The 117,257-nt window shown below is 39.7% G+C and overlaps 2 protein-coding genes and 3 pseudogenes across 5 annotated transcripts; 3 read left to right on the top strand and 2 right to left on the bottom strand.

Annotated features, from left to right (window-relative positions):
• Nucleotides 1–36,950: 36,950 nt before the first annotated feature.
• On the top strand, nt 36,951–38,497 carry LOC309969528 (uncharacterized protein C2orf78-like; annotated as a pseudogene). The gene has a single exon. The product of its transcript is annotated as an uncharacterized protein C2orf78-like (transcript).
• Nucleotides 38,498–38,515: 18 nt separating this feature from the next.
• LOC309970127 (uncharacterized protein) lies at nt 38,516–51,752 on the top strand (the record flags this gene model as incomplete). The annotated part of the gene is given in 20 exon segments (XM_082852393.1): nt 38,516–38,597; nt 39,098–39,844; nt 41,125–41,405; nt 41,411–41,491; nt 41,493–41,673; nt 41,676–42,260; nt 42,263–42,384; nt 42,388–42,564; nt 42,746–42,773; nt 43,274–44,020; nt 45,301–45,531; nt 45,858–46,463; nt 47,450–48,196; nt 49,477–49,757; nt 49,763–50,057; nt 50,060–50,617; nt 50,620–50,735; nt 50,739–50,860; nt 50,862–50,971; nt 50,974–51,752. Coding segments are annotated over 20 exon segments (6,591 nt in total). The 3' UTR covers nt 51,468–51,752.
• A 3,350-nt stretch (nt 51,753–55,102) lies between these two features.
• LOC309970126 (uncharacterized protein) lies at nt 55,103–65,803 on the bottom strand (the record flags this gene model as incomplete). Its single annotated transcript, XM_082852392.1, has 6 exons — nt 55,103–55,320; nt 56,004–56,050; nt 59,519–59,643; nt 62,935–63,065; nt 64,052–64,127; nt 65,535–65,803. The coding sequence occupies 3 exons, from the start codon at nt 65,801–65,803 to the stop codon at nt 63,060–63,062; spliced, it is 351 nt and encodes a 116-aa protein (XP_082708518.1). The 3' UTR covers nt 55,103–55,320; nt 56,004–56,050; nt 59,519–59,643; nt 62,935–63,059.
• A 2,139-nt stretch (nt 65,804–67,942) lies between these two features.
• LOC309970125 (uncharacterized protein C2orf78-like) lies at nt 67,943–81,058 on the top strand (annotated as a pseudogene). Its single transcript has 6 exons — nt 67,943–68,000; nt 70,159–70,245; nt 73,099–73,845; nt 75,127–77,082; nt 80,398–80,545; nt 80,920–81,058. The product of its transcript is annotated as an uncharacterized protein C2orf78-like (transcript).
• Nucleotides 81,059–81,208: 150 nt separating this feature from the next.
• LOC309969792 lies at nt 81,209–115,240 on the bottom strand (annotated as a pseudogene). Its single transcript has 8 exons — nt 115,143–115,240; nt 110,453–110,618; nt 104,597–104,809; nt 102,038–102,127; nt 100,921–101,053; nt 97,498–97,621; nt 94,075–94,135; nt 81,209–81,708 (listed from the first exon to the last, which is right to left on the bottom strand). The product of its transcript is annotated as an uncharacterized misc_RNA (transcript).
• Nucleotides 115,241–117,257: the final 2,017 nt, after the last annotated feature.

Raw genomic sequence — 117,257 nt, 5'->3', positions numbered from 1 at the left:
TGGATTTCTGTTTTTTGGAAATTTTTTAAATAACAGTTTCAATTTCAGTACTTGTGAGTTTTCTGCTCATATCTTCTGTTTCTTCCTGGTTCAGTGTTGGAAGATTGTACTTTTCTAAGAATTTGTCCATTTCTTCAAGCTTGTCCATTTTATTGGCATATAATTGCTTGTAATAGTATTTTATGATCCTTTGTATTTCTGTGGTGTCAGTTGTAACTTTTCCTTTTTCATTTCTAATTTTATTGATTTGAGTCCTTTCCCTATTTTTCTTCACGAGTGTGGCTAACGGTTTATCAATTTTCTTTATCTTCTTAAAGAACAGCTTTTACTTTCATTGATCTCTGCTATTGTTTTCTTCATCTCTATTTCATTTATATCTGCTCTGATCTTTATGACTTCTTTCCTTCAACTAACTTTGGGTTTTGTTTGTTCTTCTTTCTCTGTTTAGGTGTAAGGCTAGGTTGTTTATTTGAGATTTTTCTTGTTTCTTAGGTAAGATTGTATTGCCATAAACTTCTCTCTCATAACTGCTTTTGCTGCATCCCATAGGTTTTGGCTCATCATTTTTTTCTTTGTCATTTTTCTCTAGGTATTTTTTTTCCTCGTTGATTTCTTCAGTGATCCATTGGTTATTTAGTATCATATTGTTTAACCTCCATGTGTTTGTGTTTTTTACAGGTTTTTTTCCCCTGTAATTGATTTCTAATCTCATAGCATTGTGGTCAGAAAAGATGCTTGATATGATTTCAATTTTCTTTAATTTACTGAGACTTGATTTGTGACCCATGATGTGATCTATCCTGGAGACTGTGCACTTGAGAAGAAAGTGTATTCTGTTGCTTTCAGATGGAATGTCCTATAAATATCAATTAAGACTACCTGGTCTATGTGTCATTTAAGGGTTGTGTTTTCCTTATTCATTTTCTGTCTGGATGATCTGTCCTTTGGTGTATGTGGGGTGTTAAAGTCCCCCACTATTATTGTGTTACTGTCAATTTCCCCTTTCATGGCTGTTAGCATTTGCCTTATATATTGAGGTGCTCCTATGTTGCGTGCATATATATTTACAATTGCTGTATCTTCTTCTTGCATTGAACACTTTATCATTATGTTGTGTTTTTCCTTGTCTTTTGTAACAGTCTTTATTTTAAAGCCTATTTTGTCTGATATGAGTACATCTCCTCCAGATTCCTTTTGATTTCCATTTGTGTGGAATATCTTTTTCCATCCTCTCACTTTCAGTCTGTATGTGTCCCTAGGTCTGAAGTGGGTCTCTTGCAGACAGCATATATATGGGTCATTTTTTTTTTTATCCATTTAGCCAGTTTGTGTCTTTTGGTTGGAGCATTTAATCCATTTACATTTAAGGTAATTATTGATATGTATGTTCCTATTTCCATTTTCTTAATTGTTTTGGGTTTCTTTTTGTATGTCTTTCTTCTTCCCTTCCTCTTTTGTTCTCTTCTCTTGTGTTTCCTGCCTAGAGAAGTTTCTGTAGCAGTTGTTGTAAATCTGGTTTGGTGGTGCTGAATTCTCATAGCTTTTGCTTCTCTGTAAAGCTTTTGATTTCTCCATCAAATATGAATCAGAACCTTGCTTGTTAGAGTATTCTTTGGTGTAGTTTTTTCCCTTTCATCACTTTAAATATATTATGCCACTCCCTCTTGGCCTGTAGAGTTTCTGCTGAAAAAATCAGCTGATAACCTTATGGGGATTCACTTATATGTTATTTGTTGCTTTTCCCTTGTTGCTTTTATTTTTTTTCTTTGCATTTAATGTTTGTTAGTTTGATTAACATGTGTCTCCATGTGTTCCTCCTTGGGTTTATCCTGTATGGGGCTCTCTGCATTTCCTAGACATGGGTGACTACTTCCTTTCCCATGTTAGGGAAGTTTTCGACTGTTATCTCTTTGCATCTCTTTTCTCAGACCCTTTCTCTTCTGGGACTCATATAATTCGAATGTTGGTGCCTATAATGGTGTCCCAGTGACTCTGAGACTGTCCTCATTTCTCTTCATTCTTTTTTTTAAAATTATTTTTCTGTCTTGCACAGAGATTTCCACAATTCTGTCTTCCAGGTCACTTATCTACTTCTGCCTCAGTTATTCTGCTATTTATTCCTTTTAGTTTATTTTCCATTTCAGTTATTGTCTTGTTCATCTCGGTTTGTTTGTTCTTTAATTCTTCTAAGTCTTTGTTGGACTTGTATCTTCTCGATCCTTACCTCCATTCTATTTCCAAGATCTTGGATCATCTTTATTATCATTACTCTGAATTCTTTTTCAGGTAGATTGCCTATCTCCTCTTCCTTTAGTTGTTCTTGTAGGTTATTATCTTGCTCCTTTGTCTTCAACATATTTCTTTGTCATCTCATTTTGTGAAACTTATTGTGTTTGTGGTCTCCTTTCCACAGGCTGCAGGATCGTAATTCCTTTTGTTTCAGATGTCTGCTCCTTGGTGGATGAGGTTGGTCCAGAGGCTTCTGCCATTATTTCCTTGATAGGGGGTTTGATTGGTTTTGTGGTGACCAGAGCCAACCCTAGATATTGAGTGGGGCCTCCCTTTGCTCTGTTGTTGTCACTGCCCTGTTAGGGGCAGGGTCTGATCCCTAGTTGTTGGAGCAGAGGCCCCCAGATCTGTTTCACAGCTGTGATTCTCATCTGTAGGTGGGATTGGAGCACTCCTTCTGGGAGATAAGCCACTGAGTATTCCTCCTCTGGAGCTATTCAACTGTGAATGAGCTCTGTTGTGTCTCCTTTCGTCCATTTTGCAGGTTCACAAGGTACACTGTTTTTGCCACTGCCCTTAGTCCTGCCTTAACTATGGGTATACCAGCAATTGGCCCTGGTGACTCTCAGGGGCTCACTGGGAGAATTTCTAGTGGCTGGAGCTGTCTTCACCTTTCTGGGTCAGCAGAGGCAGGTCCTGTGGCCCACTGGTGGAATTCCTAATCACAGGAGCTGTCCATGACCTTCCACAGAGCCAGTGGGGGATGGGGCTGGTGTCTGCCCATCGGTCTGGAAGATGCGGCCAGTGCCTCCCTCTGGAGCCCAAGATGGCAGCAGTGACACGTGCCCACCCTGGAGGTCCTGTAATTTGTGTCCTGTTGCCTGGGAGCCCTCACAGGGAAAGAAGCTCTTATGGTGGTCCTACTCCTCTCCTTGTGTTGTGCCTTGCCTCTCTGGTGGGCCCAGGTTTCTTCCTAGTACACCCTCAATTGCCACAGCCTGACCTCTTCAGGCTCTTTCCACACCTAACCCTGGTCCTCTCCCTGGGACCAAGCTCCGGAGTTTGAGCTTCAGCACCTGACCCCCATCTCCACCAACAGAGGAATGTCTCAGGTTGGGGAGCACATGATTGTCCTCTTGATTCCTTTTTCTTTTTCCTTTGGTCCTGTGTTTTCTTGTCTTTTCAGATGTCTGAGGTCTTTTGTTGGCACTCAGTAGCTGTTCTGTGTGAATCGTTCCACTTGTAGATGTATTTTCAATGTTTCTATGGAAGGAGATGAACTCTGCTTCCTACTCCTCTGCCATCTTGATCTCTCTTTGGCACTTCTTGATTTACATCACTCAAATATAAGGACACAAAATGAAAGAAACACCTTGCTTCAATATTTCCTCATCTTCTCACCTATATTGAGATTGCACAAATTGACACAAAATGGACTCGTCTTGAAAATTGTGGTCAGAAAAAGGATATCAATATTCTAATTGTTTGACAGCCAAATTGGTCTTTATAGATTAGGATACATTATTTCTTTGCCTTAAATATTGGATTTAACAGAAAAATACAGTACAGAAGTATCAGCCTGCAATGTCATCTTGAAAATCTGCATCATTACCTCATTTTATCACTAAACAATTGTAGATTTGAAAATTCATGAATTTTTTTTAAGTTTTAAAGATATAAATTGCTCTTTCACCCTAGGATAAGAATATATGCCTCCACTTTTCAAATGAGAGTCAAATATCCCTTGGTGTCCCCACTGTTCCCTATGCACTCACACTGTATGTGATTTTTCTGCACTTGTTATTGTCTGTGCCTAATCTTTGAGCCACTGACACGTGTATCATACCTTAACCACCTTGGTATACTCAGTGTTGCATGCAAGATCTGTCTAATAGTAGCTTCTTCCTTAATAGTTTTGTATTAATAAAGCAACACAAAGTCTCAGAGAATGGGAAATAGGGCTTATTGCAGTGTGCTGATCTATAGAGCCTCAAAACCTTGTTTGTGACAAAGATGATTTTCTTAAGTTTATGAAGGTCTGCTTTATCTGCCTTCATTTATTTTTTCCTTTACAGTTAACCATTTCCTTTTCTCTTTTAACTTGAATCTCTCCCATCTTCTATATTATCTCAGAAGTGGTCAGGCTTTCAGCGCACTTTCTAAGTTCAATTCAGCACTGAGAATCTTACGAAATTCTTACAAATTAATAAAGAATGAGTGTTCCTTCTTGAAATTACAATGATTGTTCTTAAGCTGATTACCAATTTTCTAGCCCCTCAGAATTGAAAAAGTAAAGGGAAACTTTACCTTGGGAGTGTGCCTCTAAAATAGTCACATCAGATATCTTTTATTATTCCTGCTCTCAAGATCATCTTGGTCTCACTTGATCTAAGGCATTTGATCCTTAGATGCATTTTAAAATCTCCATTTTAGAAAACTATAATTCTAAAAAACACAGGCACCCCAGTGTTCATTGTGGCACTATTTACAACAACCAAGACATTGAAATGACCTAAATGTCTAGTGACAGAAGAATGGATAAAAAAGATGTGGTATACATATGCAATGGAATACTACTCAGCCATAAAAAAGAATGAAATCATGCCATTTGCAACAACATGGATGGACTTACAGATTATCACACTAAGTTAAATAAGTCAGAAAGAGAAAGAGAAATACCATATGATATCATTTATATGTGGAATCTAAAATATGACACACCCAGAGATAAACTCATGCACATATGGTCACCTTATCTTTGATAAAGGAGGCAGGAATGTACAGTGGAGAAAGGACAGCCTCTTCAATAAGTGGTGCTGGGAAAACGGGACAGGTACATGTAAAAGTATGAGATTAGATCACTCCCTAACACCAGACACAAAAATAAGCTCAAAATGGATTAAAGACCTAAACGTAAGGCCAGAAACTATCAAACTCTTAGAGGAAAACACAGGCAGGACACTCTATGACATAAATCACAGCAAGATCCTTTTTGACCCACCTCCTAGAGAAATGGAAATAAAAACAAAAATAAACAAATGGGACTTAATGAAACTTCAAAGCTTCTGAACAGCAAAGGAAACCATAAACAAGACCAAAAGACAGCCCTCAGAGTGGGAGAAAATATTTGCAAATTAAGCAACTGACAAAGGATTAATCTCCAAAATTTATAAGCAGCTCATGCAGCTCAATAACAAAAAAACAAACAACCCAATCCAAAAATGGGCAGAAGACCTAAATAGACATTTCTCCAAAGAAGATATACAGACTGCCAACAAACACATGAAAGAATGCTCAACATCATTAATCATTAGAGAAATGCAAATCTAAACTACAATGAGATATCATCTCACACCAGTCAGAATGGCCATCATCAAAAAATCTAGAAACAATAAATGCTGGAGAGGGTGTGGAGAAAAGGGAACACTCTTGCACTGCTGGTGGGAATGTGAATTGGTACAGCCACTATGGAGAACAGTATGGAGTTTCCTTAAAAAACTACAAATAGAACTACCATATGACCCAGCAATCCCACTACTGGGCATATACCCTGAGAAAACCATAATTCAAAGAGTCATGTACCAAAATGTTCATTGCAGCTCTATTTACAATAGCCCAGAGATGGAAACAACCTAAGTGTCCATCATCGGATGAATGGATAAAGAAGTTGTGGCACATGTGTACAATGGAATATTACTCAGGCATAAAAAGAAACGAAATTGAGCTATTTGTAATGAGGTGGATAGACCTAGAGTCTGTCATACAGAGTAAAGTAAGTCAGAAAGAGAAAGACAAATACCATACACTAACACATATATATGGAATTTAAGAAAAAAAAATGTCATGAAGAACCTAGGGATAAGACAGGAATAAAGACACAGACTTACTAGAGAATGGACTTGCAGATATGGGGAGGGGGAAGGGTAAGCTGTGACAAAGCAAGAGAGAGGCATGGACATATATACACTACCAAACGTAAGGTAGATAGCTAGTGAGAAGCAGCCGCATAGCACAGGGAGATCAGCTCTGTGCTTTGTGACCGCCTGGAGGGGTGGTATAGGGAGGGTGGGAGGGAGGGAGACGCAAGAGAGAAGAGATATGGGAACATATGTATATGTATAACTGATTCACTTTGTTATAAAGAAACTAACACACCATTGTAAAGCAATTATACTCCAATAAAGATGTAAAATAAAAAAAAAATAAATAAATAAAATATGACGCAAAAGAGCTTATCTCCAAACAGAAACAAACTCACAGACATAGAGAACAGACCTGTGGTTGCCAAGGGGGCATGAGGTGAGGGAGGGATGGATTGGGAGTCTGGGATTAGCAGATGCAAACTATTATATATAGAATGGACAAACAACAAGTTCCTATTGTATACCACAAGGAACTATATTCAGTATCCTGTGATAAACCATAATGGAAAAGAATATGAAAAAAATGTATATATAAATATATATACAACTGAATCACTTTGCTGTATAGTAGAAATTAACAGCATTGTAAATCCACTGTACTTCAATAAAACAAATTTAAAAAAATAAAATAATATCTCTGTTCTATAGGAATAACCATCATTTAGTCACTGAGAGAGGAAACTGTCATATGAAAGTCTCTTTTCTTTGCCATGTGTTCCTTTTTGTTTTTTTTCTTGGCAGTAGGCAGAGATCTGAGCCTAACAGTGAAGATAATGAAATTAAAAATGATTCACACTTCCAGCTCCCATTTGAAGAGTACAAGAAACCTCTGAGTTTCTAAGAAGAAAGATTTCTCTGGACCACAGTTCAGGCCCCATATTTGGGAGTCCATTCAGACTCAGAAAGGTGCAACTAGCTCACATAGTCAAAAAGAAAAGGCAGTGTTTATATGTGGAATCTAAAATATACAATAAACTAGTGAATGTAGCAAAAAGGAAGCAGACATATTTATAGAGAACAAACTAGTGGTTACCAGTGGGGAGAGGGAAGGAGAGAGGGGTAATAAGGGATAAGGGACTCAGAGGTAGAAAGTATAATGTATAAGATAAGCTACCAGGATATATTGTACAACACAGGTAATTTTGCTAATATTTTATAATAACTATAAATGGAATATAACTTTAAAAAATTGTGAGTCATTATATTATACACCTGTAACATATAATATTGTACATCAACTATACTTCAGTAAAAACATTTTTAAAAGACCAAGTGATGAGCTAAAACTTTTCGTTTGAATTCCTGAAAGTTTGTGTTTTTATCCATAGTCTCTGGTCTTTTCAGGGACAGTGACTTTTATACCATGTTACTACACCAAGTCTTATATATGTCTTTGGAATGGAAAAACTATTGCCACTCAGTGCAATATCAGGTATTTCCAAGTGAGTTCCTTGAATGTGAAGAATGTATTTTTAGAAAATATTTATTTATTTGTTTGTTTGGCTGCACTGGGTCTTAGTTGCAGCATGCGGGATCTAGTTCTCTGACCAGGGATCGAACCCAGGTCCCCTGCATTGGGAGCATGGAGTCTTAACCACTGGACCACAAGGGAAGTCCCAAGAATGCATTTCTGAATCAGGAACTTTTGATAGGGGAGATGCATAAACAGGAATATATTTTCTCTTTATGATGTTGCTGTTCCATTGTGGAATTAGCCTTTTGCATATCCAAGACTCAAGAGACTGTTTCTACCTATTTGGATACTTCTCCAAGTGGGTGGTTCATCAATGTGTATTGAATAGTGACCAGGATATCTGTAAGTAAAAAATCAAGTAAAGTAGAGGCGATTAGCTGAATGGCATTAGCATCTAAGAAAGTATTTTATAAGAGATTGTAGAGCAGGATTTGGCAAACTACAACCCATGGGCCAAATACAGCCCATCACCTGTTTATATACCTACCACTTTCAAGCTAAGAATGGTTGATTTTACAACTTAAAATAGTTACATTTTAAATGTAAGCACCTATGTAATATCCTCAATTTTGCCTCTTGGACCACAAATCCTAAAATATTTACTATCTGGCCCATTATGGAAAAAGTTTGCTTTCACCTGTTATAGAGTAATGGTCTTGAAATATCAGTAGAGAATATGAGTAATGCAGGACTCTTTCTCCTCCCCAACTGTCGTAGGTTAACCCTAACCCTAATCCTAAGATATCAACATCCAAATCCTTGGAATATGTGAATATGTTACTTTACATGGCAAGAAGGATTTTATAGATGTGATTAAATTAAGGATATTGAGATAGGATATTATTCTAAGTTATCTGGGGATGGACAATATAATCACAAGGGTCAATCTAATAGGGAGGCAGAAGGGTCAAAGTCAGACAGGATATGTGATGACAGAAGTAGAGGTTTCAATGAGCCTTCCTCTTGGCAAGGAAACAGATGCTCCCCTGGAGTCTTCAGATACAGCCAGCCCTGCCAACATTTTGATTTTAGCTCCATAAGACTCATTTTGGACTTCTCAACTCCAGAACTATAAGATAATAAATTTGTGTTGTTTTAAGCCACCAAGTTTTTAATATTAATGTGTCACAGCTGTAATAGGAAGTCAATACATCTATCAGCCCTGTGCTCCTTGGGTGGTAGAATTTTAGGCTTCACCATAGAGTCTACCAAAATATATTGAGTGCCTATAGGCAAGCTGGGCAAGAGGTAGAGGTAAAGTTGTGAGAGAAATTTAGTGTAGCTGATTGCACATTTTTGGTTTTAGAGAGTATTTGGAAAAGGCACCCAAGGAAGAACTCAGTTGTAATCAGGGAAGGAAGAACTGTAGAGTGGAATGTGACTGAAAGTCAAGGGAAGGTAAATGATTGAAGGAACTGGGAGTTGAGACATAGTTGCATTAGCTAACCTCAGGTTTTGAATGGCCGCTATCCACGTGTCTCTCTGAAATCTAATGATGCCACCATTGGTAGAAAAACAAAAGGGAAGAAAGTTCTTAAAATTATTAAGGTTGTGTTTTATGTCAGCCATATAAGCCCTGTGACTTCCTTACCAAATGGAATATTTATCTCCACCTGCCTCTTATTTCAAATGAAATTTCCTTCCTCCGACTAACAATCCATCTCCCTATTATGTTTTCCGTAATTTGCACACAGTGGTAACCTTGGTGACCAGTCATTTGTTGCAGATACAGCTCTTAGAGTTCAAAATGATGTCCTCACTCTAGAAACTATTCACTAAATAGACCAATATCTCTTAATACAACATTTCTCAAATTATGTCCAATTTGAGATCACCAATTACTACACCTTGGAACTAGAGGTCCATAAAACACAGTTTGGAAAACATCTCTTTAAGTCATTAAAACAGAATGTAAAACACAGATTAAAACTGAAATTTGGGAATTGGGAGATTGAGATTGACACATATATGCTTTTGATACTATGTATAAAATAGACAACTAATGAGAACATACTGTATAGCACAGGGAACTCTACTTAATGTACTGTGGTGACCTAAATGGGAAGGAAATACAAAAGGGTATATATGTATACGTGTAGCTGATTCATTTTGCTGTACAATAGAAAATAACACAACATTGTAAGGCAACCATACTCCAATAAAAATTAATTTTAAAATCCCTACAATTTGGAGTGAGTTCTTAGTAGTGTTCCAGGGCTTGGAAGAAATACCAGTACATGCAATACCTGAGGCTTTCTCAGAAATTTGGGTCCATACTAGAATAGACCCTACAATTCAAAATTATCTATGAACAGTATGAATATAAAAACATGAAAATCCAAGGCTACTTTTGGAGGTTCTCTCCAGATATGTGAGCAGTTTTTGAACTTCCTGAACCAACTTGCATGTGGGTGCAATGACCCACAATGTCCCTTTTCCCAAGATGCCTGCAGCTCTCAATAATTGGTTCCTTCTAGGTGATGGGGACCATATGCAATACTTCTCTGGAGACCAGGAAGGCAGCAGGTGTTGCTAAAGATCTTGACATGCAGGATGCCCAACTCTTCCCTTTTGCCTAACATTGAATGTGTGAAGAATGCAAGAATGTTGGTGTTTCCTGGTTGGATATGAAACAGAACCCCTAGGATCAACCTTGACATATGGCAAATGGAGAGGCAGGCAATTTGTTAATTGAGTTTAACCTCTCTTATGCATTGAGTACTTAAAGGATATTTGACAGGTAATATCTTATTGTCTGTGTCCTCCACTAGATTCCACGTTCTATGAGGTAAAAAAAAAATTTCTTTTCAATATTCCTAACACAATGCCTTTCCTTAGTATGTGCTCAGTACACATGCATTGTGACTAAATGTTAACGTTTAGCATCCAAAAGCTCTTCTGAAATTCAGAGGCAATTTTGGTGTTGTTGCTATTGCTATACAAGGATGTAATACTAATTGTATTACTGTGAGTTATTTTCTGCCAGGCTGTTTTAGTTGCCAATAGAGGGAAAATGTCTTATTTTGGTGAAAATGAACAAATAAGTAAAATAACATCTGGTTGTATCTGAAGATTCTGTTAACATGAGAAAAATATATGAAAGAGTAGAATGTTTATAAAGCATCCATTTTTTTTTTACCCCTGAGATTCACTGGGATAGATTTTGGAGATTCTACTGGCATCATTTCAACAAATATTTACTGAGTATTTAGTATGTTCAAGACAGCAAGAGAATTGTGTCCTCTACCTGAGTCTGCCAGAGGAGATAAGAAAGTACATAATGGCTGCTTTGCAAAGTATAATATGAAAAGAGTAAAACTGAAAGATACAATGTGCTAGAACTTCCAAGGATGAAGAGATCACTGGCAGCTGGGGAAAAATAGCCATGGAGCTACGTCCATATCCCTCAAGTGTTCAGTCTTAGGGAGAATGAAGACTCTATGGCGCCGGAAAGCCAGATAAATACACATTCAAAATAACACACATTTATTAATAATCTTTTCTTAAAGTAGAACACCTCATTGCTGTTTGTGGAACAGCATGTGCTCATAATATTCTTCATACAAAGGGAGGCCTTACCAAAGTACATTCTAGTTACCAGTAATGCTCACTTTAATGTTTTATTGATGCTCCCTGCACCAACACACTGGATTATTTATTGTTTACCAGAGCCTTTTGTGGGTAACTAAGGTGTTCTCTTATATGAGAGAATCTTATAAGACAGAAATCTATCATCCAAGATTAACAGAAAATGCCCATCTGATCCAGGCTTTCTGTCTCTTTGAAATTATTTTAAATGACTATTTGCAGTATATAATTATTTTTTAATGTGCAGAGTTTATAATTCGAGGGCCAGAGCTTTCTCTCAGGGTTGAGTTTATAAATTTTCAGTTGGCTTGTGAGGCTGGTAGGGGTACTTCTTCTTGCCTAATTTGGTTTCTGGGAAGATTTCATTCAAGTCCTCAATGGTCATCTTATCAAATGGAATTATGTTCTTCATCTTCTCCATGTCTTTCTCATATTCTTCAATCCTGATCTTTGGAAGAGACAAAAACTCAGCACAACTTTTCACCTCTTTTTCTTCAGCATCCAAAGGGAAACCTTAGTTATTTTATTGCTTGGAGTTTGGGACCAAGGTGTAAGATCTTTGAACTAAGTCCTTCTTAGGTCCCCTCAACTAAGTTCTCAATTTCTCTTGGGGAATCCTTTGTGGAAAGAAAGGTGACTCTGATTCCACTCAAGTGGAATGGGTGTCATGGTGGCCAAGATCTGGGACACAGAGTTGAGGCATCAGAGCCAGGGAAGAACAATGAACACTAAACTTAGGGGTCAGGGCAGGCATGGGAACCAGTTTCAAGGCCAGCAAGTGGAAATCAAGGAGAAAATGAAGGGAATGAGAGGTTCCAGGAGTATGTTGGTGCCTGCAGCGAACAGTAACAAAGGATAATTATGGAGACTGTGGAAAGGCCAAAGGAGGAGGCAATGTGACTATAGTAAGGGCAAAGGTTAAGAGATTGCTGTGTGGGAGAAAATGGACACAGGAGTTCTATTTATTCATAATTTATATCGACATAAAACTTCCAGAAAGTTTAAGGCAGCTTTCAAGAATAGAAACAATTGCAGTACAGTTCTTAAAGTAGAAATAAAAATAGTTTGAACTAAGGAGAGGGAACAGGAAACAAATTTACTAAATGCCCAAGAAAATCTGGTTATTTTGACTGAGCATTGACTTTAGCTTGGACTTTTCTAGTAGCCAGGGGAAAAAAAGGGACAATTTTCATAAACTTGCTGTCAAATAGAAGCAAGCAAGAAGCAGGATTAAATGCCAGCTTTCTTTTTTATTCAAAATAAAAAGAACAAAACTTCCCTGTAGGAACAGATGGAGTACTGAATTGAAAAGGAAGTCTGGGGCTTCCCTGGTAGCGCAGTGGTTGAGAGTGTGCCTGCCGGCGCAGGGGATGCGGGTTTGTGCTAAAGGTGTTTTGTGGATGTGATGCCTGTTATAGGATGAGAGTTATAGGATGAGTGGAAGTAATCCAGGAGAAGATGTTTTGGGGGGAGATGGGGTGGAGAGGGCAGGAAGGTGCACCAAGAAGGAAGGATCTATTCAAAGCCCAGGAGACAAGAGGGAACCTCGTATGTTCCTAGAAGGGAAGAAGTTTATTCTAGCTGGTGTTTAGAATGTGAAAGGGGAGTAGTAATATCTGAGGCTGGAGCCACAATTAGAGTATAGATCTTGTGGGGTCTTATAACCACGTTGAGGAGTTTAGACTTTATTATAAGAACAAAGGGAAACCATATAATTTTTATCAAGATATTCATCAAAGGATTAACATGATCACACTTACATTTTTGAAAGGTCACTTTGTGGAAAAGAGAATGATTGAATTGGAACAGGATTGAAGCAGAAGGATCAATTAGGAACTTGTTGCCATAATCCAGGAGAGTTTAAATTGGCCCTGAATAAAAAAGTGGTAGTGTGGTAGATGTAAATTATTTTGGAGTCCTCTCTCTCTCATACACACACAACCTTCAGGAATTGATTAGTGACAGTGGGCTAGGAAGAATTCAGAGATGAAGTCTTCATGTGGACAGTGTTGGGTCTACTGAGATAAGAGACACAGGTTGGGGAGAAGTTTTGAGGTGGAGGGTGGGGGGTGAATATATTTTGGTATATGTTTGGTATATTATGTTTATTATTTTAATACCCTAACTATACAAAGGGAAGTAGCCAATAAGTTATTTGATAAATGGGTCTTAAGTTAGGAGATTGGAGACAGTATTCTGATGATAACTGAAGCTATATGAGCCAATGGGCAAAGTATTTAGCAGGTGCTCTCTCAATAGTTGTCATGGGACCAGCAGGTAGACAAGAATCAAAATGTTGATTAAGGTGAAGAACAAAAGGGCATATTTTATGTAAAATTACCAAACATTTTGTGTTAACTCAAAAAATAAATATATTCACATGACAATCTTTGATATAAAATTATGGCTTTTCAAAAACTTAGGTCTAGTGATTAGAGTTTTACATGGTATTTCTTGCTGAGTTCATACTTGGAATGAAGCACCTGCAATTCCCAGTTTTCAGCTTCTATAAAGTGGAATGAAGGCCAAAAAATGCTTGCGAAGAATCTATATATATATTCTCTCTAGAGATTCACTTTTCCTTTTGGTTATTTATAGTTGTTTCTGTCAACCTAATTCTTCTTCTTCTTCTTTTTTATTAAGCAGCTTTGTCCTGAATCTTTCTAAAGCATTAAACATTTTCTTTATGAAGTCACACTTGTCAAATTATGGAATATTTAATTATAGCGCATATAACATAACAAGTGGAATTAGATGAGGAAGAAATACTCATTGTTGTAAGTTGTAAGTACACAACTCAATGGGAGGGGGCATTTTACAGAGTAACTGAGCAGACTGAGTGTGGGTCAGAGTGTTTTACAAAGAAAGTGAGGTATATTGCTTTATTTGCTAATTAGTTGAGACTGTTTAAGAGAGGTATAACATAAATCCTAAGAATATAAATTAGTGATGCTTGCCTTTAAATCATGAATTCTGTTTTGCAACATCAACATTTAAAATAAAACGTTTATTTCTCCATCTATCAGAATTGCTGCCCCTGTCTTTTGGTTTATAATAGGAGCAATAAGGCATTAACAAAGCCTATCTTTCCCATTTTTTCTAGTAAAAAGTGAAATTTCATATTAAAACAGTGATCTTAATGTTACACGAAATCTTGGTGACCAAGAGCAAATTTCATAGTCAAGAGAACCTTTGCCTTTTCTGCTGTTTCTGAAATGTTTTGAACTTTTCCCAAATCTCATCTTATGCACAGGGGGTGGTTAGATTGCTGAGTTTGAAAATCGCTGCATTGAGCTGGGCATAATCAGCCTCTTTTAGTAGTTTGTGTTCACCTTTGTGTGCTGCTCATAATCAGAGTGGCTTCACCTTTCACTAGCTGTCCAGGAGTGTTTAAGATGATAAAGCTTTAATTTTTAGTCTGTTAAAAATTCCCTGGGTTCCTCATCCTGCCTCTCTTTGTTTCTTCTACATGAATTTCAAGAGATAAAACATGGTGCAGGGCACTGCTCTGTTGACAAAATAAAATTCTGATTCCAATGGCAGACCTCCCTACTGATTTATTTGTCTTGAAAGAGAGAGCTTCCCTCTTGAATTCAATGTTTCTCATACCCACCTAAACTTACCCACCTTGTTCCTCCTTCTGTCTTCCCTCTTGTTCCTTAACACCATCATTCCCTGTCCACCTGTAATGCCAAATCATAAATGTGAGCAGCATCCTAGTCTCTTTCTTTTCCAACTCTACACAGTATTGGTCACCACACATTATCAATTCTGTCTTCTAAATTTATCCTCCCAATTTTGCCCATACTACCACTGGATTCTTTCACCTGGATTATAGTCTAGGACTTCCAATTTATCTTCCTCCCATTAGATTCAGCCCTATTTTCATCAGCCATCCACACTGCCACCAAAATGACATTTCTAAATTGCAAATCTGTGTATGTCATTTGCCTGTCTAAAACTCCACCCAGTTGCTCATCTCCTTCAGGATAAAAAGTCCAAGCTTTTTACCTTGAACCCTCTGGTCTCTTCAGCTCCCCTCTCTCCATGTATCAGACTCCTTTGAGCCTCCAAATCCACTGCCTATTTTCATGCCCCCTTGCATTGCATGTGTTCTCTCAGTATATACAGCTTCCCCACTTGGAAGCATGGCAAACTCCTTCTCATCCTTTAAAACCCATGTGTAACTTTCTCCCAGAAGTTGCCCTGTACCACCCTCAATTCTTCACTTCTTCCTGGGTGTCATTTTGGAATATTGATCTGCTACGAGTATGTAAATATTTATTGGAGAGTCTATTTCCCCGTATGGTTGTGATCTCCTTGATCCTAGTTTTAGTTTCCTAAACTAAAGCAAAGTGCCGGCCACACTGAGAGAAATAAAACATTATTAATGGTTGATGTAATCATATGAATGAATGTCCCTAGCATAGTTCCCTCTTTTATCCCTTTTGCTAGCAAGGAAAACTGCAGTCCTGAATAAAGGAGATGCTCACTGCATTTGCCTAGTGGAATTAGATAGAACAGATCTCCATGAGAAAAAAAAAATAATCTTGTTGGAGATGCCAGGTATTTGTCACTCTAGGGATTAGACAAAAAGAATGTCTGGTCTCTAAGTATTCTGGATTTCACTCACCTCAACCTTCACCTTGGAAGGAAACTCCACCAACAATGTAGTAACATGGAATTTTCTTGGCATGTTTTGTGAAAATTACCACCATATAGTCAACTAAACTGTGTAAAACAATAAATATCACTTAATTTTCTTAGATTTAATGAGCACTTCCGGTGTTGTGTGCCAACCTTAGGGAGAGAGACTTTTTGGAAAGGGTTAGGACTTAGTGGGTCAGCAATTGGGAATGTGGGTTTTATTATCCAAGTAGTAATGTCACCTTTAAATACTGAGGTGACATTATCTGTAAAGTAGCTCTCCATTCACTACTACACTTATAGAGAGTAAAGCTACTCTCCAGCTCCAGAACAGCTAATGCAAAATTTAACCAGACAGTCCCTAAGAAATTAGGATTCTGGATTGCAAATGAAATAGCCTAGATGAACTAGCTTAAACACAAAAGGGGAATATAAGATTGTCTCATGGAACCCAAGAATAAGAACACACCTGCTGGAAAAGCAGGGCCTCAAAGTGCCCTGGTTCATCTCTCATATCTTCTCTCCCCTCACCAGTTGTAGCCTCTACTTTCTATCTTCTGTAGATCAGCCATCTCTGCTTTCTCCTTGCAGGTGAGAGAGTTTCTTTGTAATAATTTAATTTTTAAAAATTTTTTAAAAGTATCATAGCAAAATGAACTTTTTTCTTTTGAAAAATACTTATGAATTTTGTGAATTTTAATGCACATATAAATTTGTGTAACCACTATCACATCAGGATACAGAATGGTTTCATAACCTCCCAAACTATCACATGCTATCCCTTTTCAGTCACACTTTGCCCCCATCCATAACCCCTGGCAACCACTGATATGTTCTCCATCACTATAGTTTTGTCTTTTTGAGAATGTAATATAAGCAGAATCATACAGTATGTAAATTTGGAGAACTGGCTTCCTTCAATCGCCATAGTGTCTTTGTGATTAACTCAAGTTGATGTATGTATCACTAGTTTCTTCCTTGTTACAGAGGTATATTATTCCATTGTGTGAATGTACCAAATTTTGTTTAATCCATCCAGCTACTGTAGAATGAGATGAAGTTTTAATGCTTATCTCTTTAGTTGCAAGAAAATAACTAATTGATGTTCTTGGTTTCAAATCCAGAAACCCTTGTGAGTTACTAACAGGCCTATCATGAATTAGATCACCATCCCTGGAGAAATCAGTTAGAATTCAGGATAAGGTGTTGAACTGGTCTAACTTGGGTCTATGCTCAGTCCTATTGTTTCATCTTCGACCACAAGGGCACACTATTAAGAGAACAAGGCAGCTGCCACAGAAACCATAAGGATGAAGAGGAAGAGGAGTGAGGGGTGAAAAAAAATGCATTCTTAACCAATTACCTCATAAACTTGTTTTTCATTAAACTTCTTCCCAGATAAATTGGTCTAAAAGGTATGGTTTGCCAACCTTGATTCATAAACTGTTAGAGCTGTGTTGCAAACTCAATTTGGTAGGAACAATTACATTCCTTCATTGTCTGAGTGGTAACAGACAAGGGGCAGTGACTGCTTGTGGATCATATGGCCCAGCTCACTTACCTTCACTGGATTGGCCCTGCTCCCTTAGCATTGTGACTTGTTTAAGTGTCCAGGTACACACAGAAGATCAAAGAAACATATGGTGGAAGCCCAACCTGGTGCAAACATTTTGTTTGTAAGTCATGGTCTCATCTCTCATTTGCCTTTTCTTTCCTTGAAAAATAAAAGATTTCTTTTTCTTGTTTTTCCATCTAAAATGTTGTCCTATCTAAGGCATTTTCTAGTCAGTGCTGCACTGCCTTCAAAATACATTTTTCTATCCAGTGCACAATAATTGCTGTGATCAATGAAAGTTTGAAATCAGGCTTCCACTCAGCTTTGTCTGTCACCCGTATATCACTTACATCAAAGAGACCTGCCTCTGCTTAAATCCCTAAAGCCAAGGAAACAAAAAAGAAAAAGCCAACCACTGTTGATATCACTCTCAAAAGACACTGCCTTGTCTTTTGTTCCTGGGGAAGGGGAGAAATAGGGGAGGGTGACCTCAAGCATAAGTAAAGTAATTGGGGCTCAGGGTCTACTAACCCTTCAATCAGAATAGTACTCTTGTGATTTCTGTTACATACAGGGCCTCTGTGTAGATTTTATTAGAAGAAAAGCATTCCATTGCTGAAGAAAAACTCTGACAACAGCCTAGCCAAATACAGAGATACAGAGATTCCTACCATCTGCTAGTCTTGCTTTGTTTCTTCTGTTTTGCTTTTCTCTTATGGACTTTTATTCTTTGGAAGTTGTTTCTCTAGGAACTGCCTTGTACATAATTTAGTTATCCATTTTTGGTGTATTCAAGAAAATTTTTTTTAAAGTTTTTAAAAATTATGGAAATAATGTTCAGTTAAAAAATTGTAAAATGTATAAAAGAAAAAAGAGGTGGCTAAAAATCATCCTTTAATCCATCACCCAGAGACAGCTACTTTCAACATTCAATCCAATACTAAATCCTATCATTGTACTGTCAATATATTTGGGAAATTCATCCATTTTATTCCATTTCTACTACTAAGTATTAGTAGAAATTTCTACTAGTCCAAGTTTTATAACTGGTCTCTCAATCTGTTAAAAATATCCATTACACCCCTGGTTAAAAATTTTCAGCTGATACTCAATAGACAAGTAAAACACATTTCCTATGAACCACTAGGGGTTGAATGCTTTGGCCTTGGGAACTTTTTTTTTTTTTCTTGTGGTACGCAGGCCTCTCACTGTTGTGGCCTCTCCCATTGTGGAGAACAGGCTGCGGACGCGCAGGCTCAGTGGCCATGGCTCACGGGCCTAGCCTCTCCACGGCATGTGGGATCTTCCCAGACTGGGGCATGAACCCGTGTCCCCTGCATCGGCAGGTGGACTCTCAACCACTGCACCACCAGGGAAGCCCTTGAGAACTTTTTTCATCACGTTTTCATTCTCTCCACTATGTTTACTCTGAGGATCTCATGTCAATACTCAATGGTTCCGTCTGCACAATATATCTAAGAGATTTCTTCATGTGCATGTGTTGACACCCACCCCCAGGTTCTAGTGCTAATATAGATGAATTCCTCTTTGGTTACTTCATTGAAAATATGAGAAAGGAGAGACTAGGTACATAGAATCATGTTGCTATCTTGCCTCCTTAAGAGAAAGTTCTTTTCCACTAAGACATGATGATGAAAGTCAAAATAAACAGATTTGGCCATACAGGGTGCATGATTACCAGGGAGTACTTCTTTCAACACTGGAAAGGCAATATTGTCACCATCATTGGTCCTCTCTTTGACCTCAACCACATGATCTGTGGTTTTAGTGTCCATGGAAAGTTCAATGGCAGTGTCTAAGCTGAGACAGGAAAGCTTGTGATCAATGGCAGTAAATCTCCATCTTAAAATATCAAATGGGGGTGATGCTAGTGCTGAATATGATGTGGAATCCACTGGTGTCTTCCTTACCTTATAGAAGTCTGGGGTTCACTTAAAGTATAGATACCAAAGGATCATCACCTCTGCCCCTTCTGCTGATGCTGCCTAGCTGATGTTTCAATGTGATGGCAGTGAAACATGATGTATGACCACTCCCTCAAGATGATCAGTAATGCCTCCAGCAGAAGTCTTGGCCTCCCTGGCCTAGGTCACCATGACAACATTGGCATTTTAGGGAGATTGGTAACTATATCCATGCTATTATTGCCATATCAAAAGCTTTACATATCTCCTCTGGAAAACTGGCATGATGGCTGGGGTTCTTCTCAGAACATCCACTGGTACTGTCAAGGCTGTGGGAAGGACCTCTATGAGCTGAACAGAAAGATCACTGACATGGTCTTCTTACTCCCAGGGTGTCTGTCATGGATCTGACCTGACCTCTGGAGAAAGTGAAAAATATGACAACATCAAAAAGCAGTAAACAATTAGTTAATAATGGAAACTCACATAAGACTATCAGCTGACTATTAAGCAGAAATTTTTTCACCAGAAAAAGTGGCATAATATGTTCAAAGTGATAAAAGGAGAAAAAAAACATTTAACCAAGAATACTCTACCTTGAAAAGTTATCATTCAGAATTGAAGGAGAGATGAAGAGTTTTACAAACAAGCAAAAGCTAAAAGAATTCTGCCTGCTAAATCAGCTTTCAAAGAAATGTTAAAAGGACTCCTCTAAGTGAAAAAGAAAAGACCTCAACTAGAATATGAAAATTATGAAAGGAAAAATCTCACTGGTAAAGGAAAATATAAGCAAAGGAAGTAGATCAACCACTTATAAAGCTAATAGGAAGGTTAAGAGAAAAAAACAGTAATCCATCTATAGGCACAATAAGTAGTTAAGGTGTGTACACACAAAAAAGATGTAAAATATGATGTCAAAAACTTTAAATGTGGGGTGTAACAGTAAAAATGCTGGGTTGCTCAAATGCATTCAAAATTAAGAGATCAACTTAAAATAATCATATATATATACATATTAGATACATACACACACACAAAGAAAAAGGAATACAAACATAACACTAAAGATTGTCATCAAATCACAAGGGAAGAGAGCAAAATAAAAAGAAAGGAACAAAAAAGAACAACAAAAACAACTAGAAAACAAGTAACAAAATAGCAATAAATGCATACCTACCAATAATTACTTTAAATGTAAATGAACTAAATTCTCCAACCAAAAGATATAGAGTGGCTGAATGGATACAAGAATAAGACCTGTATATATGCTGCCTGCAAAAAAAACCAAAACAAACAAAAATAAAACTTCAGAGCTAAAGACACACACAGACTGAAAGCGAGGGAATGGGAAACGATACTCCCTGCAAATGAAAATGAAAAGAAAGGTGGGGTAGCTATACTTATATCGGACAAAGTAGACTTTAAAACAAAGACTGTAACAAGAGACAAAGAAGGACATTACATAACACCCCACTTACATCAATGGACAGATCATCCAGATAGAAAATTAATAAGTATACTCTGGCCTTAAATGACATTTTACACCAGGTGGACTTACTTTATATATATATATATATATATATATATAAAACTTTATATATATATAACATTCCATCCAAAAGTAGCAGAATACACATTCTTTTCAAGGGCACATGGTGTATTCTCCAGGATATATCACAAGTTAAACCCCAAAACAAGTCTCAAATTTAAGAAGATTGAAATTCTATCAAGCACATTTTTCAACCACAATGGTATAAGACTAGAAATCAACCACAAGAAAAATACTACAAAAAACACAAACTCATGGAGGCTAAACAACATGCTAAACAACGAATGGGTCACTGAAGAAATCAAAGGGAAATTTAAAAAATACCTGGGGACAAATGAAAATGGAAAGACAATGATCCAAAAACATGTGGAATATAGAAAAAGCAGTTCTAAGAAAGTTTATAGGGATACAAGCCTACCTCAGGAAAAACAAAAATTCAAAATAAACAATCTAACATTACACCTAAAAGAGCTAGAAAAAGAACAAATAAAACCCAAAAGTAGTAGAAGAAAAGAAATAATAAATATCAGAGCAGAAATAAATAAAATAAAGATTAAAAATGAAAATGAAACTAAGAGCTGGTTCTTTGAAAAGATAAACAAAATTGACAGACCTCTAGCCAGACATGAAGAAAGAGAGAAGGCTCAAATAAATAAAAACAGAAATGAAAGAGAGGTTACAACCAAAACCACAGAAATTCAAAGGATCATAAGAGATTTATTATGAACAATTATATGCCAATAAAATGGACAACCTAGAAGAAGTGGATAAATTTATAAATATACAATCTCCCACTACTGAGTCAAAAAGAAATAGAAATGTGAACAGATCAATTACCAGTAATTGAGGTTGAATTAGTAATCAAAAAATGCTCAACAAACAAAAGTCCAGGACCAGACAGCTTCACAGGTGAATTCTATAAAACATTTAAAGAAGAATTAGCACCTATCCTTCTCAAACTATTTCAAAAAATTGATGGGTAAATAATGCTTACAAACTCATTCTACAGAGCCAGCATCACCCTGGTACCAAAACTAGACAAAGATACTACAGAAAAAGAAAAGTATAGGCCAATATCACTAATGAGCATAGAAGCAAAAAGCCTCAACAAAATATTAGCAAACTGAATTCAACAATACATTAAAAGGGTCATACACCACGATCAAGTGGCATCTATCCCAGGATGCAAGGATGGTTCCATATCTGCAAATCAATTGATGTGATACACTACCTTAACAAATTGAAGAATAAAAATCTTATGGTTACCTCAATAGATGCAGAGAAACCTTATGACAAAATTCAACATACATTTATGATTTTTAAAACTCTCAAAAAAGTGGGTATAGAAACATATCTTAATATGTTACTCATACTTAACATAAAAGCCATATGTGACAACACGTTACTCAATGGTGAAAAGCTGAATGCATTTCCTCTAAGATCAGGAAAAAGATAAGGATGCCCACTCACTCAACTTTTGTTCAACATAGTATTGAAAGTCCCCGCCACAGCAATAAGCAAGAAAAAATAAAAGGACACAAACTGGAAGAGAGGATTGAAACTGTCATTATTTGCAGATGACATGATATTATATATAGAAAATTCTATAGACTCTACCAAAGAACTATTAGAACTAATAAATGAATTCAGTAAGGTTTCAGGGTTACAAAATTAATGTACAGAAATCTGTTTCATTGCTATATATTAACAATCAGAAAGAGAAATCAAGAAAACAATCTGATCTACAACTGCATCAAAAAGAATAAAATATCTAGGAATCAACTTAACCAAGTAGGTAAAAGGCGTGTACTCAGAAAACTATCACACATTGATGAAAGAAACTGAAGAAGACACCCAAAATAAAAAGATATAATGTTCATAAATTGGAATAATTACTATCGTTAAAATGACCATACTACCCAAGGCAATATAGAGATTCAAGGCAATTCCTCCTATCAAAATACCAAGGACATTTTTTCCCCATGGATTTCGAAAAAATAATTCTAAAATTTCTATGGAAGCACAAAAAACCCCAAATAGACTAAATGATCTTGAGAAAGATGAACAAAATTGAAGGTACCACACACCCTAATTTAATCTATACTACAAAGCTACTCTTATTGGAACTGTATGGCATTGGCACAAAAACAAGCACATAGATAAATGGAACAGGATAGACAGACAGAAATGAACCCACACTTATATGGGCAATTAATCTATGACAAAAGAGGCAAGAATATATAATAGAGAAAAGACAATCTTCAATAAATTGTGTTGGGAAAACTGGAGAGCTACATGCAAAACAATCAAACTGGACTACTTTCTATCACCGTATACAAAAATAAACTCAAAATGGATTAAAGAGTTAAATGTAAAGTCATAAATGTCTAAAAGAAAACACAGGCAGTATACTCCTTGACATTGGTCTTAGCAGTATTTTTTTTGGATATGTCAAGGTAAACAAAAGCAAAAATAAACAAATGGGACTCTATCAAGCTATAAACCTTTTGCATAGCAAAGGAAACTATCAATAAAATGAAAAGGCAGCCTACTGAATAGGAGAAGATATTTGCAAACAATATATCTGACAAGGGGTTAATATCCAAAATATCAAAGGGGAGACCTTCAAGATGGCAGAGGAGTAAGATGTGGAGATCACCTTCCTTCTCACAAATACATCAAAAATACATCTACATGTGGAACAACTCTTACAGAACACCTACTGAACGCTGGCAGAAGACCCCAGACTTCCCAAAAGGCCAGAAAATCCCATCGTACCTGGGTAGGGCAAAAGAAAAAAGGAAAAACAGAGACAAAAGAATAGGGACAGGACCTGCACCTCTGGGAGGGAGCTGTGAAGGAGGAAAAATTTCCACACACTAGGGAGCCCCTTCACTGGTGGGGACAGGGTGTGAGCAGGGCAGAAGCTTCAGAGCCACAGAGGAGAGCACAGCAACAGGAGATCAGTGCTGACCAGCACTCACCAACCTGAGACGCTTGTCTGCTTGGGTCGGGTGGGGGCTGGGAACTGAGGCTCTGGCTTCAGAGGTCAGACCCCAGGTAGAGGACTGGGGTTGGCTGCATTAAGACAGCCTGAAGGGGGTTAGTGTGCCACAGCTAGCCAGGAGGGAGTCAGGGGAAAAGTCTGGAGCTGCTGAAGAGGCAAGAGATCATTGTTTTGGGGTGCATGAGGAGAGGGAATTTGTACTCCATGTGCCCACAGAAGGCAGAGCTCTGCCTAAGCAAGCTCCAGAGATAGACATGAGCCACAGCTATCAGCTCAGACCACAGAGATGGGCATGAACTGTTAACCTTACAACCGCCACCAACAAGAATCCTGTGTGCAAGTGCAGGTCACTAACCACATCCCGCTGGGAACCTGTGCAGCATGCCACTGCCAGGGTCCCGAGACCAAGGGACAACTTCCCCGGGATAACACATGGCATGCCTCAGGCCATTGCAATGTCAAACCGGCCTCTGCCACTGCAGGCTTGCACGGCATTCCAATTACGACTACCATACCCCTCCCTCTCCCTGGCCTGAGTGAGCAAGAGAGCCCTAATAACATGCCTGAGGGTGGCCTACAGGCAGAGGAGGGGCCAAAACCAAAGCTGAAGCCCAGGAGTTGTGTGAACAAAGAAGAGAAAGGGAAATTTCTCCCTGCAGCTTCAGGAGCAGCAGATTAAATACCCACAATCAACTTGTTGAACCCTGCACATGTGGAATACCTGAATAGACAATAAAAGTTCCCAAAATTGAGGTGGCAGACTTTGGAAGCAACTGTAGACATGGGGTTTGTTTTCTGCATCTGATTTGTTTCTGGTTTTTATGTTTATCTTAGTTTAGTTTTTAGTGCTTGTTATCATAGGTGGATTGATTTGTTGGCTCCATTTGTTTATTGGTTTGGTTGCTCAATTCCTTTTTAAAATTTTAAATTTATTTTATTATTTTTTAAATTTATAAATTTTTTTTCTTTTTTCTCTTTTTGTGAGTGTGTATGTTTTCTTGTGTGATTTTGTCTGTTTAGGTTTGCTTTTAACATTTTTCCTAGGGTTCTGACTGTTCTTTTTTGGTTGTTATTTTTGTTTGTTTCTTTGCTTTCTTTTTATGAGTGTGTATGTTTCTGTGTGTGATTTTGTCTGTTTAGTTTTGCTTTTACCATTTGGTTTTGGGTCCTTTCTGTTGGTTTTCTTTTTTTTCTTCCTTTTCTTCTGAGCCGTGTGGCTGGCTGGGTCTTTGTGCTCCAGCTGGGTGTCAGGCCTGAGCCTCTGAGGTGGAAGAGCCAAGTGCAGAACATTGGAGCACCAGAGAACTCCCAGCCTCACGTAATGTCAATTGACAAGAGCTTTCCTAGAGATCTCCATCTCAACACAAAGACACAGCTCCACCCAACTGCCAGCAAGCTCCAGTGCTGGATGCCCCATGCCAAACAACTAGCAAGACAGGAGCACAACCCCACTCATTAACAGAGAGGCTGCCTAAAGTCATACTAAGTTCACTGACACCACAAAACACACCACTGGATGGAACCCTGCCCACCAGAAGGACAAGATCCAGTCCCACCCGTCGGAAAACAAGCACCAGTCCTCTCCACCAGGAAACCTACACAAGCCACTGAACCAACCTCACCCACTGGGGGCAGACACCAAAAACAATGGGAACTACAAACCTGCAGCCTGCAAAAAGCAGACCCCAAACACAGTAAGATAAACAAACAGAGAAACATGCAGCAGATGAAGGAGGAAGGTAAAAACCCACCAGACCCAACAAATGAAGAGGAACTAGGCAGTCTACCTGAAAAAGAATTCAGAATAATGATAGTAAAGATGATCCAAAATCTTGGAAATAGAATAGAGAAAATGCAAGAAACATTTAACAAGGACCTAGAAGAACTAAAGAGCAAACAAACAATGATGAACAACACAATAAATGAAATGAAAAATACTCTAGATGAGATCAATAGCAGAATAACTGAGGCAGAAGAATGGATAAGTGACCTGGAAGATAAAATGGTGGAAATAACTGCCACAGAGCAGAATAATGAAAAAAGAATGAAAAGAATTGAGGACAGTCTCAGAGACCTCTGGGACAACGTTAAATGCACCAACATTCGAATTATAGGGGTCCCAGAAGAAGAAGAGAAAAAGAAAGGGACTGAGAAAATATTTGAAGAGATTGTAATTGAAAACTTCCCTAATATGGGAAAGGAAATAGTCAGTCAAGTCCAGGAAGTGCAGAGAGTCCCATACAGGATAAATCCAAGGAGAAACAGGCCAAGACGCATATTAACCCAACTAACAAAAATTAAATACAAGGAAAAAAATATTAAAAGCAGCAACGGAAAAGCAACAAATAACACACAAGTGACTCTCCATAAGGTTAACAGCTGATCTTTCAGCAGAAATTCTGCAAGTAAGAAAATGCTAATTTGAAAAGATATATGAACATGGGATTTTTGTGGCATTATTTACAATACCCAAGATATGGGAAGAACTTAATTGTTAGGTTGGTAGATGAATGGATAAAGAAGATGTGGTATATATTATATATAATAGTCCATTGTATATACAATGGAATATTATTCAACCATGAAAGTGAAATCTTGCCATTTGTGACAACATGGATGTACCTAGAGAATATTGAGCTAACTGAAGTAAGTCAGACAGAGAAAGACAAATACTATATGATTTCACTTATATGTGAAATCTAAAAAAGGAAATGAACAAACATAAAAAAACAGAAATAGATTCATAGATACAGAGAACAAATGTGTTTGCCAGAGGGAAGGGTTGTGTTTGGATAAGTGAAATAGATGAGGATATTAAAAGCCTCCAGTTATAAAATAAATAAGCCAGAGTGATGTGATGTACTGTGTAGGGTATATAGTCAATATGGCAACTAGACTTATTGTGGTGTTCATTTTGGAATGTATAAAATATTGAATCACTATGTTACACATGAAACTAATGTAAATATAGTTGTAAGTCAACTATATTTCAAAAAAAAGTAGTAAAGCAGACATCAGAGGGACTGTTTATAGGTACCCCAAGTGACACTGATGATTTTTAGTCATACCTGCTCCTCCACCTTTGATTTTTCTTTGCCCTCAAAAAACCATGTCAAGCTTATATTCTAGTGTGATGATGGATTTTTCTATAGTGTCTCTGTGATAGACTGACACCCATGTGTCCTCTAAGGAACACGCACACTAGACCAGACCATCAGCTCCAGCAACAGCATGAAAAGACAAAGACTCTTGGCCTCTGGGGGGGTTTGGGAAATGTCACTGGTGCTATAGACTGACCTTATCAGAATAGCTTAAAAGCATTTTGAGAATATTAGCTATTAAGACCATAAGTAACTGTCAGATCTTTATTTTTTAAAACTTTTATTGAAGTGCAGTTGATTTACAATGTTGTGTTAATTTCTGCTGTACTGCAAAGTGACTCAGTTATATATATATATATTATTATATATATATAATATATTATTTTCTTATTCTTTTCAGTTATGGTTTATCACAGGATGTTGAATATAGTTCCCTGAACTACACACTAGAACCTTGTTTTTTATCCATCCTATATATAATAGTTTGCATCTGCTAATCCAAAATTCCCAGTCTTTCCTTACCCCACTCCCCTCCCCCTTGGCAACCACAAGTCTGTTCTCTATGTCTGTGAGTCTGTTTCTGTTTTGTAGATATGTTCACTTGTGTTGTATTTTAGATTCCATATATAAGTGGTATCATATGGTATTTATCTTTCTCTTTCTGACTTCAGTTTAGTATGATAACCTCTAGGTCCATCCATGTTGCTGCAAATGGCATTACATTGCTGAGGAGTATTCCACTGTACACATATACCACATCTTCATCTGTGAATGGACATTTAGGTTGTTTCCATGTCTTAGATATTGTGAATAGTGTTGCTATGAACATAGTGGTCCATGTATCTTTTTGAATTATAGTTTTGTCTGGGTATATGCCCAGGAGTAGGATTGCTGGATAATATGGAACTCTAATTTTAGTTTTTTGAGGAACCTCCATACTATTTTCCATAGTGGCTGCACCAGTACATATTCCCACCAACAGTGTAAGAGGGTTTCCTTTTCTCCACATCCTCTCCAGCATTTATTATTTGTAGACATTTTAATGATGGCTATTCTGACTGGTGTGAGGTGGTACCTCATTGTAGTTTTGATTTGTATTTCTCTAATAATTAGCAATGATAAGCATCTTTTCATGTGCCTTTTGGCCATCTGCATGTCTTCTTTGGAGAAATGTCTATTTAGGTCTTCTACCCATTTATCAATTGGGTTGTTTGTTCTTTTGTTATTGAATTCTATAAGCTGTTTGTATATTCTGCAAATCAAGCCCTTGTCAGTCGCATCTTTTGCAAATACTTTCTTCAGTCTGTAGGTTGAGTTTTCATTTTGTTTATGGTTTCATTTGCTGTGCAAAAGCTTATAAGTTTGATTAGGTCCCATTTGTTTATTTTTGCTTTTATTTCTATTGCCCTGGGAGATTGATCTAAGAAAACATTGGTACAATTTACATCAGAGAATGTTGTGCCTGTATTCTCTTCTAAGAGTTTTATGGTGTCACGTCTTATATGTAAGTCTTTAAGCCATTTTGAGTTTATTTTTGTGCAAGGTATGAGGGTGTGTTCTAACTTCATTGATTTACATGTAGCTGTCCAACTTTTCCAACACAACTTGTTGAAGAGACTGTCTTTCTCCCACTGTATATTCTTGCGTCTTGTAAAGAATTAATTGTCCATCAGTATGTGGGTTTATTTCTGGGCTCTCTATTCTGTTCCCTTGATCCATATGTCTGTTTTAGTGCCAATACCACACTGTTTTGATTACTGTAGCTTTGTAGTATTGTCTGAAGTCTGGGAGGGCTATGCCTCCTGCTTTGCTCTTTTTCCTCAAGATTGCTTTGACAATTATGGGTCTTTTATGGTTCCATATAAATTTTAGGATTATTTGTTCTAGTTCTGTGAGAAGATGTCATGGGTAATTTGATAGGGATTGCATTAAATCTGTAAATTGCTTTGGGTTGTATGACCATTTTAACAATATTAACTCTTCCCAAGAGCATTGGCTATCTTTCCATTTCTTTGAATGATCTTCAATTTCCTTTATTAATGTTTTGTAGTTCTCAGCATATAAGTCTTTCACATTCCTTGGTTAGGTTTATTCCTAGGTGTTTTTTTTAAAGATTTTCTTTTGATGTGAACCATTTTTAAAGTCTTTATTGATTTTGTTACAATATGGCTTTTTTTAAATGTTTTTGGTCACGAGGTATGTGGAATCTTAGCTCCCCAACCAGGGATCGAACCTGCACAACCTACATTGGAAAGCAAAGTCTTAACCACTTTACTGCCAGGGAAGTCCCCCTAAGTATGTTATTTTTGATGCAATTTTAAAAAGATTGTTTGTTTACATTCCTTTCTGATATTTCATTGTTACTGTAAGGAAATATAATGATTTTTGTATGTTAATCTTGTATCCTGCTACCTTGCTGAATTCATTTATCAGTTCTAGTAGTTTTTGTGTGGAGTCTTTAGTGTTTTCTATATATAGCATCATGTCATCTGCATATAATGACAATTTTACCTCTTCCCTACCAATTTGAATACCTTTTATTTCTTTTTCTTTTCTGATTGCTGTGGCTAGGTCTTCCAATACTATGTTGAAGAAAAGTGGTGAGAGTGGGCATCCTTGTCTTGTTCCAGATTTTAGCATGAAGGCTTTTAAGCTTTTCACTGTTGAATATTATATTGGCTGTGGGTTTATCATAAATAGGTTTTATTATGTTAAGATATGTTCCTTCTATATCCACTTTTGTAGGTTTTTTTTTATATCATGAATGGATGTTGCATTTTATCGAATACTTTTTCTGAATATATTGAGATGATGTAATTTTTGTCTTGTTGATGTGGTGTATCACACTGATTGATTTGTGTATGTTGAAAAATCCTTGTGACCCTGTCAAATCTTTATATATAGTCTGGTTATTTAATTGCTTCTCTGGGGTAATACTGATTCTGTTTCATATACACTATAGTAAATAATATAATGTTCCTTAAAAGTAGGGTATATGCATGATTAACAGCTGATTTTGTGTTTTTAGGAAAATCGTTTTGTTCCACAAATTTTAACTCTTGATACCAGAAGAAGAGAGATTTATAAAATTAGAGGCTGTGATTCTGTTAGCCTAGAAAGATCTGTGTTAAAGTTTTAAAAATTATCTCAGTAGTCATTTACAGTGACAATAAAAAACAAAGAAGTTCCTTTAAAAAAAGTAGGGTATATGTCACCCTTCATTTTGTATCTATCTCATTGCTTTGCCCAATGTAGGTGACAAACAACTGTTCATTAAAAAAGAGGGAAGGATAGAATAACCCCTGTGGTGTCACTGAAATAGGCTTTTTGTGGTTATGAGACTTTTGCCCTGATTAATGTGTCATTCATAGCTACATTCAATATTAGCTACTAGTTCAAGATCTAGCAATCAAACTAAAAACACATAAAATCTCCTTTAACTGAAAATGAGATATATAGAATTTTTCTGCCATAGTTCTCTCCCTGCTTCTTCCCTCAGAATTTAGTCATTATTTTCCATCTCTTTGTCATCTAAAGATGACTTTTGACTTTTGGGAAAAAGGCAAGTCTCAGCTTCAATATTGATTAGTCAATTTAAACCTTATATGGTCATAGGAACTTAAATAGAAATTCCAGGGACTGAGACAGAGATGATTCTGAAGTCAATGTGAGACTTGAAGGATGAAGCAAGGATTGGGCACAGAGCAGGCACAGATGAAATGAGACAGAGGAATGAATGAGAGTGTCCAGGAACTAATCTAATTCTAGATTTCAAGAGTTGGGCTGCTTAGGTGAGGTAATTGGCCTCTTGACTGTTCCCTGTGACACTCCCTCCCAATATACACATGTCTATTAAGCTTCTACCATAATATTTATAGAGCGATCTGTGAATATCTATTTACCTGTATCTCTGCCTCTGTATTTTATCATCTCTGAGTCACTACATCCTAAATTGTATCTAGAATGTTGGAAAGAGCTTAACAACAAGTATTGGTTGAATGAGAGACTGAATGAATAATTTGGGGGATGGATAAAGTGTGGGGAAAATGATAATAATCTAGTTAGATTAGATCAAATGTATCCTAAGACACAAAATGTCATTTTATTAGGTAGCTGGGATTGTTAGAGGTTAAAGAGAATCAGTTTAGAGGCTAGACAGGACTAAAATCCTCCCCAACATCTGGTATAGGCACCAAAATAATTCTGAACCAATGATGTAATAAAAACCTGAGGACAATAAATAGATTATTTGAATCCCTATCCCTGAGCCTCAGTTTCTACATCTGTAAAATGGAGCAATATAGTAGACTACATCATAGATATGTAATGAGTTAAGTCATGTCTGGCACATATAAAAGGATCAGTTATTATAGTACCTCTTAACTCCACCAACCACATGCCCATGATCCACCATCCAAGGTACATCTCATTGCCAACAACTTCTTCCATGCTGTCATATGCTTTACTCTCTCTCTTGCTGACCTCTCCAGTTCTGATAACTTCCCCCTTTTATTTTTACTATGTCCTGTGTATGATTAAAATAATAGGAAGCCTTTATATAGTACCTAACCTATTTTAGACACTGTGCTAATTGCTTTCCATGAATCATTTTAATCTTTCTTACAACTTTATTATGTAGATTACATTATTATCTCCAATTTCTAGATAAAGAAACAGAATCAGGGAGTATATAACATGTCCAAGATCACGAAGGTTGTGATTGATAAATGTGTGAATAAGCCAGACTTCCCTCTGACCCACTTCATTATCCTTCTCCATATGGCAAATAAATCCCCTTCTTGTGTAATTTCTGCTCACCCACCAGTATACTCTGCTTCCTTGGGTTGCATTTCTTTGGAGCAGACACTCTAGATCCATTCATCTAAGTGGCACATACTGCCTGCTAATACCCAGCTGGGTCTGTCCCCTGGAGCCCACTCACCTCTGGAGATGGGTTGAGTTTCAGGTCCTATATTTTATAGTCTTTCCAGTCCTGCTTAGATAACAAGATGGATCAGCAAAAAGATGCCCTCTCTAACCTATTCCTACCTGTACAAATTACAACCCCACTTTGATGTTCTTTCTACTTCTGCAGAATATGTGATCTGCCTTTTTCAAAATGGACTTTTTTTCTATTTTTATCTGGTATGATTAAAGCTTTCTCCAGATATATACCATAGGAAAGAGTCATGTCATACTTTTTGTTTTATTCTCTTCAAAGACATCACCTTAAAACAGAACAGTGGTTTGAGAGAGATGGAACTGGACATAGACTTTGATTCTCTACTTCCTAACTTTGCGATTTGGGGAATGTTACTTAACCTCTCTGTGCCTCAAAAATTACATCTATATAATGAAAATAATACTTCATAAGGTTGTCATGATGGTAAAATGAAATAATATGCTTGTAAAACGCTGTGCTTTGCACATAGTCAACACTCAAGCCATAGCAACAACCATTTGACTACCAAAAGCACAAAGCAAAAGCCACTACTTGTTGAATCTACTTGCAGCATTACTGCTAAAACTTGATGAATTAGAACAATACTAAACATCTTAACAAATTACATGGCATAATTCCTCCTCATATTATTCTTCTGAGGACCAATCATAACCAGCTTAATCTGTTTATGCCAGACTTAAAATCACTCTTTCAGCCACATAGTACTAGTCATTGTAGCCATTCTTATTTAAACACCAGGAAGCTGTATAGGAGCTACAGCCCTAATAATTGTCCAATGCCTTACATCATCAATATTATTCTACCTACCAAACCTGAATTATGAACAAATTCACAGTTGAACTATAGTTCTAGCTCACAGTTTATGAACACTCCTTCCACCTATAGCAGCATTATGACTCCTAGCAACTCTCACCAACCTAACTTTAACCCCCAAAATCAAACTAAATGGAGAACTGTTTGCAGTAATATCATTCTCATGCTCTAATGTTACCATTATCCTAACAGAAATTAATATCATTATAACTGTCCTATATTCCCTCTATATATTAAATATAACACAGCAAGGAAAATATACATATCTTGATTTTTTTGCTCTTTCAGCCACTTCTTTTTATTTACAGTTTATGTTTAATACAATATCAATTCCATAACATGAGAAGTTACTATAAATCAAAGCATAAATACAATAAAAAACAATATACAATCCAAAATAGAGATACAGCATTCAGGTATGAAACAAAAGAGAATGTTCATTCACACACACAGTAGCTTGAGATCTGTTGGATATGGTTATTCCAATGTAGGTTTTTAAAGATGGAAAAATATGACTTTGGTTAACTGTGACCATATTAGATTTTGGAACATCTAAGCATCATTGTGTGACCATGTGAACAAAAGACTTTAAGGAATGGCTACTTTTAAAAAGGTTTCTGTGCATCAAAGCAGTTGTGAAAAGTTTTACTTTCCAAAATCAAGCCCACTTTAGGCTTAAGACCGGGTTCCAACTGTCTAAAAATATTGAATGACAACAGAAAGTGTTCCAAATATGGCCATTCTGCTTCAGTTTAAAAGGAAGTATTTACAGAAAAGAGTATAAATTTTTTTCTGAATTTAATGTAAGCAAGCTTCCAGTCTTCAGTTCTCGAATATTTGATTTACAGTTTGGTTCCTTCACATATTTGCCTTTTTAATTTCAAGACTTGTCAATTTTACCTTCAAAACAGACCATTTTTTAAATTGTAAAAATTATTCAACCTATGCAGAAATAAAAAGCATTTTGAAATTAGTTGAGATTAATATACTTCTACTCTTTGTTATTTGTCTAGCTAAATGAATCTAGCACTCTTTTTGAATAAGAATAGTTGATAAGTATATAAGCAAAATGTACTCATTATGCTTGGATTTGGGGTAGATTCCAATCCATCATTGAGCTGGCACATGTCAATGGCTATATAAAAATCCAAATTTGGGGCTTCCCTGGTGGCGCAGTGGTTGAGAGTCCACCTGCCGACGCAGGGGACACGGGTTCGTGCCCCGGTCCGGGAAGATCCCACATGCCGCAGAGCGGCTAGGCCCGTGAGCCATGGCCGCTGAGTCTGCGCGTCCAGAGCCTGTGCTCCGCAATGGGAGAGGCCACAACAGTGAGAGGCCCGCGTACCGCAAAAAGAAATAATAATCCAAATTCAATGTCAAACACAAAGCCCCAGAAGAAAGAGTTCAGTTCCCAAGAGAACAGTGATAGCTTAACATAAAATTTTATTTAGAGTACATCGGCATTAAGTTAGTAATGCTGAAACAACACATGGAGGATTTGCAGTAATACCTGGAAGTTCCTTCTAATGTATGTATAAAGAGAATCATGGAAGCTTTCTGTTTTATCCAATTGTTTTATGGCCTTATAAATTTAATGCACCAAATGAAAACTGAATCTTTGTTCTACATCTTATTCTTTATCTCTAAGTAAGATAAAATCTATTCTCATTTTCAAGGTAGAGTTTTATGTGCCCATACTTCTTAAGCCACATTTAAGAAAATCATCTCAACTAATTTTGGATATTGTCTCTCTTCATCTTGTACAGGAAACTCCAGCAGCTTTAATATTGGCATTCATCATCTAGTCAAACCCTTCACATGCTCTTCAAACCAATCAAATGTGGGATCCTCAACAATTTCTGTCAATAAAATAAGGTGTGAAATCAGCAGATTCATTCAATGAAGCCCTGGTTGTTGTTGTTTTCCTTGTCACACTAGATGTCTAGATGCCTTTTGAACTGGGTTTAGAAGATGGGGATGTATAGATGCTTCTTGGCCTGAGTCTCTTAACAGCAGAGATGTAGAAGGGAGACCGAGATCATGAAGAGACTGGCTGTTGACTGTGGAGCATCATCACTTGACATGATGGTGGCATTGGCTGGATTGGGGGCAGCTGAGATATTCTGGGAGGGGTTACTTGAAGGTGTTACAACAATTGTTTGATTTGAATAAATCTGCGTAGGTAAGAGCAGCACCAGAAGCAGCAGCCCCAGTCGGAGCCTGGCCACCATCGTTCTGCTCATGTCCGCTCCATCAGTGTGTAGCGCATCTCACTGGATGCAGGGAGCATGGAGGATCGCTGGCTCAGGGCGGGCACAGGCAAAGGCAAATATACATTTCTTGTTAACAGTGTTAAACCATCATTTACATGGGAAAATGCCCTCATGAAGTAACGTCAAGTTAAGAAGGCTAATACTGTACATACATATATATATACATTTTGTAAATAAGTATATATATACAAACGTTTGACCTAGTGGCACCACATGACAGAGGGAATCTCACCTTCCTCTTTATTTCCCAGCTTCCTGGACTGCATCTCTCTCCACTCACCTCCCCATGGGCCACACCTTCCCAGCCTTCTTTGCTGGTGCCTTGACATCCTCTAACTGGCAAATGTTGCAGTGCTACAGGTCTCTGACCTCAGACACTTGTTTACAACACCCACTTTCCAGATGATTCCACCTATTTTCATGGGTTTAAATATTGTCTCTTCACTGATGTATCCTAATACATCTACAACACAGACAGGCCCTGGCTCCTATCATGTTCATGCCTGTCAACATGCCTACAGGACATCTTCACTTGGATTTCTGATCAACTTCACATGCTCAAAACTGAACACCTGATTTCACCTGCATCCTGCAGGATAATATCCATCACTGAACTACTTCTCAAAACCTCCACTGGTACAAATCTGATCTCAGCGGCCAGCACCTCCCAGCTGGATCTATTGCAAGATCTGCTCTCCCTGGCTTCCCTTGGATCCTTTCAGTTTGAGCCTTTAATAACCACTACCTTCGCTCAGGGCTCTATAGTTTTAGACTCTATATAAGTACACCTAGGGCTTCCCTGGTGGCGCAGTGGTTAAGAATCCGCCTGCCAATGCAGGGGACACGGGTTCGAGCCCTGGTCTGGGAAGATCCCACAGGCCATGGAGATACTAAGCCCATGTGCCACAACTATTGAGCCTGCATTCTAGAGCCCGTGAGCCACATCTACTGAAGCCCACGCGCCTAGAGCCCGTGCTCCGTAGCAAGAGAAGCCACCGCAATGAGAAGCCCGCACACCGCAACCAAGAGTAGCCCCCGCTAGCCGCAACTAGAGAAAGCCCGTGCACAGCAATGAAGACCCAGTGCAGCCAAACAAATACATACATAAAATAAGTAAGTTCAAAAATAAATAAATAAAAATAAAATTTTTAAAAAAGAACACCTAATTCAGGTTGGAAGGTGGGAGGGACACTCTAAATGTCATCTATGCTGCATGTACAAGAACCCTGAGAGCATACCAAGAGGTACCACATTTTTCACTGCTGTAGCCGATCATTCCCCCTGTACTACCACACTGTATCACTCCCTTCCCTGATCTACTGCTACAGTCTCTTTGGAAGGTGTTTCAGAACTCTTGCTATCATAGTGCCAGTTTAACTGTCCTCACTTCCCTAATTTATACCAGGATTTAAGACCTTGTGGTCCGGGATCCTGTCCAGAGCAAGCAGGCTAAGACTCTGTCCTTGTTTATTTATTTCATCAGGAAGGGCTCTACTCCCTCTCCTAGTTCATGGTGTGAAGTGTTCTTAGCCTCTCAGGAAAGTGGGGAGAATTGAAAGGACTCTATAAGAGAATGCTAGGCTTTGTAAAATATTTCATTTCTTTAAAAAATAAGACTCATTTTTTATTTGACTTTGAACAATCCTAGGAAATACAAAGAAAGCCAAGAATCGGTGACATGAAATGATCACCAGTAAGAATTACAACAGTCACCGCTTATCTCGTAGCATAGGGCACTGTCCGTGATCCTTAAGAAGAGTTACTAGAAATGCCTTGCCCATCTTGCCCCTAAACACCAACACAGCGCTCATGTACCTTTCAAGGTACATGAGCGCTGTGTTGGTGTTTAGGGGGAGCATCTCACTTACCAGGGACTGACTTCTACCTTGATTCCTTTGTAGGGATGGAGACTTCCCTGGTGACGAAAAATTCCCTGGGATTGCAACCTCCAAGCCAGACATCTTGTGTGACACAAACTCAAGAACTCCCCAGGTCCTGCAGGAGCAGAAATATCCAGATACTTGAGAGTAACCCACCACCTGAACTTGGGGACATTTCAGGGACAGCTCCAGTCCAGAGCGCCAGTAGTCTCCTGGCCCTGCCTCCAGCTCCAAGCCAGGGACAAATAGAGAGTGAGCACTTGGAGGATATGAAAACCAAGCTTTCAAAGCCTCTGGATGCCTACAGATCCCAAGAGAAAACCAAGAGCCTCCACTACTCCCTTTAGAAATCCCTGATATTCAGCAGCTCCTGGCCTGCACTGATGCATCCCCTCAGCCAAGAGGAGCAGCCTGCTTCTGAAAATGCTGATCTGGGAAAGAACAGCCTGAGTCTTGAGGACCTAGGGACACCTGAAAATGGGATGGAATCCAGCAGTGGTTCTGCAGACATTACTACACTGGCGGAGGATATTCACCTTCCCCAGCTCTTTAATTCTTTGAAAGATCTTGATCCAAAGGTCCCAACAGGATCAAAGCCAAAGACACCAGAGCCATTAAGGTGAATCAGGTGCAGGAAAAGCCAAGTGTCATAAAGGTTCCCTCTGCTCAACCCAGGAAGAACAAACATAAAGCCTCTGAGCCTATCAGTGGTGCTCCCAAGGCCAAAATCCAGCCAAAGAATCCAGAGTGCCTGCTAGGGGGAGAAGTGCTTCTATGCCATGCTGCAGTCAGGGACAGCGCTCCTGTGACCACGGCCAAGCATTCCAAAGGCAAACCTCAGAAAGCTGCATCCAGAAAGATCAGCAATACTCAGAGCCACGGGCAGGAAAGCACCTCAAGGACCAAACGAAGGAAGAAGGCTGAAGAGAAAAAGCAGTCAGGGAACAAAGTCAAGGCAGAAGGGAAGCCGACAATTCCCCAGACGAAGCGAAGGAAGCAGCAAACTGAGCTTATCCAAGAGAGCTTTAAAAAGCCTCGAACCTCCCTAGGCATGTGCAGGCTGGCGTCTGTGAAGGTTGTTCATGCACTGGGGGAGAAGAATGATAAGAAAACTGGGCTCTCTTCCTGTCGGGTCTTGGGAAATTCAAGCAACCCTAAACACCCCCAGCTATCCAGCCACGGAGGTATACCCCACCTGAGGGTAAGAGTCCTGAGAAAACTCAAGTCGAAGCCCAGAAACCAGACAGCAGTGCTGAAAAACAGTGTCCATCTCCATCCCAGTAGGAGCTGCCGCCTCCTGGGAAGGTCAAGTTGATACCTCTGCCGTTTTCTGCCTGGGACAAGCCTCAATCTCGACCTGCTCCGCGGAGGCCACAGTCTCTGGCCTCACAGCGGCCTGCTGTGGCTGAGTGTGCCCAGCCTGTTTCTACTAACTCAGCTCAACCTCCAGGATTGAAGAGGGTAGAAATGACTCTTTAAATTTACCAGTTGGACTGAGCTACATGTGAACTCTAGGTAATAGCGTGGGAACTGCACAAGCAAAGTGAGACACTGAAGATTACAATGGTAATAGCCGTACTGTTTTCTAATGGACGAAAAAAATGCCTATATTATAAGTTCTATTTCTCCTGCTTTCTGGCAGTATCATGCTCAGAATAGTGTCCTGGCAAGCAAGTCAGGATACTTAGGTTCTGAAATCTGGTAAGGATACTAACATAATGAGAGAACTTGAACAAGTCAACCCGACCTCTCTGAGCCTCAATTTCCTTCCTCATGAAATGAGACTGTGAAAACAGAAGTTCTCTAAGGACCTCCTAGTTCTAAAATGCTCCCAGTCTAGGAAACAGCATAGAAGTCCATACTAGTGCAGGCTGAAAGGAAAGACAGGTCAGGGAGAAGGTTGCTTCCAGCCTAGAGAACAATGTCTGAAACACACCACTTGGGTCTTCTGCCCATCTGTGCCCAACATGGGAGCACAGGCAGCTAATACAGAAGAGTGTAAAACTGCTCAGTCCTTGCAGCCATCGTAACGGTCTGATTTTTGGTTTCTCAGTAAGTATTGACACTAGAGGTATCCGGATAGCAAGAAACTTAAGATAATGCTGTTCCTCAAACATAGTGAGAATTTATCAATGTCCCTGACTTTTTCATTACCCTCTTGTTCTTACAGAAAATTCCCAAAATCCATCTCGACTTGGAACTCTGAATTCTCTGCAGCACTCTCTTCCTGGGGTGAGCAATGCAACTTCCCTAACAGGAAGTGTCTGCAACTTCTCCAGAGTCTCTGCTCCTGCCGTCAGTTCGGCATCAGGTACTGGTACCTCTTTCCAGACACTCATGGGTAGCGCCTACCTTCACCAACAGTCTAGCACAACTATGTTATCTGGAGTTACTGACCAGAGCCAGACCACCACTTCAGCTGCTTCCTATCCGGGTGTTCTTGACTGGGACATCACAGGAAGCACCGAAAAGAATTCTCCTTCACTCGGAGACTTTACTCTGGCAGTCACTGACCAGCACACAGCTGCTTCCTCCATGTTTATGGCAGCCCAGTATGATAAAACTGCAGACACCAATAACATGGTCCCTCTGTATCCATCACCTTCTGCCAGGCTTGCTCAGGGAACACCATCTCAAATTCCAAATCAGGGACACAGCCTGTCACTTCCCTACCAGGAAGGAAGCCAGGTGTATTACTATAACCAAGGCACATTGGGGTCTTTACTGAATGGAGAACTTGGCTCCCGCCTGCTATCCTATGGCTCTGTGTCATACACAGGAAGTAGGGCCTCTGTGCAACCAAAAGTGGTAATGGTACTAAAGGAGATTCAGCCCACAAATATCCAACCACCAGCTTCCACCTCTGGAATCTACTACCCTGTGTCTGCTCAACCCGTCACAGAAACAAGTTTTCAAGGTGAGTACAAACAGCAAGAAAGCTGAACAATGAGGTCAGCATTCAAAAGTGGGGTCAAATCTACAGCTGGGAAGTGGTGTACAGACAGGTAGAATTTAGGTCCTGAGCCTTTAATAACCACTACCTTCGCTCAGGGCTCTCTGGTTTTAGACTCTATATAAGAACACCTAGGGCTTCCCTGGTGGCGCAGTGGTTAAGAATCCGCCTGCCAATGCAGGGGACACGGGTTCGAGCCCTGGTCAGGGAAGATCCCACAGGCCGTGGAGCAACTAAGCCCATGTGCCACAACTACTGAGCCTGCATTCTAGAGCCCGTGAGCCACATCTACTGAAGCCCACGCGCCTAGAGCCCGTGCTCCGTAGCAAGAGAAGCCACCGCAATGAGAAGCCCGCACACCGCAACCAAGAGTAGCCCCCGCTAGCCGCAACTAGAGAAAGCCCGTGCACAGCAATGAAGACCCAGTGCAGCCAAACAAATACATACATAAAATAAGTAAGTTCAAAAATAAATAAATAAAAATAAAATTTTTAAAAAAGAACACCTAATTCAGGTTGGAAGGTGGGAGGGACACTCTAAATGTCATCTATGCTGCATGTACAAGAACCCTGAGAGCATACCAAGAGGTACCACATTTTTCACCGCTGTAGCCGATCATTCCCCCTGTACTACCACACTGTATCACTCCCTTCCCTGATCTACTGCTACAGTCTCTTTGGAAGGTGTTTCAGAACTCTTGTTATCATAGTGCCAGTTTAACTGTCCTCACTTCCCTAATTTATACCAGGATTTAAGACCTTGTGGTCCGGGATCCTGTCCAGAGCAAGCAGGCTAAGACTCTGTCCTTGTTTATTTATTTCATCAGGAAGGGCTCTACTCCCTCTCCTAGTTCATGGTGTGAAGTGTTCTTAGCCTCTCAGGAAAGTGGGGAGAATTGAAAGGACTCTATAAGAGAATGCTAGGCTTTGTAAAATATTTCATTTCTTTAAAAAATAAGACTCATTTTTTATTTGACTTTGAACAATCCTAGGAAATACAAAGAAAGCCAAGAATCGGTGACATGAAATGATCACCAGTAAGAATTACAACAGTCACCGCTTATCTCGTAGCATAGGGCACTGTCCGTGATCCTTAAGAAGAGTTACTAGAAATGCCTTGCCCATCTTGCCCCTAAACACCAACACAGCGCTCATGTACCTTTCAAGGTACATGAGCGCTGTGTTGGTGTTTAGGGGGAGCATCTCACTTACCAGGGACTGACTTCTACCTTGATTCCTTTGTAGGGATGGAGACTTCCCTGGTGACGAAAAATTCCCTGGGATTGCAACCTCCAAGCCAGACATCTTGTGTGACACAAACTCAAGAACTCCCCAGGTCCTGCAGGAGCAGAAATATCCAGATACTTGAGAGTAACCCACCACCTGAACTTGGGGACATTTCAGGGACAGCTCCAGTCCAGAGCGCCAGTAGTCTCCTGGCCCTGCCTCCAGCTCCAAGCCAGGGACAAATAGAGAGTGAGCACTTGGAGGATATGAAAACCAAGCTTTCAAAGCCTCTGGATGCCTACAGATCCCAAGAGAAAACCAAGAGCCTCCACTACTCCCTTTAGAAATCCCTGATATTCAGCAGCTCCTGGCCTGCACTGATGCATCCCCTCAGCCAAGAGGAGCAGCCTGCTTCTGAAAATGCTGATCTGGGAAAGAACAGCCTGAGTCTTGAGGACCTAGGGACACCTGAAAATGGGATGGAATCCAGCAGTGGTTCTGCAGACATTACTACACTGGCGGAGGATATTCACCTTCCCCAGCTCTTTAATTCTTTGAAAGATCTTGATCCAAAGGTCCCAACAGGATCAAAGCCAAAGACACCAGAGCCATTAAGGTGAATCAGGTGCAGGAAAAGCCAAGTGTCATAAAGGTTCCCTCTGCTCAACCCAGGAAGAACAAACATAAAGCCTCTGAGCCTATCAGTGGTGCTCCCAAGGCCAAAATCCAGCCAAAGAATCCAGAGTGCCTGCTAGGGGGAGAAGTGCTTCTATGCCATGCTGCAGTCAGGGACAGCGCTCCTGTGACCACGGCCAAGCATTCCAAAGGCAAACCTCAGAAAGCTGCATCCAGAAAGATCAGCAATACTCAGAGCCACGGGCAGGAAAGCACCTCAAGGACCAAACGAAGGAAGAAGGCTGAAGAGAAAAAGCAGTCAGGGAACAAAGTCAAGGCAGAAGGGAAGCCGACAATTCCCCAGACGAAGCGAAGGAAGCAGCAAACTGAGCTTATCCAAGAGAGCTTTAAAAAGCCTCGAACCTCCCTAGGCATGTGCAGGCTGGCGTCTGTGAAGGTTGTTCATGCACTGGGGGAGAAGAATGATAAGAAAACTGGGCTCTCTTCCTGTCGGGTCTTGGGAAATTCAAGCAACCCTAAACACCCCCAGCTATCCAGCCACGGAGGTATACCCCACCTGAGGGTAAGAGTCCTGAGAAAACTCAAGTCGAAGCCCAGAAACCAGACAGCAGTGCTGAAAAACAGTGTCCATCTCCATCCCAGTAGGAGCTGCCGCCTCCTGGGAAGGTCAAGTTGATACCTCTGCCGTTTTCTGCCTGGGACAAGCCTCAATCTCGACCTGCTCCGCGGAGGCCACAGTCTCTGGCCTCACAGCGGCCTGCTGTGGCTGAGTGTGCCCAGCCTGTTTCTACTAACTCAGCTCAACCTCCAGGATTGAAGAGGGTAGAAATGACTCTTTAAATTTACCAGTTGGACTGAGCTACATGTGAACTCTAGGTAATAGCGTGGGAACTGCACAAGCAAAGTGAGACACTGAAGATTACAATGGTAATAGCCGTACTGTTTTCTAATGGACGAAAAAAATGCCTATATTATAAGTTCTATTTCTCCTGCTTTCTGGCAGTATCATGCTCAGAATAGTGTCCTGGCAAGCAAGTCAGGATACTTAGGTTCTGAAATCTGGTAAGGATACTAACATAATGAGAGAACTTGAACAAGTCAACCCGACCTCTCTGAGCCTCAATTTCCTTCCTCATGAAATGAGACTGTGAAAACAGAAGTTCTCTAAGGACCTCCTAGTTCTAAAATGCTCCCAGTCTAGGAAACAGCATAGAAGTCCATACTAGTGCAGGCTGAAAGGAAAGACAGGTCAGGGAGAAGGTTGCTTCCAGCCTAGAGAACAATGTCTGAAACACACCACTTGGGTCTTCTGCCCATCTGTGCCCAACATGGGAGCACAGGCAGCTAATACAGAAGAGTGTAAAACTGCTCAGTCCTTGCAGCCATCGTAACGGTCTGATTTTTGGTTTCTCAGTAAGTATTGACACTAGAGGTATCCGGATAGCAAGAAACTTAAGATAATGCTGTTCCTCAAACATAGTGAGAATTTATCAATGTCCCTGACTTTTTCATTACCCTCTTGTTCTTACAGAAAATTCCCAAAATCCATCTCGACTTGGAACTCTGAATTCTCTGCAGCACTCTCTTCCTGGGGTGAGCAATGCAACTTCCCTAACAGGAAGTGTCTGCAACTTCTCCAGAGTCTCTGCTCCTGCCGTCAGTTCGGCATCAGGTACTGGTACCTCTTTCCAGACACTCATGGGTAGCGCCTACCTTCACCAACAGTCTAGCACAACTATGTTATCTGGAGTTACTGACCAGAGCCAGACCACCACTTCAGCTGCTTCCTATCCGGGTGTTCTTGACTGGGACATCACAGGAAGCACCGAAAAGAATTCTCCTTCACTCGGAGACTTTACTCTGGCAGTCACTGACCAGCACACAGCTGCTTCCTCCATGTTTATGGCAGCCCAGTATGATAAAACTGCAGACACCAATAACATGGTCCCTCTGTATCCATCACCTTCTGCCAGGCTTGCTCAGGGAACACCATCTCAAATTCCAAATCAGGGACACAGCCTGTCACTTCCCTACCAGGAAGGAAGCCAGGTGTATTACTATAACCAAGGCACATTGGGGTCTTTACTGAATGGAGAACTTGGCTCCCGCCTGCTATCCTATGGCTCTGTGTCATACACAGGAAGTAGGGCCTCTGTGCAACCAAAAGTGGTAATGGTACTAAAGGAGATTCAGCCCACAAATATCCAACCACCAGCTTCCACCTCTGGAATCTACTACCCTGTGTCTGCTCAACCCGTCACAGAAACAAGTTTTCAAGGTGAGTACAAACAGCAAGAAAGCTGAACAATGAGGTCAGCATTCAAAAGTGGGGTCAAATCTACAGCTGGGAAGTGGTGTACAGACAGGTAGAATTTAGGTCCTGAGCCTTTAATAACCACTACCTTCGCTCAGGGCTCTCTGGTTTTAGACTCTATATAAGAACACCTAGGGCTTCCCTGGTGGCGCAGTGGTTAAGAATCCGCCTGCCAATGCAGGGGACACGGGTTCGAGCCCTGGTCAGGGAAGATCCCACAGGCCGTGGAGCAACTAAGCCCATGTGCCACAACTACTGAGCCTGCATTCTAGAGCCCGTGAGCCACATCTACTGAAGCCCACGCGCCTAGAGCCCGTGCTCCGTAGCAAGAGAAGCCACCGCAATGAGAAGCCCGCACACCGCAACCAAGAGTAGCCCCCGCTAGCCGCAACTAGAGAAAGCCCGTGCACAGCAATGAAGACCCAGTGCAGCCAAACAAATACATACATAAAATAAGTAAGTTCAAAAATAAATAAATAAAAATAAAATTTTTAAAAAAGAACACCTAATTCAGGTTGGAAGGTGGGAGGGACACTCTAAATGTCATCTATGCTGCATGTACAAGAACCCTGAGAGCATACCAAGAGGTACCACATTTTTCACCGCTGTAGCCGATCATTCCCCCTGTACTACCACACTGTATCACTCCCTTCCCTGATCTACTGCTACAGTCTCTTTGGAAGGTGTTTCAGAACTCTTGTTATCATAGTGCCAGTTTAACTGTCCTCACTTCCCTAATTTATACCAGGATTTAAGACCTTGTGGTCCGGGATCCTGTCCAGAGCAAGCAGGCTAAGACTCTGTCCTTGTTTATTTATTTCATCAGGAAGGGCTCTACTCCCTCTCCTAGTTCATGGTGTGAAGTGTTCTTAGCCTCTCAGGAAAGTGGGGAGAATTGAAAGGACTCTATAAGAGAATGCTAGGCTTTGTAAAATATTTCATTTCTTTAAAAAATAAGACTCATTTTTTATTTGACTTTGAACAATCCTAGGAAATACAAAGAAAGCCAAGAATCGGTGACATGAAATGATCACCAGTAAGAATTACAACAGTCACCGCTTATCTCGTAGCATAGGGCACTGTCCGTGATCCTTAAGAAGAGTTACTAGAAATGCCTTGCCCATCTTGCCCCTAAACACCAACACATCCATCATGTACCTTGAAAGGTACATGAGCGCTGTGTTGGTGTTTAGGGGGAGCATCTCACTTACCAGGGACTGACTTCTACCTTGATTCCTTTGTAGGGATGGAGACTTCCCTGGTGACGAAAAATTCCCTGGGATTGCAACCTCCAAGCCAGACATCTTGTGTGACACAAACTCAAGAACTCCCCAGGTCCTGCAGGAGCAGAAATATCCAGATACTTGAGAGTAACCCACCACCTGAACTTGGGGACATTTCAGGGACAGCTCCAGTCCAGAGCGCCAGTAGTCTCCTGGCCCTGCCTCCAGCTCCAAGCCAGGGACAAATAGAGAGTGAGCACTTGGAGGATATGAAAACCAAGCTTTCAAAGCCTCTGGATGCCTACAGATCCCAAGAGAAAACCAAGAGCCTCCACTACTCCCTTTAGAAATCCCTGATATTCAGCAGCTCCTGGCCTGCACTGATGCATCCCCTCAGCCAAGAGGAGCAGCCTGCTTCTGAAAATGCTGATCTGGGAAAGAACAGCCTGAGTCTTGAGGACCTAGGGACACCTGAAAATGGGATGGAATCCAGCAGTGGTTCTGCAGACATTACTACACTGGCGGAGGATATTCACCTTCCCCAGCTCTTTAATTCTTTGAAAGATCTTGATCCAAAGGTCCCAACAGGATCAAAGCCAAAGACACCAGAGCCATTAAGGTGAATCAGGTGCAGGAAAAGCCAAGTGTCATAAAGGTTCCCTCTGCTCAACTCAGGAAGAACAAACATAAAGCCTCTGAGCCTATCAGTGGTGCTCCCAAGGCCAAAATCCAGCCAAAGAATCCAGAGTGCCTGCTAGGGGGAGAAGTGCTTCTATGCCATGCTGCAGTCAGGGACAGCGCTCCTGTGACCACGGCCAAGCATTCCAAAGGCAAACCTCAGAAAGCTGCATCCAGAAAGATCAGCAATACTCAGAGCCACGGGCAGGAAAGCACCTCAAGGACCAAACGAAGGAAGAAGGCTGAAGAGAAAAAGCAGTCAGGGAACAAAGTCAAGGCAGAAGGGAAGCCGACAATTCCCCAGACGAAGCGAAGGAAGCAGCAAACTGAGCTTATCCAAGAGAGCTTTAAAAAGCCTCGAACCTCCCTAGGCATGTGCAGGCTGGCGTCTGTGAAGGTTGTTCATGCACTGGGGGAGAAGAATGATAAGAAAACTGGGCTCTCTTCCTGTCGGGTCTTGGGAAATTCAAGCAACCCTAAACACCCCCAGCTATCCAGCCACGGAGGTATACCCCACCTGAGGGTAAGAGTCCTGAGAAAACTCAAGTCGAAGCCCAGAAACCAGACAGCAGTGCTGAAAAACAGTGTCCATCTCCATCCCAGTAGGAGCTGCCGCCTCCTGGGAAGGTCAAGTTGATACCTCTGCCGTTTTCTGCCTGGGACAAGCCTCAATCTCGACCTGCTCCGCGGAGGCCACAGTCTCTGGCCTCACAGCGGCCTGCTGTGGCTGAGTGTGCCCAGCCTGTTTCTACTAACTCAGCTCAACCTCCAGGATTGAAGAGGGTAGAAATGACTCTTTAAATTTACCAGTTGGACTGAGCTACATGTGAACTCTAGGTAATAGCGTGGGAACTGCACAAGCAAAGTGAGACACTGAAGATTACAATGGTAATAGCCGTACTGTTTTCTAACGGACGAAAAAAATGCCTATATTATAAGTTCTATTTCTCCTGCTTTCTGGCAGTATCATGCTCAGAATAGTGTCCTGGCAAGCAAGTCAGGATACTTAGGTTCTGAAATCTGGTAAGGATACTAACATAATGAGAGAACTTGAACAAGTCAACCCGACCTCTCTGAGCCTCAATTTCCTTCCTCATGAAATGAGACTGTGAAAACAGAAGTTCTCTAAGGACCTCCTAGTTCTAAAATGCTCCCAGTCTAGGAAACAGCATAGAAGTCCATACTAGTGCAGGCTGAAAGGAAAGACAGGTCAGGGAGAAGGTTGCTTCCAGCCTAGAGAACAATGTCTGAAACACACCACTTGGGTCTTCTGCCCATCTGTGCCCAACATGGGAGCACAGGCAGCTAATACAGAAGAGTGTAAAACTGCTCAGTCCTTGCAGCCATCGTAACGGTCTGATTTTTGGTTTCTCAGTAAGTATTGACACTAGAGGTATCCGGATAGCAAGAAACTTAAGATAATGCTGTTCCTCAAACATAGTGAGAATTTATCAATGTCCCTGACTTTTTCATTACCCTCTTGTTCTTACAGAAAATTCCCAAAATCCATCTCGACTTGGAACTCTGAATTCTCTGCAGCACTCTCTTTCTGGGGTGAGCAATGCAACTTCCCTAACAGGAAGTGTCTGCAACTTCTCCAGAGTCTCTGCTCCTGCCGTCAGTTCGGCATCAGGTACTGGTACCTCTTTCCAGACACTCATGGGTAGCGCCTACCTTCACCAACAGTCTAGCACAACTATGTTATCTGGAGTTACTGACCAGAGCCAGACCACCACTTCAGCTGCTTCCTATCCGGGTGTTCTTGACTGGGACATCACAGGAAGCACCGAAAAGAATTCTCCTTCACTCGGAGACTTTACTCTGGCAGTCACTGACCAGCACACAGCTGCTTCTTCCATGTTTATGGCAGCCCAGTATGATAAAACTGCAGACACCAATAACATGGTCCCTCTGTATCCATCACCTTCTGCCAGGCTTGCTCAGGGAACACCATCTCAAATTCCAAATCAGGGACACAGCCTGTCACTTCCCTACCAGGAAGGAAGCCAGGTGTATTACTATAACCAAGGCACATTGGGGTCTTTACTGAATGGAGAACTTGGCTCCCGCCTGCTATCCTATGGCTCTGTGTCATACACAGGAAGTAGGGCCTCTGTGCAACCAAAAGTGGTAATGGTACTAAAGGAGATTCAGCCCACAAATATCCAACCACCAGCTTCCACCTCTGGAATCTACTACCCTGTGTCTGCTCAACCCGTCACAGAAACAAGTTTTCAAGGTGAGTACAAACAGCAAGAAAGCTGAACAATGAGGTCAGCATTCAAAAGTGGGGTCAAATCTACAGCTGGGAAGTGGTGTACAGACAGGTAGAATTTAGGTCCTGAGCCTTTAATAACCACTACCTTCGCTCAGGGCTCTCTGGTTTTAGACTCTATATAAGAACACCTAGGGCTTCCCTGGTGGCGCAGTGGTTAAGAATCCGCCTGCCAATGCAGGGGACACGGGTTCGAGCCCTGGTCAGGGAAGATCCCACAGGCCGTGGAGCAACTAAGCCCATGTGCCACAACTACTGAGCCTGCATTCTAGAGCCCGTGAGCCACATCTACTGAAGCCCACGCGCCTAGAGCCCGTGCTCCGTAGCAAGAGAAGCCACCGCAATGAGAAGCCCGCACACCGCAACCAAGAGTAGCCCCCGCTAGCCGCAACTAGAGAAAGCCCGTGCACAGCAATGAAGACCCAGTGCAGCCAAACAAATACATACATAAAATAAGTAAGTTCAAAAATAAATAAATAAAAATAAAATTTTTAAAAAAGAACACCTAATTCAGGTTGGAAGGTGGGAGGGACACTCTAAATGTCATCTATGCTGCATGTACAAGAACCCTGAGAGCATACCAAGAGGTACCACATTTTTCACTGCTGTAGCCGATCATTCCCCCTGTACTACCACACTGTATCACTCCCTTCCCTGATCTACTGCTACAGTCTCTTTGGAAGGTGTTTCAGAACTCTTGCTATCATAGTGCCAGTTTAACTGTCCTCACTTCCCTAATTTATACCAGGATTTAAGACCTTGTGGTCCGGGATCCTGTCCAGAGCAAGCAGGCTAAGACTCTGTCCTTGTTTATTTATTTCATCAGGAAGGGCTCTACTCCCTCTCCTAGTTCATGGTGTGAAGTGTTCTTAGCCTCTCAGGAAAGTGGGGAGAATTGAAAGGACTCTATAAGAGAATGCTAGGCTTTGTAAAATATTTCATTTCTTTAAAAAATAAGACTCATTTTTTATTTGACTTTGAACAATCCTAGGAAATACAAAGAAAGCCAAGAATCGGTGACATGAAATGATCACCAGTAAGAATTACAACAGTCACCGCTTATCTCGTAGCATAGGGCACTGTCCATGATCCTTAGGAAGAGTTACTAGAAATGCCTTGCCCATCTTGCCCCTAAACACCAACACATCCATCATGTACCTTGAAAGGTACATGAGTGCTGTGTTGGTGTTTAGGGGGAGCATCTCACTTACCAGGGACTGACTTCTACCTTGATTCCTTTGTAGGGATGGAGACTTCCCTGGTGACGAAAAATTCCCTGGGATTGCAACCTCCAAGCCAGACATCTTGTGTGACACAAACTCAAGAACTCCCCAGGTCCTGCAGGAGCAGAAATATCCAGATACTTGAGAGTAACCCACCACCTGAACTTGGGGACATTTCAGGGACAGCTCCAGTCCAGAGCGCCAGTAGTCTCCTGGCCCTGCCTCCAGCTCCAAGCCAGGGACAAATAGAGAGTGAGCACTTGGAGGATATGAAAACCAAGCTTTCAAAGCCTCTGGATGCCTACAGATCCCAAGAGAAAACCAAGAGCCTCCACTACTCCCTTTAGAAATCCCTGATATTCAGCAGCTCCTGGCCTGCACTGATGCATCCCCTCAGCCAAGAGGAGCAGCTGCTTCTGAAAATGCTGATCTGGGAAAGAACAGCCTGAGTCTTGAGGACCTAGGGACACCTGAAAATGGGATGGAATCCAGCAGTGGTTCTGCAGACATTACTACACTGGCGGAGGATATTCACCTTCCCCAGCTCTTTAATTCTTTGAAAGATCTTGATCCAAAGGTCCCAACAGGATCAAAGCCAAAGACACCAGAGCCTTTAAGGTGAATCAGGTGCAGGAAAAGCCAAGTGTCATAAAGGTTCCCTCTGCTCAACCCAGGAAGAACAAACATAAAGCCTCTGAGCCTATCAGTGGTGCTCCCAAGGCCAAAATCCAGCCAAAGAATCCAGAGTGCCTGCTAGGGGGAGAAGTGCTTCTATGCCATGCTGCAGTCAGGGACAGCGCTCCTGTGACCACGGCCAAGCATTCCAAAGGCAAACCTCAGAAAGCTGCATCCAGAAAGATCAGCAATACTCAGAGCCACGGGCAGGAAAGCACCTCAAGGACCAAACGAAGGAAGAAGGCTGAAGAGAAAAAGCAGTCAGGGAACAAAGTCAAGGCAGAAGGGAAGCCGACAATTCCCCAGACGAAGCGAAGGAAGCAGCAAACTGAGCTTATCCAAGAGAGCTTTAAAAAGCCTCGAACCTCCCTAGGCATGTGCAGGCTGGCGTCTGTGAAGGTTGTTCATGCACTGGGGGAGAAGAATGATAAGAAAACTGGGCTCTCTTCCTGTCGGGTCTTGGGAAATTCAAGCAACCCTAAACACCCCCAGCTATCCAGCCACGGAGGTATACCCCACCTGAGGGTAAGAGTCCTGAGAAAACTCAAGTCGAAGCCCAGAAACCAGACAGCAGTGCTGAGAAAGAGTGTCCATCTCCATCCCAGTAGGAGCTGCCGCCTCCTGGGAAGGTCAAGTTGATACCTCTGCCGTTTTCTGCCTGGGACAAGCCTCAATCTCGACCTGCTTCTGGGAGGCCACAGTCTCTGTCCTCTCATTGGCCTGCTCTGGCTGACTGCCCAGCCTGCTTCTAACTCAGCTCAACCTCCTGCAGTGAGTTCATCCCAGCCAGCTCCTGCCTCTTTGCCAGGTCCTGCCAAACCATCTCAGCCAACTATGACTAACCAACCCAACCGGGTTGGACCGACCATACGCAGCCTAGTGTCCCTCAGTCTGCTGCTCCTAGGCCTGCACCCTACGGAACTTCATCTTACACTTCTCTCCAGTGGGAGCCTGTTCCCCCTGCTGTGACTAAGCGCCAGTCCCCACCCAAGCTCCAAACCCCATTTCTACTGCAAGATTTCAGCAAGCAAACAGTTCCATGGAGGGAACCCTATGTTCCTGAGCCAGTAATGTCAAAGCCCACCGAACACGAGCAGAGGCCAGAGCCCGAGGCCATGAAGAGACGGCCTCAACAAGAACGTATTGCTGCCAAATACACCTCTTTGGGGAAACTGCAATTTTTCATTGAGAGGGAAAAAGAAATGGAAATTGCTGACTACTACGGATATGTAAAGTCAGAGCTGCTAGGAGTGTTGGTGTCACCTTGGGGACCAGCTGCTCTTCCATATACAGATAAGACAGGTATAAATTTCTCTATTTATTTTGATATATTTTAAAACAATAAAACTGAATAATAAATGTAATAGAATTCATAGGTGAGTAATAAAACTTTTGAATTTTGAGATGCTGCTAACTGTGGTGTGTTTTTTTTGTTTGTTTTTGATGGGGTTGGAATCAAAGTCTGCATGAGAAAGGAAGGACTGAAAGTTGGATGGGAGAATGAAGGAAAGGGGTAAAAACAGAGGAAAGAGAAAGGAACTTGGCCCAGGGCTAGGAAGGCCAAAAGGCATTTATGGATTTATGAAAGGAAGCAGGAGTGAGGATGAAATGGCAGAAGTAAAAAGCAGGGTCAGAGGTCAGGGGTGAAAGAACAAAATTTGAATAGAGTTGAAGATGACAGAAGGTGAGTCTAGGTTTACTAGGAGAAACAGAAAAAGTCTCTTGGGGAGGTTGGCCTTAAGTCTCACAACCACCAGATAGGTATTTAAGAAAACAGGAGGATCAGGACACATCTCTGAAAGGTTTGAGTTGCCTTATCCAGGTGTGATTATAGTGGGGGGATAGGAAATCTACCAGAGAGGTGGCTAGGGCTCAGAGTTATCCTAGGGGCAGCTGACGACAGGGTCACAGCCAAGGAACTGCTGCACCAGGAGGCCCACGAGCAGGGCCTGGTATGTAAATCACCATGTACTCAACACCTAAGCACCAGGGCAGCTAATGCACTACTCAGTTAATCCTGGCAACGACAGGCAAGGCCAGTATTCCTGTGCCACTTCACTTAGAGAGGTGCAGCAAAGGGCTGAGGTCACGTCGCATGTGGAGGTACAAGGCCTCAATTGCAGGCCCAAATGCCTCCAAAGTCCTCAGTATCTGCAAGTGCCCACAGGCGGCCAACCTGGCTTTCAGAGCACAGCATCCTGAGGTTACTGGTGGATGAGATCAAACTTCTGGACAGGCCTAAATATTATCTTCAGGGGCTTCCTCCATTGACCAGGGTGCATGCCGCCTTCTGTAAGCATCACCATCAACGGAAACGCACGAGAAAAATCCGACGGAAGCGTCCACTCTCACGGGTGAGAGTGGTGGGGGCACGCACAGTGGGCAGCCGCTCCAACAGCCACAGGACCCAGGCGCCCAGTGGTTCACGGGCTCCCTGTGAGGCCTCATGGGGCAGGTCGAGGGACTGAGAATAGGAGAGAGCGGCAGGGGTGGGCGTCAAAAGGAATGCAGTGGGGAGAAGGGAGAGATGGAGACAGTGGATAGTGGATAGTGACCATGGGAAAACTGGCAATGTTCATTTTCAACATGAATTTTTTGAGATGTCATTCACATGCCATAACATTCACCTTCTGAAACTGCAAATTCAGCGTCATTTCATACATTCACAAGCCTATGCAACCATCACCGTCATCTAACCCATCACGTTTTCATCACCCCACAAAGAAGCCCCCGTAACCATCAGCAGGCCCTCTTCATCCCCTCCTCCTTCAGTCCCTGCAACCATTAATTTCCTTTCTGTTGCTATGGTTTTGCCTTTTCTGGACATTTCATGACATAATACAAATGGGACCACTGTGTGTGGCTTCTTTCACTTAGCATAATGTTTTCAAGTTCGTCCATGTCGTAGCATGTGTCAGTACTTCATTCCTTTTTATGACTGTATAATATTTCACAAATACACCACATTTTAAAAATCCATTTATCCATTGATGGGCATTTGGGTTTTTTACACTAATAATCTCCATTTATTGACAGTTTATTCTGTGCCAGGCAACACCAGGCTAAGTTACTGACCTTATTTCACAGATAAAGAGGCTTGGAGAGTGTGAAGAGTTTGCCCAAGATTAAGAGCTAGCAACTGGGGGAACTGGGGTTTGAACTCAGGCGAACTTCAGAGGTAATAAATTCACATGACAGAACATTAGAAAAGGTCCACAAGGGCATTCAACGAAAAGTCACCCTTTTCCCCACGTGCCCCAGCCACACATTTCCCTCCTCAGAGACATCAGCTTTTGCCATGCTGTGGATCCTTCCAGAGAACTATTTATACCTCAACGTGTATGTATCACAATTTATTGACTAATCTGTCCCACTGATTTGAAATGTCACTTTTATGGTATAATAGATTCTTATACATATTTATATTACTTTTCTCAGCTGTCCTGACTCGTTTTTGCCTATCTTTTACTTTTTCCATTTCTCTAAAATCCTTTTTATCTTCAAAAAAATTTTTCCTTTTCCTGTTTGTTTCTCTTAAGGCATTATGTTCATTCACTCGTATGATTTTATTTAAATGATTTACTTTTGGCGATATCGGGTATTAGTTGCAGCATGTGGGCTCTTCGTTGCAGCGCGGGGGTTCTCCCTTGCAGCTTGTGGACTCTCTAGTTGTGGGGCGTGGGCTCCACAGCACGTGGGCTCAGTAGTTGCGGCGTGCAGGCTTAGTTGGCCTGCGGCATGGGGGATCTCAGTTCCTCAGCCAGGGATCGAACCTGCATCCCCTGCATTGGAAGGCAGATTCTTAACCACTGGACAACCAGGGAAGTCCCCACTCTTGTATTATTTTAAATTTAGTCCTCATTTGAATTTTTTTCTTTTATTTTGAATTCTGTCCTGAGTTCTATCATCTTACCTAATATTCTGGTTTACGCAGTTCCTTCATCTTTTTTTTTTTAATTATGGTAAAATATACATAAAACAAAATTTAGTACTTCAACCATTTTCAAGTATACAATTCAGTGACATTAAATACACTCACAATGCTGTGCGACCATCACCACTATTCAAATTCAAAATAATTATGTCTAAAGATTGAGCAGGACCTCAAAAAGATGGAGGCAGCAGCATAGTTTCTGAATCTCTCCAAACCCTTTCATGGAAGCAGATCAACTAAAACCAAACACCCATAGGTGGCATTTATCAGCATTTACCTTTTCCAGAACTTTTTCACCATCCCAAATAGAGACTCTAGAGCCATTAAACAGTAACTTCCCATTCCCTCCTTGATCCAGGTTCTTTCACCTTTTCCACTGTTTTTCCTAACATCTTTTAGCCCACTTTGAAATAATAGGTTACAGTTTTGATCTGTTTTGTGGACCTGTCATTTCCAACTTGATTTTATTGTCTGAAGAGATGCTATTCTGCTCCTTATTCTCTTTTTTCTTACACTACCTCTGTATGGGATTTGATCCCAATCCTTTTTTATTGATTTTTGGATGAAAAAAGTTTTAAAGCACTTTGAAAAGGAGGTGCGAGGCCATGTGGAAACGTGTTCCTCATGGCTGTTCATCAATGCTTCACTTATACTGTTTTGAAATAACTCTTTTCCAGGAGGCATAAACCAGTGGGCTTTATCATTGGACAGAGTGCAGAGAAAGGACCCCACGAAAGCTGATCACCTTAGCAAAAATGATTTAGTTATGATTTCACCCAAAATTGGTCACCAACCAGCCTGGGAAACTCAATGAACCAGAGACAAGGTATAATGCCATCTTTCCTTCTCTCTGCCTCAGCTCTCAAGGATTGGTCACCTACATGTTATTCATAATTATTACTTGGTTTCTGTTCATAATTACTATCAGAAGACACAGCACTTATGGGTCTAATTACATTGCCCGGCTACGCACCATTCTTCTTCATTTTGGCTTCCTGTTCACCAGCAGGAACCTGATTTATTTTTGTTCTCCCCTCACCACAGCCCAGTAATTTTTGTGAATGACTCTCAGTCTCGCCAGAGTCTGTATCTCTCACTCTGCCCCAACATCCCACCCCATCATTCGCTCCCTGAAGTGTACTCTAGAAATTTAGGTAAACTGGATATTTTAACACTGTTCACCATCTCTTATGAAACCAGAAGAAGAGCAGCTCTCTTATGGAATGATGGAGAACTTGCAAGGATAAAACACCAGCCTGCAGGAGAAAGGGAAGAAGAGAATGATGGAAATAGTTTCCGGAAAACTATTTTTACATTTTGTTTTGTTTGTTCCTGGTAAATAAATTGAAATCTTCTAAACATTAAAAGAAAATCTAAACCACTAAATTCAATAATACAGGAATATAACTTTTAAAAAAAATTTCTTTGGCTGCGCAGCATTTGGGATCTTAGCTCCCCAACTAGGGATTGAACCCACGCCTGCTGCACTGGAAGCGCAGAGTCTTAACCACTGGACCACCAGGGAAGTCCCAGGAATATAACTTTTAGAGGAGAAGTTATAAACCCCTTGGCTATATGAACTGGAGATTTTTAGTACGAAGTCATATATTTTAAATGACTTGGAGCTTTAAAGAAAGGAAGGAAGGAAGAAAAAGGGACTTCCTTGGTGGTGCAGTAGATATAATATCAAAAATAAAGTAATTAATTAAATAAATTTACAAAAGAAAAAAAATGCTGAAATCCACTGACTAATTATTCAGGCTGTTATATCTCGCTATTTCCAGATACATCCCTTTCAAAACTTTCGGTAAAACGTTACCTTATGTCAGAAGAAATGAATTATAAACTTTTCTCTTTGTCCAAAATTTGAGAAATTCCCCTACACTTCTACCTTCAAATTTTATAAAAAGGGAAAAGTAGGGACAACCCTTATACTTACATCCAATTGCATCATCTGGCCACATGCCTTCTACATCAATCAAATATCTACAAAACAACAAAATTCGAGTCATTTGTAAATAAAAAGAAAATAAAATCAAGGTTTCACAAAAATGGTCCAATTTTGCTTTACAAATATAGATATAAAAATCCTAAGAAAATATCAGCACATCTAATCAATAATTATTAAAGAATGATATACACCAGGACCACAAAAAGGCGTTATTCCAAGGATGCAAGGATAACGCAACTTTAGAAAATTTATTAATATAATTATTTACATTGATACAACAACTTAATTAATAAATGAAAGAGAATAAAATACAGGACCAAACTGGCAGATGTTAAAAAGTTATCTGATAACGTGCAACAGTCAGTTTGGGTGAAAATGCTCTGTACGCTAAAAACAGGAGACTTAATATAACAGAGTATTCATTAAGAACCAACAAATAACTAAAGACAAATCAGGACAAATATTATCATCATATCTAAAAAACCCTATCTAACCAACCATAGGAGCCAGAGACTTAGGAATCACCATCACTGACAGCTATTTCTCCCTCACCCTCATCCTCAACCCACCACCAGTGCTAACAAGGATACTGCCTACATACCTCTAGAATCTGTCCACATCCTTCCACCAAAATGACCACCATACCCTGGTCCAAGCCACCATTATGCCCAATTTCTACAAAAGTATCCTAACTTGTTTCCTCGCTTCCACTCTTTCTCCCTGCAGTCTATTCTCCACTCGGTAGCAAAATGATAGGTTGAAAATGCAATTGGGTATGTTCCATGCACTCACCTTCAACAAAAAAAGTTTAATGGTTTTCTATTACTCTTAAAATCTGAAACCTTAAACATAAGCCTGCACGATCGAGCTCCTGCCCACACTTGTAGCTCCATTATAATCACATGCTCCCCCAACAGCCCCACCTTCCTGGCCTGTTCCTCCAGCACAGCATATGCTTTCGTCTTATAGGGTCTTTTGCTATTCCTTACGCTCAGAAATCTCTCTCCAACGTCCCTATCTGCTTAATATCTACTCATCCTTCAGATATCAGCTGAAACATCCCTAAATAAACCTTCTCTAATCTCCATGATGAGATCAAATCCTCCCTAAAATATGCTCTCATGGAACCATGTTCCTCTCCTTGGCACTTGTCAGAGATGTAATTCTACATGCAGTGTATGATTCTTGAATATCTATTCCCTCTCTGGACTGTTAGAATTCACAAAGGGCAGGTCAAGTCTTTTCATTCACAAAATTTCACAAGTCTTTTTGCTAGCCCCCAGCACAGTGCTTAAATGTAACACATGCTCAATAAGTATTTCCTGCATGAACAACCATAAATTGGTACAGTGTAGCAACAACCACAAAAGGCATAAGGGCACCAACTCTTTGATGCAGAAGTCCCATTCTGAGTGAAGTTAACTGAGACAAAGCATATATATTCAAAGGTGTTCACACAGCAATGTTCATTACTTTGACGTTTTATAATATCAAAAACTTCGGACTTTTATATGTTCATCAGTGAGCAAAGGAACAATGCAGCCTTAAAAAAAAATAAACAAATGGGACCTAATGAAACTTAAAAGCTTTTGCACAGCAAAGGAAAGTAGAAACAGGACAAAAAGACAACCCTTAGGATGGGAGAAAATATTTGCAAACAAATCAACAGACAATGGATTAATCTCCAAAATATATAAATAGGTCATGCAGCTCATTATTAAAAAAACAAACAACCCAATCAAAGAATGGGCAGAAGACCTAAACAGACATTTCTCCAAAGAACACATACAGATGGCCAAGAGGCATATGAAAAGCTGCTCAACATCACTAATCATCACTCAACATCCTGCTGCACTTGATTCTTTTATCATAATTAACCCACTTATAGTCACTACATGTTTATCTTCCTAGATAACTGTAAGTTGCTACTGAACAAAGACTTCTACTCACCTCTGTATCCCCGTGCCCTAACAACAAACCTATAAGCCTCTCGGTGTTTACTGAAACAATTTATTTTCTGAGTCTCTACCAATTCTAGGGAGTGGATAGTATAGTCTCCTCCTCATTATCAGTGAGCCTGACATCTGTGGGAGGGGCTTATAGCAGAGGAAGTCACCAATGGATCATAACTAAGGTCCTGAGACTGCAATGGCAGACAGCATGGTGAAGTTGGCCCACTGCATGCAGAAGACCCGCAGAGGAGTCAGCATATGCACTGGACTACACTTGGTATAACATGTGAACAATCAAGGTTTACAAACGTGTTTGCATGCACTTGTAAGGATCTTCTAGCCCACGCAGAACAGATAGAACACACACAAAGGAGCCTGGAGGAAGCGAGTAGGCCGGCAGCTGCACCCTAACATCTTAAGAGGTAACATTTCTGTGACTACAATTTACACAAATTGGATCATTTGCCCCCTTTCTGGACACCCTGGTTATCACAGGCAAGGCCAAGCCTCTCAAGTTTTAAAGCTAGAGTACAGGGAAGATCTGTGAATAGGGCTGAAGATATTTAAGAGCTAGTACCTGCATTAAGCAACCAGGTTATAGAATGAAAAGTCATCTTGAAATTCCAGTCTCTCCCTCTCTCTCTCACCTCCTATCCCCTACCTTCCCACCTCCATCTCTATTCCTTCTCCCCTAATCCCTGTTTTATGTATATATGTGCATCATTTTATATATACACGGAATATTTACTGTCTGTTAGATTTATTTAATAAAGTGCACACTCCTCAGGCTAAATTTAGAAAGAGGACAAAATGAACACTTTCACATGGGCGTCAGTGTGTTCCAAAGACAAAAGATTCCTCAGTCTTAAAACACGGCAAACACCATGTTCCTTCTGATAGTTAGATGCTAGAAAAAGGCAAGTGGATCCTTAAAATTCACACGCTATTAAGACCTACTATCAACAGAGTAGATCTTAAAGCAGAAACAAGAAAACACCAGCCTTTTAAGTTCTTCCTGTCTGAAGATAAGAATAAGACGTGGTAGTGTTCTTCCTCACCTGCACCCAAAGTGTAAAAGCAGCAAAAATATCTTAAACACATATGATGAGGAAGCCGCTCTTCTGGTCCACTTGTTCTGTTTTGCTTCTAGGGATCTGTCTCACTCCGAACCCTTGCTTTTAGTTTTCTCTTTTATATACGCTAAGAACCTAAGAGTCTTAACTTTTTCTTCCAGCTCGCAACCAATAAATAGGACAAAAGAACATTTTCATTTTTTATTTATTTTCCATTCAAATTTTTAAAAAAGAGATAAGTAAGCTAGTTCAGTTCATATTTCTCACAAAAATCACTTTCCAAACTAAACTAAATTGTTAGTGACAATAAACAGGAAAAGCACCGTACTCTATTAGCACCATCTGACATTTCCACCTTAATGTTACCAAACACAACAGGCCTCATGTCAGAACTATTAAAAATGTTCAAAATCCCCAACCCCACTCAAAATGCATACCAAAGTTCAGGTAAAGGAAAACAAAAACAAAAACAACTCACCATTATCTTTATTTTCTTTCAGAAACCCATATAAATTCCCACTGGAATTTAACACTAGTGTCGTCATCTGGCACCTGATGCCCAATTGTACAAATTTTTAAATAAGGAATAGTTTCTGGTAAGTCCTATAAGGCAAAACCATGACAATATGTATTATTTCCTTTGCAGGGAAAGAATAAAAAATTAAGAGAAGGTAGAATATAAACCAAGAGAGTACATTAAACTTAGTATGTCAGTCATTCTGATAAGAGCCATTTTTTCCAAAGCTACTTTAACCAGTAATTATCACTTCATTTTCATTAAAACTGCAGAATGGACAGTTACTAGGCATGCAAAAGGAAAAGCAAATCTATGTGAACGAATGGACATATAACTCAAAATGATATAAACAGTTCTACCTACATTTATGTTCTAGCTTACATTTCAAGGGCCATAAAGCGGCTGTGATTTAAGGAGAGTAGTAGAATAGAGTCAGAAGAACTTGGATTCGAATTAGGAAATAGAGGCAATTTCAGGCATTGTTGAGAACTGGTATTCTTGGGGTGGGAGAAAGTAGACTATCAATAGAAGACAGAAAAGGATAAGTGAAAATTCTCTAGTTCTGAATTTAAATGGAAAGTAGCAGCAGGAACCTATGACATATTTTTAAAATATTAAAAAAAAACATAAATATTTCCTAGCTCTGACCACTGAAAAAGTCTAGAAACAACTGATGTCATGTTCAAAGTACACAGGAGTCACTGAGAAGCTCCAACTGGCCAAAGATAGGGCCTCAGAATAATAACTGTAACGCAGTCCACGGTGATACGAATAAATAAATTTTACGAAATTGGTCACCACTGAAGGATATTTGTGAATCAACTAATTAGTTTGAAAACTCTTAAATAAAAGAAGAGAATCATGCCTCTATAATTGGGCAACCAAATAGTTGATGAGGGGAATCTTCTCCTTATACAAATATACCCAGCTAATAAGTGAAAAAAAGAACAACAGAATTCACCATTTTTTGAAGCCTCAACTGAATTAATGGATGTAGGCATGAATCATCAGTGACTGCTAATATCACAGAAAGAGACAATTATATGTCTCCATGGAAGAACACATCATCACCTATGAAACTGTCTTGCCAAAACAAAACATGCAAGCTTCATTCTGATCAACTACCAATTTACAGGAAATAAAAGGATTGAAGAATATGTTAACAACACATGGACTGTAATCATCAAAATCTAGATGGGACAAATTACCTGGTTTCTTTAAAAATAAAATTCAAGGAGGAAAAAAAAGTGAGAGAGACATGGAGGGAGAACCTATAGATTAAACAAGACTTCAGAGACCTAACAATCAATGGCAAAGTACGGACCTTATTTGGATCTAATTCAAAATTCTTATAAACAATTTTTTATGACATTTAGGAGACAACTGCAAATTTGAGCACTCACTGGGTGTTTACTATTAAAAAATGATATTAAGGAATAAAAGTCCTATATTTTAAATATACACACCAAAATTGTATGGGTGGGGCTTCCCTGGTGGCGCAGTGGTTGAGAATCTGCCTGCCAATGCAGGGAACACAGGTTCGAACCCTAGTCTGGGAAGATCCCACACGCCGCGGAGCAACTAGGGCCGTGAGTCACAACTACTGAGCCTGCGCATCTGAGCCTGTGCTCCACAACAAGAGAGGCCGCGACAGTGAGAGGCCCGTGCACCGCGATGAAGAGTGGCCCCCACTTGCCGCCACCTGAGAAAGCCCTCGCACAGAAACGAAGACCCAACACAGACCAAAAAAAAGTAATTAATTAATTAATTTAAAAAAATGTATAGGTGTAATTACATGTTGTCTCGGAGCTGCTTCAAGATAATATGGAATGGGGTGTAACAGGTGGGGGTATAGATAAAACATGACAGCCATCAGTTGGTAAATATTAAAGCTGGATGAGTTCATGGGTATACAAGGAACACTCACAGTATTTTGTATACTTTTGTATATGTTTAAAATTTGTGATAATTGTTTAAAAACAAGACGACACTGTAGAAAACAGTTTGGCAGTTTCTCAAAGGTTAAGCGTAGAGCTACCGAATGACCCAACAACTCTGCTACTACCTACACTGCACATCTAACAGAACTGAAAGCAGGGATTTGAACAACTATCTGTACACCAATGACCATAGCAGCATGATTCACAATACCTACAAGGTGGAAAACAACCAAGTGTCAATCAACCGTTGAATAACAAACTATGGTCTATATACACACAGTGGGATTTATTAAGCCAAAAAAGGAATGGCATTTTGTTACGTGCTATAACATGGATGAACCTTGAAAACACTAGGTTTAGTGAAATAAGCCAGACATAGAAGGATAAATGTTGTAGATTCCACTTACACGAGGTACCTAGAATAGGCAAATTCATAGAGACAGAAAATAGAATAGAGGTTACCAAGGGTTGGTGGGAGGGAAAATGGGGTTGTTACTGTTTGATGGTTACAGAGTTTTTGTTGAGGATGATGAAAAAGTTTTGGTTATAGACAGTGGTGATAGTTACACAACACTGTGACTGTATTTAATGCCACTGAACTGCATATTTATAAATGGTGAAAATATATATGATTTATCTATATTTTACCACAATAAAAAAAAGAGGAATAACTGAGTTGAAATTTCAATTCTTCCTTGTCCGAGAGTCAGTTTCATCGTCCATAAAATTAGTAATTGTAGTTGTCTATCCTCTGAGCTTAGTGCAGAGTAAGCCCTCAGTAGGAGGTATCAGTACTACTTCCACTTCAACAGCAAAGGATTGTTGTGAAGATTAACAAAGTCAATGGATATGAAAGAACTTTCTAAATGGCAAACTGCTATACAAATCTTAACAAACATTAGGTGTTACTGTCTCCCAAGGCCATGGAACAGGTCAGAAGAAGGATAATTCTTTTGCACTGGTATGTCCTACATGGGCCAAGAGAATATATGGGTTTCTGTACTATATCAGAAGGCATTAGGAAAAGGAAGCATAAAACTTAGAGAACAAGTGTCTTTTACAGTGATGCTTAAACACGCTCAGGCAACTGCTTAAAATAAGTGCTAAAGACATAATGGACATACCTTTCTTTCCTTTTAGGCTACTACTATTCTTACTAAAAGTTTACTTCAATTTCAAAATATAGAACATGGAAGCTTATAGAATTTCTTAAGCATATCTAGAGCCTACTGCCAAATACTATAGTTCAATTCATATCTTTAATCTCATTTTGAAACAGCAATTACAAATGTATATTTATGGAAACCACTAGCTTCCCTTTTTGAAGGCATGAAAGAAGGCCAGGATTCACCTTAGCATAAGATGATAACTACTGAATTACTATCAATTATTACAGTATCAGAAAGAAGGTCATTTTCAGTTATGGGTTCCATTTACCTCTGGCTTATAAAAGCGGCGAGTATATGTTAAGTCAATAATCAGCCCAAGTTCTTCATTCTGTTCTTGGTGTTTGTTAAAAAAGGTCCAAGAGGGAAAATCATTCTTCTGGAGCAAGATTCTTTTCAAATCTGTGTCAGAAAGAATAAAATAAGAAAGCACATGTGTTTAAAATCCTTTATTGTATTATCCATTTATACAAACCCTGTGATGCTAACATATGAGATTCAAAGTAAAGTTTCTTCCTCTGGAATTTACAAGCGATATTACAATCCTTTCTTCCAGAGAGATTAGAAGGAAGAAAATAAGCTCACTTCTATATATTTATTTCTATGTTTGTTTATTTCATGTTGGTCTCCTAACCAGACTGTAAACTCCCAGAAGGCAGGGACCACATCAATTTTGCCTACCACTGTACTGCCAGCCCAAGCAGAGTGCCTGAAAATAGACACAAAAATAAATACGTCTTGAATATCTACATATATGAAGGATGGTTTTCACTGCTAAATATTCTTTTATGTATTTGGCTTATTTATGTACTCTGTTCGATGGATCTGTTTGGTTATTCAAGTGTCAGCAACACACACTTTTTTTTTAAATTAATAGACTAGTTTTAGAGCAGTTTGAGATTCACAGCAAAAGTGAGCAAAAAGTTCACAGTTCCCTCTTATACCCTCTCTCCTTCATCCCACACAGCCTTCCCCATGACCAACATGCCATACCAGTGTGCTTCATTTGTTAGAATTCATGAACCAACACTGACACATCATTATCATTCAAAATCCATAGTTTATTGCATTCATGGTACAAGTAACTGACTATTTCTTTATTTCTAGTATAGTCATCCCCAAACATTTACATACTGAGATACATATTACTTTCTTATAAATTACTTTATTCTTTATTTATAGTTAGGGCAGTACATTGTTGTTGTTGTTTTTTAATTAAGTACAAAAGTAGGTTGTATTCATCTATGAATTCCATTTCTGGATAGTAAAGGAGGTATTAAAAAGTATTTGCTACAAAAAGGGAAAATGGAGTATGACAGGGTTGAGAGGCAGGTCGCTATACGGTGAATTCAGATTTCTGGAAGAATACGGTATTAACTTTTGCTTACCTTTTTTAAAGGAACTTTGAAAGCAATGAAACGAGTTCCAGGCATCGGCTGTTCAACTGGGAGATAGTCTTCCCACCTGTTAATATATTTTTTGTTAGGCAAATTTTATGTTAGGCTGTCTCCCTGCATAGGATGGATGTGCCTTGAAAATGGAAATCATATCCCTGTAGGGTAGGTCCCTCTTCTTTCTGCTTTGCATTTTGCTGCTCCACTTATTCAACCCCACCTAGTAATAACCTATACTTCCCTTGTTCCTGTTGTCCCATCTTGAAAACAGATAAAAGGCAACAAAACAATGCAAAGGTCTCAACAAATAAGGGATATCTAAAACCAGAGCTGGCCAGAACTTCTGTATCCCTGATAAAACCTAGCCCGGTGCTGACTACTAAGGTATCATTAATACCTGCGTGTTGACTGAAATAGTTTAAACTCAATTCTTCCACTTCACAGTTTATTTTCAGTCCTCATACAAAACCTGATAATAAAATTCCTTAATGCTAGGAATCACAGTGAAAAATAATATCTGAACTGACTTCTGTAAGATGAGTTAAACTAAGGTTAATTCAGTGAATCTGAAGCATAAAAAGTGAGGGCAAAAGTGGCACAAGGTGGGGTCACAGAAGCAGAGAGGATTCTAGACCACGCACAGTCTTAAAGGCCAACGGTTTGTTTTCTATTCTCAAAACAATGTTTTTGAGCGATGTTTATGAGCAATGTTCCAACTTGTTTTTACGGTTTCTTGTGTGAAGAATGGATTAGAAGGAAACAAGATATATGGACACTAGTTAGGACCTAATTGCAACAGACAGGCAAGTTCAGTATTAGGATGTTGAGGAAGAGTTGACAGATTCAGAAGAAATTCAGGAGATAAACTGAAGCGGGCTTAATGGGGTATGAGATGGAGGAAAGGAAGATCTTAGGGAATTAAAGCGTTTACCGCACACATGAGCAAAGTCTCAAAATTAATCATTTGAACGTACAGAGGTAGATCTCTCAAATGACACCGGTTAGGAAGCAACAGTACGCCCTTTATAATTCCGAGGGGCAACACAAATCAACTGTTTTGATGGAAAATTCGGCGGTACCGGTGCATTTTTTTCACTCAAACTTAGTTCCAGTTCCTCTTACTCACATTTTCTGTGCCAAAACAACACAGCTTGAGGAATTGCAGGGGATTCCATCCTGGTAACTAAGGAGGGTCCCCAACACTGAAAGTCCCATCTTAAAAAGCAGTCCCTCTGCATTTTACCCGAGGAGCAATGGCCAGAGCATCCCATTTAAAACGATGGGGGGAAATCAGAACATCACACACTGTCCCTTTCACCTACTGGGAACTGATCCGCGAGACGACCAGTACCCCCTAGCACAGCGCGGACGGGGCAGCGCGCGGGAGCAACAGTCACAGGAGACAGCACAGGAGACGAAGCCCAGACCCAGGGGTTCTGAGCTCCAACGGCAACGCCCAGGGGCCAAGGCGTATTACCTTTCCGGGATGTGCTTTCTGCCCTTCCTCCTGGCCGACGAACGTCCGGAAAAGCCGCGACGCTGACCCCAGCGCCCACGGGCACGATGCCGCCCACCCAACGCCAGGAGTGCCAAAGTCGCCAACCCGGCGCCCCCGGTGCCAGCACAAGGCCCCGAAACACAAGCGCCTTGGCACAAGCCCACGCAGCTCGCTGACCATCTTCTACTGCGCATGCGCCACCGCCAGTCCAGATGACGTCCTCGCGCCGGCCGACTGAGACGCTTCATTGATAAAGAGGAGTCTGACGCCTGCAATTCCCTCCTTAGCCGGAAGATGGTAGCAGAGGTCCATTAGTTCGTGTGTGTACGCTTCAGAATTCCAATCATATGGGACATGGAAAGTTGTCCCACTCTCCCAGTATCTTGTGTGGTTCTTTCAGATATTTCCCAAGTGCTTACATTCACACTTGTTGTATCTTGTATGTATTTCTACCTAATGGAGATCCTGTATTTTATACAAGAGCAGCGTACTATACATAGTCTACCATCTGTCTTGGATAGTGATTCTCCCAGTCAATTTTTGCGTACATCCATTCCATTCTCTTTAATAGCTGCGTCACATTACATAATTTACATGGCCAGTCCAATATTGATGGACTTTTGGTTGTTTTCAGTTTGGGGGCATTTTGTTTGTTTTTGTTTGTGTCCTCTGTTACAGATAGGCTGCAATGTGAACCTCTTTATACATGTGTATAGCTATATATAAATTTCTAGACATAGAATTTCTGGAATGAAAGAGATGCAAACTTAAAATATTGAAAGTTTTTCAAACAATCTAATCTGCCTGATCAACCTCCAAAAATATTCTATCAACTTATACTCCACTCACAGTGAAACATTTATTGGGTTTCTATTATGAGCCTGGTATCAAGCTGGAGGTTGACAGTATGTATTTACATTTTAGACAACACCAAAAAATGCCTGAGAGAGATAAGAGTGGAGCTTAAGTATAACATTTCCTCACAGTATCAGCCATAGGGATCTGCACCTGTTAGAAAAACTATGAATCCTGCCACAAGTGGAACAGCAAAGAACAGCATGTCCAATAGTAGGTCTGAAGGTATAATAGCATACTAAATTCCATTGTTATTTATAATAACAAATGTTTTTTGTTAGTTTTACTTTTCAGTTTCTAATTTCTGAAAGTATCTTACATACACTGTGAGTAATCTTCACAACCATTTGAGCTGGGTTAACTGAGTCAGGAAGGTCAGAATTATTGAATGAATGAATGAGTGAATGAGTAAAACATCACTAGCTTTAACGTACCTGGGACAGTCATAGTCTAACCAAGTTTCAATCCACAAGCATTTATTTACAATTCTGAAAACTTCCACAGAATTACAAATGGGACAAGAGTAGTAAATGACTATTTGGATAAAGAAAAAATACAAGTTAGCACAACCTAGTTTACAAACTTACAATTAGGCATTCAATTTGGTGCTAAGTCATAAAATATTCTTTTGCAATTTATGAAAAATATCCAATAGGCATGTAATGGCCAAAAAGTACTAATGATACAAATATCTATAGACATGACAGTGTACAAATTGTGACATAAATCTATCAGAAACTAGAAAATCTATGTTGGTCCTATAGTTCCAGCTTGCTAAAAGATACAGGCTTTGGGTGGGAACACAAAAAAATCCAGACCTGGCCATAACAGGGTTGGCAGAAAGTATGGGAACTAGCAAAGAGTAGGCCTCTGGATGGGAGTGGGTCCAACATGAGATAAAACAATGCATTAATGGGTATGTAGTAGGCTGGGATGGAAAATATAGGAGCAAGGGATATTTGGAGAATCTGACAGCTAAGTATTTGACACTAACAAAATCTACCAGTATCCCATAGGGCCTCAGGTACCATGCAAGGGTTTGAGGGATTCCAGTATTTAATTAAACCAAAATGTGACAATGGGAGGAATTAAGGACAGCCTCAGGGGTAGATGAACTGGGGATGTTACACCAAGACATGTCTCAGTTAACCTGATGGGTTCAAAATGCAGGAAGTGGGTATACGGGACAAGACAATACCCTAACTGTAAGAATAAAGGTTTAGGTCAGGGTAGGGCCTGATGTTGCTAAGTGTTGAAATAGAGCTCTTTAGTTTCTTCCTCCTAAATGTAAGATTCTTTAGAGGTTAAGATGATGCTCAACCTGCAAGCTAAAGTTAAACGGCTGGAACTAGGGAGAGAAAATAAGTTACATAGGCTCGGAACCAGGAAAAGCCTAACTAAGGGTTTGCCTAACTAAATAGAATAGAATGTTGGAACTGAATATTTTAATATGTAAACATTTTACTGATACCAAAATATGTCTTACCACACTTCCCCCAATCTCACACCACCCACCCTAACCTGCAGTAGCTATGGGTCCCTTGATTTCCATGGAAATACAGAGAAAAGAGACACTGATCCGGCTTGCAGGTATGTAGTAAGTTGTTAGCCTCACATCACATATTAGTATCATGTAAGTAGGCTATCTGAAGTAGGAAGCTCAGGGGAAAAACCTTGAAAAACACTTAAAAGCTTAAGCCACATCTCTGTACTACAACACCTTTCACAATTTCTTCTCAGATAAGCATCATCCCCATCAGTGAAAAAACTCGTATCTCATAATAGGAAAAACAGGCCTAAAAATTAAATGTGTGTCTTTGGAGGTCCCATCTATGGGATATCTTCCTGGTACTAGAAAAGTCCCCAGAAAGATCAATCTTTTCACCCCTCCCTGAAAGCTTACCACCAAGGAAAATGACTAGATCCATAGATTTCCTCCCTCAAACCAGCTTACCTCACATATAGATCATTAGCAACTCAGCCCTTACTCACATCACCACAGTCACAAGAGTGGTTAGGGAGCAAAGCACCAACCACGGGAACTAAAACAGAGGCAACCCAGGCCAAGCTGGGCTGATGGCAGATGTCTGCTCCTTACGCTTGGGTGCATAACGCGACTCACCGCAATGCCTTTTTCACAGACCCTTTTTAAAGTTTCTCCACAAAATCCAGCAGGTCAAGTTCGTTCATGATGCTTCAAGATAAATGATCGTCAAGAGAAAAACATGCAGTATGTCTTACAATGTTGGAGTCCTTAAAAATATGACAAGGAAATAACCATGCAGACAAAACCAGAGCATTTTAAAAAATCTGTATTCTACAAACGTACCAGTGAATGCTATTAATAAGGTACTATGAGAGAAAACAAAATGAGAAATATATGTAAGACTGTTCCCTTTGGTGTACAGAATTCATGGCAGTTGCCGCACTATCGAGCTACTTACATCTATGACTGTCTGTTCTGGTAATACAAAATGAGGCCAAAGTGTGTCAACTTGTTTCCCACAGAAACCAAAAAGTCTACATGAATCTCTTTTCTACTGTGCCCTTTCACCTTATCTGCTCCCAGTTCTCCATGAAATGTCCTCTTCCTTCTCTAATTATTCTCCTCTTCATTTTGCTTGGCCTTGCACCCAAGCATGCAAGACAGAGAATCCTAGAGGTCCAATATTCTAGAGTGGCTGTTTGCAAGGGGGAGGAGATTACAGTAACTGCCACACTGTATATACTTCTGTGCAAAGAAAAAGGGACAGTATTCAGAATGTCTCTCACATATAAAGGAGCTGGATGGCAGGATACCTGTGTGGCCCAAGGAACTTCTAGTTAGCAAATTATGGGGAAAAAAATGCAATCAAAGGCTGGAAGAGGAAAGGTTTGCAACCAGCTCTGTCTCCTAGCTCTCTGGTATTTGCGTCCAACGAGCAGAGTCTATTTTGTGAAGCATCAAGCACTGAAAAGAAGATTCCTGCTGCAGGAAGTTGACAGGAAGTAACATCCATGAGGGTGAGAATGCAAGATCAAGGCTTGTCCTAGAAACAATGCCCATAATGGAAAAAAAAAAAAAAAAAAAAGGAAAGCAGAAGAGAAATGTAAGTCGCAAGTCCAACCTGGCCCAGCCTGGCCCAGCCCAAGGAAGGTAGGAGTCAAGGAGACGAAACTGAAAGAAAAGAGCCTTGGACCACAACACTCTCCACAAGGTACACTCAACAAAGTTCACCCTACGCTTCAACCAAGTTACAAAAAGAGCTTCTTAATCCCTACTTTTGCTCCTTAAAAGCTGCTATAAGTTCACTAATTAGACAGGTATGATTTCAGAACAACTGTAATAGTTCAAACTAGATGGCTCTTGCCTTCCTAAGGATATTAATTAAATAAGATATATATATATATATAGCTCTAAGTATATGATACATGAAATATAATACTCTCCAGGATATAGGTAACTGTTAGTAAATTATATTAATGAACGTCTGTAAGAAATGTTGCAATGATTTCCCTCATGTAAGAGCCTGGGGGAGGTAAATCTGTCTTCTAGGATTTCCTCCCCAGAGCTCAGAAATTTAGGTGTTGTTTTAGCTCTCCTACACTCTCTCCACCCAACCCCGCCTTCCTGTTGGGGATCGGACCTCCCTATTGGCTATCTCATACCTTGAAACTGCCTGCCTCGTGACATCATTCTCCTACATCATCACAAGTGACCAGTGAGCAGTAACCTGTGACCTTTGTACTGCACACATGTGCTGTTCAGCTGCAGCCACTCAGACATCCTCTGGTGTTGTCTCCTCATCCCTTGTATCTGCAGTTGATGTTTTCTCTTCTTCTCTGACCACGTCAGGTAAGAAAAGAAACTTTTTAAAGTTTTTCGTTAGATTTATTTTGCCCCTAAATTTACTAGTAGATTCACAATAGCATGGAATAATGAGGGAAAGTACTGAACTAGAAGTCTGGAGACCTAATTTCAGTTTTGACTTTGGCATTTACTATCTGTGTGACTTTGGACAAATCATTGACTGTCTCACAAAGCCTGATGTTTTCCTTATCTGTTACGTTAGGATACTACATTGCTTGATCACTCTGATCCCTTTCTTTTCTAATATTGAGCCTTAAAGGGTACCCATGTAGAAAATGAAATCAGAGACTTCTCAAGAGTGTTTCAACAGAAACACAGAAAAGCCAGGTGACATAGAAAACTAGCAATATACAGCAAGACGTTCCATCTCTAAAGGTCTCCCTCCACTAATATGTCGACTAGTTGAAAAGAGAAAATAGGGAGAGAGGATGGAGAGTACTGGGCTATAGGGAGGCACAGAGTCAAACGTAAGGAAGTTTAGGATTGTTTTCATCAGCACAGGCCAAGAGGAACCAAGAGATAGGATAAAAATATAAGAATGAAGAGGGAAAGCATAGAGGAGCTCTCAAGAAAAATGTAGTTTGCAATGGAATGTTGATGGGAACAAAAGATTTTAAATTAAAGCAGAAACAGCATAGAGTGAATTCTGCTCAGAGCAGGGCAAAACAAAGTTGATTGTAGCAAATCCTTATTTTAACAGACTAAGAGGAAAGTAAGGACAGAACAGGGTATCACCAGGAAAGGCAGCTTACCAGAAAAGTCATACTCAGTTTTTTTTCTTTTATTGCCTCTCTGAATACAGTTGGCACTTGACAGTTTTGAATATAAACATTTTAGAAATATGTCCCGGAAATGATGCTTCCTATATACAAGAAACCAAAGTGGTTATCTAGGGTTCTGATTTTCAATGTTTGATTCTTTCTAATTTTTCAACTATGTAGATGTTTTACCAATTAAAATTTTTAAATGATATCTTCTAAATTGAATCAGAAGGACTATTTCCTTTGTGTGATATGTAGCTTCTAAGGCAAGGTTGCTTTTCATCTTTACAGTTCTTTCCTTCCTAACACAGAGAGCACATTGATCAACAGCCATCGTTCGTTTTTAGATCTTAGCTACTTACGAAGAAAAAGATAAAGTCAAGCCCTACATGCCTAATTCCACATGAGGGAATTCGCTGGCGGTCCAGTGGTTAGGACTCGGTGCTTTCACTGCCAGGGCCACGTGGCACGGCAAAAAAAAATCCACATTTATCTAGAACAATATTGTGGAGTCCTTTTGATGTTCTTACATTTGAAAATCTTTTTTAATTGGATTCTAGTGATGATGGTTTTTTTAGGTTTTGGGATGTCATCTTCGTGGATGTTGAAGATAATAATAAGATAATCTAAGTTCTAGGATAAATACAAAAACCTTCTTGATACTTTTTAAGCTTCCTTTCTGCTTATTGTATGTTTCTATTCTTTGAAATATATATTTCTACCAGGCTTAATACCTGTTATTGCTGGGTAAAAATATGAATGAGCACAATGAAATTCTTTTACACTTATTATTTTGCTGTCTGCTTTGTACCAGTTTTCATTGAAATACTTGTCTGCATATATTGTGGCCCCCTATACATTTACATTGATTGAATTTTGTTGCTTGTTATGCATTTTTACTGATATATCTTCTCTGTCTGTATGTATTGGCTTGGAATTCATTCAAAATCACCTTCTATCGTGTTTTTTGGTTAATAGTATTCACTAAAATACAGTGGGCAAAATTCACTTTCATATTATTGCATGTATGGTACAGAATGTCATTTGTTAGTAAACTCATTATGCTTTGACACTTGCCACATACCGCAGTTTTCATAACTATGTATTTTACATTATGTAATATGTTTTTCATGATATTTCTTTGTCTTTCTAGAACTTATTGTATCTTCCTCCATATAAATCATACGCAATATATCAGTTTATTCATGTATTAATTATTACTGCTATTATTATTGGTGGTGGTGTTATAAGCACTTTACAGATGAGTAATCTGAAGTAATCAGATAACTTTTTTCTTTCCAAAAGCACTTAAGAAATTCACTTTCAGGTAATCATTTTGAGGTGGGATGAGAAACCAGGTTTGAAGAGGGTAAAAATGACTCTTTAAATTTACCAGTTGGACTGAGCTATATGTGAACTCTAGGTAATAGCGTGGGAACTGCACAAGCAAAGTGAGACACTGAAGAATACAATGGTAATAGCCGTACTGTTTTCTAACGGATGAAAAAAATGCCTATATTATAAGTTCTACTTCTCCTGCTTTCTGGCAGTATCATGCTCAGAGTAGTGTCCTGGAGAGCAAGTCAGGATACTTAGGTTCTGAAACCTGGTAAGGATACTAACATAATGAGAGAACTTGAACAAGTCAACCCGACCTCTCTGAGTCTCAGTTTCTTTCCTCATGAAATGCAACTGTGAAAATAGAAGTTCTCTAAGACCTCCTAGTTCTAAAATGCTCCCAGTCTACGAAACAGCATAGAAGTCCATACTAGTGCAGGCTGAAGGGAAAGATAGGGCAGGGAGAAGGTTGCTTCCAGCCTAGGGAACAATGTCAGAACCATACCACTTGGGTCTTCTGCCCATCTGTGCCCAACATAGGAGCACAAGCAGCTAATACAGAAGAGTGTAAAACTGCTCAGTCCTTGCAGCCATCATAACGGTCTGATTTTTGGTTTCTCAGTAAGTATTGACATTACAGGTGTCCGGATAGCAAGAAACTTAAGATAATGCTGTGCCTCAAACAGAGTGAGAATTTATCAATGTCCCTGACTTTTTCATTACCCTCTTGTTCTTACAGAAAATTTCCAAAATCCATCTCGACTTGCAACTCTGAATTCTCTGCAGCACTCTCTTCCTGGGGTGAGCAATGCAACTTCCCTAACAGAAAGTGTCTGCAACTTCTCCAGAGTCTCTGCTCCTGCCGTCAGTTCGGAATCAGCTATGGCTACCTCTTTCTACACACTCATGGGTAGTGCCTACATTCACCACCATTCTAGCACAACTATGTTATCTGGAGTTATTGACGAGAGCCAAATCTCCACTTCAGCTGCTTCCTATCCGGGTGTTCTTGACTGGGACATCACAGGAAGCACTGAAAGGAATTCTCCTTCACTCGGAGACTTTACTCTGGCAGTCACTGACCAGCACACAGCTGCTTCCTCCATGTTTATGGCAGCCCAGTATGATAAAACTGCAGACACCAATAACATGGTCCCTCTGTATCCATCACCTTCTGCCAGGCTTGCTCAGGGAACACCATCTCAGATTCCAAATCAGGGACACAGCCTGTCACTTCCCTACCAGGAAGGAAGCCAGGTGTATTACTATAACCAAGGCACATTGGGGTCTTTACTGAATAGAGAACTTGGCTCCTGCCTGCAATCCTATGGCTCTGTGTCATACACAGGAAGTAGGGCCTCTGTGCAACCAAAAGTGGTTATGGTACTAAAGGAGATTCAGCCCACAAATATCCAACCACCAGCTTCCACCTCTGGAATCTACTACCCTGTGTCTGCTCAACCCATCACAGAAACAAGTTTTCAAGGTGAGTACAAACAGCAAGAAAGTTGAACAATGAGGTCAGCATTCAAAAATGGGGTCAAATCTACAGCTGGGAAGTGGTGTACAGAGAGGTAGAATTTAGATCCTGAGCCTTTAATAACCATTACCTTCGCTCAGGGCTCTCTGGTTTTAGACTCTATACAAGAACACCTAGGGCTTCCCTGGTGGCGCAGTGGTTAAGAATCCGCCTGCCAATGCAGGGGACACGGGTTCGAGCCCTGGTCAGGGAAGATCCCACAGGCCGTGGAGCAACTAAGCCCATGTGCCACAACTACTGAGCCTGCATTCTAGAGCCCGTGAGCCACATCTACTGAAGCCCACGCGCCTAGAGCCCGTGCTCCGCAGCAAGAGAAGCCACCGCAATGAGAAGCCCGCACACTGCAACCAAGAGCAGCTCTCGCTAGCCGCAACTAGAGAACGCCCGTGCACAGCAATGAAGACCCAGTGCAGCCAAACAAATACATACATAAAATAAGTAAGTTCAGAAAATAAATAAATAAAAATAAAATTTTTAAAAAAGAACACCTAATTCAGGTTGGAAGGTGGGAGGGACACTGTAAATGTCATCTCTGCTGCATGTACAAGAACCCCGAGAGCATACCAAGAGGTACCACATTTTTCACTGCTGTAGCCGATCATTCCCCCTGTACTACCACACTGTATCACTCCCTTCCCTGATCTACTGCCACAGTCTCTTTGGAAGGTGTTTCAGAACTCTTGTTATCATAGTGCCAGTTTAACTGTCCTCACTTCCCTAATTTATACCAGGATTTAAGACCTTGTGGTCCGGGATCCTGTCCAGAGCAAGCAGGCTAAGACTCTGTCCTTGTTTATTTATTTCATCAGGAAGGGCTCTACTCCCTCTTCTAGTTCATGGTGTGAAGTGTTCTTAGCCTCTCAGGAAAGTGGGGAGAATTGAAAGGACTCTATAAGAGAATGCTAGGCTTTGTAAAATATTTCATTTCTTTAAAAAATAAGACTCATTTTTTATTTGACTTTGAACAATCCTAGGAAATACAAAGAAAGCCAAGAATCGGTGACATGAAATGATCACCAGTAAGAATTACAACAGTCACCGCTTATCTCGTAGCATAGGGCACTGTCCGTGATCCTTAGGAAGAGTTACTAGAAATGCCTTGCCCATCTTGCCCCTAAACACCAACACATCCATCATGTACCTTGAAAGGTACATGAGTGCTGTGTTGGTGTTTAGGGGGAGCATCTCACTTACCAGGGACTGACTTCTACCTTGATTCCTTTGTAGGGATGGAGACTTCCCTGGTGACGAAAAATTCCCTGGGATTGCAACCTCCAAGCCAGACATCTTGTGTGACACAAACTCAAGAACTCCCCAGGTCCTGCAGGAGCAGAAATATCCAGATACTTGAGAGTAACCCACCACCTGAACTTGGGGACATTTCAGGGACAGCTCCAGTCCAGAGCGCCAGTAGTCTCCTGGCCCTGCCTCCAGCTCCAAGCCAGGGACAAATAGAGAGTGAGCACTTGGAGGATATGAAAACCAAGCTTTCAAAGCCTCTGGATGCCTACAGATCCCAAGAGAAAACCAAGAGCCTCCACTACTCCCTTTAGAAATCCCTGATATTCAGCAGCTCCTGGCCTGCACTGATGCATCCCCTTAGCCCAGAGGAGCAGCTGCTTTTGAAAATGCTGATCTGGGAAAGAACAGCCTGAGTCCTGAGGACCTAGGGACACCTGAAAATGGGATGGAATCCAGCAGTGGTTCTGCAGACATTACTACACTGGCGGAGGATATTCACCTTCCCCAGCTCTTTAATTCTTTGAAAGATCTTGATCCAAAGGTCCCAACAGGATCAAAGCCAAAGACACCAGAGCCATTAAGGTGAATCAGGTGCAGGAAAAGCCAAGTGTCATAAAGGTTCCCTCTGCTCAACCCAGGAAGAACAAACATAAAGCCTCTGAGCCTATCAGTGGTGCTCCCAAGGCCAAAATCCAGCCAAAGAATCCAGAGTGCCTGCTAGGGGGAGAAGTGCTTCTATGCCATGCTGCAGTCAGGGACAGCGCTCCTGTGACCACGGCCAAGCATTCCAAAGGCAAACCTCAGAAAGCTGCATCCAGAAAGATCAGCAATACTCAGAGCCACGGGCAGGAAAGCACCTCAAGGACCAAACGAAGGAAGAAGGCTGAAGAGAAAAAGCAGTCAGGGAACAAAGTCAAGGCAGAAGGGAAGCCGACAATTCCCCAGACGAAGCGAAGGAAGCAGCAAACTGAGCTTATCCAAGAGAGCTTTAAAAAGCCTCGAACCTCCCTAGGCATGTGCAGGCTGGCGTCTGTGAAGGTTTTTCATGCACTGGGGGAGAAGAATGATAAGAAAACTGGGCTCTCTTCCTGTCGGGTCTTGGGAAATTCAAGCAACCCTAAACACCCCCAGCTATCCAGCCATGGAGGTATACCCCACCTGAGGGTAAGAGTCCTGAGAAAACTCAAGTCGAAGCCCAGAAACCAGACAGCAGTGCTGAGAAAGATTGTCCATCTCCATCTCAGTAGGAGCTGCCGCCTCCTGGGAAGGTCAAGTTGATACCTCTGCCGTTTTCTGCCTGGGACAAGCCTCAAGCTCGACCTGCTCCTCGGAGGCCACAGTCTCTGGCCTCACATAGACCTGCTCTGGCTGAGTGTGCCCAGCCTGCTTCTACTAACTCAGCTCAACCTCCTGCAGTGAGTTCATCCCAGCCAGCTCTTGCCTCTTTGCCAGGTCCTGCCAAACCATCTCAGCCAACTATGACTAACCAACCCAACCGGGTTGGACCGACCATACGCAGCCTAGTGTCCCAGTCTGCTGCTCCTAGGCCTGCACCCTACGGAACCTCATCTTGCACTTCTCTCCAGCGGGAGCCTGTTCCCCCTGCTGTGACTAAGCGCCAGTTCCCACCCAAGCTCCAAACCCCTTTACTCCAAGACTTCAGCGAGCAACCAGTTCCATGGAGGGAACCCTATGTTCCTGAGCCAGTAATGTCAAAGCCCACCGAACACGAGCAGAGGCCAGAGCGGGAGGCCATGAAGAGACTGGCTCAACAAGAACGTATTGCTGCCAAATACACCTCTTTGGGGAAACTGCAATTTTTCATTGAGAGGGAAAAAGAAATGGAAATTGCTGACTACTACGGATATGTAAAGTCAGAGCTGCTAGGAGTGTTGGTGTCACCTTGGGGACCAGCTGCTCTTCCATATACAGATAAGACAGGTATAAATTTCTCTATTTATTTTGATATATTTTAAAACAATAACACTGAATAAATAAATGTAATAGAATTCATAGGTGAGTAATAAAACTTTTGAATTTTGAGATGCTGCTAACTGTGGTGTTTTTTGTTTTTGTTTTTTGATGGGGTTGGAATCAAAGTCTGCATGAGAAAGGAAGGACTGAAAGTTGGATGGGAGAATGAAGGAAAGGGGTAAAAACAGAGGAAAGAGAAAGGAACTTGGCCCAGGGCTAGGAAGGCCAAAAGACATTTATGGATTTATGAAAGGAAGCAGGAGTGAGGATGAAATGGCAGAAGTAAAAAGCAGGGTCAGAGGTCAGGGGTGAAAGAACAAAATTTGAGTAGAGTTGAAGATGACAGAAGGTGAGTCTAGGTTTACTAGGAGAAACAGAAAAAGTCTCTTGGGGAGGTTGGCCTTAAGTCTCACAACCACCAGATAGGTATTTAAGAAAACAGGAGGTTCAGGACACATCTCTGAAAGGTTAGAGTTGCCTTATCCAGGTGTGATTATAGTGGGGGGATAGGGAAATCTACCAGAGAGGTGGCTAGGGCTCAGAGTTATCCTAGGGGCAGCTGATGACAGGGGCACAGCCAAGGAACTGCTGCATCAGGAGGCCCACGAGTAGGCCCTGGTATGTAAATCACCATGTACTCCACACCTAAGCACCAGGGCAGCTAATGCACTGCTCAGTTAATCCTGGCAACGACAGGCAAGGCCAGTATTCCTGTGCCACTTCACTTAGAGAGGTGCAGCAAAGGGCTGAGGTCACGTCGCATGTGGAGGTACAAGGCCTCAATTGCAGGCCCAAATGCCTCCGAAGTCCTCAGTATCTGCAAGTGCCCACAGGCGGCCAACCTGGCTTTCAGAGCACAGCATCCTGAGGTGACTGGTGGATGAGATCAAACTTCCGGAGAGGCCTAAATATTAATTTGAGGGGCTTCCTCCATTGACCAGGGTGCGTGCTGCCTTCTGTAAACATCACCATCAACTGAAACGCACGAGAAAAATCCGACGGAAGCGTCCACTCTCACGGGTGAGAGTGGTGGGGGCACGCACAGTGGGCAGCCGCTCCAACAGCCACAGGACCCAGGCGCCCAGCGGTTCACAGGCTCCCTGTGAGGCCTCGTGGGGCAGGTCGAGGGACTGAGGATGGGAGAGAGCGGCAGGGGTGGGCGTCAAAAGGAATGCAGTGGGGAGAAGGGAGAGATGGAGACAGTGGATAGTGGATAGTGACCATGGGAAAACTGGCAATGTTCATTTTCAACATGAATTTTTTGAGATGTCATTCACATGCCATAACATTCACCTTCTGAAACTGCAAATTCAGCGTCATTTCATACATTCACAAGCCTATGCAACCATCACCGTCATCTAACCCATCACGTTTTCATCACCCCACAAAGAAGCCCCCGTAACCATCAGCAGGCCCTCTTCATCCCCTCCTCCTTCAGTCCCTGCAACCATTAATTTCCTTTCTGTTGCTATGGTTTTGCCTTTTCTGGACATTTCATGACATAATACAAATGGGACCACTGTGTGTGGCTTCTTTCACTTAGCATAATGTTTTCAAGTTCGTCCATGTCGTAGCATGTGTCAGTACTTCATTCCTTTTTATGACTGTATAATATTTCACAAATACACCACATTTTAAAAATCCATTCATCCATTGATGGGCATTTGGGTTTTTTACACTAATAATGTCCATTTATTGACAGTTTATTCTGTGCCAGGCAGCACCAGGCTAAGTTACTGACCTTATTTCACAGATAAAGAGGCTTGGAGAGTGCGAAGAGTTTGCCCAAGATTAAGAGCTAGCAACTGGGGGAACTGGGGTTTGAACTCAGGCGAACTTCAGAGGTAATAAATTCACATGACAGAACATTAGAAAAGGTCCACAAGGGTATTCAACGAAAAGTCACCCTTTTCCCCACGTGCCCCAGCCACACATTTCCCTCCTCAGAGACATCAGCTTTTGCCGTGCTGTGGATCCTTCCAGAGAACTATTTATACCTCAATGTGTATGTATCACAATTTATTGACTAATCTGTCCCACTGATTTGAAATGTCACTTTTATGGTATAATAGATTCTTATACATATTTATATTACTTTTCTCAGAGCTGTCCTGACTCGTTTTTGCCTATCTTTTATGTTTTCCATTTCTCTAAAATCCTTTTTATCTTCAAAAAAATTTTTCCTTTTCCTGTTTGTTTCTCTTAAGGCATTATGTTCATTCACTCATATGATTTTATTTAAATGATTTACTATTGGCGGTATCGGGTATTAGTTGCAGCACGTGGGCTCCTCGTTGCAGCGCTGGGGCTCTTCCTCGCGGCTCATGGGCTCTCTAGTTGTGGCGCGTGGGCTCCAGAGCACGTGGGCTCAGTAGTTGCAGCGTGAGGGCATAGTTGGCCTGCAGCATGGGGGATCTCAGTTCCTCAGCCAGGGATCGAACCTGCATCCCCTGCATTGGAAGGCAGATTCTTAACCACTGGACAACCAGGGAAGTCCCCACTCTTGTATTATTTTAAATTTAGTCCTCATTTGAATTTTTTTCCTTTTATTTTGAATTCTGTCCTGAGTTCTATCATCTTACCTAATATTCTGGTTTATGCTGTTCGTTCATCTTTTTTTTTAATTATGGTAAAATATACATAAAACAAAATTTAGTACTTCAACCATTTTCAAGTATACAATTCAGTGACATTAAATACACTCACAATGCTGTGCGACCATCACCACTATTCAAATTCAAAATAATTATGTCTAAAGATTGAGCAGGACCTCAGAAAGATGGAGGCAGCAGCATAGTTTCTGAATCTCTCCAAACCCTTTCATGGAAGCAGATCAACTAAAACCAAACACCCATAGGTGGCATTTATCAGCATTTACCTTTTCCAGAACTTTTTCACCATCCCAAACAGAGACTCTAGAGCCATTAAACAGTAACTTCCCATTCCCTCCTTGATCCAGGTTCTTTCACCTTTTCCACTGTTTTTCCTAACATCTTTTAGCCCACTTTGAAATAATAGGTTACAGTTTTGATCTGTTTTGTGGACCTGTCATTTCCAACTTGATTTTATTGTCTGAAGAGATGCTATTCTGCTCCTTATTCTCTTTTTTCTTACACTACCTCTGTATGGGATATGATCCCAATCCTTTTCTTTTATTGATTTTTGGATGAAAAAAGTTTTAAAGCACTTTGAAAAGGAGGTGTGAGGCCATGTGGAAACGTGTTCCTCATGGCTGTTTCATCAATGCTTCACTTATACTGTTTTGAAATAACTCTTTTCCAGGAGGCATAAACCAGTGGGCTTTATCATTGGACAGAGTGCAGAGAAAGGACCCCACGAAAGCTGATCACCTTAGCAAAAATGATTTAGTTATGATTTCACCCAAAATTGGTCACAACCAGCCTGGGAAACTCAATGAACCAGAGACAAGGTATAATGCCATCTTTCCTTCTCTCTGCCTCAGCTCTCAAGGATTGGTCACCTACATGTTATTCATAATTATTACTTGGTTTCTGTTCATAATTACTATCAGAAGACACAGCACTTATGGGTCTAATTACATTGCCCGGCTACGCACCATTCTTCTTCATTTTGGCTTCCTGTTCACCAGCAGGAACCTGATTTATTTTTGTTCTCCCTTCACCACAGCCCAGTAATTTTTGTGAATGACTCTCAGTCTCACCAGAATCTGTATCTCTCACTCTGCCCCAACATCCCACCCCATCATTCACTCCCTGAAGTGTACTCTAGAAATTTAGGTAAACTGGATATTTTAACACTGTTCACCATCTCTTATGAAACCAGAAGAAGAGCAGCTCTCTTATGGAACGACGGAGAACTTGTAAGGATAAAACACCAGTCTGCAGGAGAAAGGGAAGAAGAGAATGATGGAAATAGTTTCCGGAAAACTATTTTTACATTATGTTTTGTTTGTTCCTGGTAACTAAATTGAAATCTTCTAAACATTAAAAAAAATCTAAACCACTAAATTCAATAATACAGGAATATAACTTTTAAAACATTTTTCTTTGGCTGCGCAGCATGTGGGATCTTAGCACCCCAACTAGGGATTGAACCCATGCCTGCTGCACTGGAAGCACAGAGTCTTAACCACTGGACCACCAGGGAAGTCCCAGGAATATAACTTTTAGAGGAGAAGTTATAAACCCCTTGGCTATATGAACTGGAGATTTTTAGTAAGAAGTCATATATTTTAAATGACTTGGAACTTTAAAGAAAGGAAGGAAGGAAGGAAGAAAAAGGGACTTCCTTGGTGGTGCAGTAGATATAATATCAAAAATAAAGTAATTAATTAAATAAATTTACAAAAGAAAAAAAATGCTGAAATCCACTGACTAATTATTCAGGCTGTTATATCTCGCTATTTCCAGATACATCCCTTTCAAAACTTTTGGTAAAACATTATCTTATGTCAGAACAAGTGAATTACAAACTTTCCTCTTTGTCCAAAATTTGAGAAATTCTCCTACACTTCTACCTTCAAATTTTATAAAAAGGGAAAAGTAGTGACAACCCTTATACTTACATCCAATTGCATCATCTGGCCACATGCCTTCTACATCAATCAAATATCTACAAAACAACAAAATTCGAGTCATTTGTAAATAAAAAGAAAAGAAAATCAAAGTTTCGCAAAAAAGGTCCAATTTCGCTTTACAAATATAGATATAAAAATCCTAAGAAAATATCAGCACATCTAATCAATAATTATTAAAGAAGGATATACACCAGGACCATAAAAAGGCGTTATTCCAAGGATGCAAGGGTAACAAAACTTTAGAAAATTTATTAATATAATTATTTACATTAATACAACAACTTAATTAATAAATGAAAGAGAATAAAATACAGGACCAAACCGGCAGATGTTAAAAAGTTATCTGATAACATGCAACAGTCAGTTTGGGTGAAAATGCTCTGTACGCTAAAAACAGGAGACTTAATATGACAGAGTATTCATCAAGAACCAACAAATAACTAAAGACAAATCAGGACAAATATTAACATCATATCTAAAAAACCCTATCTAACCAACCATAGGAGCCAGAGACTTAGGAATCACCATCACTGACAGCTATTTCTCCCTCACCCTCATCCTCAACCCACCACCAGTGCTAACAAGGATACTGCCTACATACCTCTAGAATCTGTCCACATCTTTCCACCAAAATGACCACCATACCCTAGTCCAAGCCACTATTATGCCCAATTTCTACAAAAGTCTCCTAACTTGTTTCCTCGCTTCCACTCTTTCTCCCTGCAGTCTATTCTCCACTCGGTAGCAAAATGATAGGTTGAAAATGCAATTGGGTATGTTCCATGCACTCACCTTCAACAAAAAAAGTTTAATGGTTTTCTATTACTCTTAAAATCTGAAACCTTAAACATAAGCCTGCACGATCGAGCTCCTGCCCACACTTGTAGCTCCATTATAATCACATGCTCCCCCAACAGCCCCACCTTCCTGGCCTGTTCCTCCAGCACAGCATATGCTTTCGTCTTATAGGGTCTTTTGCTATTCCTTACGCTCAGAAATCTCTCTCCAACGTCCCTATCTGCTTAATATCTACTCATCCTTCAGATATCAGCTGAAACATCCCTAAATAAACCTTCTCTAATCTCCATGATGAGATCAAATCCTCCCTAAAATATGCTCTCATGGAACCATGTTCCTCTCCTTGGCACTTGTCAGAGATGTAATTCTACATGCAGTGTATGATTCTTGAATATCTATTCCCTCTCTGGACTGTTAGAATTCACAAAGGGCAGGTCAAGTCTTTTCATTCACAAAATTTCACAAGTCTTTTTGCTAGCCCCCAGCACAGTGCTTAAATGTAACACATGCTCAATAAGTATTTCCTGCATGAACAACCATAAATTGGTACAGTGTAGCAACAACCACAAAAGGCATAAGGGCACCAACTCTTTGATGCAGAAGTCCCATTCTGAGTGAAGTTAACTGAGACAAAGCATATATATTCAAAGGTGTTCACACAGCAATGTTCATTACTTTGACGTTTTATAATATCAAAAACTTCGGACTTTTATATGTTCATCAGTGAGCAAAGGAACAATGCAGCCTTAAAAAAAAATAAACAAATGGGACCTAATGAAACTTAAAAGCTTTTGCACAGCAAAGGAAAGTAGAAACAGGACAAAAAGACAACCCTTAGGATGGGAGAAAATATTTGCAAACAAATCAACAGACAATGGATTAATCTCCAAAATATATAAATAGGTCATGCAGCTCATTATTAAAAAAACAAACAACCCAATCAAAGAATGGGCAGAAGACCTAAACAGACATTTCTCCAAAGAACACATACAGATGGCCAAGAGGCATATGAAAAGCTGCTCAACATCACTAATCATCACTCAACATCCTGCTGCACTTGATTCTTTTATCATAATTAACCCACTTATAGTCACTACATGTTTATCTTCCTAGATAACTGTAAGTTGCTACTGAACAAAGACTTCTACTCACCTCTGTATCCCCGTGCCCTAACAACAAACCTATAAGCCTCTCGGTGTTTACTGAAACAATTTATTTTCTGAGTCTCTACCAATTCTAGGGAGTGGATAGTATAGTCTCCTCCTCATTATCAGTGAGCCTGACATCTGTGGGAGGGGCTTATAGCAGAGGAAGTCACCAATGGATCATAACTAAGGTCCTGAGACTGCAATGGCAGACAGCATGGTGAAGTTGGCCCACTGCATGCAGAAGACCCGCAGAGGAGTCAGCATATGCACTGGACTACACTTGGTATAACATGTGAACAATCAAGGTTTACAAACGTGTTTGCATGCACTTGTAAGGATCTTCTAGCCCACGCAGAACAGATAGAACACACACAAAGGAGCCTGGAGGAAGCGAGTAGGCCGGCAGCTGCACCCTAACATCTTAAGAGGTAACATTTCTGTGACTACAGTTTACACAAATTGGATCATTTGCCCCCTTTCTGGACACCCTGGTTATCACAGGCAAGGCCAAGCCTCTCAAGTTTTAAAGCTAGAGTACAGGGAAGATCTGTGAATAGGGCTGAAGATATTTAAGAGCTAGTACCTGCATTAAGCAACCAGGTTATAGAATGAAAAGTCATCTTGAAATTCCAGTCTCTCCCTCTCTCTCTCACCTCCTATCCCCTACCTTCCCACCTCCATCTCTATTCCTTCTCCCCTAATCCCTGTTTTATGTATATATGTGCATCATTTTATATATACACGGAATATTTACTGTCTGTTAGATTTATTTAATAAAGTGCACACTCCTCAGGCTAAATTTAGAAAGAGGACAAAATGAACACTTTCACATGGGCGTCAGTGTGTTCCAAAGACAAAAGATTCCTCAGTCTTAAAACACGGCAAACACCATGTTCCTTCTGATAGTTAGATGCTAGAAAAAGGCAAGTGGATCCTTAAAATTCACACGCTATTAAGACCTACTATCAACAGAGTAGATCTTAAAGCAGAAACAAGAAAACACCAGCCTTTTAAGTTCTTCCTGTCTGAAGATAAGAATAAGACGTGGTAGTGTTCTTCCTCACCTGCACCCAAAGTGTAAAAGCAGCAAAAATATCTTAAACACATATGATGAGGAAGCCGCTCTTCTGGTCCACTTGTTCTGTTTTGCTTCTAGGGATCTGTCTCACTCCGAACCCTTGCTTTTAGTTTTCTCTTTTATATACGCTAAGAACCTAAGAGTCTTAACTTTTTCTTCCAGCTCGCAACCAATAAATAGGACAAAAGAACATTTTCATTTTTTATTTATTTTCCATTCAAATTTTTAAAAAAGAGATAAGTAAGCTAGTTCAGTTCATATTTCTCACAAAAATCACTTTCCAAACTAAACTAAATTGTTAGTGACAATAAACAGGAAAAGCACCGTACTCTATTAGCACCATCTGACATTTCCACCTTAATGTTACCAAACACAACAGGCCTCATGTCAGAACTATTAAAAATGTTCAAAATCCCCAACCCCACTCAAAATGCATACCAAAGTTCAGGTAAAGGAAAACAAAAACAAAAACAACTCACCATTATCTTTATTTTCTTTCGGAAACCCATATAAATTCCCACTGGAATTTAACACTAGTGTCGTCATCTGGCACCTGATGCCCAATTGTACAAATTTTTAAATAAGGAATAGTTTCTGATAAGTCCTATAAGGCAAAACCATGAAAATATGTATTATTTCCTTTGTAGGGCAAGAATAAAAAATTAATTAGAGAAGGCAGACTATAAACCAGGAGAGTACATTAAACTTTGTATGTCAGTCATTCTGATGAGAGCCATTTTTTCCAAAGCTGCTTTAACCAGTAAGTATCACTTGATTTTCATTAAAACTGCAGAACGGACAGTTACCAGGCATGCAAAAAGAAAAGCAAATCTATGTGAATGAATGCACATGTAAGTCAAAATGATATAAACAGTTCTACCTACATTTATGTTCTAGCTTACATTTCAAGGGCCATAAAGCGGCTGTGATTTAAGGAGAGTAGTAGAATAGAGTCAGAAGAACTTGGATTCGAATTAGGAAATACAGGCAATTTCAGGCATTGTTGAGAACTGGTATTCTTGAGGTGGGAGAAAGTAGACTATCAATAGAAGACAGAAAAGGATAAGTGAAAATTCTCTAGTTCTGAATTTAAATGGAAAGTAGCAGCAGGAACCTAAGACATATTTTAAAAATATTAAAAACAAACATACATACTTCCTAGCTCTGACCACTGAAAAAGTCTAGAAACAACTGATGTCATGTCAAAAGGACTCAGGAGTCACTGAGAAGCTCCAACTGGCCAAAGATAGGGCCTCAGTTAGAATAATAACTGTAACGGAGTCCACGGTGATAGGAATAAATAAAATTTTACAAAACTGGTCACCACTGGAGGATATTTGTGAATCAACTCATTATTTTGAAAACTGTTAAATAAAAGAAGAGAATCATGCCTCTATAACTGGGCAACCAAATAGTTAATGAGGGGAATCTTCTCCTCATACAAATATACCCAGCTAATACGTGAAAAAAAGAACAACAGAATTCACCATTCTTTGAAGCCTCAACTGAATTAATGGATAAAGGTATGAATCATCAGTGACTGCTAATATCACAGAAAGAGACAATTATATGTCTCCATGGAAGAACACATCATCACCTATGAAACTGTCTTGCCAAAACAAAATATGCAAGCTTCATTCTGATCAACTACCAATTTACAGGAAATAAAAGGACTGAAGAATATGTTAACAACACATGGACTGTAATCATCAAAATCTAGATGGAACAAATTACCTGGTTTCTTTAAAAATAAAATTCAAGAAGGAAAAAAAAAGTGAGAGAGACATGGAGGGAGAACCTAGAGATTAAATAAGACTTCAGAGACCTAACAATCAATGGCAAAGTGTGGACCTTATTTGCATCTAATTCAAAATTCTTAAAAACAATTTTTTATGACATTCAGGAGACAACTGCAAATTTGAGCACTCACTGGGTGTTTACTATTAAAAAATGATATTAAGGAATAAAAGTCCTGTATTTCAAATATACATACCAAAAATGTATACCTGGGGCTTCCCTGGTGGCACAGTGGTTGAGAATCTGCCTGCCAATGCAGGGAACACAGGTTCGAGCCCTGGTCTGGGAAGATCCCACATGCCATGGAGCAACTAGGGCCGTGAGCCACAACTACTGAGCCTGCGCGTCTGGAGCCTGTGCTCCACAACACGAAAGGCCGCGATAGTGAGAGGCCCGAGCACTGAGATGAAGAGCGTCCCCCGCTTGCCGCCACTAGAGAAAGCCCTCGCACAGAAACGAAGACCCAACACAGCCAAAAATTAATTAATTAATTAATTAATTTAAAAAAATGTATAGGTGTAATTACATGTTGTCTCGGAGCTGCTTCAAGATAATACGGAATGAGGTGAAACAGGTGGGGGTATAGATAAAACATGACAGCCATCAGTTGGTAAATATTAAAGCTGGATGAGTTCATGGGTATACAAGGAACACTCACAGTATTTTGTATACTTTTGTATATGTTTAAAATTTGTGATAATTGTTTAAAAACAAGACGACACTGTAGAAAACAGTTTGGCAGTTTCTCAAAGATTAAGCGTAGAGCTACCGTATGATCCTACAACTCTGCTACTACCTACGCTGCACATCTAACAGAACTGAAAGCAGGGATTTTAACAACTATCTGTACACCAATGACCATAGCAGCATGATTCACAATACCTACAAGGTGGAAAACAACCAAGTGTCAATCAACCGTTGAATAACAAACTATGGTCTATATACACACAGTGGGATTTATTAAGCCAAAAAAGGAATGGCATTTTGTTACATGCCATAACATGGATGAACCTTGAAAACACTAGGTTTAGTGAAATAAGCCAGACATAGAAGGATAAATGTTGTAGATTCCACTTACACGAGGTACCTAGAATAGGCAAATTCATAGAGACAGAAAATAGAATAGAGGTGTCTAAGGGCCGGTGGAAGGGATAATGGGGTTGTTACTGTTTGATGGTTACAGAGTTTTTGTTGAGGATGATGAAAAAGTTTTGGTTATAGACAGTGGTGATAGTTACACAACACTGTGACTGTATTTAATGCCACTGAACTGCATATTTATAAATGGTGAAAATATATATGATTTATCTATATTTTACCACAATAAAAAAAAGAGGAATAACTGAGTTGAAATTTCAATTCTTCCTTGTCCGAGAGTCAGTTTCATCATCCATAAAATTAGTAATTGTAGTTGTCTATCCTCTGAGCTTAGTGCAGAGTAAGCCCTCAGTAGGAGGTATCAGTACTACTTCCACTTCAACAGCAAAGGATTGTTGTGAAGATTAACTAAGTCAATGGATATGAAAGAACTTTCTAAATGGCAAACTGCTATACAAATCTTAACAAACATTAGGTGTTACTGTCTCCCGAGGCCATGGAACAGGTCAGAAGAAGGATAATTCTTTTGCACTGGTATGTCCTACATGGGCCAAGAGAATATATGGGTTTCTGTACTATATCAGAAGGTATTAGGAAAAGGAGGCATAAAACTTAGAGAACAAGTGTCTTTTACAGTGATGCTTAAACACGCTCAGGCAACTGCTTAAAATAAGTGCTAAAGACATAATGGACATACCTTTCTTTCCTTTTAGGCTACTACCATTCTTACTAAAAGTTTACTTCAATTTCAAAATATAGAACATGGAAGCTTATAGAATTTCTTAAGCATATCTAGAGCCTACTGCCAAATATACAGTTCAATTCATATCTTTAATCTCATTTTGAAACAGCAATTACAAATGTGTATTTATGGAAACCACTAGCTTCCCTTTTTGAAGGCATGAAAGAAGGCCAGGATTCACCTTAGCATAAGATGATAACTACTGAATTACTCTCAATTATAACAGTATCAGAAAGAAGGTCATTTTCAATTACGGGTTCCATTTACCTCTGGCTTATAATAGCGGTGAGTATATGGTAAGTCAATAATCAGCCCAAGTTCTTCATTGTGTTCTTGGAGTTTGTTAAAAAAGATCCAAGGGGGAAAATCATTCTTCTGGAGCAAGATTCTTTTCAAAACTGTGTCAGAAAGAATAAAATAGGAAAGCACATGTGTTTAAAATCCTTTTTTATCTTATCCATTTAATCAAACCCTGTGATGCTAACATATGAGATTCAAAGTAAAGTTTCCTCCTCTGGAGTTTACAAGCGATATTATGATCCTTTCTTCCAGAGAGATTAGACGGAAGAAAATAAGTTCGCTTCTATACATTTATTTCTAGGTTTGTTTATTTCATTTTGGTCTCCTAACCAGACTGTAAACTCCCAGAAGGCAGGGACCACATCAATTTTGCCTACCACTGTACTGCCAGCTCCAAGCAGAGTGCCTGTAAATAGACACATAAATAAATACTTCTTGAATATCTACATATAGGAAGAATGGCTTTCACTGCTAAATATTCTTTCATGTATTTGGCTTATACATGTACCCTGTTCCATTGATCTCTTTGGTTATTCAAGTGTCAGCAACACACACTGTTTATTAAATTAGTAGACTAATTTTAGAGCAGTTTGAACTTCACAGCAAAACTGAGCAAAGAGTACACAGTTCCCACTTATACCTGCTCTCCTTCATCCCACACAGCCTTCCCTGTTATCTACATGCCATACCAGTGTGCTTCATTTGTGAGAATTCATGAACCAACACTGACACATCATTATCAATCAAAGTCCATAGTTTATTGCATTCATGGTACTAGAAATATTTCTTATTTCTAGTATAGTCATCCCCAAACATTTACATACTGAGATACATATTACTTTCTTATAAATTACTTTACTCTTTATTTATAGTTAGGGCAGTACATTGTTGTTGTTGTTTTATAATTAAGTAAAAAAGTAGGTTGTATTTATCTATGAATTCCATTTCTGGATAGTAAAGGAGGTATTAAAAAGTATTCGCTATAAAAAGGGAAAATGGAGTACGACGGGGTTGAGAGCCAGGGCTCTATATGGTGAATTCAGATTTCTGGAAGAATACGGTATTAACTTTTGCTCACCTTTTTTAAAGGAACTTTGAAAGCAATGAAACGAGTCCCAGGCATCCGCAGTTCAACTGGGAGATAGTCTTTCCACCTGTTAATATATTTTTTGTTAGGCAAATTTTATGTTAGGCTGTCTCCCTGCATAGGATGGATGTGCCTTGAAAATGGAAATCATATCCCTGTAGGGTAGGTCCCTCTTCTTTCTGCTTTGCATTTTGCTGCTCCACTTATTCAACCCCACCTAGTAATAACCTATACTTCCCTTGTTCCTGTTGTCCCATCTTGAAAACAGATAAAAGGCAACAAAACAATGCAAAGGTCTCAACAAATAAGGGATATCTAAAACCAGAGCTGGCCAGAACTTCTGTATCCCTGATAAAACCTAGCCCGGTGCTGACTACTAAGGTATCATTAATACCTGCGTGTTGACTGAAATAGTTTAAACTCAATTCTTCCACTTCACAGTTTATTTTCAGTCCTCATACAAAACCTGATAATAAAATTCCTTAATGCTAGGAATCACAGTGAAAAATAATATCTGAACTGACTTCTGTAAGATGAGTTAAACTAAGGTTAATTCAGTGTATCTGAAGCATAGAAAGTGAGGGCAAAAGTGGCATAAGGTGGGGTCATAGAAGCAGAGAGGATTCTAGACCACGCAGAGTCTTAAAGGCCAACAGTTTGTTTTCTCTTCTCAAAACAATGTTTCTGAGCGATGTTTATGAGCAATGTTCCAACTTGCTTTTATGGTTTCTTGTGTGAAGAATGGATTGGAAGGAAACAAGAAATATGGACACTACTTAGGACCTAATTGCAACAGACAGGCAAGTTCAGTATTAGGATGTTGAGGAAGAGTTGACAGATTCAGAAGAAATTCAGATAAAATGAAGCGGGCTTAATGGGGTATGAGATGGAGGAAAGGAAGGTCTTAGGGAATTAAAGCATTTACCGCGCACATGAGCAAAGTCTCAAAATTAATCATTTGAACGTACAGAGGTAGATCTCTCAAATGACACCGGTTAGGAAGCAACAGTACGCCCTTTATAATTCCAAGAGGCAACACAAATCAACTGTTTTCATGGAAAATTCGACAGTACCCGTGCGTTTTTTCACTCAAACTTAGTTCCAGTTCCTCTTACTCACATTTTCTGTGCCAAAACAATACAGCTTGAGGAACTGAAGGGGATTCCATCCTGGTAATTAAGGAGTGTCCCCAACACTGACAGTCCCATCTTAAAAAACAGTCCCTCTGCATTTTACCCGAGGAGCAATGGCCAGAGCCTCCCATTTAAAACGATGGGGGGAAATCAGAACATCACACACTGCCCGTTTCAGCTACTGTGAACTGAGCCGCGAGACGACCAGTACCCCCCCTAGCACAGCACGGACGGGCCAGCGCGTGGGGGCAACAGTCACAGGAAACAGCACAAGAGAGGAAGCCGAGGCCCAGGGGTTCTGAGCTCCAACGGCAACGCCCAGGGGCCAAGGCGTATTACCTTTCCGAGATGTGCTTTCTGCCCTTCCTCCTGGCCGACGAACGTCCGGAAAAGCCGCGACGCTGACTCCAGCGCCCTCGGGCATGATGCCACTGTCTCATGTGACCCCCCCAAGATACCGCCCACCCAACGCCAAGAGTGCCAAAGTCGCCAACCCGGCGACCCCGGTGCCAGCACAAGGCGATGAACCACAGGCGACTAGGCGTTACCCTACGCAGCTCGCGGACCTCCTACTACTGCGCATGTGCCACCGCCCATAGAGATGACGTCATCACGTCGGCCTACTGAGACGCTTCATTAGTAAAGAGGATTTGATGCCTGCAATTTCCCTCCTTAGCAGGAGGCTGGTAGCAGAGGTCCATTAGCTCGTGTGTGTACCCTTCAGAATTCCAATCATACGGGACATGGAAAGTTGTCCCACTCTCCCACTTTCTTGTGTGGTTCTGTCAGATATTTCCCAAGTGCTTACATTCACACTTGTATCTTGTATGTAAGTATTTGTACGTAACAGATATCCTGTATTTTATAGAAGAGTAGCATACTATATACATAGTCTACAATGTGTCTTGGAGAGTGATTTTCACAGTCAATTTTTGCGTACAACCATTCTATTCTCTTCAATAGCTGCGTTAACATTACATAATTTACAAGACCAGTCCAATATTGATGGACTTTTAGTTGTTTTCAGTTTGAGGTATTTTTGTTTGTTTGTTTGTTTTTGTTCTCTTTTACAGATCGGCTACAGTGTGAACCTCTTTACACATGGCTGCAATGTGAACCTCTTTACACGTGTATATAGCTATACATAAATTTCTAGACATACAATTTCTGGAATGAAAGAGATGCAAACTTAAAATATTGAAAGATTTTCAATCAATCTAATCTGTCTAATCAACCTTCAAAAATATTCTATCAGGGTGGACCAACTGAGATAACAGTTACGAAAGGGTTTTCCAATGTTTAAAATTCTCTTCCCACTTCAGAAATAATTACAATAAAATGTTACTCACTGGTGACAAAAAAAAAATTCTATCAACTTATACTCCACTCACAGTGAAACATTTATTGGGTTCCTATTATGTGCCTTATATCATGCTGCAGGTTGACAGTATGGATTTACATTTTAGACAATACCAAAAAATGCCTGAGAGAGATAAGAGCGGAGCTTAAGTATAACATTTCCTCACAGTATCAGGCATAGGGATCTGTACCTGTTAGAAAAACTATGAATCCTGCCACAAGTGGAACAGCAAAGAACAGCATGTCCTACAGTAGGTCTGAGGGTATAATATGCCTTCACTTTTAATGCTCACTATTAAAAAGAACAAACAGTTTCTGAAGGGCTCTTGGGGTCCCAAAGCACTTCCATTCCTTCTTTCATTCACTGTTCTTCACACACCACGTGTCTGTGTGCCTGTGCAGTTCTCGGGTAAGTTACACCGTGCTTATTTCACAATGAAAAAGTAAGGCCTGAGACGTAAGCCCAAGCTGCACAGCAGGCAAACAGAAAAATGACTAGAATCGAGTCTCAGATATTTCCAAATATGCCACAGTATTTCGTGGTCCAGCACTTAAAAAAATTATATGAGAAAGTAAATAAAAAACAAGGGCTTCTCTGGTGGCGCAGTGGTTAGGAGTTCGCCTGCCCGTGCAGGGGACGCGGGTTCATGCCCCGGTCCGGGAGGATCCCGCATGCCGTGGAGCGGCTGGGTCCGTGAGCCATGGTCGCTGGGCCTGCGCTTCCGGAGCCTGTGCTCCACGGCGGGAGAGGCCGCAGCGGTGAGAGGCCCGCGTACCGCAAACAACAACAACAACAACATGTAGCTGATCTCTGCAAAACGTATGTCTGTGACTAGGTAGTGTCTGGCATTCATCATCTCCTGCCTGGATTACTACTGCCCTACAATTCTAACAATCTCTTCTATTTCAACTGATCCTCCACATGGAAGATGTTATCTTTCTAAAATATAAACTTGGCTGGATTGCTCTGTTGCTTAAAAATCTTCACTTAGCACAGAATAAAGCCCAAGTTTTTAGCATAGCATTGAGAACTCTTTATAAACAAATATCAGTCTGTCTCTCCAACTGAATTATAAGTTCAAACTATGACTTACAAGGACCTACATCATCCACCTCCCTCCTTTCCCCTGCCAGCCTCCCTGATCCCATTCTCTACTGCCCTGCCCTCACTGAATTTCCCCTGTCCAGCCACACTGGCCTCCCTACTATTCCTCAAACATGCCAAGCATAGTCGTGCCTCAGGGACTTTTCTTACGAGTCCCATGGTGAGTTTGAGAAAAACTGAAAGAATTCGAGTATCAGGTTCTAGTAAATTGTTACATGTATTGTGCTTAAGTTTTTGTTCATTAATTTATATCCAACTACATAAAGCAAATTTGGAGGAAAAAAATAATAATAAATAAATAAGATTGAGATCTCCAAATATTTTCATAGGAAGAGGTCCACCATGTATTAAATTATAAACCAGAATGTCTAAATACTATACCATTAAATCACATGTACAGTCAGTTCTGCATATCCAACGGTTCCATATCCTGCAGATATGGAAGGCCGAATATACTACACCATTTTACATACGGGACTTGAGCATCCGAGGATTTTGGTATCCATGGGGAATCCTAAAACCAATCCCCTGCAGATACCAAGGGACCATTGTATATGCTTATATCTGCATTTTTTACATCTGAAAAAATATGTGCTAAATTATTACTGGTGGTAACCTCTAAGTAGGGGGCAAAATTGCCTTCCACTTCATACATTTCTCTGACTGCATTTTTTGCATTCAGCTTACATTAGCTTACGTTACTGTTGTAAACAAAACAATTTAAACATGGTCTGCCTCTTGGGGTTGGCAACTCACCTGCAGATGAGGTAGGCAGTCCTATTTCAACCATGGGTACTTTGGACACCAATAAGTCTGTCTATAAAACAGGGAATATGGAATTAAGTAAGCGAAGTAGATACACTAAACACAAGTTATACAATTTTCTGAAGAGTAGCATTTATTAGTTACCAAAACACGACCACTATCCTGAAAAGGAAAAACTCTGAAGAAAAGAGTATTTTGCAGGAACGTACTATGAAGAATTAACTACTATAAAGTCAAAATTCATTGTCTCTGGGAAACTTTGCATAGCCTCCAATCAGATGCAATAGTGTGGACTGGAGAATGCCCATCAGGAACTGATCTGACTATAGAAAAAGGGAGCGCAAAAAAAAAAAAAACAGGCTAACAGAAGAATAGAATTTGTTTTTGAGTGAAACAAATGGAATGCCTTCACTTTTAATGCTCAATATTAAAAAGAACAAACGTTTCCTGAAGGGCTCTTGGGGTCCCAAACACCTCCATTCCTTCTCTCATTCACTGCTCCTCAAAGGCCACGGGTCTATGTGCTTGTTGAGGTCTCAGGTTAACTAGCACCGTTCTTATTTCACAATGGAAAAGTAAGGCTTGAGACGTAAGTCCAAGCTGCACAGCAGGCAAACAGAAAAAAAGACTAGAATCAAGTCTCAGATTTGTCCAACTATGCCACAGTGTTTCGTGGTCCAGCACTTAAAAAAAATTATATGAGAAAGTAAATAAAAAACAACAACATGTAGCTGATCTCTGCAAAAGTTATGTCTGTGACTAGGTGGTGTCTGGCATGTGATATCTCCTGCCTGGATTACTACTGCCCTACAATTCTAACAATCTCTTCTATTTCAACTGATCCTCCACTTGGAAGATGTTATCTTTCTGAAATATAAACTTGGCTGATTGCTCTGTTGTTTAAAGATCTTCACTTATCACAGAAAAAACCCAAGTTTTTAGCATAGCATTGAGAACTCTTTATAAACAAATATCAGTCTGTCTCTCCAACTGAATTATAAGTTCAAACTATGACTTACAAGGACCTACATCATCCACCTCCCTCCTTTCCCCTGCCAGCCTCCCTGATCTCATTCTCTACTGTCCTGCCATCACTCACATTCCCCTGTCCAGCCACACTGGCTGCCTTACTAGTCCTCAAACATGCCAAGCACAGTCGTGCCTCAGGGACTTTGCACCTACTATTCCTTCTGCTTCAGAACACACCCTCCCACCCCATCTCCACTCTCCCAGAACACACCCTCCCACACCATCTCCACTCTCCCAGATAGCCAATGGCTTGTTTCTCACTTCAAGGCTCTGCTCAATCAACATCTTAATAGAGGGGACTTCCCTGATCACCTACCACATTCCCTCACCTCTTCATCTTCTTTTGTTATTCTCCAAAGCATTTACAACCACTTGACACTCCATATATTTATTTATTTATTTATCTCTCTCCCCCACTAGAATGTAAAGTAAGTAAGGGCAAGAACTTTGTTCTGTTCCTACTTCCTAGAACAGTGCCTTCAACTTAGAAGTTGTTATACAAATATTTGCTGAAAATGAATGTATGAATTCTCTGCCCTTTCACACTACCCTCTAGTCACACTAGAGGCCGCCCCTCCAGATCACAAGTTCAAGCCCTGTGCCTTTTGTACCTGTTCCCAATACCTGGGCTGTCCTTTCCTCATTCTGGCAAAATCCTCTTCCCCCAAGCCCAGCTCAAATGTTGTCTCCTCAGTCAGGCCTTCGTCAATTTCTCCTCTATATTCCAACTGCACTTGCTTCTTTTATTATAATTAACCCACTTATAGTCACTACATGTTTATCTTCCTAGATAACTGTAAGTTGCTACTGAACAAAGACTTCTACTCACCACTGTATCCCCGTGCCCTAACAACAAACCTATAAGGCTCTCGGTGTTTCCTGAAACAATTTATTTTCTGAGTCTCTACCAATTCTAGGGAGTGGATAGTATAGTCTCCTCTTCATTATCAGTGAGCCTGACATCTGTGGGAGGGGCTTATAGCAGAGGAAGTCACCAATGGATCATAACTAAGGTCCTGAGACTGCAATGGCAGAGAGCACGGTGAAGTTGGCCCACTACATGCAGAAGACCCACAGAGGAGTCAGCATATGCACTGGACTACACTTGGTATAACATGTGAACAATCAAGGTTTACAAACGTGTTTGCATGCACTTGTAAGGATCTTCTAGCCCACGTGGAACAGACAGAACACACACAAAGGAGCCTGGAGGAAGTGAGTAGGCCGGCAGCTGCACCCTAACATCTTAAGAGGTAATATTTCTGTGACTACAGTTTACACAAATCAGATAATTTGCCTCCTTTCTAGACACCCTGGTTATCACACACAAGGTCAAGTCTCTCAAGTTTTAAAGCTAGAGTACAGGGAAGATCTGTGAATAGGGCTGAAGATACTTAAGAGCTAGTACCTGCATTAAGCAACCAGGTTATAGAATGAAAAGTCATCTTGAAATTCCAGTTTCTCCCTCTCTCTCTCACCTCCTATCCCCTACCTTCCCACCTCCATCTCTATTACTTCTCCCCTAATCCCTGTTTTATGTATATACGTGCATCATTTTATATATACACGGAATATTTACTGTCTGTTACGTTTATTTAATAAAGTGCACACTCCTCGGGCTAAATTTAGAAAGAGGACAAAATGAACACTATCTCATGGGGGTCAGAGGTGTTCCAAAGACAAAAGATTCCTCAGTCTTAAAACATGGCAGACACCACGTTCCTTCTGATAGTTAGATCCTAGAAAAAGGCAAGTGGATCCTTAAAATACACATGCTATTAAGACCTACTATCAACAGAGTAGATCTTAAAGCGGAAACAAGAAAACACCAGCCTTTTAAGTTATTCCTGTCTGAAGATAAGAATAAGAGGTGGTAGTGTTCTTCCTCACTTGCACCCAAAGTGTAAAAGCAGCAAAAATATCTTAAACACATATGATGAGGAAGCCGCTCTTGTGGTCCACTCTTTCTGTTTTGCTTCTAGGGATCTGTCTCACTCCGAACCTTTGCTTTTTGTTTTCTCTTTTATATACGCTAAGACCCTGAGAGTCTTAACCTCTTCTTCCACCTCTCAACCAATAAATAGGACAAAAGAACATTTTAATTTTTTTAATGTATTTTCCATTCAAATTTTTAGAAAAGAGATAAGTAAGCTAGTTCAGTTCATATTTCTCACAAAAATCACTTTCCAAACTAAACTAAATTGTTTGTGACCATAAACAGGAAAAACACCATACTCTATTAGCACCATCTGACATTTCCACCTTAATGTTACAAAACACAACTTGACACTAATGTCAGAACTATTAAAAATGTTAAAAATCCCCAACCCCACTCACAATGCATACCAAAGATCAGGTAAAGGAAAAAAAACAAAAACAACTCACCATTATCTTTGTTTTCTTTCAGAAACCCATTAACACCACTTTGGAATTTAAAAATAGTGTCATCATCTGGTATCTGATGCCCAATTGTACAAATTTTTAAATAAGGAACAGTTTCTGGTAAGTCCTATAAGCCAAAACCATCAAAATATGTATTATTTCTTTGTAGGGAAAGAATAAAAAATTAATTAGAGAAGGCAGACTATAAACCAGGAGAGTACATTAAACTTTGTATGTCAGTCATTCTGATAAGAGCCATTTTTTCAAAAGCTGCTTTAACCAGTAAGTATCACTTGATTTTCATTAAAACTGCAGGACGGACAGTTACCAGGCATGCAAAAAGAAAAGCAAATCTTTGTGAATGAATGCACATGTAAGTCAAAATGATATAAACAGTTCTACCTACATTTATGTTCTAGCTTACATTTCAAGGGCCATAAAGCGGCTGTGATTTAAGGAGAGGAGTAGAATAGAGTCAGAAGAACTTGGATTCGAATTAGGAAATACAGGCAATTTCAGGCATTGTTGAGAACTGGTATTCTTGAGGTGGGAGAAAGTAGACTATCAATAGAAGACAGAAAAGGATAAGTGAAAATTCTCTAGTTCTGAATTTAAATGGAAAGTAGCAGCAGGAACCTAAGACATATTTTAAAAATATTAAAAAAAACCATAAATATTTCCTAGCTCTGACCACTGAAAAAGTCTAGAAACAACTGATGTCATGTCAAAAGGACTCAGGAGTCACTAAAAAGCTGCAACTGGCCAAAGATAGGGCCTCAGTTAGAATAATAACTGCAACGGAGTCCACGGTGATATGAATAAATAAATTTTACAGAATTGGTCACCACTGAAGGATATTTGTGAATCAACTTATTATTTTGAAAACTGTTAAATAAAAGAAGAGAATCATGCCTGTACAACTGGGCAACAAAATAGTTGATGAGGGGAAACTTCTGATAGAAATATACCCAGCTATTAAGTGAAAAAAAGAACAACAGAATTCACCATTCTTTGAAGCCTCAACTGAATTAATGGACATAGGTATGAATCATCAGTGACTGCTAACATCACAGAAGGAGATAATTATATGTCTACATGGAAGAACACATCATCACCTATGAAACTGTCTTGCCAAAACAAAACATGCAAACTTCATTCTGATCAACTACCAATTTACAGGAAATAAAAGGATTGAAAAATATGTTAACAACACATGGAATGTAATCATCAAAATCTAGATGGGACAAATTACCTGCTTTCTTTATAAATAAAATTCAAGGAGGAAAGAAAAAGTGAGAGAGACATGGAGGGAGAACCTATTGATTAAATAAGGCTTCGGAGACCTAACAATCAACGGCAAAGTGTGGACCTTATTTGCATCTAATTCAAAATTATTAAAAACAATTTTTTATGACATTTAGGAGACAACTGCAAATTTGAGCACTCTCTGGGTATTTAACATTAAAAAATGATATTAAGGAAAAAAAATCCTATATTTTAAATATACATACCAAAAATATATGGGTGGGGCTTCCCTGGCGGCACAGTGGTTAAGAATCTGCCTGCCAAGGCAGGGGACACGGGTTCGAGGCCTGGTCTGGGAAGATCCCACATGCCGTGGAGCAACTAGGCCCGTGAGCCACAACTACTGAGCCTGCGCTTCCGGAGCCTGTGCTCCACAGTAGAGAGTCCGTGATAGTGAGAGGCCCACACACCGCGATGAAGAGTGGCCCCCTCTTGCCGCAAGTAGAGAAAGCCCTCTCACAGAAATGAAGATCCAGCAAAGCCAAAAAAATAATAATAATAAATTAATTAATTAATTTAAAAAAATGTATAGGTGTAATTACATGTTGTCTCGGAGCTGCTTCAAGATAATATGGAATGGGGTGAAACAGGTGGGGGTATAGATAAAACATGACAGCCATCAACTGGTAAATATTAAAGCTGGATGAGTTCATGGGTATACAAGAAACACTCACAGTATTTTTATACTTTTGTATACGCTTAAAATTTGTGATAATTGTTTAAAAACAAGACGACACTGTAGAAAACAGTCTGGCACTTTCTCAAAGATTAAGCGTAGAGCTACCATATGATCCAACAACTCTGCTACTACCTACGCTGCACATCTAACAGAACTGAAAGCAGGGATTTGAACAAATATCTGTACACCAATGATCATAGCAGCATGATTCACAATACCTACAAGGTGGAAAACAACCAAGTGTCAATCAACCGTTGAATAACAAACTATGGTCTATATACACACAATGGGATTTATTAAGCCAAAAAAGGAATGGCATTTTGTTACATGCCATAACATGGATGAACCTTGAAAACACTAGGTTTAGTGAAATAAGCCAGACATAGAAGGATAAATGTTGTAGATTCCACTTACACGAGGTACCTAGAATAGGCAAATTCATAGAGACAGAAAATAGAATAGAGGTTACCAAGGGTTGGTGGGAGGGAAAATGGGGTTGTTACTGTTTGATGGTTACAGAGTTTTTGTTGAGGATGATGAAAAAGTTTTGTTATTGACAGTGGTGATGGTTACACAACACTGTGACTGTATTTAATGCCTCTGAACTGCATATTTATAAATGGTTAAAATAAATATGATTTATGTATATTTTACCACAATAAAAAAAAGAGGAATAACTGAGTTGAAATTTCAGTTCTTCCTTTTCCGACAGTCAGTTTCATCGTCTGTAAAATTAGTAATTGTAGTTGTCTATCCTCTGAGCTCAGTGCAGAGTAAGCACTCAGTAGGAGGTATTAGTACTACTTCCACTTCAACAGCAAAGGATTGTTGTGAAGATTAACAAAGTCAATGGATATGAAAGAACTTTCTAAATGGCAAACTGCTATACAAATCTTAACAAATATTAGGTGTTACTGTCTCCCGAGGCCATGGAACAGTTCAGAAGAAGGATAATTCTTTTGCACTGGTATGTCCTACCTGGGCCAAGAGAATACATGTGTTTCTGTATTATTTCAGAAGATATTAGGAAAAGAAAGCATAAAACTTAGAGAACAAGTGCCTTTTACCCTGATGCTTAAACATGCTCAGGCAACTGCTTAAAATAAGTGCTAAAGACATAATGGACATACCTTTCTTTCCTTTTAGGCTACTACTATTCCTACTGAAAGTTTACTTCATTTTCAAAATATAAAACATGAAGCTTATAGAATTTCTTCAGCATATCTAGAGCCTACTGCCAAATACTACAGTTCAATTCATATCTTTAATCTCATTTTGAAACAGCAATTAAAGATGTGTATTTAAGGAAACCACTAGCTTCTCTTTTTGAACGCATGAAAGAAGGCCAGGATTCACCTTAGCATAAGATGATAACTACTGAATTACTCTCAATTATTACAGTATCAGAAAGAAGGTCATTTTCAATTACGGGTTCCATTTACCTCTGGCTTATAATAGCCGTGAGTATATGTTAAGTCAATAATCAGCCCAAGTTCTTCATTTTGTTCCTGGAGTTTGTTAAAAAAGATCCAAGGGGGAAAATCATTCTTCTGGAGCAAGATTCTTTTCAAAACTGTGTCAGAAAGAATAAAATAAGAAAGCACGTGTGTTTAAAATCCTTTATTATCTTATCCATTTATTCAAACCCTGTGATGCTAACATATGAGATTCAAAGTAAAGTTTCCTCCTCTGGAGTTTACAAGCGATATTACAATCCTTTCTTCTAGAGAGATTAGATGGAAGAAAATAAGTTCACTTCTATATAGTTATTTCTATGTTTGTTTATTTCATGTTGGTCTCCTAACCTGACTCTAAACTCCCAGAAGGCAGGGACCACATCAATTTTGCCTACCACGGTATTGCCAGCTCCAAGCATAGTGCCTGAAAATAGACACAAAAATAAATACTTCTTGAATATCTACATATAGGAAGGATGGCTTGCACTGATAAATATTCTTTTAAGTATTTGGCTTATTTATGTACTCTATTCGATGGATCTGTTTGGTTATTCAAGTGTCAGCAACACACACTTTTTTTTAAATTAGTAGACTAGTTTTAGAGCAGTTTGAGATTCACAGCAAAAGTGAGCCAAATGTACTGAGTTCCCACTTATACCCTCTCTCCTACATCCCTCACAGCCTTCCCCATTATCTATATGCCATACCAGTGTGCTTCACTTGTTAGAATTCACGAACCAACACTGACACATCATTATCATTCAAAGTCCATAGTTTATTGCATTCATGGTACAAGTAACTGACTATTTCTATATTTCTAGTATGGTCATCCCCAAACATTTACATACTGAGATACATATTACTTTCTTATAAATTACTTTACTCTTTATTTATAGTTAGGGCAGTACATTGTTGTTGTTGTTTTATAATTAAGTAAAAAAGTAGGTTGTATTTATCTATGAATTCCATTTCTGGATAGTAAAGGAGGTATTAAAAAGTATTCGCTATAAAAAGGGAAAATGGAGTACGACGGGGTTGAGAGCCAGGGCTCTATATGGTGAATTCAGATTTCTGGAAGAATACGGTATTAACTTTTGCTCACCTTTTTTAAAGGAACTTTGAAAGCAATGAAACGAGTCCCAGGCATCCGCTGTTCAACTGGGAGATAGTCTTTCCACCTGTTAATATATTTTTTGTTAGGCAAATTTTATGTTAGGCTGTCTCCCTGCATAGGATGAATGCGCCTTGAAAATGGAAATCATATCCCTGTAGGGTAGGTCCCTCTTCTTTCTGCTTTGCATTTTGCTGCTCCACTTATCAACCCCACCTAGTAATAACCTATACTTCCCTTGTTCCTGTTGTCCCATCTTGAAAACAGATAAAAGGCAACAAAACAATGCAAAGGTCTCAACAAATAAGGGATATCTAAAACCAGAGCTGGCCAGAACTTCTGTATCCCTGATAAAACCTAGCCCGCCATTGACTACTAAGGTATCATTAATACCTGCGTGTTGACTGAAATAGTTTAAACTCAATTCTTCCCCTTCACAGTTTAGTTTTATTCCTCATACAAAACCTGATAATAAAATTCCTTAATGCTAGGAATCACAGTGAAAAATAATATCTGAACTGACTTCTGTAAGATGAGTTAGAACTAAGGTTAATTCAGTGTATCTGAAGCATAGAAAGTGAGGGCAAAAGTGGCACAAGATGGGGCCAGAGAAGCAGAGGATTCTAGACCACGCAGAGTCTTAAAGGCCAACGGTTTGTTTTCTATTCTCAAAACAATGTTTTTGAGCGATGTTTATGAGCAATGTTCCAAATTGCTTTTTAGGTTTCCTGTGTGAAAAATGGATTGGAAGGAAACAAGAAATATGGACACTAATTAGGACCTAATTGCAACAGACAGGCAAGTTCAGTATTAGGATGTTGAGGAAGAGTTGACAGATTCAGAAGAAATTCAGGAGATAAACTGAAGCAGGCTTAATGGGGTATGAGATGGAGGAAAGGAAGATCTTAGGGTATTAAACGTTTACTGCACATATAGGCAAAGTCTCAAAATAAATCATTTGAACGTACAGAGGTAGATCTCTCAAATGACACCGGTTAGGAAGCAACAGTACGCCCTTTATAATTCCTTAGTTAGGCTTTTCCTGGTTCCGAGCCTATGTAACTTATTTTCTCTCTCTAGTTCCAGCCATTTAACTTTAGCTTGCAGGCTCAGCATCATCTTAACCTCTAAAAGAATTGTACATGGAGGAGGAAGAAACTAAAGAGCTCTATTTCAACACTAAGCAACATCAGGCCCTACCCTGACCTAAATGTTTTTTCTTATAGTTAGGGTATTTTCTTGTCCCGTATACCCACTTCCTGCATTTTGAACCCATCAGGTTAACTGAGACATGTCTTGGTGTAACATCCCCAGTTCATCTACCCCTGAGGCTGTCCTTAATTCTTCCCATTGTCACACTGTGATTTAATTAAACACTGGAATCCTTCAAACGCTTGCATGTTACCTGAGGCCCTATGGGATACTGGTATGTTTTTTTAGTGTCAAATACTTAGCTGTCTGATTGTCCAAATATCCCTTTCTCCTTTATTTTCCATCCCAGCATACTACATATGCATTAAGGCATTGTTTTATCTCATGTTGGACCCACTCCCAACCAGAGGCCTACTCTTTGCTAGTTCCCATACTTTCTGCCAACCCTGTTATGGCCAGGTCTGGATTTTTTTGTGTTCCCACCCAAAGCCTGTATCTTTTAGCAAGCTGGAACTATAGGACCAACATAGATTTTCTAGTTTCTGATAGATTTATGTCACAATTTGTACACTGTCATGTCTATAGATATTTGTATCATTAGTACTTTTTGGCCATTACATTCCTATTGGATATTTTTCATAAATTGCAAAAGAATATTTTATGACTTAGCACCAAATTGAATGTGCCTAATTGTAAGTTTGTAAACTAGGTTGTGCTAACTTGTATTTTTTCTTTATCTAAATAGTAATTTACTACTCTTGTCCCATTTGTAATTCTGTGGAAGTTTTCAGAATTGTAAATAAATGATTGTGGATTGAAACTTGGTTACACTATGACTGTCCCAGATATGTTAAAGATAGTGATCTTTTTACTCATTCATTCAATTATTTTGATCTTCCTGACTCAGTTTACCCAGCTGAAATGGTTGTGAAGATTACTAACACGCTACCTAATGCCACCGGATCACCTCTTTGAAAGCAGAATGAAAGGCAACCCTCTGCTTTATTCTCCAGATATCTAGATGGCCAAAATCTTCAACAGACACCCTGAACACAGATCTAGTTAGTCTTAGGTGTAATGTCACTGGCTCTCAGTGCAGAGCATGAGCCGCAATGAAAACATTCTTTTCTTAGTGTCCGTTGTTGGTACACTTACTTACCTGACCCCTCTCTATGCCAGGCAGAAACTGGACATTCCATGCCGTCTTGAAAATGTATAGACTCCCCTACATTTTCTCTACTGCGCTTAGAGAAGTAGTGAGGACACGTCGTAACTTACCGAAAGCCTTAAGTCCCGTAGATCATTCACTCGTTGCACAACTCCCTGGTTCAAAAATAATCCGGGAAGTTGCCACAGTGCTCCTTTTGTCTCTTTTCAGTCGCTGGAAACTAAACGTACTTGTGCAGTTTTGAACTTTCGGATTGGGAATGTATGCGCATGGTAGCACTTCCCAGCTATAAAGAAGGACTGCTTACGCCCCAAAGCTGCCTGAAATATAGTGCTGCTGCCAGTCTTACGTGCTGGAATGCTCCTCTTAGGAAAAGAGTGTTTACTTGAGAGCAATAGGGTGCTTCCAGTTCCTTGCTTGAGGCATCCCATAGACGCCAATACCTAAAGGGAAAAAGACACTGCCAGCCAGGCTCATACTAAGGTCCATGTATTGCATCCACAATATTAGGCGCACAGCCCTCAGAATGGGAGAAAATATTTTCAAATGAAGCAACTGACAAAGGAATAATCTCCAAAATATACACGCAGCTCATGCATCTCAATATCAAAAACACAAACAACCCAATCCAAAATGGGCAGATCTATATAGACATTTCTCCAAAGAATATATACAGGTTGCCAACCAACACATGAAAGAATGCTCAACATCAGAGAAATGCAAATCAAAACTACAATGAGGTATCACCTCACAGCAGTCAGAATGGTCATCATCAAAAACCTACAAACAATAAATGCTGTTGAGGTTGTGGAGAAAAGGGAACTCTCTTGCACTCTTGGTGGGAATGTGAATTGATACAGACACTATGGAGAACAGTATGGAGGTTCCTTAAGTCTCTGAAAATAGAACTACCATACAACCCAGCAATCCCACTACTGGGCATATACTCTGAGAAAACCATATTTCAAAAAGAGTCATATACCACAATGTTCATTGCAGCTCTATTTACAATAGCCAGGATATGAAAGCAACCTAAGTGTCCATCGACAGATGAATGGATAAAGAAGATGTGGCACATATATAAAATGTCATATTACTCAGCCATAAAAAGAAACAAAATGGAGTCATCTGTAGTGAGTTGGATGGACCTAGAGTCTGTCATACAGAGTGAAGTACGTCAGAAAGAGCAAAAACTAATATTGTATTCTAACAGGCATATATGGAATCTAAAAAAAAAAAAGGAAGTTGTTCTGAAGAATGTAGGGGCAGGACAGGAATAAAGATGCAGATGTAGAGAATGGACTTGAGGACACAGGAAGGGGAAAGGGTAAGCTGGGACGAAGTGAGAGAGTGGCTTGGAGTTATATATACTACCAAATGTAAAAAAGATAGCTAGTGGGAAGTAGCCGCATAGCACAGGGAGATCAGCTCGGTGCTTTGTGACCACCTAGAATGGTGGGATAGGGATGGTGAGAGGGAGATGCAAGAGGGAGGCAATATGAGGATATATGTATATGTATAGCTGATTCACTTTGTTATAAAGCAGAAACTAACAACCACGCAATTATACTCCAATAAAGATATTTTAAAAAGAAAAGAAAAACACTCCCTGCAAACGAAAATCCACAATTGGATAGCTTCACTGAGAAATTTTACCAAACATACAAAGAAGAACCTTTACTGACTCTTCTCAAACACTTCCAAAATTTAAGTCTATGGAATACCCCCAAAGGCATCCTAGGAAGCAACCATCACCCTGTTACCAAAACCAAAGACACTACGAAAACAGAAAATTACAAATCAATAACTATGATGAATTTAGATGAAAAAATCTTCAGCAAAATACTAATGCACAAAATCCAACAACACATAAAAAGGATCACACCATGATCAGGTTGGATTCATGCCATGGCACAAGGATGGTTCAACATACGCAAATGTTGAATCAGTGTGATACACCACATCAACAAATGAAAACACAAAAACTGCATGATCATCTCAATTGAAGCAGAAAAAGCATTTGATAAAATTCAACATTGATTCATGATAAAAACTCTCACTAAGGAGGGTATAGAGAGATCATATCTCCACATAATAAAAGCCATCTATGACAAAGCTTCAGACAAAATAATACTCAACAGTGAAAAGCTGAAAGCTTTCCTACTAAACTCTGGAATAAGACAAGGATGCCCACTCTTTCCACTTTTATTTAACTTAGTGCTGGAAGTCCTAACCACAGCAATCAGACAAGAAAACAAAATAAAATATATCCAATTTGGAAGGGAAGAGGTAAAATTGTCATTAAATGCAAATGAAATGATACTTTATATAGAAAACACTAAAGACACCACACAAAAACTATTAGAACTGAGGAAAATTCAGCAAGGTAGAAGGATACAAGATTAACATAGGGAAATCTCTTGTATTTCATTAACTAACAATGAAATATCAGAAAGAGAAAATAAGAAAACAATCCCATTTAAAATTGAATCAAAAATAAAATAACCTAGAAATAAATCTGACCAAGGAGGTGAATTACTTATTTGCTGCAAACTATAAAGCATTGATAAAGGTATTTTGAGATGATTCAAAAAATGGAAAGATATTCCATACTCTTGGATTGGGAGACTTAAAAATGGCCATACTCCCCAAAGCAATCTACAGATTTAATGCAATCACTATCCAATTACCAATGACAATTTTCACTGAACTAGAGAAATAATCCTAAAATTTATATGGAACCCCAAAAGGCCCAGAATTGCCCAGCAATCCTGACGAAAAAGAACAAAACTGAAGGCACAGCTCTCCAGACTTCAGACAATACTACAAAGCTACAGTAATTAAAACAGTGTGGTATTGGCACAAAAATAGGCATATGGATCAATGGAACAGAATAGAGAGCCAAGAAATAAACCACACACCTATGGTCTATTCATCCATGACACAGGAGTCAAGAATATATAGCAGAGAAAAGCAGTCTCTTCACCAAATGGTGCTGATGAATCTGGACAGCTGCATGTAAATCAATGAAGTTATAGCACTCCCTCACACCATGCACAAAAATAAACTTAAAATGGCTTAAAGACCTAAATATGACAAGACACCATAAAACTCCTAGAAGGCAAAACATAGGCAAAAGGCATAGACAAAACATCTTCTGCTATAAATCATAGTGATAGTTCAGTTTCTCAAGGCAAAATAAATTAAAGCAAAAATAAACAAATGGGACCTGATCAAACTTATAAGCTTTTGCACAGCAAATGAAACCATAAACAAAATGAAGAGATAACTTACAGACTGGGAGAAAATATTTGCAAATGACGAGGCTGAAAAGGGCTTAATTTCCAAAATATGCAAACAACTCATACAACTAAAGGTAAAAAAACAAACAACCCAATCAATAAATGGGCAGAATACCTAAATAGACATTTCTCCAAAGAAAACATACAGATGGCCAACAGGCACACAAAAAGATGCTCCACATCACTAAATATTGGAGAAATGCAAATCAAAACTACAGCAGGGTATCACCTCACATGTGTCAGAATTGCCATCATCAAAATGTCTGCAAATAATAAATGCTGGAGACATTACACAAAATCTCTAATTCAAAAAGGTACATGCACTCCAATGTTCATAGCAGCAGTATCTACAACAGCCAAGACATGGAAAAAACCTAAATGTCTATCAAATTATGAATGCATAAAGATTTGGTATTTATATACAATGGAATATTACTCAGCCATAAAAGAGAATGAAATAATGCTATTTGAAGCAACATGGATGGACCTAGAGATTATCATACAAAGTGAAGTCAGACAGACAGAGAAGACAAATATCATATCACTTATCTGTGGAATCTTTAAAAGGATTCAAATGAAATTACTTACAGAAAAGAAGGAGACTTACAGGCATAGAAACAATGTTATGGTACTAAAGGTGAAGGGAGGGAATAAATTAGAATTTGGGGAATAACAGATACACACTACTATATATAATATAATTAAACAACAAGGAATTGCTGTATAACATAGGGAACTATAGTCAATATCTTGTCATAACCTATAATGGAAAAAAATCTGTAAAAGAATATATACATGTATATATGTAATATATGTATAACTGAATCATTTTGCTATTTACCTGAAACTGACACAATGTTGTAAATCAAGCATTCTTTAATTAAAAGAAAATGTAAATGGACTAACTGCTCCAATTTTTATTTTAGACACACAGGGTGGCTGATTGAATAATGAAAAAGACTCATCTACATGCTGCCTGCAAGAGACTCACTTCAGAGCTAAAGACACTCACAGAATGAAAGGGAAGTGATGGAAAAAAAGATAAAGATATCTTTCATGCAAAGATAAATAAAAGAAAGCGGGGATAACAATACTCATATCAGACAAAATTGACTGTAAAATAAAGTCTATAATAAAAGATAATGAAGAGCATTATATTAATGATAAAGGAGTCAATCCAAGAAGATGATATAACATTCATAAACATGTATGCACCTAATTTAGGAGCACATAAATATATAAAGCAAATATTAATAGACAAAATGGAGAAGTTGACAGTAGTAGAATTATAGAAGGGGACTTTATTACCTTATGTACATCAATGGATAGATCACTCAGACAGAAAATCAAGGAGGAAACAGTGACCTTAAATCAGTTGTTCCCGAGCTTTTTGGCACCAGGGACCAGTTTCGTGGAAGACAATTTTTCCATGGACCGGGGGTGGGGTGGGGGGGATATGGTTTGGGGATGACAGAAGTGCATTACATTTATTGTGCACTTTATTTCTATTATTATTACATTGTAATATATAATGAAATAATTGTACAGCTCACCATAATGCAGAATCAGTGGGAGCCCTGAGCTTGTTTTCCTGCAACTAGATGATCCTATCAGGGGGTGATGGGAGACAGTGACACCCAAAGCATGTTGCTTATGTCCAGTCTACTCCATAATCTCATTTTGGTTGCTGTCACTGCAGAAAACCCTGCTTCACAAAGATAGGATGTTCAAAATGAAAGCAGGTTTTTCAGTGCTTTCGTGCAATGCAATCTCAGGGTATTCTGCCTTGACTTTAATCCAGACATGGAGATTTGAAGTTGTCTCAAACATACTTTTAAGGCCACCATTATTTGCAGTCTCAAGCAGTTGATCCTCTTTAGCACAGACAAAGTTGATTCAGCTGGCTTATTCACAAATGGGTCGTGGATCCATGCCTTCCCAGTCTGGAGGTCTTTTGTAGTTGGGAAGTAATGCTCAAGCTCTTTTGAAAGCTGAGATAGGTGATCATGCACCAGCTGGGAAAAAGAAGGCCTTGGCTCAGTCTCTTTCAAAATCTCTTGCTAATGTTTGAAATATGTCAAAAATCCCAATGTTCACTTGTTGCCCCCATAATTCCAGTTTGGCTTTGAATGCAGCCACTTTATCTGCTGACTTGAACACAGTTATTATTCTCCCCTGAAGTGACAGATTGAGCTCATTGAGCAGGTTGAATATGTCACACAAGTAAGCAAGTTTTGAGATCCATTCTGTTTCACTGAAATGTGCTGCCAGTGGTTACTGTTTTTTGAAAAGAAATCTCTGGAGCAGCTCTCATAACTCAGAAACTCAGGTCAGTGATCTACCTTTAGAAAGCCATCTCACTTCTGTGTATAAGAGAAGACATGTGTGCTCTGTGTCCATCTCCTCAAAGAGCTGAGTGAACAGACATGAGTTAAGGGCATGTACTTTTGATCATTTTAATCACATCCTACAAAACGTTGTTAAATTCAGGTGACATTTTTTGGCTAGCCAGCATTTTTCTATCGATGAAACAGTGCATAGACTCACATTCAGAAATGACCTCTTTGACCTGTGTAGTGAAACCAGAAAGCCGTCAGTCATGGCAGCTGCTCTGTCCATGCATATACTGACATAAAATGACTAGTTCAGTTTTCCTGATATGTAATCATTCAAAAACTTGAATAGTTCCGCAGCTGTGGTGTTGGTTGACAAAAAAAGTTCACATAACATATCCTCATGCACATCCTCCTGAAAAATATATCACATAAAAACAAGCATTGTTGCCTTGATGTCAACATCAATAGACTCGTCAACCTGTACTGCGTACCATGGTGATTCATAAATCATTTCTAACAATTGTGCCTCAATGTCCTCTGCTATTTTATCAATTCGTCGAGTTATGGTGCTAAGCCGAAAGAAGAATGTGCCACCATTTGAAATGCAGCGTCTCCTAAAAGTTCATGACAAATATCCTTAGCAGAAGGCAGGATCAACTCTCACCAATAGTAAAGCGCTTCTTAGCTTTAGCAATGCAGTTAGCCACTAAGAATGATGCTCTTCGGTGACACATTTGATGAAGTGGTGGTCTTCAATAATTGCTTCTATACTTCGTGTTCACATTATTTTTCTTTTGAAAAACTCCAAAGGCTTCTTTTAATGCAGGGTGCTTGGTCTCCATGTGGTAGAGCAGTTTTGAAGTTTTCATGGCTTCGTTGGATAGCCAGTTGCCACATATTATACAAAGCAGGCTTGGAGATGTGGATCACCTGTTGCAATGAACCCATAATTGAAGTAGGACTCTTGGTATTTTCTTTTAAATGCAGCTTTCTTTTTGCTGGCAGTCTTATAGAGTCTTCTGCTGTCTCATTATTGGGTCTTTCCCCCGTTTCAAAGAAGCTCTCCAGCTATGTTTGTATTTTACTCATTTTGGCTAGGGTTAGCTTGTGGGCTTACCAAAACTCTGACTTACCAAAACAAGTGCACAGTGCGGGAAAGAGGCACTGACGGAAGTGGTAAATAAAATAATGGGAAGGCCACACATGGACTAAAATAAGTTGAATTCTGACTTAAAGCCTTTCACTAGATGCAGCTTAATTGTCACTTGCCACTCACTGAAACGGTTTTGTTATGAGTCTGCAATCAATTGATTTATTATGGTCTCTGTGCAGTCAAACCTCTCTGCTAATGATAATCTTTATTTGAAGCCCCTCCCCAGTGCTAGCAACAGAATAGAGACCAAAGGAAAAAAAGATCAATGAAACAAAGAGCTGGTTTTATAAAACGATAAGCAAAATTGATAAATATTTAGGCAGGCTCACTAAGCAAAAAAGAGAGAGGACTCAAATAAACAAAATCCAAAAGGAAAGAGAAGGGGCTTCCCTGGTGACTCAGTGGTTGAGAGTCCACCTGCCGATGCAGGGGACACGGGTTCGTGCTCCGGTCTGGGAAGATCCCACATGCCACGGAGCGGCTAGGCCCGTGAGCCATGGCCACTGAGCCTGTGCGTCCGGAGCCTGTGCTCCGCAATGGGAGAGGCCACAACATTGAGAGGCCCGTGTATCACAAAAAAAAAAAAAAAAGGAAAGAGAAGGTTACAACCAATATTCCAGAAATACAAATTATCATAAGAGAATACTACAGATGGTTACATGCCAACAAATTGGACATACTAGGGGAAATGCATAAATTCCAAGAAACATACAATATACCAAGACTGAATCAGGAAGAAATAGAATATCTGAACAGACTAATTACTAGTATTGAAATTGAATCAGTAATTTAAAATCTCTCAACAAACAAAAGTACATGATGAGGAGGATTCACAGAAGAATGTTACTAAACATTTAAAGAGGAGTTAACATCTATTGTTCTCCAACTATTCCAAAAAATATTGAAGAGAAGGGATCACTTCCAAACTCATTCTATGAGGCCAGCATTACCATGATACTAAAACCAGACAAGGACACTATAAAAAAAGAAAACTACACACCAGAAATCTCTCATAAATATAGATGCAAAAATCCTCAACAAAATATTATCAAGCAAAATTCAACAGTACAAAAAGTATCATACATCATGATCAAATGGGATTTATTCCAGGGTTGCAAGGATGGTTCAATTGCCACACAAAAATTAATGTGATACATCATGTTAACAAAAAGAAGGATGAAAAAAACATGATCATCTCAATAAATGCTGGGAAAGAATTTGACAAAATTCAACATTCATTCATGATAAAAACTCTCAACAGGGTTTGTATGGGGGAATATACCTTAACATAATAAAGCCCTTATGAAAAGCCCATAGTGAACATCATACTCAATGGTGAAAAGCTGAAAGCTTTTCCTCTAAGATCAGATGTAAGATAAAAATGCCCACTCTTACCACTTCTTTTCTATTTAACATAGTATTGGAAGTCCTATCCACAGCAATCAGACAAGAATGAGAAATAAAAGGCATCCAAATTTGAAGGTAAAAAGTAAAATTGTTATTGTTTGCAGATGACATGATACTGTATATAGAAAGTCCTAAAGAGTCAACCAAAGTACTATTTGAAGATATGGGTGTATATGTATAGCTGATTCACTTTGTTATAAAGTAGAAACTATCACACCATTGTAAAGCAATTATACTCCAATAAAAATGTTCTTTAAAAAGTACTATTTGAACTAATAAATGAATTTAGTAAAGTTGCAGGATACAAGATTAATATACAGAAACCTGCTGTATTTCTATACACTAAGAACAAAGTACCATAAAGAGAACCCCTAATCCAATTTATAATCAAATAAAAAAGAATAAAATACCTAGGAGTTAATTTAAGCAACTAGGTGAAAATTATAAGAAAATTGTAAGACATTGATGAAGGAAACTGAAGATAATCCATGTTCATGGATTGGAAAATTAATATTGTTTAAATATCCACACTACCCAAAGCATTTACAGATTCAGTGCAATCTCTATCAAAATAACTATAACATTTTTCACAGAACTAGAAATAATCTTAAAATGTGTATGGAACCAAAAAAGACACTGAAAAGCCACAGCAATCTTTACAAAAGAGAACTAAGCTGTAGCCACATTATCTGATTTCAAATTATACCACAAATCTACAGTAATCAAAACAGTACGGTAATGGCACAAAGGCAGACACATAGATCAATGGAATAGAATAGAGAGGCCAGAAATAAACACATGCATATATCGTCTATTAATTTACAATAAAGGAGGCCAGAATACATAATGCAAAAAAGAGAGTCTCTAAAGTAAATAGTGTTGGGAAAACTGAACAGCTACATGTAAAAGAATAAAACTAGAACATTTTCCCATACTGTATACAAAAAATAAACTCAAAATGAATTAAGAACCTAAATGTAAGACCTGAAACCATAAAACTTCTAGAAGAAAACATTTGCATATGCTCTTTGACACTGGTCTAGGCAAAATTTTTTGTATCTGTCTCTTCAAGCAATGGAAGCAAATGCAAAAATATACAACTGGCACTTAATCAAACCTAAAAGCTTTTGCAAAGAGTAGGAGACCATCAACAGAATGAAAAGGCAACCTACTGAGTAGTTGAAGATATGTGCAAACAATATGCTCAATCAGAGGTTAATATCCAAAATATATAACAAACTCCTACAACTCAATATCAAAAGAACAAACTAATGGATTAAAAATGGGCAGAGGACTTGGATAGGCATTTTTCCAAAGAAGACATGTTGATGACCAACAGGCACATGATAAGATGCTTGACATCACTAGTCATCAGGGAAATCCAAACCAGAAACACAAGGAGCTATCACCTCACACCTGTTAGAATGGCTATTATCAAAAAGGCAAGAAATCATGAGTGTTGGTGAGGGTGTGGAGAAAACGGAACCCTCATGCACCATTGGTGGGGCTTTAAGTTGGTACAGTCACTATATAAATTAGTATGGATCTTCCTCAAAAAATTAAAAATAGAAGTCCCATACAATCCAGCAATTCCACTCCTGAACATAAGACAAAGGCATTATCAATCCAAGTTAACTAGAAGGCTTTCTTAAGAGACCTATGCCATCAAATCATACACAAGTTGCCCTTTTAAATTCTAAGAAGCAAAACAAAATTATGGTCAATTATGTATTTCAAGTTTTTCTAACTCATACATTAATTTAGGTTAAATTAATTCCAAGTATAACGACTTATTTTCTTATGCAGTCTGGAAACTCAGTACACACTGTGGTACACTGGGGCTCTTTTTATAGACTGCATGAGCAGTTGAATGGGTATGGGAGCTCATTTAACCATTTGTAATGGTTACAGAAGTGTTTCGTTGTTCTGGGGTTTTGGGTTGTTTTGTCAACTATTGGTCACATTTATAGTTTCATTTGATTTTTGGTCTTGAACTTCTCAATTATAAAATTATCACAAAAAATAATGATTTATAGATTTGCATAAGACCTTGATTTTGTTTTGTTTAAGTAAATATTTTCAGAATCCATGCATTAGTAAAGTAGTTCTGTTCATTTTTAGATAAAGAGTGTTGTGCCAGACTGTTGGGGAGGGAAAACGGAAACGGCTGGAAGCTGGCTAAATTGTTAGAAAAGAGATCAATTTTATGTAAATGTGAGTAATTAATCAGCAATCACCTCAAAAATAAATACCATCCTCTGGTATTTTTTTTTTTTGGCTCTTCATGTGAAGAGCCATCCTCTGAGAGGGGAAAATTGCTCTCCTCTATTAAAAATAGACTGTCAGACAGCATTTCAGATCTGTCTTTAGCTTCTAATTTTCCCTAAACTGTCTGGAGCGGAATGTATCCCCCTCCTGCCCCATTCTGAGAAGCTATAGGACTTGAGCTGAAGTTTGGCTAAAGAGTAAAGAGCTGTCCAGGGAGCTCAGAGCTGTGGACTAACATCAGGCAACCATGTCACAACAAATTATAGAACATTCAAACTATAAAAGAAAAGATTTAGCAAATCTATCTTACCTTTTGCCTGACCCAATATTTATTCCCTTTTCTTCTAAGACAGACTCTACAACCTGTTGAGCATAAACCTTGGTGATGGTGAAAGGCAGCTGCTCCATATTCACCTCGTTAATGGGGTGTGAACACGCCTTTGGAGTGGAATCTCAGAACATCTCATCTTCCCATCCTCAGGAACTGAGTCACAAATGGGTTGATTTGAGCCCTTCTGGTGGCTTTACTTGGAGAGATAAGCCTTAATTTACTGGGATTGCTGTCTGGTACGTCACCAGCTGCCATAGCTGCCATAGCTGTATTTCCCAGCATGGGGAGAGATCCTTAAGAAGAACAAAGCCAATGCACAAGAAAGAAGACTTAAAAGATGGAATGAAAATGAAAGGATCCTGATAGCATTTTTTGTGATCCTGGCATGGTTGCAGATGACCTGTTCAACCCGCAGACCCTACCCATAACCTCATTCTATTTTCTCAAACTAATTTGAGTTTTGATTACTTGTAACAGCAACTACTAGAGAAAAAGTTTTCCAAAGGTTACACAGGTTTCTGAAGTTGACTTGTCTATTGGTTGTTTTTTTGTGTTTAATTAAACTTTTATGTAAACTTATGTGCCTGTAACTATGCAAGTCTTGGAGAATAAAAACGATAAATAAAGCTTAATTTTTTGCTTTCATAGTATTGGGGAAGAAAACATTTTTCTCAGCCCTCTTAGGGCCCCTGGCTGGGTCTGAAAATTAAACTGTCAGAGACAAAGTAACAGAAAAAAAAAAGAATACAATTTGATTTAATATAAGTTTTACATGACACAGGAAGCTTCATAAGGAAATGAAGACCTGAAGAAACAGTTAAACCTGAGTATTAATACCAGGTTTGGTGAGGAGTGAACAGTCTATGATAGGTCAAAGTATAAGTAAGTGTAGTAAACTAAAAAAAACTTAGCAGTGTCTATTTTTTCAGATGTCTTTAGAGATAAGGATGCTCCTTTCTTCCCAGTATAGGGAGGACACCTCTCACATGATAGTTTTATGACCTACTTTAGGGATGTGTGTGTAGGGAAGGTCAGAGTAATCTTCCTGCTTCTGTTGTTTTCTCAAACTCCTTCAGCTTAAAATATTCAATATGCCAAAATGCCATTTTTTGGGGTAGCATGTCCTTAACCCTCACTAACATATTACACAATTAGACAAGATAAATCAATGTAAGAGGATAGAATTTTGAAAAATGAAATTTAGGTTAGATTTATTCCATTGCTAAATATCTATATCTCAATTTTAATGTTTTAAAATATTTGAATTATGACTACTGTTATTATTAAATGCCAGAAGACTCACAGACTCTGCATAAAGTTCTTTGCTTCCTTAAACATGACAGTTTCATTTGAGAATATAAAATGAATATATATTAAATTTGTTACAAAAATATAAGAAAAAAAAATTGCAGGCTTTTTGTAAAATAAAAACACAAAAGGTTTTATACAAAAATGTATGGAAATGAATACAGCACAGTTCTGACAGATAAATTCAATGTCCTATTTTATTATTAAAGAAAAGATTTAATGTGGATTATTACCAAATTAGAAAAAAGTCCAGAGATGCAAGAAAATGTAAATAATGATATAAAAAGCTAATAAAATAGGGGTAAAAGAAGAATTGAGATATTCTGAACAAATTTTTAAAATATAAACAAGAATAAACAAATATGACAATCATAATCAAAAAGCAAGAAAATTATAAAACTGAAATTAAAAGATACTAAATTTACAAGATTATTCACTTCAACCAATTAGAATAGCTCGATGAAATTGATGAAGCTCCAGGACAAGATAATTACTCCAAATTGAATAAAAAATCAGAGAAAACCAAATATACCAAGTATGGCTTCTGGCAGAGAGCAGACACTCAACAAATTGAATGAATAAGCAGAAAAGATTTGAAATATGTGTCAAAATACAGATTTAGGCAACTTCTAATAAGTGTAATTTCAAACTTCCAAGCGTTTAGTATCAGCCACACTACAGGAATTGTTTCAGTGTTCAGAAAATGACAGCAATGTATGCAGTCTATATAAAGAAGCAGGTTTTATCTAAGAATATTTATATAAGTGGCAAAAAAGAAAATCACAA

This window comes from Leucopleurus acutus (assembly GCF_964270905.1).
Source record: "Leucopleurus acutus genome assembly, chromosome: 12".
NCBI lineage: Eukaryota > Metazoa > Chordata > Mammalia > Artiodactyla > Delphinidae > Leucopleurus > Leucopleurus acutus.
This window is presented reverse-complemented; position numbering and strand designations above follow the sequence as displayed.